At 41.6% G+C, this 144,179-nt stretch overlaps 3 protein-coding genes, 1 long non-coding RNA gene and 2 pseudogenes across 7 annotated transcripts; 1 reads left to right on the top strand and 5 right to left on the bottom strand.

Moving 5' to 3' along the window:
• Window positions 1-52,221: 52,221 nt before the first annotated feature.
• LOC144524673 (centrosome and spindle pole associated protein 1-like) lies at window positions 52,222-85,755 on the bottom strand. 4 transcript variants are annotated; one of them, XM_078261095.1, is made up of 28 exons: window positions 85,647-85,755; window positions 84,429-84,555; window positions 81,635-81,707; window positions 81,290-81,393; window positions 77,611-77,676; window positions 74,709-75,019; window positions 74,514-74,599; window positions 72,879-72,975; window positions 71,989-72,046; window positions 71,059-71,336; window positions 68,797-68,915; window positions 68,516-68,657; window positions 67,692-67,803; window positions 64,965-65,112; window positions 64,316-64,498; window positions 63,781-63,893; window positions 63,369-63,518; window positions 63,001-63,147; window positions 58,585-58,698; window positions 58,379-58,445; window positions 57,991-58,117; window positions 57,078-57,217; window positions 56,859-56,987; window positions 55,846-55,886; window positions 55,640-55,697; window positions 53,994-54,103; window positions 53,740-53,896; window positions 52,222-52,634 (listed from the first exon to the last, which is right to left on the bottom strand). In XM_078261095.1, exons 2-28 carry the CDS (start codon window positions 84,525-84,527, stop codon window positions 52,516-52,518), a joined length of 3,348 nt encoding a protein of 1,115 aa, XP_078117221.1. In that variant the 5' UTR covers window positions 84,528-84,555; window positions 85,647-85,755; the 3' UTR covers window positions 52,222-52,515. The 4 variants fall into 4 exon arrangements, with proteins under 4 accessions (XP_078117221.1, XP_078117222.1, XP_078117223.1 ...); XM_078261096.1 differs by having other exon boundaries at window positions 64,364-64,498; XM_078261097.1 differs by lacking the exon at window positions 56,859-56,987.
• Window positions 85,575-90,468, bottom strand: LOC144524276 (uncharacterized; annotated as a pseudogene).
• Window positions 89,706-114,060, bottom strand: snx25 (sorting nexin 25). The gene is made up of 22 exons (XM_078261094.1): window positions 113,864-114,060; window positions 112,821-113,566; window positions 111,899-111,983; window positions 106,132-106,348; window positions 104,699-104,871; window positions 103,735-103,921; window positions 102,867-102,937; window positions 100,622-100,812; window positions 100,334-100,465; window positions 99,867-100,016; window positions 99,596-99,721; window positions 99,316-99,480; window positions 98,045-98,176; window positions 96,719-96,859; window positions 95,220-95,333; window positions 94,610-94,687; window positions 93,085-93,168; window positions 92,823-92,940; window positions 92,138-92,204; window positions 91,522-91,703; window positions 90,748-90,848; window positions 89,706-90,641 (listed from the first exon to the last, which is right to left on the bottom strand). Exons 2-22 carry the CDS (start codon window positions 113,175-113,177, stop codon window positions 90,576-90,578), a joined length of 2,937 nt encoding a protein of 978 aa, XP_078117220.1. The 5' UTR covers window positions 113,178-113,566; window positions 113,864-114,060; the 3' UTR covers window positions 89,706-90,575.
• Window positions 114,061-115,553: 1,493 nt separating this feature from the next.
• On the bottom strand, window positions 115,554-122,916 carry fgl1 (fibrinogen-like 1). Its single transcript, XM_078261521.1, has 7 exons — window positions 122,851-122,916; window positions 119,837-120,005; window positions 119,207-119,366; window positions 118,964-119,052; window positions 117,696-117,784; window positions 115,950-116,137; window positions 115,554-115,849 (listed from the first exon to the last, which is right to left on the bottom strand). The coding sequence occupies exons 1-7, from the start codon at window positions 122,914-122,916 to the stop codon at window positions 115,651-115,653; spliced, it is 960 nt and encodes a 319-aa protein (XP_078117647.1). The 3' UTR covers window positions 115,554-115,650.
• Window positions 122,917-129,937: 7,021 nt separating this feature from the next.
• Window positions 129,938-138,346, top strand: LOC144525023 (cytosolic sulfotransferase 3-like; annotated as a pseudogene).
• Window positions 138,347-139,762: 1,416 nt separating this feature from the next.
• LOC144525022 (uncharacterized) lies at window positions 139,763-142,903 on the bottom strand. Its single transcript, XR_013502652.1, has 4 exons — window positions 142,828-142,903; window positions 140,893-140,995; window positions 140,736-140,801; window positions 139,763-140,043 (listed from the first exon to the last, which is right to left on the bottom strand). It is a non-coding gene; the product is annotated as an uncharacterized LOC144525022 (long non-coding RNA).
• Between the last annotated feature and the right edge of the window lie 1,276 nt (window positions 142,904-144,179).

The following is a 144,179-nucleotide window of genomic DNA, read 5'->3' as shown; positions in this document are numbered from 1 at the left end:
GGACATATCTCTGATTATTTCTCTGATGCAGGCATGACAATAGTTGACAGAAGAGACAGACGTTGGGCTGGTCAAAAAGTTAGTCGAAGTAACTAACTAATTTAGGCAGAAGGCCTAAAAAGAAAAAAATAGTCTATAAACACTCTGAGCGAGTTCTTGACTATTTAGAGACAGACTGCAGAAGAAATAAAATAGTTTAAGAACGCGTTCTGGACTATTAAGAGATTTTTGTCTGCAGGGCTGTACCAGGTTTTGCAAGGTTTGCCGAAGAAAAGAACTAAGCTTTGCAGTGACGATGACATCGAAAATGATAAGAGTATACTAAAGGAAAAGCTTCTGTAACTATGGGGAATGAAACCTCAAAGCCGTGCGACGCATCTGGACCCATAGTGAGTGAGATGGTTAGAAAGTATGGACCGGACTGCTTGAGATATCTCTCATATCGGTCAAAAAGCTTTGGCTTTACAAAAACTGGATCACTGAGTCCAGGAAAGTTATTTTATCTGCTTTTATATATTTAACTGTTTTAACTGCTCTTCAATGTTTAATTTCTTATACTGCACTGTAACTTTTTTTTATATATTTTTTTTTCTCGTATTTTATCTGTTTTTTATTTTTTAATCTGTTTTCATGTAAATCTGTTTTTCATTTTTTAATCTGTTTTCATGTAAAGCACTTTGAATTGCCCTGTTGCTGAAATGTGCTATACAAATAAAGCTGCCTTGCCTTGCCTTAAACACTGATGTTAACGTTTGACTGCCTGCTAACGTTAAGCTAAAAAATAAGTAACGTTGCCGTCACCTACATTAACATATTTTAGAAATATAGCTATACTTTGATACGAATTAAGATGCAGTTTACTTTATAACTTTATAACATAACGTTACCAGCAAGACATAGGGAGCTAACGGTAACGTTAATGGTAGCTAGCTAGCTAGTTATTCAAACACTAGCTAGCTAGCTAACGTTAATCTTAACTAACGTTATTGACTGCCAACTAATGTTGACATAACAATACGTTAAGATGCTAAAAACATAACGTCGTTGTCACCTGCACTAACATATCTCCGAAATATAGCTACACTTTGATACAAATTGTAATCTGCAGATATGACCAGCTTTAGCTTTAGCCAACAGCGACTTACCTCATAAATCGTCCTCCTCTTGTCTTCGTCAAGGTCTCTTCTTCCCTGGCTTTCTATGGTCAAGACCAAGGTCCATCCCTTCCTGGGCTTCCGTGTGGGAAATGACCAATCACAAGAGGGTTAGCGTTTGTTCCCTCCCACAACCTGTCAAAATTGGAGGTCGACTAACGCGAGCGAGCAAAACACCATTCCGAGCGAGCAGAATAAAAGCGCAGGAGCAGAACTCACTTTCGAGAGCGCGTATGCCCCCCAGTGGTTGTTATGTGCACTCGCAGCTGTTTGTTCCTCACTCGCAGCTGTTTGTTTTTCACTCGCAGCTGTTTGTTCCTCTCTCGCAGCTGTTTTTTCCTCGCTTGCTGCTGTGTCTGCGCGTGAGAATTAATATTATTTGCTCATGAGGATGTTTCACTGAGCTCTCAACATTTGGCACTAATATAACACCATACTGTGTGAAGAAACTGGTTGCTTTGGCGAACAGTGTTTTGTAGCGCCTACCAGAGGGGAGAAGCTGAAACAGGTTGTGTGTGGGTAAAACATGAAGGCACTACATTCAACTCCTTCATTTTGATTTGCAAGGAAAGAAGAGGCTACAAAGAAGTGCAGATCAGATAAATACTAGTCTATATCGACGGCGTTTCATTTCCGGGATTGTTCAGGTGCTGCCAGAAATTCCGCCAGATGTCCCTCATTTCAGCCAAAATGTCCTTAGCCTTCCGCTTTCTTTGTGTTGGCATTTTAAACTCTGGTGGATTTATGAGGACTATGGTTAACTGTTCCTCAGATCTCTGCAGGGTAAATCCAGACAGCTAGCTAGACTATCTGTCCAATCTGAGTTTTCTGTTGCACGACTAAAATAACTTTTGAATGAGCACGATCCACCAGAACAAGTTCCTTGCCGAGGCTCTTTTGCAGCTGCATCATGGCTCTGTCCAGGGCTTAGCACCGCCCACGACAATTGTGAGTGGTTTAAAGAAATGACAATAAACCAGAGCACGTTTTTCTCCCATCCCGGAATGCTGTGTGGACTAGCCAGACCCTCCTCCGCAGCACTGAGGAGGAATGTCTGGCAACGCAAGACTAGATAAATACCAATCAGCCTTTCCTTAATCTCCAGTGAGGTGGGTTTAACATGACACAAAGTGAAATGTCTTCCTTTAGAATAAATGAAAAGAACTGCCTTTATTGGCTGGAGCAAGCAGCAAGATCAGGGCTGACCGCCATCAGTGGAAATGTAAGACATTCCAGATGCCAAAGGATGGATGAACGGTGTTCCGAGATGCCAGGAGCATCATATAACTTCAGGTTCAGGCTGTGGCCAATACAGTAAATTCACCACGACGTCTAGCTTGGCACTCTTCCTGGGGGCTCGGGTTAACCAGCTCCAGTGCTCTGATGCCAGCCTCACCTGCCTAGTCTACCAACATCGGCTAAACCTGCACCCGTAACAGCCAGGATGTCACCTTAAAAGTACAGGAGGCCAAAGAACTGGACTGTGAAATCTTTCCTTATGTCATTTTATTCTTGTCTCAATGTCCCAAGGTATGCAGATACATTTGAAGTTACGGTCACACACTTTGACTGCAAATTAGATGTGCAAATAAACTTAACCAGGCTGATTTTGGGAAGACAAATAAACCATAATCATTTATCAATATCAATTTGTAGTGTTATATTATAGTGCTCAAAATTGTGACACCTGTGTGTTTTTTCTTTTTCAAATTACACAGATGCTGTGTGTAAAAGCAAAAATATACAAAATTAATAAATGACTCAGTGTGGGAGGATGAGTGAGAAATTACAAATATTGATTCATGTTGTGATGGTTTCATTGCCTTAAGGAAAGAAGAATGTCTCAGTAGGAAATAAGAAAAGCCTGGGTAACGCATCCACTAACAGGATCCTAATTTATCAATTACAGATCATGAACCAGAAATTCATGGTGGGCGGGGGGGTTTACTAAAAAAAATCATCATCTCACCGTCTCAATTTCCTTCCCTCCTCTTCCACTTTCTGTGTACATGGATGTGTGCCCTGACCCGATTTCTTCCTTAGGATTAGTTGTGTTATGATCAGCAGACTTACATCACAGCATGACGTCCAGCTGCATCTGTGGGCGAGTGTTCAGGTTTGTGTGTCCTGACCTGTTTTGTTCATCTGAATTAGGCATGTGATGACTAGCAAGATGACAATTTCAGCTACAGCTATATGTGTGTGCGTGCGTGTTGGGAAGAGGTGTGGAGATGGAAAATCATCCCAGCAAGTGTCACCTTGACTTTTTCTTTGCATCCTCCTCTTTCTGCCTCTCCAATTACCCCTTTCTCCCATTTCACTCTTGTCTTTCTCTCTCCCCGCATAGGTGGTCAAACGTCATGGCATCACTGTAAAACGAGCACAACACCTTGTCCTTCTTCTTCTTCTTCTTGCCTTCACGCCTGGCTGAGAATTATTTAGAACTCATTGTGTCAGTGTGTGAAGACGAGGCAGGGCTCCCCTCCGTCTTCCTCCCTGCTCCTCATGTCGCCCTGTAGGTGTCAAGCACTTTGTTAATCCACTGTTCAACTAATCGGGATGATTGCTACCCCCATTCCTCCCTCCCGTATGCCCTGCACGCCATCACGAATGAAACGCACCCGGAGCGCCAATGATTCAGGTTGATGTCAGAATGAAGACAAAGAAGAGTGGCTTTGTCTCTGTAGCTGCTCGTGTGTGTGTGTGTGTATATAACGTGTGGGTGTATGCATGTGTGCTTTTGTCCGCACCTGGTTGAATGCCAGTGTGCAGTATTATCATATTTATTTGTGTCCGCATTTTTTAACACTTGAAAGAAAGAAAAGCAGTGTGTGTTCGGCCCTGAATGTAAGTGTGTGCCTGCATGTGCGTTTGTGTGTGTGTTGTTCTTGCTATTGCAAATGCAGCAACAATAGACAAGGTTGTTTCAGCTCCGTTCATCAACACACATACTAGAAGCAACAGGAAACATTTGGACTGAATTTGGACTTTGTTTTTAGCATCAACAAACCAAACCTGTGTGTGTGCACTAACCCTAATCCATAATGTACATGTGGAAATATGCTGGATCTATACACACTAAAAGTATTGTTTATTTAAAGGTGCAGTAGGTAAGACTTATAAAACTAACTTTCTGTCATATTTGCTGAAACTGACCCTATGTTCCAGTAGAACTACACGAAGCAGGTCATTAAAAAAATAAAAAAAATAAAAAAATCAGGCTCCTCTGGCTCCACCTACAGCCTGTAGTGCGATTTGCAAAAATCCACCGCTCCCTGTTCAGATTCACCAATCAGGGCCGGGGGGGGGGGATTTTACTCTAACAAAAAAGTCTATCTCTATAGGGATCATTTCCATAATGTCAGAATAACAATCTAAGCCTGTCAGCGTCAAAAACAGTACTTTTGGTGTACAAAATTGACAATGCACGCCGTATATTCACGTAGCCAGGCTAACTGTGCTAACTGGGTCATTAAAATAGCAGGGACCAGGTTCTAGTTAAGTGTTTGAAATCACTGCAGGAAATGCTGATAATGCTATGATTAATGATTAGGAGTATACGTATATTGAAAAAAAAAAAAAAAAATGAAGATATCCAGTATCTCCAGTATCTCTTCAACTTGAGCCTACAGAGGGTGAGCGGCTGTGGAAGACATCCTGCCTTGTCCCAGTCCCCAAGAAGTGGACTCCATCTGGCCAGTGGCTCTCACATCCCATGTGATGAAGGTGCTGGAGATGCTGGTCTTGGCCTACCTGAGGCCGCAGGTGAGATCTTCTGTGGACCCTCTACAGTTTGCCTACCAGCCTCGTCTGGGAGTGGACAATGCTGTCGTCTATCTTCTGCAGCGAGCTCATTTGCACCTGGATGGCGGTGGCGCCACTGTGAGAATCACATTTTGCGATTTCTCCAGTGCATTCAACACCATCCAGCCACTGCTACTAGGTGAGAAGCTGCAGAGGATGGGTGTCGGTGCGTCCGCAGTCTCCTGGATCACTGACAGCCAGCACTCTGTTCTCCTCCGCCATCTGCTGGGGCAGCAGCATCGGAGCCAGCGACACAAACAGACTGAACAAACTGATCAGGAAGGCTGGCTCCGTTATTGGCTGCAAACAGGACACTTTTGAAGCTGTGGTGGAGAAGAGGTCACTGAACAAACTGTTATCTATCATGGATAACCCCGACCACCCTATCCACCACCCCCCACACTGGTCCAACAGAGGAGCACCTTCTCTAAGAGGCTCCGACAGCTTCGATGTCGCACGGACCGCTACAAGAAATCATTCCTACCACAGGCAATACAACTTTTTAACACTTCATCACTGTTCACTGAGTGTTAGATAAGACTCACAACTGCACTAAGTGCACCTTGCACAATAGGTTTATCTAGAGCTTTATCAATACTAGTTAAACAGTTGTACATGTTTATTCCCAACTTGTATATATTTTAAATTATTTGTTCTTATATTCTATCCTATTATTATCTCATGTATATTGTATCCTATTATTTCATGTATATTCTGTATGTGTGCTGTGTGTCTGATATTTTGCTGCTGCAACACTGGAATTTCCCATTTTTTGGGGGTTCAATACTAATCTATCTATCTATCTATCTATCTATGATAGGTCTTTACTGACAATAAAAGAGGGTGAAATGTTGTGTCTGAGATTGTTTAAGCTTCGGTGGCTCCAAATGGCAACAATGTCGTCTATGACATTTGACATTTGTAAAATGATGCCATTAAACTAGGAGGTGTTATTAGTGTGGTGTAGAGGTAAGGTGGTGAGGGACGAACGTATCAGGGGGACGGTTGAAACATGGACATTTTCTCTTGTAACATGGAACTCAGGAACATACCAATCAGTCCACAGGAGGTACACCCCGTCATTGAGTGCGCAGCTGAAAATGAGCCCGATCGGACCAGTTTGCCAAAGTTAAAATAGGAAAAGTTACTGTCAAGTAAAAAATACAGACGTGTTTTTATTTTTTTTTATTTTTAAGGTTATGTATATTTGTATATCATCCGTTAGACCTATATACTGTATCAGACTAAGTATCAGTGAAGGCTTACTTTATCATGCCAGCCTCTCTTTGGTGCTAGCCAGGGTAAAGAGACAGGGGAGTGACAAAAGCAACATGGACTTATTTATGTCCTGTTATTATAAAAGACGTATTTCTTTGTTCTTTAAGTTTGCAGGAAATGCCCAGGGTTGTTCTGTGATGACCTGCAAATAAACAACAAATGAATGTTTGTGCACCATCAATTGTTCAAGGCTACTTTGAATTAGTTTTAACACAGGCGGATGTTCTAAACAAGTGACTGAATTCAAAAAAGTCCTTGAATTTGTTTTACTTAAATGGACAATTCGGCATTTTTCAACCTTATCTCTATCTGGGTTGGTGTAAAATAAGACTGCAGTTCTTTCTGCAGTTCTTTCCAATGTTCTCTGGGTCTCAGCCGGCCGCAGCTGCAGTGACGTCACTGGCGTACGGAAGAACTACAGAGTGCTACTTCAGCTTTGGTAGCTGGGGACGCAATGCTACAAACCTTTTTGTTCTTGTGCAACATACATTTTTGATACATTTAATTGGTATTGGGTTTTGTTAGGGTTAGGGGGTCACAATAAAATATGGGTACTCTAATGCATCTTTGTGTAAAGAGAAATACAAAAAATAAATAAATACTTTCATCTCGGCCCTCCCCTACTACTACAGTTGGCAGTCTTCTCCTTCCCTGCCTATTTTGGCGCATTGCAGGATAACTTAGCACGTTACTGTCGCAGAAACAGATCATTTTAATAATAATAATGTCATTGTATTATTAATTGTAATTAATAATTGTATTGTCAGACCAATTCCCACCACAGTTAGCTAATTATACAGGTGCTGGTCATATAATTAGAATAGGGGGCAGGGGGATCCTCCCACACCGTGCAGCGGAATAACGACGACAATGGCACCTGACCAAACGTCCGTATTTTACCAGATGGGAGTGAGATTGTGTTGGAATGCCACAAAGCTTCTTAATCTTTTTATGTTGGTGCCGTCACGCATCTTGGGGCTTGGGAGTGAGAAAAAACATGAATAATAGGCTATATTGTTTTACAGATATGCTTACAGTGTGTATTGAAGTCACTTACTTCTTTTTCTAGTTTTTGTCCAGTCATGTTTGTTCTGTATGAACATTAATTGTAGAAAGATATTTAGATTTATAGCTTATAGAGATTTGTGGATATGGTTGTAAAACATATTCTCTCATTATGAATAAGTGTTTGAAATTAAGCCTAGTCCTTAGGGTAAATTGCTCGAGGAACACTTTTAAGGCAAAGTAGGCTAAATAATAAAACATTTTATTTATATAGTGCTTTACAGGCTACTCAAAGACACTTTACAGTACAACCAGCACATTTAGCACATAAAAACAGATACAGCAATAAAACCAACACAAAACAAGCATATTAAAAGCAATTAAAACTTTGTACAAATGTGGAGTGACTAGTAGGCCCTAAGTAGATCTTTTTAAATCCTTACGCATTGTTTTGTCTGTTGGACTTTTTCCTCTCTGTCTGATAACAACAGCCATATTTCCCTTTTTGCATATTATATGTTTCACCTCCTCGTAATTTTCCATTAACAGCTGCTGCTCAGCGGGTTAAACATATGCCGCACGCGTCTTCTCCATTTCTGCATCAGTAAATCTGTGATGGATACCGTGGTCTATTTAAGAAAGCCGTGGACGTGCACTTATCCCAGCTATCTACACCTGGCTTGACATAGCTTCACCTTCTCATCCTGGCTCGGCAAACGTGCAACCGATTAAGCCGCGATGAGCGGACCACACTAAGTCAAGCTGCGCTTTTTCAGTTATCCTGGATTTCTTCATTCTACTTTTGTGCAACAGGCCCCTGGTGCCACACTCTAATCAGCTAATTAACTCCAAACACCTGCAAAGGCCTTTAAATGGTCTGGCTGTTCACAGAGCTCTGTGTTCAAGCACATTTATAGAGAGGCGAAGGGAAGGAAAAGATGTGGTAGAAAAAAGTGTACAAGAAATAGGGATAACCACACCCTGGAGAGGATTGTGAAACAAAACCCATTCAAAAATGTGGGGGAGATTCACAAAGAGTGGTCTGCTGGAGTCAGTGCTTCAAGAACCACCACGCACAGACGTAAGCAAGACATGGGTTTCAGCTGTCGCATTCCTTGTCAAGCCACTCTTGAACAAGACACAGCATCAGAAGTGTCTCGCCTGGGCTAAAGACAAAAAGGACTGGACTGCTGCTGAGTGGTCCAAAGTTATGTTCTCTGATGAAAGTAAATTTTGCATTTCCTTTGGAAATCAAGGTCCCAGAGTCTGGAGGAAGAGAGGAGAGGCACATAATCCACGTTGCTTGAAGTCCAGTATAAAGTTTCCACAGTCAGTGATGGTTTGGGGTGCCATGTCATCTGCTGGTGTTAGTCCACTGTGTTTTCTGAGGTCCAGGGTCAACGCAGCCGTCTACCAGGAAGTTTTAGAGCACTTCATGCTTCCTGCTGCTGACCAACTTTATGGAGATGCAGATTTCATTTTCCAACAGGACTTGGCACCTGCACACAGTGCCAACGCTACCAGTACCTGGTTTAAGGACCATGGTATGGTCTTAAGTAATAGTCTAATTTTCGGAGATACTGAATTTGGGATTTTCATTAGTTGTTAGTTATAATCATCACAATTAAAAGAAATGAACATTTGAAATATCACTCTGTGTGTGATGAATGAATATAATACAAATTTCACTTTTTGAATGGAATTACTGAAATGAATCAACTTTTTCATGATATTCTAATTATATGACCAGCACCTGTATATTTGACAGATTGGACTGAAAGGAAAATTAGGCAAATTTGTGCATTTAACATGATGTACATTTAATTCAAATATTTAGAATTACACGTGTGTAGCGTAGACCTTTGCCACACACACACCACAGCATTTATAGCCTAAGCTAATTAGCAATGCACGTCCCAGATGGACCCCTTTTTTAAATACAATAACTCAACACATTTAAGACAGTAGAGAACACAAAGTCATCAATAGATACAGAACCTCGGGAACATATTTTAAATTGGGGTTTTCAGCCAAAGTCAACCACCACACACTAAACTTCATCCATCACAATTTATTGAACTGTATAGAGATTCAATTCATCATAAATAGCCTATCCAAGACAATAATTAGCCTGCCATAGGCTACTGATCCCGAAACACCGGAAAATAGACCGTTATCGCTATTCAACCAAGTTAAATTTCTTTCATACCCATACTGTCAAGATGAAGACAATATCAATTTATTCAAACAAAAGGCACTTTGTGGTGTCAAAACAGTACTAAGGCTTTGCTAATAAAACTGGAACACAGGTACATGCTCCACAGGCGAAAAAACAAAGAGTAAAGTCCAAAATCCAAGACAATAACAAACTAGACACGGGTAACGCAGGATATAGGCCCAAAGCTACGACAATGGTACAGAATATGACTACAAACTCAAAAATGGAGCCACAAAACACAATGGTATAAAACACATCACTGAATTATATTAAATCAAAGTGAAGCAAGCCAGTCTGCAGCTGCCCTGGTGCTGCTAGCTTGGCTTACAAGATTAGCTCCCTCGGCGTCTGTTGCTAGCAGGGTTGCTCTGGGAGTGACAGGTGTAGAGGTGCTGCTGCTACTTCTTTCGGTTACAGTTGCTCAGTTTTCTGCCGCCGGTCTTTTAGGCTTTTTAGCCTGTGGTTGATTTATAATAGGGTGACCAGACGTCCTGGTTTGACCGGGACAGTCCCGATTTTGAATTGCGTGTCCCGAGTCCCGACAAATGCCTGTCGGGACGCTAAAATGTCCCGGTTTACACCAGGAGCGGCGTGAGACGATTTTGCCGGGGCTTCAGCCCCAAATGTTTTGAGTGTAGCCCCGAATGTAACTTTGTCCAGTTTATTTTTCAGAGGCGAATAGAACGGGCAGCTACGTGCGGGGTCCGACCATGCTGTATTTGTTGCTATAACCTAGCAACCGTCTCTAAGTGAGGAAAGCTGTGAAAGGTGAAGTTTTCGGAGGAATAATAGCCAAATGTTAGTATATTGATGCCATTAACACAAAGTTTAGGGCACAATACTAATGATTTAGTTTGAAGTTCCTGTGACGTGACGTTTCCAGTCTACGGTTCAGACACACGGAGCTCTGAAGCGGACCTGTGCGTCGCTTAGCGTCCACTCTCGCTGTAAAATGCAGGACAGCTTCAGGTTTATGGATGCGCTCTGCTGTCGACATGCTGCGGCAGATGTGTCCCGTTTGTACTCTGTATTTCTGCAGCAGTAGTTTCGGTTTTCCACCTCCGATGTATAGCAGCGTTCAGCCACTTCCATGGCTAAACTGTGTGTCTCATTCAGAGACCCAAACGGGGCTCTGTGCCCGTCAGAAGGTCTGAGATCTACCGTATCAGCAGAGCAATCACGTAATGCACAGCAGACTACGGTGCAGGTGTAGATTATTTTCTGAAATATAGTGACTTTATTCTTGTAATAGCCTATTATAACTTTATTTTTCTCAAAATATCATGACTCCTCCAAATCACAGAGAACACAGATATATTGTTTTGTATATGTGCACAAAGTTTTGAACATGAGCAGAAATCTTGCTCAAACATCTGAAATATTACAGTCCAGGGGTTTATTAATAAATTAAAATGAATTAATGTATATTGAGGTGAATAATTGTCATATGCACATTTAAGGAGGTTACTTCAAAAAGATGCAAAACAGCAGGGAAGAGTAATGATGCTAGGCTACATGTATGCTGACTCAGATATAATTAGAAAAGTTGAAAGCAATACAGAATGCCTGAAAGCCTTACAGCAATATATTCCATTATGTTTTGATTGTAATCTGTTTCTCTTTACATGAAGATATTTGCAGCATACATTGATTCAGAAAAAAGTAGAAATAGGTGCATACAAATTCACCATCACAATCATTTTAATTCTTTTGGTGTTATTGGAATAAATAACACAAAAAAAATCAACATAAATCTCGCACTAAACTGAAAAAGGCTGTTGCTGCAATTTTGTCAATTTTACAGGAAAAAGCACTGTTATTAGATGAGGAGCCTACGATCAAAATAATGAAGTTACTGTCTATGTCTGACCTGCGCTGGCACAGGTTCACGTTAAAACGCGTGTGCGTGCACGAGCACTACGGTCACGCGCAAAGTGTCCCGGTTTTAGTTCCGGGAAATCTGGTCACCCTAATTTATAAAGAAATCCAAAATGCGCTTTTGTGCCATGGCTAGCTAACTTCTGTACTGTTGACCAGCCAGGAAAGTCTTCACCCATGAATGAGAGTCAGAGGCGCACGGCGTGCCTCGCTCTTGGCAAAAATCAGAAGCTTCAGTCTAATCAAATTATGCGTTTTGTGACGCGGTGTGGGGAATTAGAGGACCCTAATGCAGAGATACGGCAGGCAGGCAGGAGAAGGTTTGAGCTCAGGGATTTATTATACACAAAAACAGGGAGCAAACCAAAGCCGATCCAAAACTGAAGCAGGCAGAAACAACACAGGGAGTCCAAAGGGAGCGGGCAAAAACTAATGTCCAAAATGATGAAAAACTCTGGGGAAAAAGGGTGATAACAAAAACAGAGACTGGATCAAACTTACAGCAGAAAACTCAGGAACGAGAGAAAAGACCACAGGGAAAATGCAGGCACATGGGTGAAACACACTGACAGGAACAAACTGACCAGGCAAGACACGAACAACGATCTGACACGAGACAAAGGGAACACAGAGACTAAATACACTAGGAAAATGAGAAAACAAGGAACAGGTGACACTAGGGCTGGGGAACAGGTGAAACACATTAGGAGTGGGCAGAGTAATTAAAAAAGGAGGGAAAACACAGGAAGTAAAACTAGACAAGACAGTGGAGAAAAAAAACAGACTATCAAAATAAAACAGGAAACAGAACATACGCTACTAGAATAATACACAATCAAAATATACACAACAGGGAACAGAAATATACAGAATCCACAGTATCAATATACAAAACAGGAAACATACAGAAACATACATACATACATCCCCAACAGAAATATCCATAACCACAACATGTTTATCTCTTACTTACCAAATTTATACAATGTATTACATAACTCTCAGTTATGCTATTATAACTCTAGACTACTGGGGAAGTTCCTTCCTTCCAAGGACACAATGAGCTGCTCTCTCTTCTCTCTTTCACTTGTTTCCTTGTGTGTCCATCATAGTCCCAGAAATACTTGGTACTAACTTAGCTCTGGGAAGTTTACTCTCCAAAACTCTCCAACGCCTTTGTGCTGTAGAAGATAATCCACATCGCTCATGGTGACCGCAGTCACTATATTCTTTACAAGAAATACTAACTTCTGCCAACTACACGCCAGACAACAACGGTATTTGGCAAATAGCCAATCAAATCCAGTGGCAACAGAAAAAAACAGTCTCTCTCTCTCTCCAATGCTTACTGCATAGGCCCTTTGACTTGATATTCACAATCAATAACAAAGATAATACCTGTAACATTAACAATGCCTGAATTCCAATTAGGAGGTTACAGTTACTGTATTACCTGCATCAGTGATTTTGCTTGTCCAAAAGGTTTTGTTAAACCAAGGAGCCCCTTCATAAGACTAATTTGTCTTCTGTAATTTCCTCCTGGATGGTGTCAGGCCATACTGATTGCCGATTGTCCTGCAGTTGCACTGATTGTTGATTGTCCTTCACCTGGTGCTTAGGCAATGTAATGTAGACGGTTGGTCTAGTATCTTCAACCTCTATGCATTTGGAGTCCTGCTTTTTTAGGCCTCCAGACATCTCTTATTTGAGCACCAGGTTGTTGAGTTTGCTGCCAAAAATCGCAGTTGGAATGGGGCTGAATATTTTAAAAGAATAAGAACATTAGAGAATCTTGCTACGTACTCCCTTTGGCACCTCTAAAGCAGTGGTCACCAAACTTTTTTATCTGGGGGCCACATTATCGTTCCTGACTGTGATGGGGGGGCCGGGGCCAGGTCAGCTATATAACAGAATTGTATGACCCAGACCAAAATGACCACCAGCAGGCCTCATTGTGTAGTAGAGATTATTAGCCTGGCACAGCCATCCCCACTACTATAGGTGCTGGTTATATAATTAGAATATCGTGAAAAAGTTGATTTATTTCAGTAATTCCATTCAAAAAGTGAAATTTGTATATTATATTCATTCATCACACAGAGTGATATATTTCAAATGTTCATTTCTTTTAATTGTGATGATTATAACTAACAACTAATGAAAATCCCAAATTCAGTATCTCCGAAAATTAGACTATTACTTAAGACCAATACAAAAAAGGATTTTTAGAAATGTTGGCCAACTGAAAAGTATGAACATGAAAAGTATGAGCATGTACAGCACTCAGTACTTAGTTGGGGGCTCCTTTTGCCTGAATTACTGCAGCAATACGGCGTGGCATGGAGTCGATCAGTCTGTGGCACAGCTCAGGTGTTATGAGAGCCCAGGTTGCTCTGATAGTGGCCTTCAGCTCTTCTGCATTGTTGGGTCTGGCGTATCGCATCGTCCTCTTCACAATACCCCATAGATTTTCTATAGGGTTAAGGTCAGGCGAGTTTGCTGGCCAATTAAGAACAGGGATACCATGGTCCTTAAACCAGGTACTGGTAGCTTTGGCACTGTGTGCAGGTGCCAAGTCCTGTTGGAAAATGAAATCTGCATCTCCATAAAGTTGGTCAGCAGCAGGAAGCATGAAGTGCTCTAAAACTTCCTGGTAGACGGCTGCGTTGACCTTGGACCTCAGAAAACACAGTGGACCAGCGGGTGTTGGTGTTGGTCTTCCTCCAGACTCTGGGACCTTGATTTCCAAAGGAAATGCAAAATGTACTTTCATCAGAGAACATAACTTTTGGACCACGCAGCAGCAGTCCAGTCCTTTTTGTCTTTAGCCCAGGCGAGACGCTTCTGACGCTGTGTCTTGTTCAAGAGTGGCTTGACACAAGGAATGCGACAGCTGAAACCCATGTCTTGCTTACGTCTGTGCGTGGTGGTTCTTGAAGCACTGACTCCAGCAGACCACTCTTTGTGAATGTCCCCCACATTTTTGAATGGGTTTTGTTTCACAATCCTCTCCAGGGTGTGGTTATCCCTATTGCTTGTACACTTTTTTCTACCACATCTTTTCCTTCCCTTCGCCTCTCTTTAAATGTGCTTGGACACAGAGCTCTGTGAACAGCCAGCCTCTTTAGCAATGACCTTTTGTGTCTTGCCCTCCTTGTGCAAGGTGTCAATGGTCGTCTTTTGGACAGCTGTCAAGTCAGTAGTCTTCCCCATGATTGTGTAGCCTACAGAACTAGACTGAGAGACCATTTAAAGGCCTTTGCAGGTGTTTTGAGTTAATTAGCTGATTAGAGTGTGGCAGCAGGTGTCTTCAATATTGAACCTATCACAATATTCTAATTTTCTGAGATACTGAATTTGGGGTTTTCATTAGTTGTCAGTTATAATCATCAAAATTAAAAGAAATAAACACTTGAAATATATGAGTCTGTGTGGAATGAATGTATACATTATACAAGTTTCACTTTTTGAATGGAATTAAAGAAATAAATCAACTTTTTCATGATATTCTAATTATATGACCAGCACCTGTATATCAATACTTGATTCCTGGCACATATTTGTTTATCTTTACTAGTGGTTTGCAAAAGTAGTAATCAAGTCTTCACACTTTGTTTAAATTTGAAATACCACAGATATTCCATTTATTTATTTTCTAATAAAAATAACATCAAAGATGTCAAGGTAAGAAACATCTGCCTAGTTGAGGTGATTGACACTGGCAAAGGTGAGTGAAAAATTATAAATTATAGGTAGGCCTGTTGATATTAATAATAATACTAATTGTGTGCAGCACTTAATAAAGGTCAAATAAATAGGCCTATAAAAGAAATTAATTTTTATATTATTATATTATTATTATTATATTAACAAGAGTAATAGAACAACTAGCCAGCTCTTATGCCTATCCAGGTGAGCATGTTCAGTAAACATTTTTTAGGTCAAGGTGAAAATGAAATGAGCTGTAGGCTCAAAACTAAAGCACAACAATAATACAGAATAATGGTAATCAAAATCAGTAGTATATGTAGGTGAGCTGGATTTGTACTTGTTGATTAATTGTGCTGTCTTTGGGATGGGTTCAGCAACAGCAATCTCCTCTCCTCACTTCAGGGTGCCTTCTGGAGCCCTGGCATGATGGAGGGATGACAGATTGAACAAAAGAAGCACCATATTCAGTAAATGGCAAGATGTGCTGCTGTCTGCTTTTCTTTGTGACATAATTTTACAAAATATGTAGCAAAAACACTTTACAATACGGTTCATTAGTTAACATTAGTTAACTACATTAGTTAACATTAACTAATAATGAACTGCACTTATACAGCATTTATTCATCTTTGTTAATGTTAATTTCAACATTTACTAATACTTTATTAAAATCTTGTTAACATGAGTTAATGCACTGTGAACTAACATGAACAAACAATGTACAGCTTTATTTCTATTAACTAACATTAACAAAGATTAATAAATACTGTAACAAATGTATTGCTCATTGTTAGTTCATGTTAGTTAATACATTAACTAATGTTTAATAAATGAACCTTATTGCATATTTCATATTCATAATTAAAATCAGTAATTGTTAAAATCAGTGTGCTTACCGTATCAGTGTGAACTGTGTGCTTGCTTCTGGCTGGTGAGAAGTTCAATGTCTGGTTGCAGTCTAGTGGTAGCCAGTCTCAAGGTCTGATGCAAGTGTTTATCTGTGAGTCTGTTCCTTGTTGGATTCTTGGTTTGCTTCATGCGGGAAAAGGTTTGCTCACAGATGTAGGTGCTGCCAAAAACTGTGGACATCTTCATTGCATGCTATTTGATGTTTGGGTAGGTTTCCTCTGGGAGCGCAGCATAGAACTCAATGAGACTGTCAGGCTTGAACGCGTCTTTAAGGATATCACAATTCTGCAACTCGGCTAGTTCAAACTGAAGAGAGGGAAAGGCATCATTTATGTCGGCAGCAAAGGAGTTCTGGAACAAGCGTATTCCTTTACCGTTGACATGAAGCTCACGGAACCGCGCACTGAACTCTCCCTGCAGCATTTCCAGTGCATCCTTGCACTTTTCGACTGGGAACGGGACAGCTGGTTTCTCAGCGCAGTAGTTTTGGGTGGCAGGGAGATGCGTGAAGTCCAGCTTTTGGACCTGTTGCACAAGCAGCACTAGTTTGACCTCGAACGCTTTGATGTGGGAATACATGTCACTGATTAGCTTCCCTTTGCCTTGGAGCTGCACATTAAGGTGGTTCAACATTTCAGTCACATCAGTTAAAAACGCGAGGTCCCATTTCCATTCTGGCTCGGTCAGCTCTCGTACCTTTTCACCTTTAGACTGCAGGAAGGTGTTGATTTCGGGTAGCAGGTCATAGAAACGGCGCAACACTCTGTCTCGGCTTAACCATCGTACTTCTGTGTAGTACAGCACATCCTCGTAGGCAGACTCAAGCTCGGAGAGAAAGGCCTGGAACTGTCTGTGTTTCAGCCCATGTTTTCGGATGTAGTTGACACAGTGCACAACCACCTTCATGACAGACGCCCACTTCAAAACTTTGCAGCATAGTGCTTGCTGGTGAATCAGACAGTGGACTTGTAGTGGGGGGGGTGAGACCTCGTTCCTCGAATTCGCTGTTCAAGCGCCCTACTAGCACCCTCGTTGTGCCAACCATACTAGGTGCGCCATCCGTAGTGATGCTGGCCAATTTAGACCAGTGTAGATCCAACTCTTCCATTGTTTTGCACACTTGGACAAAAATATCCTCTCCTGTCGTAGTACCTTTGAGACTTTTTAGAGCTGCCAGCTCCTCAGACACTTGCACTTGCACTTGCTGTTGAGCAGTTGTGCTGTGTCCTGCACGTCATTGCTCTCATCCATGGCCAAAGCAAAAAACTCGAATTCTGACGCTTTCTTATTCAGCTGGTCATACACGTTGTCCTCCAAATCTTCGATTCGCCTGGTCATAGTAGGGGCGGAGAGACTCACCGCGTTGAGCGCATCCTTCTTGTCGGGACACACCTCCTCGGCCACAGCAAGCATGCATTCTTTAACAAAGTCCCCTTCAGTAAACGGATTTCCATGGGTAGCTAGTAGGTGAGCTACCTTATAGCTAGCTCGGACAGCAGCCTGGTTGACCTGAGTTTGGCGAAGGAATACATTCTGTCGCGCAGCCAATCCGCCTTTCATCCTCCGAATCCTGTCTTCTCTTGCTTGCCCTCGCAGGCTAGTATACTCTTTGTGGCGGGTTTCGTGGTGACGACGCAGATTATATTCTTTGAAAACCGCCACACTTTCTTTACATATAATACAAACTGCACGGTCCTTACACTGAACAAAAAAATAATCGTTGGTCCACTGTTCTTTGAAAACTCTGCACTCTCTATCAACTTTTCGTTTAACGCTAGCCATTTTGCTGTCCTGAACATTGACAGTTGCGCGCGTGTGACAACGCGCATGCGTTGTCTGACACTGCTTGATCTCGAGCATGTCGGGTGATGAAAATTCGGCAAATATTATAGTTCATTTTATAACTAAATATCAATTTTTATATCAATTTAAATACCAGATGCAGACATGTCATTATTTTCCAAAAAGCAATTTAAAAAAAAAAGGCCATGACGACTTTTGGGGATTGCCTCATAGGGCCGGTTCAAGTAGTGGGGGGCAGAGGGGCTGGGGGGCTGGTCAAAGGGGCGTGGCGGGCCTGAGTCGGCCCGCGGGCCTTAGTTTGGTGACCCATGCTCTAAAGAATAACTCTCCTCCCTCCTAGACATCAAATAATAACTAAATAACTCAACGCTTGGGGTGATCTGCCACCAGTTTGTTCAAGGACCTCAAAATGCAAAATTGAGGAACAGGAATGAGGAGGCAGGAGAGCCTGTGAGTTCTTTGGTATCATAAAGCAAGTACCATTTCAGATGACCACTTCTGATAGGAACACAAAATCAGAATAGATTATTTTATAAGAGCTAAAATTCATTCAAGCCATTGAAAACAAAATATATCTCCTGTGTTGTGCTGTTGAATTACTCCACAAGGCCATTGTTCTGTGGATGGTAGGGGGAGCGCAGGCTTCTTTTGATGCCCAGACTCTCACACAAGCCATAGTTGATCTTAAAATGATCAGTTTGGACAAACATGAAATAAGTCAGCACAGCAACAGTTGCATACTGGGGACTAATAGTGTAGTTTTACTGTAACTTGTTGTGAAACTGTGAGCCCTGGCACCAAATTAGTAAAAGAAATCAAGAATAAAACTGGTCACCTCATCTGCCGTTGTTGCTCTTTAGTGGGCAGGCCCGTTTGCTGAAATACCAAACCATGACACACAGAACAATCGCATGGGTTGTGCTAACTGTGAGACCGCACAGGGCCTCGCGCCACTGGGGGCCTCGCGCATGCCTGCTTTGCAATCATGCAGTTAATTTTTTTTTCTTTCTCTTTCCTTTTTTTATGCCTGTTGACTCAGTGTGCTCTAAAATGAAATTCCGATTGGTCAAAAAATCCCCCCAAATTTTTTTCTTTATGATGTTACGTTAGTGCGCTTTGCAAAAGTGCGAGCAAGGACGAAGGAGACGGTTTAAATAATGTCAGCTACACGACAGCGCGACCGATTTCGCAAATGCTGGACTACAAAGACTTTATTGCTGAGTTTGCGAGCTAGAAGGCAAGGAAAGTGACTATACTTTATCCAGTATGGTAAGTCGGACGCTATACTGTATAAAGCTATAGAAAGAATATAAAGTGACATGCAGCTGAGCTTTCATGCCGTACCAAAATACAAATACAACTATCTCGGTGACAATGCCTTTCATCCTATCTATTTTGGCGCACACAAGAACACACACACACACACACACACACACACACACACACACACACACACACAGGGATATGACTCTATAGCTGTCTGAATAACTGTGGTCCTCGTGCAGGTTGACAGTTATTCTTGCACGTGTATCACTGTGTATGTGTATGCAGGGCTCTGCACGTTAAGTTCGCACAGGGCCTTGCACCCACCCTGCGACAGCTCTGATGACACACATGTACTGGTTCCATTATCTGTTAGAGTAAGTTTACCTACCGAGTCCATCCCAACAAGTTTGAGAGGCTCCGTTACCTGGAAGAAGAAAAAAAAGGCATAATCATTATATCACTGTGGATGCCATTGTTTCCTTTACATCTACTGGATAATATTCTCTCTTTTCTTTAATATTGGCTCTCTCAGACTGGCACCGTAGACACTGGGCAATTTCAAAATGATGACCAATATGTTGCAAATGAAGTGAAAACTATAAGCAGGCCTTTGAGCATACAGTATCAGCAGGCATAGTCATCATGAAATCACCCAGGATGGACTGTTAGTGTTCCATTCAGAGACAGACTGTCTACATTTGCAAAAATAGAAATTTCACTCCGTTGTGCTCCACTATTGAACCTGAATGTGTGTTCCACCCAGGTTTCACCTCATTATTTTGAAGATACCGACTCACCCACTTGTGAATGTCATCCACCATGCCAGGCCAATAGTAGCAGTTTATAATTGCACTGTGGGTTTTCTCCACTCCAGTGCCCACCGAAATGTCTGGAATGAAGCTCCCTTAAATATTTAGTTTAGCTTCGTCCGCACTGGACACGACTTTGGCAAGGTGATCAGACGTGTTTCTTTTGCGCCTGCAGATGTAGTAAAGGTCAGAATCTGGAGTTTTACCATGGCACAGGATCACTGTTTTCTTAAGTCCATATATCCTTTATCCTGAAGGTATCAGTTCTTCTCTTAATCTCTTAACACTGTCTTTTCCCAACACCACAGCGTGTCCTAAAAATCTTCAGTAAAAGTGTGAGGCCCTCTTCTTCTTTAGCAAATTGTAATTGCTTGTTGTGAATTATTTAACAAATGTAGCAAAGAGTGCCATCGGGTCGGAAACACTTAATGAATTAGGAATAGAAATGAGATTACCACAGTGAATCACATGGCATTCTACAGTTCACTCCAGTAGGCTACTATTTTGAAGCTACACATCATGAAAGGGGACGTATTATGCTCATTTTCAGGTTAATTCTTATATTTTGTTTTTCTACGAGAACATGTTATGTGTAAAAAAAACTATTTTTTTTATACCATGGTTGCTGCACCTGTGTTCACCCTTTGTGAACACAGGTGCTCTGTTGTAGCGCCTGTCTCTTTTTGCGCCCCTTCCCGAAAAAAAAGGCCAGTCTGCTCAGATTGGTCAGCAAATCCGAGTCTGTGCTCTGCTCTCGCTGTCTCTTTACAGTCCGTTGCAGCCGGAGACTGACTGTAAAAGAGTATGGCAGTACTTTCTAATGTGAAAAATCACCAATAAAGGCTTTCTAAACCAAAAACTACACCATCGAACATGTTACGGCAGGAATGTGAGCCGAAATTGTGGAGAATTTAACATCAGCAACCTAAGTTCTGGTGTTAGCATGCAGCTTCCATTTTTCTTTGGTGTTAGCATGCAGCTAACGTTACTATTACATCTAGCAGTGGATTGACTTCAATGGAGTCTAGCAGCACTTTTTACCTTTTATAGACAAAAAACTAAAGAATAAAACATGTTCCGCCAGGAATGTGATCTGAAATTGTGTAGAAATTAACAACATCTGCCACCAAGGTTACAGGTTTCCCTGAGGTTAGCATGTAGCTACATGTAGCAGATGACCTTATAAAGATATCTGGCCAGACTGAAGCCAGTTTGAGGCGAGCAGAAAAAGAGTGTTCAGAAGGTTTTTTTCACCAATGTTATAAAGAAAACCGTTTGCAAAAAAACGTAATGCGACACAAAGAATCTGCTGGAATGTAAGAGCATGACCACGATGGGTGATGTTAGTGATATGAGGACGGATAAGGTTATGTACTTACAGACCCGTCGCCAGACCTCAGTCTTAAGGGGGGCATATGAAATGCATGGGAGGGCACAATTATTATTAGCCTACAGTACGTATATTTATAATAATCGTATACTCTATTCGCGCAGCACGTAATCATCATGTTAAACATAACCAACAGCAATATGACCAGCTAGCCTATAGCCCACAACACATTACATAGAAGCAATGTTATGAATATCCATAAAACACTTGACTATACAACATATTAGATGTAACACCAGAAGCATCTCTCAAACATTGCATTTTAAAGCAGTCAACAGAGGGATATGCATTGCCATGACACACACACACACACACACACACACACACACACACACACACACACACACACGCACATACACGCACGCACGCACATACACACGCACAGAGACTTTGAACCTACCGGTACTTTGAGTGGAGGCAGCGCTGTCCTCTCTCCAGTCCCTCCTGTCAGTTGAAGCTGCATGCTTATTTAAGCCCTTGCCTCTTTCAATTGCATGTTTCCAATCATTAAAAATCCCTTAATCCTGCAGCTAGAGGAAAATGATCGTTTTTTTGAACCAAACATTTTGACTGGATATTTCCTCAACACAACCTGTTTGGGTTTGTCCGTGCCGAGGTCACTCTCACCCACTGATTCAACAGGCAGTTGTGGCCCAAATGCTGCCCCAGTCGCGGTTGCACTTGACCTGCAGGTCTTGCCAGGCCCAGGGTCGGGCTCCACGGAGCTACTAGCATCAGGCTCAGACTGTCGTCCAGGGTCTTCTTCTCCAACTACAACATCAGGAGGCGTCGGTGTCGTATCCAATTTGGCAGAGGAGACTGTTGGCGGGCTTTTCAACCACTTACGGATATCCATGACGAACTGAAGCGAGTAAGCCGGTAACTGTTGAGCGGCTACACTGACGTAGGCTACGTCATGTACGCAGCCTAACTTTCTTTTTAGTAAGGCCGTGATAGGCTGTTGCAGTGTAGATTCCCATCAATCAAACAAAATCACACCATTGTTTCTTTATATTTTTTATGTTTTTATGACTGGAAAGAATAACAATACCGCTCAAATAGGTAGTTATCTGGAAATAAATATACATCTAGTCGGGGCCTCAATATCCTCTCCCGACGTATGTTTAACTCCCTGCGAAGTAAAACAGCTTCTTCATCAACGGGATCGTCGACAAAAGGAAATGCCATGTTCGAGAAAAAAACCTTTAGTCTGTAACATTACCTGAGTTAATAAAACTATCCTATTTTATTCATGCAGATGACAATGCTGCGCTAAAATGCGCCAGATACAGACTAAATGAATGAATGAGGAAATGAAAGAGCGCTGTGTCAGAGGGAGGAGACTGAGAGAAACTCGAGGTTTCTTGAAGAAAACTTGCTTCCGACCAGGTTAGGTTCACAGACTCAGTTACCATAGTATATTTAGGTTAAGTTACCTCTCTTTCTGAAACGGGCTGGAGTTACCCCTCACTCTCAGGTTTGATTAACCTCCCTTTCTGAAACAGAAAACCCAGAGTTTCCCTCATCTCAGGGTTAAAGGTTCCATGGCATGAAAATGTCACTTTATGAGGTTTTTTAACATTAATATGAGTTCCCCCAGCCTGCCTATGGTCCCCCAGTGGCTAGAAATGACGATAGGTGTAAACCGAGCCCTGGGTATCCTGCTCTGCCTTCGAGAAAATGAAAGCTCAGATGAGCCGATCTGGAATCTCCTCCTTATGACGTCATAAGGAGCAAGGTTACCCCCCCCCCCTTCTCTGCTTTGCCCGCCCAGAGAATTTAGCCCACCCATGAGAGAGAGACATCATGGCTTTCAAACGAGCAAAGTGGCAGTTGGTCAAGGCCACACCCCCACCCTTCACCTTGCCCCTCCCCCCTCTCTCCTCCTCAATAGCTACAGACACAGAAATGGCACATCCTAAGTAAAGCTCATTGTGGGACTGGCTCTAGTGGCTGTAATTCTGCACCAAGGCTGAATTTCGGGAAGGAGACTTCAGATACAGTATTAGGGGACCACTACGGTCTATATATAAGCATCCAAAGAGCACCATGTCATGGGACCTTTAACAAACTCAGAGTTTTCACTAAACCTGCTTTCTGAAACGGACCCCAGGTCACCTGCAGAACTAGGTGATCATTCTCTGTGGGTTCATCAGTATTACATAACCTTTACATGCCTGTCGTCATTCGATCCATTGCTGATATAAAATGGTGATTATCGCAACTTCTAAGGAACTACCAACCTTTAATGCAACACTGTCTTAAAGTGACAGGCTCACTAACACTCGCTCCATTCAAGGATACATCTGCAGCCGTGAATACGTAAATATCTAGTCCCAAAAAATAACTCTGTCACACACTTTATCAAACAAATTTCTATACAACATATTTTTTGTAGCAGTATTTTTGCAGTGCACAGATGTATCAGTCTAATATACTGTAGCTATAAAGCCCCTTGAAGCAAATTGATGTTGGACTACAGGCCCTTAGACAGCGGGGGTTCTGGTGGTTTGAAAGAACCTCATCATTCAATACAAAATGAGGGAAAAACTGCAAATAGGTCCACTTTTTGAAAAAATAAAACCCTCCTTCCACTAGGCTGGCTACGGGCCTGGGCTATGTAAATAAAAATTGACTTGAATTGAGTTTCTCTGACACCAAAGTCTCATGGGACTCAAGAAACCAGTATCAACAATAATGAAATGTGTTGGGGACACACAGGGTGGCCCATCGTGACTGTCCACCAGCAGTAGATACAGGTGATGCCATAATGAAGTTAAAATGCCAAGCAAATGCCATGAAGCTGAAATGTCACAGAGTTCTATTTGGGGTAATTATGAAAACAAACAGCCATGCGATCAAAGATAGAGTTTGATCTATTAGAGCGAGAGCCGCTATTGGTCCCAGGAGTGGGACGGGAGACCTGCAGTTTATTAATATAGATGAGGCTCGTTCTCTTTCTGTAGTTCTCATTCAGTCTCATTTACACACTTAAACACACACACACACACACACACACACAAACAGGCTCTCTCATTCTCTTTGTCAGTTCAGTTTCTTTCAAAGATTATTTGCTTCCCTGTTTTCCCACGAGTAGCCTCAGAACAGCTGTACAATAGTTTATTATATAAACGATGAAGACATTAATTTGCTCAGAGAGACAGAATGAGAGTGAGAGGAAGAGGAGGGGCGACAGATAGTGGGATTTTGTTAATATTATCTCATTCATCATCTTTTCATCACGCCGTCCTTTCTTTTGTCAGCTTCTGTTCTTCTGTTGTTTCTTCCCTAATTGTTGTAGTTTACAGAAATTTGTGTATAAGTGTATAGTTTAAAGGTGCAGTAGGTAAGACTTATAAAACTAACTTTCTGTCATATTTGCTGAAACTGACCCTATGTTCCAGTAGAACTACATGAAGCAGGTAATAAAAAAAAATTCCACAGCTCCCTGTTCAGATGCACCAATCACGGCCGGGGGGTGTCTAACTGCGTGTCAATCACTGCTCATGCACACGCATTCATTCTCCCTTGTGGGGGGAGGGGCTTAGGAGACCTTTTTGGGCTTTAGCGGAAAGGGGGGGAGGGACTGAGAAGTTGTCGATGTTCACATTTTTTGGCTACGTCCTGGATCTTCGCAATCCTACCTACGGCACCTTTTAGGGGCTTTTTGAACATTTCTAAATAATAATTTAGAAAATAAAATGTTACGCCCTAAAATAAAAAATAAATCTCAACTCAAGGCCGACTTATAGCTTTTTCCGTACCTCATCTCAGTCTTCAGCAGATTTAGTTTACTTAGTTGTCATGAAGATAGCCAAACTAGATGGTGCTCTTGGTTTAAAGACAAAGGCTTAAGGAATGGCAATTCAGTGTGTTTTCAACCCTTTGTTGAACAGAGAGAGACATCTAGTGGGCTGAGAAAATAAAGAAAATGATTTATGAAGCTTCAGTTGGACATAACTAGTATTCAGGCACAGCGGCGCTTTGAGCTAAATGCTAATAATAAAGGTTTTTGTATTTTAGACCACAATTTGCTCTATTAAAGTGTGTTATATAGATGCACGTCTTTACACACACACACACACACACACACAAAAGTTGAAGGAGACAAATCACCTCTCTGGCCCTTCACAGCAGGAGACAGCTCTTTGACAGTAGAACCGAAATTGTCACACAACAGTGCTCTGACGCGCATGCACGCGCACGTGCACACACACACACACACACACACTCACAGATATACATACACAGACCCCTCGGGTCGGGAGACAATGGCAAGCTGTCAGTGTGTGGGTGTATGTGTGTGTGTGTGTCTTTCAGTGTAAGAGAAGCTCTTCTTAATTAGTAAGCTATCCTGATGACAACAGACTGGGGTCAAACTGTGCTGGGCTGCGCTGAGTGTGTGTGGGTGTTGAGGAGTGTCGTTTGAAGTCCCTCCTTCATGACATGTCTGAGAGCTGAAAACACTCCCTAATCACTTCTGAGACACACACCGCCGCCACCGTCACCAGGAAATACACGCACATGCACACACAGTTCATGATGCGTGTTGATGGATTGCACCCAGGCCAGGCAGATTATAGCTGCTCTTCCCCTTTGTTTCTTGTTTGTTGAACAGATGCTTCATAATGGCACACACAGACACAACCTGGAGCTGTTCCATTCAAAATCAACAGGAAACATCTTTCCCCCACGTTGTGGGTTGCACAGGAGGCCAGTTTTCAGCTGTGTAGCATGTTTTAAGTGGTTAAGAGCACATTATTTAATGATATCATTCGATGTCTTTAACCCTGTAAGTACTGGAATTAAAAAGGCTTGATGCAACAGCTAGTTGTGATGAGATTTCTTTAGAGTAACAACACCAGGCTGAAAAGTAGCGTCTCAATGCCCTCTCTAGTTGAAAGTTTCAAACTCTGGTTGGGTGTGGTCACACGTGTGCTTTGTTTCACCCGTAACCACACAAGAGTTATGTGACGGTATCCTGATGTACACCTGTACTTCACTGCAGCAAGATAAAAAGTTGAATCACTGGAGATCAGCAAAAACAAAATTTCCAGGGAGTGTTAAGTTACTCTTTAAAGCATTAGTGCGTTTAGTACTTTTTGATATTAATGAACGTCCGTTACATTCAAGCTGTTGCCAAAGGAGTTGCTACAAAGCTAATTAAGACTCATCATCAGCTCCATAAAACTCTCTCTGTATTTCTCAGTATGGCTGTGTTCAGGAGATTGTGGCGTCCGGCAACTTTCGCACGCAGAAACTTGAGTGAAGAGGGGGTGTTGGGGGTGGGGGCCGATCACGGAAGGCTTGTATCATGTGGACGCGCCGACAGTTTTGTGGTCATGTTGTCAGTACTTAGAATTCCTTAATGGGGGCGACAGAAACGAAGCACTATAGATTTAAGATTTCCAAATGAAATTACAAAACAATCCAGTGAAGCATTTTTGTTCTCTCAGGCTGCCTGCAACAATGCTCATATAATATGTATAAAAAAGAATATAGGAAAAAAGCATATCTATAAAATTATATGTGATATAATGTAATTCTATAATATGTGGAGCCCAGCTTGTCCCACTGCCAGCCATCGACAGTGCAGTATGTGGGCATAGGCAACAGCAGGTGGTTTAGCTGACAGTGGGGTGTTCCACTCCTACTTGGCGTAGTGGAAGATGGGTGGGCAGCTGACACGTAGCTTGTAATGAAGCTTCATGAAGCTTCGTGAACCATTTTCTTTTTTTCTGAGCCCTCACTGCTGTTTAAATAAATAGGCTCATGGAATGGCAATTTAGTGTGCTTTCAACCCTTTGTTGAACAGAGAGCGCCATCTAGTGGGCTCAGAAAATGAAGAAAATGGCCATCACTACTGGCACGTGACCTGGGGGAAGAGGGGCATCCACGCGCTCTGCGGCCAAGGTAAAGAGGCAAGGCAGGTTGACGACAAGGTAATACTGCGTCCTTGAAGAGGGAAGCTGGGTCTTGTTCCTCATGGTCATCCTCCTCGTCTTATTCATCTCACGGTTTGGAGCATAGGGGTGCAGCCGATGCATTACATTACATGTCTTTTAGCTGCCACTTTTATCCAAGGCGACTTCCATTAAGTGCATTCAACCATAAAGGTAGAACAGACAAGCATAGACTGCAAGAATCAAGTGCAAATACATTAGCTTCAAATAAGCCAAACTACAAACAGCCACATATAAGTGCAACGGGTACGTGTTTTTTTTTTTTTTTTGGGGGGGGGTTTAGCCAAGATGCAGTTGGAAAATATGTGTTTTTAGGCTGCGGCGGTAGATGTGTATACTTTCAGCTGTCCTGATGTCAATGGGGAACTCGTTCCACCATTTAGCAGCCACGATAGCAAACAGTGGACGGGCTGGGGTGTAAGATTTGTCCTGGATGTGAGCTGGGCCTGATCCATTCGCAGCACGGTACGCAAGTACTAGTGTCTTGAAGCGAATGCGGGCAGCAACTGGTAGCCAGTGAAGGAAGCGGAGGAGCGGTGTAGTGTGAGAGAAGACCAGTCGAGCTGCTGCATCCTGGATGAGCAGCAGAGATCGGATGGTACTAGCAGGCAGACCAGCCAGGAGGGAGCTGCAGTAGTCTAGGCGTGAGATGAGAAGAGAAGAGCCTGAACCAGAAGCTGAGCCACCTTCTGGGTTAGAAGAGGACGTCTCCTTCTGATGTTGTGTAGCATGTATCTACACGATCGGGTTGTTGTACCAATGTTGGCAGTGGGTGAGAGCTGGTCGTCGAGTGACACAAGTGTAAAGTAGTTGACAAAGTGGCTTGGTAGGAGGGAGGAAGCAGGGGGATGGGGGGGGGTTAGGTTAGGTTATAGAAGATGAAAAAGGCACGGCCAGGTATGACAGCAGGAGCATGGCTTGTGAGTGTCCGAGGGTGGCAGCCGCAAGGAGCACATGGAACAAAGCTTCCAAGAAGCTAGAAGACAGAATACACCTGAACGATAATGGAGAGTGACTGGAATTGCGAGGTAGATCTTGCTCTAGGTGGCTGAGTAAAAGAGGGAGATGAGAAGCAGGTGCGCTGGTGTCTTCAACAATATATTTTTTAACGTAGGACTGTTTCTCAGTCTGAACATCTGGTAATTCAGCGAGAGTCTTGGCAAAGAATGAGTCAAAATATATCAAAACTACAGAAGCTTCTTGTCAATCCTCCCACATTTCTCAGCCATTATTATGTACAGTTGTGTTCAGAATAATAGCAGTGTGTTTAAAAAAGTAAATAATGCCCAAAATTATTAGAATAGCTTTTAATTCCATAATATCAATGCACATTCAATTCCAAATCAAAACATGACCAAAATTGATCAAGTTTGTGTTATACCTTTACAGAAAGTGAAGAAAAAGGAATATTAGGCTGTTCAAAGCAGTATTTGCATTTTTCTTTACAATCTCAAACATTTACTGTATGAACTGAAAAATGTCTCAGAGGTTTGCTTTACTTTGAATCACTGCACTAATATTTAGTTGCATAACCATTATTTCTGAGAACTGCTTCACATCTGTGTTGCATGGAGTCGACCAACTTCTGGCACCTGTGAACAGGTATTCCAGCCCAGGACGATTGAACTACATTCCACAATTCCTCTGCATTACTGGGTTTTGCCTCAGAAACAGCATTTTTGATGTCACCCCACAAGTTTTCTATGGGATTGAGGTCTGGGGATTGGGCTGGCCACTCCATAACATCAATCTTGTTCATCTGGAACCAAGACTTTGTTCGCTTACTGGTGTGTTTTGGGTCATTGTCTTGTTGAAAGACCCATTTCAAAGGCATTTCCTCTTTAGCATAAGGCAACATGACCTCTTCAAGTATTTTGATATATTGAAACTGATCCATGATCAGTTTCATGATCAGTGTGCGATAAATAGGACCAACACCACAGTATGAGAAACATCCCCATAACATGACTTTTGCACCACCATGCTTTACTGTCTTCACAGTGTACTGTGGCTTGAATTCAGTGCATGGGGGTCGTCGGACAAACTGTCTGTGGTCCCCGAGACCCAAAAAGAACAATTTTGCTCTCATCAGTCCACAGAATGTTGCCCCATTTCTCCTTTGGCCAGTCAATGTGTCCTTTGGCAAATTTCAACCTATTCAGTACATGTCTTTTTTTCAGCAGTGGGACTTTGCGGGGGCTTCTAGCTTTGCTTCACATAGACTTCTTCTGATCGTAACAGTACTCACAGGTAACTTTAAGTCTTTGATTTTCCTTGAGCTGATCATTGGTTGAGCCTTTGCCATTTTGGCTATTCTTCGATCCATTCGAATGGTAGTTGACCGTTTTTTCCTACGTTGTTCAGGCTTTGGATGCCATTTCAAGGCATTTGAAATGATTTTGGCTGAGCAGCCTATCATTTTCTGCACTTCTTTATATGTTTTCCCCTCTCCAACCAACTTTTTAATCAAAGTCCGCTGTTCCTCAGAGCAATGTCTGCAACGACCCATTTTGCTGAGTATTTCAGTGTGAAATGCACTATAACCAGCATGCACAACATTTGCTTCCTTCCTTCCTTCCTTAAATATGGGCCATAATTGACACCTGTTTCTTCACAGAATCAATCACCTCACTAATTGAACACAACACTGCTATCAATTTAAACATGCCCATTTCAATTACAGATTCAATTACACAGAATGAGCAGCATGCATGTCACGACTGTTGGGTCTGTTGGTTTTCTATGACTCTACAACACTTACTAGTAAATTATTTGCCATGTAGAAATATCACTTCTACCAAAAAAATTGACTTATGAGGTTAGTGATGTTGGACTGCTATTATTTTGAACACAACTGTACATGCAGTATGTTCCAAACAACCATACGCTTATTGTGACACTTTTTCATTAGCATATATGCAGCTATGCAGCAACAGTTTGAAACAGACATATGAACATATGAACAGCAGAGAGATGGATTACAATGCATAAGTGGTTTAAGAGGTTTTATTCAGACGTGCTTTTCTGCACTAAAACGATTTTGGGTTGGGTATTGCTTTAAGTCAGTTATCAAGTTTGAACCTAATCGAAAGTCTATATAATACTGAATAGTTACAGCAGTGTTGGGAGTAGAATAGCTGCTGCCAAGTGCAACAGATTTTCTGTGGATTATTCCTTTGAATGATGTAAAGACTTTGTAGTAAAAGGAGGGTTGTAATTATTCATTTTTGTTTCTTTAACCGCTACTAAATGCTTTTGTTGTTGGAATATTGAAAGGTTAGTGTGAACCACCTCCAAAAAATGGTCTATGTGCTGGTTCTCCATGTATGGTTTCCATCATGGATGCATGACCAGTATAGGTGTGCATTGAAAAAGTGATTGTTTTTTCCCCATCTTTAGAAGGCCGAAAGAAATTGGCTATGCCTAGAAATAAGGGTGGTCTGTCTTTATTACTTAGCATACAATGTAAGATTCCCACTGTCCTGGGCATATATAGATAGAAATAAATGAGGTTGGTAGCTGGGAGTGGTTGGAGGAGAGGGCTATATTTAAATATTATAAATTAATCTCTATATCGTCATTATGGTACCATCATAAATACAATAACAAAATAGATAATCCACTATTTGATTTTTCTTGCAAAATCGCGAAGGCAGTACAGAAACGATTGTCTATAAATAGACTGCTTCTACCATCTTATGATATGACCAAATGCTGGATGTCAATAAGGAATGAAAATGACTTGACTAATAACCAATCAATTCTCAAAAGACTTTTCCATTTTCTGTCAGACATACTGTGGCTCAGGCAGCTTACTTATCTGTATCAAGCAAATGGGTGGAAACAAACCTAGTTCAGACATTTCAAAAGTTTCAGGCTGGACAGCTTGACAGTTGGGTGGAAAACGCAGCTTGAATGGTGTTAGCTGTCTCTCCTGCCAAAAACTGCCTGCCTGTGTTTTTGAGTGTGCAGCAGCCCTGCTAGTACCGATGCCCCTTCTGCTATCATTATTTAGCTACATAACACCATAAAGAGAAACAGAATAAAAAGAAGAGAATGGGGCCATGAGGCTGCAGTAATGGGCTGGTAATGGACTATAAAACAGCAGTAAAATCCACACACTTGCCCTCACAGGCCAAATAACACACACACACACACACACACACACACACACACACACACACACACACACACACACACAAGCCATATCTCTGTCTACCACAGGCCTCCTTAGACTGGCATCGATCAAACGATAATGATAAATAAACTGTTAAAAACGCAGCTGGACAATTGCACTTGAATATGTTATAGAGTTTGTTTTCTGCAGGAAAATGTCAATAACCATAACACAGAAAAATAGAATGGAAGAATACAAACAGGAACAGATAGTGAAGAAGACAACAGAAACAAACAGCTCTCCAGCTCTGCTAAAAAGAGTCTCTCCTCTGTAGCCTGGGGATTAGGTTTGAGGATTGCCCTGGGTGATTTCTCTTGTCCGCCTGACTACCCTGTTTTACCTTCTCCACCACATTTATACCATGAAGTACGCTGTGAGCACCCATTTAACCGGCATTTTAGATGCATATCCGTTTTTCCTAATCGAGCTTAAGACAAGTTTAAAATCTTGCCATCTTCCCTAGTGTCAAGGGCTTTCTAGATCCAAGTTTTAACATGGTGAAAGATGACATGGTTCAGGGAAATTACCGTAACAAGATCATTTGTATGGAAAAAAACAAGAGTGGTTTGTTTATTTAACTTAGTATTAACTTAATATTGGAGCAAATGACTGAGTGAACGGATATTTTCTGCAGTTTACAATATTCTTTTCTGATTAAAAATCAAGTAGCCACAGTAACATTTACGGTGGGCTAGAAAGGAAGAGGTTAAAAAGAGAGCCGTGGGACCAAGATGCTGATCATTTATTCAAGATTACCCACTTCTCACTCTATCTGGAAATCAGAGCTTGTAATGTAATTAATCTCAGTACACTGAAGAGGCTTCAGTGTACTGAGATTCATTTGGTTCCCTATTTAAATTGAGCCAGCAGCCCAAAACTATGGGGTGCTGAATGTAAAAGTTCGGTTACAATTTTTTAGCTGATAAATTTTCAACATTTAGCTCACTTTCCTCACATTTAGCACATTTTCCTCACATTTGAGTATATATATATGTATATCTAAATGTTAAATCTAAATGTTATATCTAAATCTAAATGTTATATCTAAATCTAAATGTTAAATCTAAATCTAAATGTTAAATCTAAATCTAAATGTTAAGTTTATATCTAAATGTTAAATGTTAAATCTAAATATTATATCTAAATCTAAATCTTAAATATATATCTAAATATTATTATTATTATATCTAAATGTGTCGCCAAGTGTAAAGCTAAATATTTAGAAAATATTCAAATTCCCAAGGAAACCACGCCCACTGCAGTGGCTTCAAATCGCGCTGCACCACAATTTTCAGTCAACACCTGTTGGTACAGTAAATACTGACTACAGTGGAGCTGTTCGACTAATGTTACTGGATTAAAACACATTTCGGTCGATATTTTGTATTATTGACATATCACAGAAATGTCTTAATATTTGTGTGTACTATAATGCCGTTGTTTTGTTTGACTCATATCTCCTTGTGTGTTTAACGTTAGTTTGACTCATCCTTCACAAGCAATCTAGCTCACACACTGCAATTCAATTCAGTTTCAATTCAGTTTTATTTATAGTATCAAATCATAACAAGAGTTATCTCGAGACACTTTACAGACAGAGTAAGACAAAGCCCCAACAATTACAATAATTCCCTCAAGAGCAAGCATTAGTGGTAGCTATTGCGACAGTGGCGAGGAAAAACTCCCTTTCGGGAAGAAACCTCGGACAGACCCAGACTCTTGGTAGGCGGTGTCTGACGGTGCCGGTTGGGGGTTTGATGAACAGTGGTAGTAATAGTCACAATAAAGATAATGGAACAGTGACTACAATGGTAGTCGTAGTAGTTCATGTCATAGTAGGGTGTAATGTGGGACAGCACAGCATGGGTTGACGCGGTAGGACGCAAGGACGCAGCCGGACACTGCAGGGAATCGCAGAGCATAGCAGGGTGTAGCAGCTCCCTAGCGACAGCTGCACCCAAGACCCAGGTCTTGGTGCCACCTTAATCCAAGGCGATATTCTGGGTGAAGACAGCCGACATGTCATCTGAACAGGCCTCGTAGCACTGTAACTAGCTAAGTTAGCTAGGTCTCGCAATGCGAGACTGAACAGCAGTAGGCCTGTCACACTATAGCCACATGTAAGTAGTTTTCAATACTTTGGTTACATTACCGTGTTTTATTAACCTGAATTATGTTGCTATATTAGCTTGTGAAGGAGCTATCCGTTGCTAACGCTAATTTATCTCAAAAAGCAGAAACGTTAGCTAACTACTGCCAAGATATGACTTCACTAGAGACCAGAGCGGTGTTGCAAGACTTGTCAAGTGTTGTCATGTGTTTACACTGTCTTACAATGAAACCATATCTTGGCAGTAACATTAATTAGCTACTGCTTTTTGACATAAATTAGCTAGCTAACGTTAGCGTTAGCAACGGATAGCTACTTTGCAAGCCAATAAAATATAGCCTTGGCAAACAGAATTAAGGTTAATAAAACATGATAACTAGCTATGTAACCAGTATTACAAACTTCTTATAAGTGGCTGGATTGTGACATTTTAGTTGTGTTCGGATGAATATGTTGGATGCATAGCTGGACTTTATCCATGCTGGGCTAATGTTAGATTGCTTGGGAAGGATGACGCTAGTCACACACGGAGATATGTAATTCAAACAACGGTATTGTGATTAACACACTATTAAGGCATGTCTGTAATATACTGGTCGGTCAATAATATAAAATACTGTAGATCAGTGCTTTCCAACCCTTCTGGTCTGAGGTTCCCTCACAGCCCTGTCATATAAACTCACATACCCCGCCCTATCAATTCCCAATGTGTTCACACTATTTAACATATTAAAGTGAATATTCTTACATTTTCATGCAATTGAACTGTAAACATTTAGGTTGGTTTGATCAGAAATTCTACTAACTAGACCTTTTACTTGAAGTGTGGTTAATGTTTCAAAAGTCATCCATTACTTTTAGCTAATCCTTTCAACTGTTAGCTAAGTAGTAGGCCACTTTTAGCTATTTTTTTCTACCATTGATTACTTCGCTATATGTTTTAACATATGTGTTGAGCTGTTTTAGCTGATATATTGTTTTAAATCAATCATAATTCAATTATTATTTTGATTACTTAAGCTGCTCCACAATCTTTCCAAGTACCCACTAGCTACAGCAGAGATACCCCTTGCTGGGGCATCACTGGGTGCAGCGCGATTTGAAGCCACTGCAGTGGGCGTGGTTTCCTTGGGGATTTGAATATTTTCTAACTATTTAGCTTTACACTTGGCGACACATTTAGATATAACATTTAGATTTAACATTTACCATTTAGATATATATTTAAGATTTAGATATAATATTTAGATATATATTTAAGATTTAGATATAATATTTAGATTTAATATTTAACATTTAGATATAAATTTAACATTTAGATTTAGATATAACATTTAGATTTAACATTTAGATTTAACATTTAGATATATATTTAACATTTAGATTTAGATATAACATTTAGATTTAACAATTAACACTTAGATAAACATATATATATATATATATATATATATATATATATATATATATATATATATATATATATAGTGTTTCCCATACATAGGTTCTACTTGGGCACACCGCCCAGGAAATTGAGACCCGCCCAGGTAGATACAAACGAATTTCATTTTCTATCCAACAACGGTGTATTTTTTACAGCGCACATAGACTAGCTGCCTCCAGCCCCTCCCCCTCGTGAAGTTGCGTGCCACGTGCATGACAGCGTCAACGTTGCCCTTGCTCAGAGAGGCTATCGTTACATTAGCAGTAGCATGCTGCTGGTGGTCTTGCAATGGGATTAACTGTACTAATAAAACCGTAAGAACAACGCAGCCACGCTGTTGTGAAAGCTCCCCGAACATCATTTATCAGAGTCTGGTTGTTACCCCTCTCCGTGGCAGTCTAGCTAGCTAGCTAGCTAACCGGAGCTAAACCGTCTCTGACTGGAGAAAAAACCGATACTCAGAGCTAATGGTTGCTAACCGAGCCTTCAGTTCTCTGTGTCTGTATCCATTAAAGGTGCTCTAAGCGATGTCACGCGTTTTTTAGGCTACAACATTTTTTGTCACATACAGCAAACATCTCCTTACTATCCGCGAGCTGCCTGTCCCCTGAACACACTGTAAAAAAAATGCAGTCTCTGTAGACAGCCCAGGCTCCACAAACGCTAACAAAAACAAACTGTGCCAACCTGCACCACGAAACATAACAAACAACGTTCCAGCCAATAACCAACAAGACAACCTGATCTCACAGAATTCCGTGAAATGAACACGGCCCCTTAACTCAAAATCTGTTGCAGTTTCACGGAATCGCAAAAAATTCCTTGATGGGCCCATAGAAGAAGAATTCTGTGATATGAACACGGATTGCCGAAAATTCCGTGATGGGCCCAAGGAAGAATTCTGTGAAATGAACACGGCCCCTTAAGTTAAGGAAAAGGTCGTGGGTGGGCTTACGTTTCCATGACACACGGGACAACAATGGGACGGTTCGGTTTAGGAAAAGAAGAACGGGATGGTTGGGTTTAGGAAAACAATAAATGGGTGGGTTTAGGAAAACAATAATGGGACGGTTACGGTTGGGTTTAGGAAAGGTGACATGCGGGACACAATCCCCGGTCTCCTGGGTGAAAGTCCTGTGTTTGACCCATCCACCACCCCAACCAACCTCCCTACGCGGATTTTCGGGCTTTCATACTACTCGCTGCCGTAGTCGCTCCTAATGCTACGTCATCTTCTCATTGACTTTACATTGGCATTGTTTTCCATGGTGGCCACACAGAATTTTCACACATTCCATCCCACCACCACGTAATGCGGTGTTAACAGTTCGTGATCATTTCACGGAATTCTGTGAGACCAGGCTGGACAAGAAGGATTTGGGGGTGGGGTTTGGGGGGTTAGTGCGCGGAAGCACGGAAGGGAGGGAGAGGGGACGGGATGAGGAGGAGGGAGGGGCGAGCTAGCCTCGTTTTGTTTGAAAATACTTCGAATGTCAACAAGAAGTGCCGTCACCCAAAATCGCTTAGAGCACCTTTAACTGTATTTGTGGACCCTAGCCCGAATAGAACCCTTAATTTTATTAAATTGTCTGTAAAAATTTAAACTACAACTCAGAGGTGTTTGAATGACAGAATACTGCTCAGATGAGATCTAAATGAGTGCAACAGGACATGTATAGTACAGAACAGCGTATTTAGGATCCCCAAATCACGGATTAATGCACTTCAAAAAATTAGCAATGATCTAACCAACAAAATTAACAAGAATTAACTTTAGAAAGCCCTAGTCTTATATGATTTAACAGGAGATAGGAGGGAACAGTGTTAAGATTAATGATAACATGTAACTTTCTGTATGGATCATAGTACAGTATTACAGGTATTTTATCTGCTGAACCATTAGCATTTTAGCAAAATACTGAAAGCAGCAGTAATGCAGAACTGAGTAGGTACATTGTAATATCTGTTTATTTATCACAAGTTATATCATTATCGCAATATTCAACAACGTTAGGGCATATCGCATATTTTCCTACCCTGAAATTGTGTCAGATGCCGCATAGTGTCGCAATATTTTCATAGTGTCGTAATATTTTCATAGTGTCGCAATATTTTCATCTGTATCCGTATCATCTTTTCGACCAATTTGTTTAATATGTAAATAGTTTTTTCTTTCTAAATTATCTGATAATGTTGTGTAGTCATTGTTTTCACCTTCATTTGACTAGTTTATAACTGAACCTATTATTACTAAACCCAGCCATTACGCACCGCGCTGTCACATCCTGCGCCACACACCACCGCAAGTACATTCTCAACCTGTGGGAAACACTGATATATATGAGAAACGCTGAGAAAAGCCTTGGACTGAAACACGGCCGTTTCCTTCTGCTGCTGTGCATCATTAAAAATGTTACATACATATATACATTATTATTTGCGAGTGCTGATTGCTTAATTTGCTTAAACAACCTGATCGCACAGAAATATGTGAAATGACCAGGACTTCTTAACACCGCATTATGTAGTGGTGGCACGTAGTGTGTTAAAATGACATGCCGGCACCACGTAAACAATTTAGGTTTAGGCAACCAAACTACGTACTTAGATTAGATTTAGGAAAAGATTGTCTCGCATTGCCAGACCTATCTCCACAGCGCTGCGGAGGGTCTGGCGAGTCCACACAGCATTCTGGGATGGGAGAAAAACGTGCTCTGGTTTATTGGTATTTCTTTAAACCAATCACAATCGTCTTGGGCGGCGCTAAGCGCCAAGCGGAGAAACAGCGCCTCTGCAAAATAGCCTCGGGAAAGAACTTGTTCTGGTGGAACGTGTAAGTTCAGAGGTTTTTTTAGTCGTGCAACATAAAGTCGCAATTTACCCTGCAGACATCTTGAGAAAAGGTTAACGATAGTCCTCGTAAATCGACCGGAGTTTAACAACACAAAGGAAGCCCAAGGTAACGGATATCCGGCCTAAATGAGTGAAATCTGGCATAATTTCCATCAGCAACGGAGCAATCCCGGAAGTGGAACATTGGGGATATAGGCTAGGGTCAGATCCACTCTTCGCTCCTTTATTAGGATACCTCATCTGGGAACCATGAATGTCAGAACCAAATGTTGTGCCAGTCCACCTCATAGGTGGAGATTTTTAATTGACTTAGTAAAATGACCTGCTGGTGGCGTTGGACGAAAAATCTAGGGATGAACTAAGTCATAGGATTCATCCTCTGGGCATCTTGAATGTCTGTACCAAATGTCAGTCCTTTCAATAGTTTTTCTCTAAACCAAAACACAAGACACAGCTAACACAACTAAATTACATTATCAGTTTTGTTTAAATAAATAATCTTTAGATTTCCCTCTTCACTTGAATGGCATAAAGTACACTTTGACTTAAAAGAACATTGGACATTGATGACACTTTGAGGACACTGATTGGTTTTGTTTTTCCCTACAGGAAAAAGAATCAAATCCTCATGATAGTTGAATGTAAGTGAGCATGCAACCACCAATCGGGAGAGATGATAGGATGTGATGTAAAAACAGTGTAATGACTCACAGCCCCCAGGAACCAGAAACATATGAAAAATTCTGAATTCCTGTCACCTCGTCTCTGCAGTCTAAAACCCTCTCGCATATCATCCTGCCTCATAACTGTCCCATCAATCTTTTCACCACCACCTAATTATCTTAAAGCAACCCTTGAACTGAACTAGAAAAAGTTTTTTTGCTTTAAATCTCTTTGGTGATTCAAGCCACAGGCAAGACATTGATCTCTGTACTTCTACCAGTACACTGGTCTCACAGGCGCAAAACTAAATCTCTCCCTTGTCTTTGAAGGGCAAAATTCAATTTGTATGCCTTCGAACAAGCATGTCCTTCACGTGTGTGCGTGTGTGTGTGTGTGTGTGTGTGTGTGTGTGTGTGTGTGTGTGTGTGTGTGTGTGTGTTGTATGGCGCTTATAAAGCTGATGGCACGTTGAGCTACTGGTTTGATTAAAGAGAGTTACTCTGTCTTCTTGTGCGTCTTTGCTCCCTCATTCTCATTCCGAGTCTCTCTTTCTCATTTCCTCTTTCCCTCCGTTACCAGCGCTCGGGACGAACGGATCAGAGAGCAGAGAAAGGAAAGGGAGGCGAGGCGGAGAGAAGAAGGTGGGTGGTTGTTAACCTTTGCAGAGATGCCCCTTTGTTGATTTTCTCTCTGCGTTTCATCTTACACATCAATTAATTAAAGCCATCAAACATCCACACAAAGCTACGGGCATTTCTCAGTCTGCTAATTAAAGCATCTGTTTCCTCCTGATCTCTGCTGCTTTGGCCTTGTTATCCTCTTTCACTCCATCGCCACAGCCTTCATTTAGACGGGAGCTGGTACATCACTTGTATGTCTCGGTTCATTTACGAGTCCACGGAGCTTTTGTTGCTTGTACGTCATTTTCTATGAAGATGCAGATTGATTCCGGTTCGTCGATGCATGTATTCTCTCCTTTACCTCTCCCTCTCAATTTGTAATCCTTCCTCCACTTCTTCTTTCCCCACTGTCACCTACCCTCTCATCCTCTCTCCTCTGTTATCCTGTTGGTGAAGAGGCTCAGCCATCATTAGTGACCCCAGCGGTACCTCACCATAGTTTAGCAAACACTTTTGGGAGTTTGGACGGGATTTTCATATTTTTTGCAGGTAAATCGAATCTCGGCTCAACAGAAAACTTCTGATGATAGCTGGCATTTCTTATGTTACGACGTTTTTTTTAATTTTTTAAATAATGAGACATTAACACATGGTAAGTGACAGGCATGTCAGGCAGAGCTGCTAAATACACTTAAGAGGGAAATCCTGTTAAATGATCAACAATAAAAGAAGTGGTGTCCCAGCATTAATCAGAGTGCCCTTGTGACTTGACAGCCAGCTGCTAAGAAGCATCCAACAGGGTTTAGTAAAAAAAAAAATTGTGGCTAATCAAAAGGACCAGTATGATAAAAGAGGTTGTCAAATTTGAATCCTGACATCCATAAAAAAAAAACACTAGAAATGTCTTTCTTCTGGGTTCCACATGGAGGAAACAAGAGTGTGATATTCCTCGTGTGGCATTCTCAGCCTTTTGGAAGAGATCACATACTGTTCTTTCTTTTAAGCTTAAAAGCTAGAGCTAGTGCAGACTGCAAGTCTTTACTACACAACTCCTCTCAACAGGTATGTTGTCAATCGGGCGACAGACCCTCAGGTTCCAAAACCTAGCTCTCAGGATGTGGAATGGGTTGTTGTCGAAAGTTGGATTGGTCAGCAGTTATTCAGAAGTTGTACCGCATTGTCATGGTTAACAGTGAATTGAGCCTGAAAGGAAAGCTTGCGATTTATCACTTGATTTACGTTCCAACCCTCACCTATTGAGCTTTAGAAAACGAATTTCCTTTGCAGGGTGGCTGGGTTCATCTTTAAAGATAGGGATCTTATACATTCAGAAGAAGGTTGGAGTAGAACAGCTGCTCCAATGCATTGAAAGGAGCCAGTCAAGGTGGTTCAGGCATCTGATCAGGATGCCTCCTGGACAGCCACGTCTAGATGGAAAGCCAAGATTTGCGAAAGTCTCACAAGAGGGTTAAGGTTAGGCATTGAACTCGAATGGTAAAGGTTAGGATAGGTTCTCTAGGTACCATTAGTTGTATTTGTTGGACCAAATAGATGCCACTTTTGGTTAAAAGAAAAAGGCTCAAGGAAAGGCCATTTAGTCTGCTTTCAACCCTTTGTTAAACAGAGAGTGCTCAGAAAATAAAGAAAATGTTTCACTGAGCTTCATTTGGACATCACTACTTGTAGGACTGATTTCTTCAACTAAAGGTCTTGCCTTTTGCAGCTATAATCTCTCTAACTCTTAGCTTTCCCTCCTCCTCTCCTCCTTTCATGCGTTGTTTTCCTCTGTTCCTGTAGGCTATCCCACCAGGAAAAATCCATTAATGGCCAAACACATTTTACCAGTGTTTGGTCTGTACTTGGATTAAAAGAAATTTACTGTTTTTCAGTCTGCTGAGCAACTTGGTCGAACCAAACTATCTTTGCTGTCAAAAATCCATAACTCTGCAGGATGTTCACTTCAACCAATCAGGAAGCAAGAATCTTGCCAATGCTCCCCTCGACGATCTCCCCGTGTCCCTCAACGATTTCTTTTCTCCAGCAACAAACACACACACACACACACACACACACACACACACACACACACACACCCTGCCGAGCAAGAGACTCAGGGTTGGCAGACGAGTAGGGCTGTCATTTGTCAGCTACATCCCAGAGGTAACATAAGGGATAGGCAGCACAAGTCTGTATCTGTGTGTGTGTGTGTGTGTGTGTGTGTGTGTGTGTGTGTGTGTGTGTCAGCTAAATTGGGCGTAGCAGTGATGTTGTATGGAACGATGAACCAAATGATCCAAAATTTAGTTTGATGGTTCCTGGCTTGAACTTGAGGAGGAGTGGAGGGAGGAGGGGAGTGAAAAGACAAAGAACGAGAAAGTGAAAGACGAGACAGGGACGGGATGAAAAAGGGTGAGAGGAAAGAGGAGGCAAACAGTGTTCGCAGTCTCAATCTGAATACATTTAAATACATTCTTTCTCTTAATTTTAATCATACTCAGTGTGGCTACTGAAACAAGCCCAGTCGCCTCATGAGTGTGAATATATTATCTCATAATCTGAAGTTCATTGTTTGGAGAGAGACTTTTCTATTCTGGTACTTCAGGTAGTCCTGTGTAATACACTACTGCCATCCAGTGGTGAGACAATGGAATTACTTATTTCCAGTGGCCTCCTTACATACAGTATCCTTAAATAAAAACACTTCTCAATGATAGACCATAATTAAAAGGGTAAAATATGTTTCTGTTTTTAGTTACTATGCACTTTGAACATTTGTTATGCTTCATTAGCACAGCTATTCCTTCAAACACAAACATATAGCTGCACAAAAATAAATAAAGCTTGGATACACAAACTAATTTACACACACACACACACACACACACACACACACACAAACACTCCATACAAACCGTAGTGGGCAGTGCAGCCCTAATATCATCCATTACGCTGTGATCTCCACTAATAGGCCACTCCGGTTGCAGGCTAATTCAAGAGACTGATTAGCATAAGTGAGCTATGGCATTCATTAGCCTTATCAAGGATTCATAAAGCTGACCAAAATGAATGGGAACCTCTATGCGGTGTCCAAGACAAGCACTGAAGTCATTTACCTAGTCTGTGTTTTTCTCTCGCACGCAAACACTCAGATTCAGTACAGTGGTTAGATGTACCCTGTGGCAATAAAATGTGTGAAATGTTAATAAAATGCTCCTCTATGAAAAGTATAAAATACAGCCATCATGGCGGACTGTCTCTTTCTGCTAACATGTTGGTTTATTAGGAGGTAGTGATGGCCAAAAGTAGCTTCATGAACCGTTTAAAAAAAAATGGTGCTCTTAGTTTAAAGAAAAAGGTTAAAGGAATGGAATTTCAGTGTGCTTTCAACCCTTTGTTGAATAGAGAGAGCCATCTAGTGGGCTCAGAAAATAAAGAAAATGGTTCATGAAGCTTAAAGAAGCTAGAAGTCTGTATGATATCAACCTTGATTTAAGAAAAAAAATGTATTATTGGCGATGTCATGGAGAAGTACTACACTACCCACAATCCTAAGCGTAGCGGTGGCGCTCGCTGTTACCATGGAAATGTTTACAGCACCTGCGAACACCACGGACGGCTATAGCGAGCTGCTACCACTGAAGTCTATGATCGTTATGTACAGTCTTGTACCTTTTCGCCGAAACGTCAAAGGTGAAAATCACTTCCAGAACCAGAGCTGTTCAAAAATGGGACCGTCAGTGTTGAGCTCTATTAAAGTGTCACTAAAAGCTAGGCTAATGCTCTTGTGGCTCCAAAATAAGCCTCTTTCCGACCAAGTAGTTACAGGAACGTAGTTATAGGAACAGTCCACTTCTAAACAGTTCTACACCTACTCTCCCCCAAAACCGGTTTTTCCATTTGCATTCGCACTGGCCAAGTGGCCATTGGAACTGGTAGGAGGGGTAAGGGAGTGACGCAAGCACGGCAACGTCCTTTATAGCGTTGTCACTTGACTTTAGCGCTACAATAAAGAATAAACGGAGTTCGAACGGCGGAGTTTAAAGACTAGGCTGGAGTACGTAACAGAGAAACACAGAAGACGAAGGCTCCAGCGTAATATGATCCTAATTAATATGACGGAAGAAGATAGAAGAGCAAACGAAACGACGTCTAAGTTTAACTAGCATTAACAATTAGCTGGTTGATTGTGTTTGTCTTATGAGTTAGCATACGTAGGCAAATTGCAACAGACAGTGAAGAATATGTACTGTTTGTGTTTCAGACGTTGCTAGGACACTAAGGGTTCCTATTTGGAAAAGGGAAAAGGAAAAAAGACCCTGGGCCCTATGTTGCACCCAGCGCAGCGCAGCGCAAAGCCCGACGCAAGTGTCTTTGCTAGTTTAAGACTGACGCAGTTGTCAATTTCCCGTCCAGCACCCGCGTCATTTAAATAGAAATTGCACCTGCGCCCATGTGCGTGCTGGTCTTACAGGGAGGTGTGTTCAGGTGAATTCTTGGGGACGTCGTTTAGGGGGGCTGAAGCTACCCCAAAATGTTCCTAAGCCCCCCCAAATAATAATAAGAAAAATTATAATTAGATTTTTTCTTTTTTTTACAGTGCACTCTGTATCACTCACTACGTGGAATCAATCTTCCTTCACCATTCATCTGTTGGTGTCGTCGTGCACTGCAGTCTGTTTTATTTTTATTTCACGTCAACTGGTCGAAATGGCAGTGTTTTAGAGAGAGGCTCACGAGCGGCTGCTTGCACGGTAACGGTATGTGGACGAGCGAAGTAGAGAGTTACTGAAGAATGAGCGCGCCAGGCAGCATTAAAACAAAGCAGTAAATCAGAGAAATAAAATGTTTTCGCCGATTTCTCACTCAAAATGCAACTGTAGCAAGTATCTCACTATCATCAACGTTACCCAAATTCTATATTAGAAACAACAAATAATATATCCAGCTACAAAAAAGCCGGAAAGTCGAAAGTTAGACAGAAGTACAAAGAGTCAATGGCTATGAAGATGATACACCGTCTTGTCTCTTCTCATTGGTTTAAACTGGCAGCCAAAGAATTTCTAATAAGGGAAGGAGTTCCACTCCCTCGTTACTTCCGGCTTTTGAACTGGTTGCAGTTCCACCAGAGTTCCATATAGGGGGGCGCTCACAGGCCAGTGCAGAATGAATGGGACTCTATGGAGCTATACCCCTCAAAGTCCACTTTTCTCAGGATATCATTTTTTGTCTAGTAATTTGAATGTTGCATTCCAAAGGGGAGGCTAAGAAAATACACGCTGCTGGGTGTTAGATTGTTTTAAAGTGGCTTTTTTGTTCTAAAAAGCCTTTTAAAATGTCAATGATGTCATACACATATACGGCTCTCCCTGTTAATACATGTGCTAGAAAGAGGATTTGCTAATGTTTTAAAGACCACGCCGAAATATTCACTCTGACATTCTGGTTCTGCTTTGGATGCCGTCAAGTGGGATCTCCGATCGTAATCAGTCGTTCACTGACCAATCAGCATTCATTAGCAGAATGCTAGCGTGTTATGGGCAACAACGACTCAACCTGTAAGAAATCGAAAGGACTCAAAGTACTCGTTCGTTCAACTTTTGACCTATAATCCATGTTGAACTTGCAAAAACTACAATCAAATCTGAGATTTCTCAACGACAATCAGGCGAAAGAGACACATTTAGCCGAGTCCCATTCATTTAGCACTGGACCGTGATCACCCCCAGTGGAACTCTGGTGGAACTGCAACCAAATGCTTTGTGGCAGCTTTCAGAATGCTGCAGACCGGTGTGTTGCAAGTAGCTGCGGGATTTATCTCGTCTCGTCGCTAATCTTTGGTCTGGACTTGCTACCGCACACGCAGTGAGTGATACAGAGTGAAATTGTAAGTTGTTGTTAATGACTTTTACTTGCTTCACTTCAGCTACATTTACTTGAGGTAAAGATAAAGGAATATTTTAGTTGGCTATAGAAAACAATAGTCTAGCTAGTGTAAACGAGTGAAATACAAGAAATAGCTCGCCTAGTAAGGTATCCGAAGCTCTCTATTCTTTACCATTAACATAGCCTGCTTTCTCTATAGTATTAAAAACATTGTCAGTCCCTAAATATCATAGTGTCACTGTTAATGCTATTGTACCAGTATATCCTTCAATTCATTGAACAAATGGATACTGGAAGAGAGAGAGAGGCACCAAGGCATAGCCTAAACTAAATGATTTCATGATATTTATATGCTTGATTCTGACCAACTTAACTTTCTGCATTCCTTTGCTGTAATAAATTAAACAAGTATGTAGATGTTGCCTAAATGTAGACCAGGCTATATATGAGCATACATACATACATAAATTCAGACATACTTTAAATCCTTGTCAACCATATTGCAACGAGCTAGTTCAGCGTAGCACGCCTGACTTGAGTAGTGTGTTTTTCTTTAGGAGTGGGAAGGACAGACAGCATGTTGCCCGTTTCGTCATTTGGGCTGCCTTGTTGAGTGCAGCGGCACTGAGAACATTATATTTCACATAATTTAAGCTCTTTTTTTAAAAATGATATAGGATTAGTCCAACGAATCATTCGGTTTGTAATGCGCACCTAAACGAAAGCCTCGTACCGAACGGTTCAAAACGAATACGTGTATCGTTACACCCCTAGTAATTAAATATAATAGTCTTTTTTTGACCTGCAACTCATCTAATAGAGAGAGGAATTAGGTATGGTATTACTTTACCACATATTTACATGGGCAGATAGATAGTGGTTAAGTCTTAGCCTACAGAATAACTCAGCAGGAGCACAGTCTGGCCCCCCCATGCAGCTTTGATGTATCTAAAAGCTAACTTTAGAGTTTGTAAGTAAGATTTTGCAAGGGAAAGTTTTGCATAGCCTCTGGGCTAAGCCCCCCCACCCCGCTGTCTTTCAATCCTAGTGACTTCCCTGCTTGGCGTATTGCTATCTTGAGGCAGCGGGAAGTGATCGCGCCATTGACCAACAAAAACCTGTTCTAAAGTCAATAGCGCAGCATATCATTGTTATTTTAACAGCCAGTTAGTAAAATGCGCCTAGGCTTATGCACAGCGTGCGCACATTATGCTTGTTACACACACAGGGAAGCGCAGCAGCACACAAACATGCAAAAGATTACAAAAACAAATATTACGAAGCAAAGCCGCCATCATAATAGCAATGCGCCAAGGTACAAACGCGCCTGGCTTTTAAAGGGAATGGGAGATGACACTCCGATTGGTTTATTGCATGTTACGCCCAAAACACACCTATGAATTAATGAAGACACCACACCGTGTGCTTAGATCAATAAAATAGGGCCCCCTGGCCTGATGTAGGAGCTGAAAGAGTTACAGGAACTGCGGTCAGAGGAATTTAATAATCCCCCAAATTGGTCCAGTCAGAACACGAGAAAATAAGGGTTATAGGAACGTTATGTTCTAGGAACTGCCTAAATCCCTCCGGTCGGAAAGCGGCTATATATTTAGTTTACTGTCACTAGTTTGAATCAACAACAGTTCATTTACTGGATAATCGGCGGAACATCCGGCGGCAGATGTCCCTCGCCTTGCAAAACTCAGTTTGTTTCGGGAAACAGCAGCAAACTTCGAACTAGCACGCTACACGGTGAGAATGGCGTGTTTTGAAGATTGTAAAGATTTACAAAGAATATGTTTAAAGTTACGTCATTTACTATCTAACTTGGACATTTTTGGACGGATTGTGTCAGGATTGCTGTGGTTGAAGTTACACAGGGCAATACGGTGGTAAGAGCAATTTACGTTTAACCATGTATCCAGCTAATGTAAATAGGCCATGTTACCGTTTTGTGTGAACGGTTAACTTAATTTATATTTCAGACTGATCTCACGAAGTAGCGTATATGCCATGTAAGCCAATTCGTATGCCATTATTGGCGTGTTATCAAGACGCATACTCGTTTTTTAGCGTGTTTATAAACGCTGCTTGGCCTCCATTGACTTACATTACCTTGCGATTGCGTGTCAATCGACGCCGTAGCGAGTTGTATGAAAGGGCGGCAATCTGCATAGGGATGTTGGTTGGGGTGGACGATGGGTAAAACACAGGACTTTCACCCAGGAGACCGGGGATTGCATCCCGTGTGTGACTTTGTGTCCCGCGTGTGGTGTTTCCTTTCCACGTTTTTTGTTTTCCTAAACCGTAGCCTCGTGATAACATGCCACGTGGCTTCAGAAAGTGAAAAAAAAAGGGAGATGTATCCAACAAAGCCAATTAACAAATGATTTATGTTTAAATCATAAAATAAAAAGAAACAAACTAACAGTGGGATGTGTAACCAGTGAGTTCAGTAGCGTGAGCGGGTGCATTAGTGAACGTAGGTGCAGTGTTGCACGGCGCAGCAAAGCAAAGCAAACAAGGCCAGGATGATGTGTCAGAGAGGAGAGGGAACGACTGAACCCAAAAAGCTTTTAAAGGTTCACTAGCCCACAGAGCCCAGGTGTGGCCAGTGTAAACTAACTAGCCCAGGTGTTGCCACTCTACTAACAAGCCTCTGCCACGCCCACCTGCAAGGGAAGTTAAAGGGACAGATATTTCTCTCAGGAGTAGGTAGAGACCAAAAGGAGCTTGAAGGAGACTCTAAATGAATGCTAATTTGTTATGGCTAACGTTTTAGCAAGCAGTTACTTAATTACACATCCAGCAGCAACATTAAGGCCCGGTTTACACGACAACGCTCGCGGGTGAAAACCACAAAATATTTTATCAGATGTGCCTTTCGTTTAGACGGCGAAGGTCCTTATGACGTCATAAGGAGCAAGATTCCAGATCGGCCCATCTGAGCTTTCATTTTCTCAAAGGCAGAGCAGGATACCCAGGGCTCGGTTTACATCTATCGCCATTTCTAGCCACTGCGGGACCATAGGCAGGCTGGGGGAACTCATATTAATGTTAAAAAACCTCATAAAGTGACATTTTCATGCCATGGGACCTTTAAATCTTCATTGGACCAAGCCTCTCCCTTCTCAAATTCAAGAAAACGCAACAGCTGCCGGAAAGTTAAAGACCATAAAATGAGTTTGGAGCAATAAATTGTTCCAACCAGCTGAGGAGGTTTTTGCCTGGACAATCAATTTTTGGATGAAGTTGCTAGCCATGGTATGCTGCTGTGGCCTTCCTGAGTCAGTGGAATGCTGAGTGGAATGTAGTGTGTGTGTGTGTGTGTGTGTGTGTGTGTGTGTGTGTGTGTGTGTGTGTATACGTGTGTGCATGTAGGTATATTGACACTGGGGTGTCTGGTTGAGTAATGGGGGCATAGCAGAGTTTAGATGGCTTCTATCCTCCTTCCTATCCAATGCTTGAGAAGGTCATCACTTATACTGACAGGGGGGGGGGAGAGAGAGAGAGAGAGCAAGCGACAGTGCCCATCCAGGCAAGAAAGAGAGTGTGAAGTAGTGTGTGTGTGTGTGTGTGTGTGTACACAACCGAGAGCGTGAATGAGAGAGTACAAAAGGATGGTACTGAGAGGCACAGACGATGGAAGGAGAACGAAAAACAATAGGTAGACACAGACAGGTGGAAAATAGATGAGTATTCTCTCTTTCAGGATATCACAGCACTGACCTTCCAACCTTCGGTCATCCATTTATTTTCACATTTGACAAACGTTTTAAAACTAGCACTATGAAAAAATGTTTTAGACGCGAGGAACGAGAGCCGCTAGCTCAACCACTACAAAGCTCTAAACCCACTTTAAGCACAACAAACACTCCAGTCTGTGCCGTCACTGCATCAAATCCAGACTCACCATATTTGGGTCACACGGGTTAGTCACTGTCTAAATAGAGATTTTGGTTTGGATTTGGTGGACAGGTCATTACATTCTCCCTTTTGGGTGGTAATCCACGTCTTGTATTTGTGCCATTACTCTAGTTTTACTTGTTCTGCTGCATTTATGTTCTAGTGGGACCATTCAAATTTGATAACAGGTAAACAGCTCTGCTTTTACGTAGGTCAGGAAATCAAACCCGAAAGACAAATGATGAGAAAATGATGAGCTTTTTGCATGCTGTGGTCGTTTGCTCGTTTTAAGTTGTTCAGGTTAGGTGGATGATGCAGAGGACGGGCTTCCCACAGGCTTTTTCAGACAGCGGAAACATCCTGCCTAAATGGGAGTCTTTCTTTTTACTGAACAGCAGGTAGGAGACATTATTCAGGCTGTGATTTAGAGACAAATTCCAGAGCTGCTCCACAGACAGTGAATAATGTAATGACTGCTCACGATTTCACTGAGCAATGTTTAACAGCAGGAAGCCCCAAATCCTGTAAAACTCGAGAAAATGGAAAACAAGAAGACTGAGGGCCCTATCTTGCACCCAGCGCAATTGACTTTGTACACCGACGCATGCATCATTCCTATTTTGCACCCGACGCACAGCGGACTTTTCCCTCCACAGACTCAACGTCGGTAAATTAGGGAATGAACTTGCGCTCCCGGGGGCAGTTCAGCAAAAAGGGGAGGCGTGTTCCGACGCAAACGTTCCCTAGAGCTATTTTGCAGTTTCAGAAAACAGTTCCGCCACAGACCAGGAAAAACCTAGTCTAAAGTCAAGTGGCGCGTTATTCAGATGCTATTTTAAGGGTGCATGCTTGGCATTTTAACCCAAATGCTCCAGCAGCAGCACGGGAGAGGAGAGACAGAAGAGCTGCATCGTCTATAGTGAGGTCATCTCGGTGTAATGTTAGACTACACTGCAAAAATATCACCATGCATTCATAACCTCGCGATTCAGCGAGAGTGAGCCCAAAACATCGGAAAGTACGTTTTTTGTGACATTTCTTTATTTACATTTTGTCAAAAATCAAAATAGCTCCTGGCGTGCGCCCATGGATGTATTAAGAGCGTGCGCCTAGCAAATCCGCCATTATAATAGCAATCCGCCATGGAACAAGCGCGCCTGCTTTTAAAGGGAATGTGAGATAACGCTTGGATTGGTTTATTGCACGTTACGCCCAAACCACACCTATGAGTAATGTAGCTACTTCAGACCAACCCATTTTAGATTTGCGAGATCCGCCCACAAAGCTACTTGCGTTTGGCGTTCGATACTTATACTTACTATAGGGCCCCGAGTCTCTACAGCCACACTATTAGCTCTGTGGGACAATACTAACATAGTGACGTGTAGTTTAGTTTGATAAAATAAGTGAAACTCTGCAGGTTACGAGTTCAGCATCTTCTTTTGGAAAGTGTGTTGACTGAAACGAGGCAGAATAAAGTAGATCATTCCATAGTAATCTTTTTTTTTTTTTTTGCAAACAGGATGGTATCAGGTCAACTCAGTGGATGGAAATGTCTTGTTGCTTTAAGAAAAGTACAATTTTCAGACTGAATACTTCTTTCCACGACTTGGACATTAAAGCACCCATATTATGCTCATTTTCAGGTTCATAATTGTATTTTAAGGTTGTACCAGAATAGGTTTACATGGTTAATTTTCAAAAAACACCATATTTTTGTTGTACTGCACAGCTCTCTCTCACTGCTGCAGCTCCTCTGTTCACCTTGTGTTCAGGTCTCTGTTTTAGCTACAGAGTGAGACATCTTTTCTTCTGTACTATCTTTGTTTGCACTTGCACATGCGGAGTAGCTCAGATCATAGATCATATCAGCTAGCTCCATATACAGTTAAAAAGGTTGTTTCTCCAACTTCGGACAGTTACAAGGCAGGATTAGCCGGGAGACTTCTTCTAAACGAGGGTGCACATGTAAGTAGTTCTTTTGTTGATTATGGTGAACTTGTATGTGTTGTAGCAGTGCTTTGCTATTGAGAACGAGGTAGCATGCTAACGGTTGCGGGTAGCCAGCTCGTTTCGGCTAGTGACGTAAAAAGCCTTGCAGATTTTGACCAAGGGGGTAAGCGTCTGTCAACAACCCGTAGATCCTATGGCGCCATTTTGATGCCCGACGTTAGCATTCCATTGACTGCCATTCATTTTGGCGTCACCTTGACAGCGAATAACTTTACATCTGAAGCGTTTAAAGACTATTTGTCCATTGTTTATTTCTAAAGAAACACGACAATGTATAAAAGGCTCCATTACCTTGTACCTCACGTTATGGCTCCGTAGTAGACGTTTTTATAAAAATAGGCTAATGATTGTGTCATAACCACACGACTTACTGTCTCATAGTAGAGGAATTACCGTACAGTACAGGAGAAGCTCACAGGCAGTTTCGACTTACATTAGCTGTTTAAGTGTAATTACTAATGTTAACTAGCATTTTAGTGATCAATAATTAGCCTGTGCCTATGTTATCTCCTTACATATACCTACGCTCTCCGTCTCTGCAAAATTGGGAATGATTGAGATTTCTCCTGGCACAGCTACCAGAAGACTTACAACTTTCAGACAGGTCGCTCACGGCACATTTACGTCGTCTCTCTCAGTTGGAGGCTGCTCAGTAACGCTCAGCGCTCACCGGAAAAGTGCTTCTAATATCCTTCACTGGTCTCCGTCCAGAGCAACGGGATCTGTTGGTCCAGTTTATATACTGTCTATGGTTTTGACCAGCTCACCCGGAGACTGAAGGCAGAACACATTCAGAAACCCGTATCTCACTCAAAACAGCATGGATGGGTTTTTTTTTTCCAAGTGTGTATGCGTGTGGAAGCACCAGAGACACGAAAAAGTGATTTTTTCATAATATGGGCACTTTAATGCAGTGCTACTGGCAGATGATGCATGGCCTAGAGTGCAGATGTCTAATATGTAATAAATAGCTTGCTAAGCTAACTGGCTGTTGGCTATAGCTTCATATTGAACAGACAAGAGAGTGGTATCGATCTTCTCATCTAACTTGGCAATAATATGTTATCTAATAATATAGTTAAGTGTTCATGCAAGTAATAGTGAAGTCCAAATTGCTGCCATGTTGTAGGATCTGAATAAAAGGGTAAGCACATATCTTTATATAAACGTGGGCCTTTTAAATACCTAAATACATTTCGCACATTTTTTAGAAGATGTACATTGAGTTAATTGTGGGCATAGTAACCATGGAGATGGAGTTTTATGTAATATAAAAATAATGTGTTGGATCATCTTGTTTCAGTTTTGTAAATGTGAGTGTGAGATGCCTTGTCAAAGGATGCAAACAATCAAAATACAGTTCATATACTTAAAATATAATTTATTTGACATAATTTAGTCATTTTTAAAATAGTACATGTGTGTTCTCACTGTGATACTGAGGTTCTCTGACTTAAAACAATGATTTAACGAAATGTACATACCCATAATTATCATTTTCCAGACATTCATATTGACATATCCATCCGTCACAAAGCCATTAAGTTAATACAAACCATGATCTCTTGATTCAAAGAGTGTGTTAAGACGAGCTGTCAGAAGAAGAAGGCACCTCCCAGTCCCACTATGTCACCAAGCGCTCCCTTCTTGATGGTCGCTCAAAACCTTGGCCGCGTCCAGGGGTCCGTGGAGACACTTTCTACAGAGCTCCGATGGTTAAGATTGTGAAGAGGAAACCGGGGAGGGGAGGAGCTGTCATCAGACAGATCCACTGGTCCTGAAGAACAGGGAGTCAAACGCTAACAGAGTTAAACGCCCACCTCTTCGTTTCCATTAAAGTCTCACCCTGCATGGACTGCTACAGAACTTAACGGAGTTTAAGATCTAAACAAATAATTGCAATGGCAACGCTATTCTTTATCCAACTAGAATCAGCAGTCCCCTTGATTATTTGAATACTGGCTGAATTTAATGATGACAAAGAGGGGAGAGGGTCTCACTCTACTTCAAATTCTGGCGTTCCATTGCATTCTACCCACAGCAGCTTTAAAGTGCTCGTATTATTGCTCATTTTCAGGTTCATAACTGTATTTAGAGGTTATATCAGAACAGGTTTACATGGTTTAATTTTCAAAAAACACCGTATTTTTGTCGTACTGCCCATTGCTGCAGCTCCTCTTTTCACCCTGTGTGTTGAGCTCTCTGTTTTAGCTACAGAGTGAGACATCTCACTTCTGTTCCATCTTTGTTGGGAGTCGCACATGCGCAGTACCTAGGTAAGGACTACTAGCCAGTCAGAAGCAGAGTATGAGGGCGTGCCCTGACAGTACCTAGGTAAGGACTACTAGCCAGTCAGAAGCAGAGTATGAGGGCGTGCCCTGACAGTACCTAGGTAAGGACTACTAGCCAGTCAGAAGCAGAGTATGAGGGCGTGCCCTGATAGTACCTAGGTAAGGACTACTAGCCAGTCAGAAGCAGAGTATGAGGGCGTGCCCTGACAGTACCTAGGTAAGGACTACTAGCCAGTCAGAAGCAGAGTATGAGGGCGCGCCACGCTAGCAGCTAGGCGAGCATTATAACGTGTGTTACAAAGTGACGCACGTTTGTCTCTGAAGTAAAGGCTGGACTACAATAGAGCTGTTTGGAGCAGTTTGTGAACAGTGTGTTCTTTTGGAGATGGTGAGTCCCTTTGGGGGGGGGACTTTGGGCTTTTTCACTTTGTAAACCTATAACGTGCACAAAAAAGATATATAATACAATAAAGGAGAAAAAAAGCATAATATGAGCACTTAAAAGCCCTGATTCAGACATCGATGAAAAATACTTTAAACAAAACTGGAATAATTACATAAAATAAAAGAACTGAATCTTTCACGTTGTACCAGCTGTGTTGCCACGACGACTGAGAGCCCTCAGGTGATCTGTCCTGTACCGGCCCCGCCCCTCACCGCTGGGCTCCGCTTCCTGCTGCCGGCTGTTACCTGCGTGGAGGGAGTAGTCATCGTGTTGGCCAAAGGGCCGGCTGGAAGCAGCTCCATCCTGAAACAAGCACAGGACACGCCGATAAGACAAACACTTGAAGCTCCGCCACACGTCAGAAACCTGTGAGGAGTGTGTGCTGTGTGAAGCAGGGTACCTGGGGGCGCCGTGGCTGTTTGGCCAGCCGCCTCCTCTCTCTGGCTGACAGCAGAGGGGCTTTTTCAAGCTCCGGGGTGCGCGGCACTGGAAAGGCATCGCCTAGGGGGTCTCAACACACCGCACACACAGACAGCCAAAAGCTAAATTAGCCCACAGTCATGTCAACTACACAAACTTGGAGAGGATGCGCTTCTGCTACCGTTTGTTGTCCCCACATCTTTCCTCCCACTTAGTTCCACTCCTCTATACTGTATTTACATTAACCTGGCGATACTAGATACTTATATATAATACTAGGGGTGTGAATCTTCACTGGTCTCACGATTCCATTACGATTATCCTGTCAACGATTCAAATCGATATCCCGATGCATCAATATTATTATTTATTGCTAAACATGGTTTTCATCAACAAATTCAAACAGTCAGATATATCTATCTATCTATCTATCTATATATATATATATCTATATATATCTATATCTATATATATCTATATCTATCTATATCTATATCTATATCTATATCTCTATATATATATATATATATATATATATATATATATATATATATATATATATATATATACTATATATATATATATATATATATATATATATCTATCTATCTATCTATCTATCTATCTATCTATCTATCTATCTATATATATATATATATATTTAAAAAAGACACTTCCTGAATGTAGTGGAGTATGAACACAGCAGACAACAGACAAAAGGCAAAAACAAACAAAGTAGCAACCAGAAAACCAACAAGTACCATCACCATCACTGTAATTGATTATGGTCTGTCACTGCATCGATGCAGAATGGTCCAGGTCCGCATCGCGATGCGTCAATGCAATGATTCATTTCAACACCACTATACAATACATTATATATAATAATTATAGTTAAAAGGTCCTATGACATGCTGCTTTTTGGATGCTTTTATATAGGCCTTAGTGGTCCCCTAATACTGTATCTGAAGTCTCTTTTATATAGACCTTAGTGGTCCCCTAATACTGTATCTGAAGTCTCTTTTATATAGACCTTAGTGGTCCCCCTAATACTGTATCTGAAGTCTCTTTTATATAGACCTTAGTGGTCCCCTAATACTGTATCTGAAGTCTCTTTTATATAGGCCTTAGTGGTCCCCTAATACTGTATCTGAAGTCTCTTTTATATAGGCCTTAGTGGTCCCCCTAATACTGTATCTGAAGTCTCTTTTATATAGACCTTAGTGGTCCCCTAATACTGTATCTGAAGTCTCTTTTATATAGGCCTTAGTGGTCCCCTAATACTGTATCTGAAGTCTCTTATATAGGCCTTAGTGGTCTAGTTGTGAATGTCACAAGTTGTGAAGGGCCACATCCTTTAGTAACACGAGCTGGTCAAGCTCTCAAACCTGAATCAAGACCGGTGGCAGTAAAAGGATGTTTGTGCCCCAGGGAAGAAAACAATACATCAGTTCTGTAGTAGCTCTAAGAGCTTCGGGTGACTGTGTGTTGTGAAACCGAGAGATCCACAACTCCAAATTATTCTCATGTCTGCACCTCTATGATGAAAAACATTGCATGTCGTGATACAAATAATGACCGTAAAAAGGCCTTCGTCATAATATCATAGCATCAGGGCGGTCTTACCAATGAAAGCACTCTCTGAGTCCAGCAGAGAACCTCTTGCAGACCCCATCACACTCCTCTGTAACATAAACAACTATTTTCACAATTCCACTCCAACAGTTGGTCGTTACAGTAAATATAAACCGGATGGAATCAGGGAGACATGTCTTTGTATCTAAAGTACGGCAGCTTGATTAAAACCAAGTCATTATTTATATTCAACTCACCACATAATCATTTTGCTGCAGTGGGGACAGGTCAAAATAATCTGCAACACAAGAAGAACAAAATTGTCTTTTTGTTTTTACTACCACAGAAATAGTCTCGCTTTGCCAGACCTTCCTCCACAGCGCCGCGGAGGAGGGTCTGGCTAGTCCACAGCATTCCGGGATGGGACAAAAACGTGCTCTGGTTTATTGGCATTTCTTTAAACTAATCACAATCGTCTTGGGCGGTGCTAAGCGCCGGACGGAGCCGCTGCAAAATAGCCTCGGGAAGGAACGTTCAAAAAGTTGTTTTAGTCGTGCGACAGAAAACTCAGATTGGACAGATAGTCTAGAGGGCCGTCTGGATTTAGCCTGCAGAGATCTGAGGAGCAGTTAACCATAGTCCTCAGAAATCCACCGGAGTTTAAAATGCCAACACAAAGAATGCGAAAGGAAACTGACATCGGTGAAAAGACATGCATCTGGCGGAATTTCCTGCGGCACCGGAGCGATCCTGGAAGTGGAACGTCGTGGATATACAGTAGACTACCACAGAAATATCTAAAACTATAGACCATATACAACTGGCATTAACATGTGATCTGCATCTGGATATCCGATCTGAATAATGGAGGAAAAAAAAAAAAGGATTATGGAAAAAAACGTTTTATGTACCAGACCACCTAACTCCATCTCTTCCTGCTAGCTTAAACAAGCATTGCAAACGCTAAAATGTAGTAGCAGTAGCTAGCAAGTCTTTACTTGCATAAAGTGAACTAAAAATGAAGCGATTCCTTTACATATCGTTGCTTCTCTGAACATCTTTTTACTCCAGTGATGGCCAAAGGAAGCTACACGAAGCTTTGTGAAGCATTGAAATGCTTCTTTTTTTTTACTTTTGCTCTGTTTTTCTGTACCAAATATTTTATATACAGATTAATGATTGATGACTTGACTAGGTTACTCTCTGTACAATAATCTTTGGCTCAATAAAAAAACATTTTCGAACATAAAAAAAAATGCAGTGCTCTGACCGTCCTGGATTGTAGACCTCTGGCTGCTGAACTGGTGATATGGATCCCTGTAGTCCTGCCTCCTCCCATTGGCCACACCCACTTCCTCCCTCTTAGGAACCTCACTGAACCCCAGCCTGGACTCACTGTCTGACTCACAAACACACATACAAACCAGTCACAGCTAATACATTTGGTTTGCAGAAGAATACAAGTAAGAGAGTAGGACTTGTGTATTACCTGTGTATTTGAGCTGAAGGGAGTCGTGGACTTGCATCAGGTTTCTAGGCTCCATGTTTCTGGAGTTCGGCCTTCGGACCGGCGCCTGGAGCCGCAGCCTGGCCATATCAAACACGCTCACCGGGGGACGCTCCTGATGTCTGCACAAAGAAAGACAAGAACACACAAATGCTTACAAACCTAATTGGCACCAGTCACTCATATGGCACAGCAGAATCCTCACACTCGTTCTTAACCATAAAGTCTGAGAAATAAGGGCAAACCATGGGTCAGAATAGGGCAGAAATGTATAATGGCATGAAGCACAGAGACACAGACAGGTGAGCTGTCTGGCTGTAAGTTCCTGAGCAGTTTCAAAAATAAATAAGTGAAAGTTCATGAGATGAGATAAAGATAAGACGAGCTTAATGCTAGAGCATTGCTGTGCCACCTTTTCTTTTTGTTGCTGCAGGAAACTCTTGAGTTTCTCTATTTTAAACTATTTTTTTATTTTTTTTATTATTATTTGTCTTGACTTTGGTCAATAAAATCTCATTTAAAACATCTGCTTAAAATCAGAGAAAACTTAATATGCCCTGTTTTAGGCATATTGTATAAGCAAATACATGGTGAATGAAGTAAATGCTTTATTGCTCTCATTACAGAGGATGCAAAAGCCCCATTCGTGTGTGTGTGTGTGTCTCTACAAAAAGAGACTCATGCACACAAACGTGCATATTGGCTCTCTGTCCCTACCAAAGTTCAAACCAAAACCACGTGCTTGCTTTCAGCTATTTTAACCATTAATCCATTACTTTTAGCTATTTTAACTGTTTATCATGACTTTAGTTTAAGCTAACCATTTTTCAACCATTTATCCTTCACCGTTTCAACTTCTCTGCTCGCTTGCCCCCCCCCCCCCACACACACAGACCTGTCACTCAGAGCAGAGTCTAGTTCCTCCCAGTCGCCCTGCTGCAGACGGCCCTCCAGCCGTTTCTGTTCACTGCGAAGCTGCCGACGCAGCACTGACAGCTCGCTGAACACTTTGTGCTGGTCACCTGAAAACACACAAACACAGTCTCCATCTGAAACAGTGCTTTTAATACCAATAACAACAGTTTAAACTGCAAGATAACATCACAGGTGTGACACATGAAGTAAATGGCCCAGGAACTGTGAAACAAATGTTACTGCCTGTTGAAACTATTTAACCCTGTCCGTGGGACAGACTGCCAAATCTGCAATGTCTTAGATTTATATGGCTCAAAGAACGTGCGACGCTCAGATCCCATTTTTCAACCGCCTAGCTTATACAGTACCTGCAGCTCGGAGCTGATTCCTACAAGCAGGGACAGGAGGGGACTGGAGACCAGATAAAGAGCGCTCCTGAAAGACAGAAAAGTGAAAAGGTATTCAAATAGAGATACCCACAGGGGGAGAGAATGCATCCAGGAAAGAAGTTGCTGAGAACATATCCTCTTTTATACAGAGACAAAAAGTGTCTGGGCGTGGGTGTGTGACTCACAGACAGTGGGGCAGTTGAATGCTGGCTGTCAACAGTGGGGGGCCTGGGGGTGTACTGGTGTAGCCCATGTTTCCTCTGCAGAGTGGGGATTGGAGGCGAGGGCTCCCTGCAGATCTAAGAACAGAGCGGTCATTGACTGCATAAGAATTTCATGAAATAAATAAAAATGTAACTTGATGGTTGTCGCCCACTGTCTGTCTGTGTGTGTGACTCAAGACTGCCAAAGGGAATATTAAAGTCCTGGTAAAACAAAACAAAATGTGTCCTTAGTCTGTCACACCACAGTAAAATGTGGTATTAACCACCTAGCCAGATCTGAATAATAAAAAAAAAAAAGAAAGAAAGAAAAAAGAAGCCGTATTCTCTGCTCTGAGACGCTGAAGCCGAAGAATGAGCCGCTGCTCGCTGTAGAACTATGTGGTGTAGTTCTTAATGTAAATGAAACTTTTGTCTGAGATTACCTTCAAAATGATCCTAAGAAAAACAATCAACTCTTGTCAAGCAGAGCAACACCGCTAAAGGATGCAGGATTAGTATTACTTCCTGCTTCTTAAGGGCCGTGACACACCACGGTTGTGCTGTTGATCCACTGTGGTATTGCCTATAGTTATCCAACACTGTCGGTGAAGGCTGTTGGGTTAATACAGCGTGTTGAATCTATGACGGTGGCCCTACGCCTTTTTTTCCTTCCGCAAGCAAAAGACCACAAGCTGACAACGCAAGTGCAAAGGAGGGCAAAATAGTATGATTTAAAAATCCAATATTCCGATATATCGGCAGATATATAGTTTTTTAAATCCAGAAACGCGTAACAAAACGTTATTTCAACGTTATTTATGAGTCCTCACCAAAATAATAATGCATGATAATGCAGTTTAAAAATAAACTTGTCACAACAGAACAGAGGAACGTCAAAATATATCAAAGTTCTGATAAATAAAATGTATGAAAATTATGGCTGTCAATCGATTAAAACATTTAATCTAATTAATTACATACTCTGTGATTAATTAATCTTATACATAATTAACGGTGCCTGAACCGATACTTTTTAAGAAAGTAAAAAAAGAAAAGAAAAAAAAAGGGTACTAAACAACAGCTGGTGGCATTAAAGAACGGTTTGTTTATTGTTAAGGCCATATGGTCAAAATTAAATGATTTAATAATAATGTATAACAATAACTTATTTCACTAGTAAATTGCTGTTGAACGACAAAAACAACAACCAGATAGGAAAAGGACATTTACATTTACAATAACTTCAAATGCACCACGAGACTGTAGTTTACCAGTTTCATTGAACGCATTCAACGTCTGTGTTGTTTCTCCGACAGCAGCTGCAGATTGTTACATCCCGGTGTTGAATCCTCTACAGTAAAACACAGTCACACTTTACACCGTTTAGCGTTAGCTGTCAGCATTTTAACCGTGTTTAATCCAGCTACTAGCTAGCGGTAGGCTAACGTTAGCTGCTGTTGAGTATTGTGTTAACTAGCATCGCATGCAGCGGGGTTTGTGTTTTCTGTAACGTCTGTTTCAGAGCAGCAGAGAGAAGCGCAGACATATCAGTGGCACCAGATTTTCGTCTGTATGCAAACGTCAATATGGAATGGATTAATCTGCGTTAATTTTTCTCAGATTAATTAATCGAAATGAACGCGTTATTTTGACAGCCCTAATAAAAATACAAACTTAAGATATGAAACTTAAAGGGTTAAACACAAGTGTTGCCAACAGGAACGTTGTAGAGCGCCCTCTGGTGCACAAACTATGCAACGCCAACACTCAGAACATGGTTGAAGGGGGTTTGGTCCGTTTTTATTTTATTTTTTAAATATTCATTTATCGGCCATTATAAATACCGATAGTTTGGAAAATGCCTAATATTGGCCGGGCTCTAGTTCTAATGAGACCGATTACAGGGCTAATATTGGAAGTTTGCCGATTATTACTGGATAACTGTTGTAAAATAATTATTTAGTAAAGTATGTCATATTTAAATGATATTGAGACTTGCAGTTTCTAAATTTCACAGATTCCCATTTTACACTTGTTGTAACTTTTAATACATGCACCACATGTAGGCTGAGTCCTGGCAGCGGCCCGGGTTCGAATCCGCCCCGTGGCCCTTTGCTGCTTGTCGCTCAAGCTATCCTATCAATTAAAGGCCATTAAAGCCCCAACTAAAATCTTTTTAACACTAAAATGGCCAACAGTTAAAATGTTCCCACCTGGCATTTTTAAATGCATGTAACTCTGTTATTGTAAAAAACCCTTCCTCTCTCAGTCCATGACTTCTCCTAAAAATGGGGTTTATTAATCATTATGAGTTATGGTGGGTGTGGTACAAAAAGAAAATGAAAATATGAACATCTATACCTTAAAACAGCCAGCAGGTAAATTTTACCCCGGCATTGCCGCGCTGCCTGGAAGGGACTAGGATTAGGCAATGGTTATGGTTATGGTTAGGGTTAGGTGCCTTGAAGTCAACGGTCACAGCGCTGCCTGGAAGGAGACGTTGGGGGCTTAAAAACACCATTGAGCGTATATTGCAGCATTCACAACATGGCCGGTTGCCTAGCAACGCTGTATTGTTTGACAAGTGTTTTGACAAGGCGACTGCCATATCATAAGCTCCAGCAAGCTAGATTTGGACATTAGTGAGGGAGAATCGGACCGTTCTCCCAACCCTCTTAAATGCTTGTTCCCTACAATTAATCTCTGAGGTTCAACTAATATGTTCAACCCCAATATCTCTCCAATTACTCTCATTACCTCCTTCCAGTATATTTGTATTTTTGGGCAGTCCCAGAAGATGTGTGAGAAATCCCCAATTACTCCACACCCTCTCCAGCACAGGGGGCTAGACCTCCTGTCATAGCCATATATTACAAAGGGTGTTTTGAAATACCGCATTCTCAACTTCCAGGCAAATTCCCTCCGATTTGGGCTATTTAGGCATTTATGCCAAGACACCCAAGACGTTTCCCAATCATCCTCCGGAATAACGGTATCGGCCTCCAGTTCCCATTTATTTTTCACATCTAATGTTTTAAATTTATCGAAATTAAGCCACAATCTTGAATATCGAATTTAAAAAATGGAATCGTTGATACTGCCACGCCCCCGTGTCACATCCGGTCGGCTTGCCAAGCGGAGAAAAAGACACGTGTTGAAGTGCTGCGAGTCAGTCAACCTCCTCTAACTTATACAGCCAGTCAGAAGTTACTAGGGGTGGTACGGTTCACAAAACCCACGGTTTGGTTCGTATCACGGTTTTAGGGTCATGGTTTTCGGTTCTGTATGGTTCTTGTTATTTTTTCTTTTTAATCTTTAACACTCCAGAAATATACTTCAGCATATGATAGGCCTATATAGCTTAATTATCCACAATGTAGGATACAGTATTACATAATTATATAGTTCTATCATGTAACCATGCACAAACTGAATTTGACTTGACTTTAAGCACATTATTGGGACCATCTCTGAGGAAAGCTAGCTGAGATTTTGATACAGCAAGAGATTGATGATTTCAACAAGCTTTTCATTTATTTGGCAAAAAAAAGGAGAATGTGTATTGCCATCTACAGGAACGTATGTGCCTTTTTAGCACATATCAACTGAAATAACTTGCATTTATCAAACTGCCAACTACAGTGTAGCTCTTACAAAAGTGTATCCTTTAAAAGAAAAAGAGAGGAACTCTTAAAGCTCCGTCTTTTGAATAAGTCAGTATACATTAATCATAAAAACAGTTTACATCGTTAGTTAATTTCCTATCCTGGGCTGGGACACACAGTTTACTTATTGGACTCATCATTGCACTTACAATAACGAGCGTAGCTGTCAGGTCCTGTATATGTCTCATCTCCGTTTTTTCCTGCATCCACCGTGTGTGTTTGTGTGTGTGCGCGCGTCAGTCGCGGGGAGAACTGAGCAGACCCGCCCGCTGCAGAGACCCGACCGGATCTAAACTGCAGCCGCTTCAGCGACTTTAGAGTGAAAAAAACGTTACAGTACATTGATGTTAAAATGAATACAGGTTGGCAGGACGGTCTGAAATGTTTTGCATGGTCTTTAGCTGTACGTTTTGTTGGTAACTTGTCCACACCTCTTCTTTCGCGCGAAAGGGAAACACGCTGTCTGAGTCACATACGGGCACCTGACACTTTGGGGCACTTTGTCAAGTCGTAGTTGTTGTTTAAGAAAATAGATCAAAATGAATAACTTAACTGCTTCAAGAAATGCCATATTTGTGAGAGCTGACGCTGAAAATATTACCCCCTCGGTGGTTTTAGGAGTAAATGGAATACTGGCCTTTCTAGTGTTAATAATCTTAAAAAAAAAAGAATAATAATAATAATTTAAAATAAACTTTTACTGTCTCTCAATTGCAGTGCGGAGTAAACTAACCTCCTCCACCCGAGCCTGCCTCTCCCTCTCGTACTCTCTTCTCAGTGCTGCTCTGCTCTCCTTCTCTTCTGCTTCCTTCTTCTCTCTCTCCACTTCCTTCCTCCTCTGTTCGGCTAGCTTAATCAGCTCTTCATTCTTGGCCTTTTGCTAAGAGACAGGAAAGAGAGCACGGCAGCGATAGATAAGAGGGGTAAGGGAGGGGAAGATAGGAGAAAGGAGGGGGTGGGGGGAATTGGAGCGTCAACTTTAACTTCTTGCCATATTTAATGAAATGTTATCACACTGTCCTGCAGAGTAGGATTTAGTAATAATTAAGGGATCAAGAGCAATTATTAAACACAAGTGTGACTTGTGTCTAAGCTGCTCACCTCCATTTCCTTCCGTTTCTTCCTCTCTTGTTCTTCATCATACTCCCTTTGGATGCGAGCCCTCTGCTCCGCCAGCCTCTTCTCCTCTTTCTCCTCCTCCAATCTTGTCTGTTCCCTCTCCTCTGCCTTTTTACGCATTTTCTCCTCAATCTGTAAAAAACACAGATTAATCCATTAACACAACCCCAAAACGAATTGTACTTGCAAAACTTCAAGCAAGGCCTGAAACAAACCTTGTTCTTCTCGTTTGTGCTGGTGAACTCAAATTTACTCGCACTTTTCTACAGGCAGCTGGCCAAATTTTTATGATTTTATACAAACAGAATGTCCAAAGGATGGACGGCTGCCAGCTGAAGTGATACCCGCCTACCATAAGACAAGACAAGACAGTAAAAGTAGTTTGGAGCGGTACCTGCTGTTTGAGGTAAGCTTTGTACTTGTCCTGCTCCTGGAGCTGTTGTTGGCTGGGCTGGTTGGAAAACACATTGCCTCGGGCAAACTGGGGGGTTTGGGCATGGGTAAAACCTACAAAAGACGGAAACAAAGAGTCAATTCTACGCGAGTAGCAGCAAAGAACCTTCTTTTCTAAATAGAAATCTCCCCGAGCAGTAGCTGAGGACATCAGTATGTTAGAAGGTGGAGCACAAACCTCCGCTGCCATGCTCTGGTGCTAGTGTTCATTTCTCAGTCGAGAAGCAAATATGACGCTTTGTAGACGCTTTGTAGACCTGAAATGCTTCTCGGGCATTTGTAAAAGCAGCAGTGTCCCTCTGCTGTCTTTGTATTTTACAGTGCTTTGTGACGGTGTGGAAGGTATGATTAAAATATCTCCGTTACTTTCAAATGTTGCATGTTCCAGTGCAGGCTGTGATGCGAGAGGTGGTGTTCTAATGTGCACGGCTATAATACATTGCAAAAAAAAAAAAAAAAATAGATGGCTACTGTACCAGAGAGCCTGTCGCTAGTGTCATGGCTACTGTGCTCTGCTACAGTACCAGAGAGAGAGGGCCTGTCGTTGGGGTCAGGGAGCTCCGCCTGGCGGGCCGTCATGGCAGCCGTGGCTCTCCTCTGCCACTGCTCCGGGTTGATGTAGGCCTCCTCATTCAGTTTGTGCATCTGGTTGAGGTCAGCTGGCCACAACAACAACAGGTAATAACTTATTAGTGGACAATAGTGTGTGTGTGTAATTATCGTTCAGAAAAGAAAGTTGTAAAACAAGAAAATGCCTTTCACACACTGTACACGAACTAAGGTCTGCTCCATTAGTATCTTCTTTTAAAAGCAGACTAAAAACACTTTTTTCCCCTCAAGCTTTAAGTTAGGCGAAAAGTGTAAATGCTTTATCATAGAATTAGCATTTTTAATAATATTCCTTTTTTAATAAGATAATACATACTTATCTTATTCTATTTTTAATTGTAATACTATTTTATCTAGTTACCTTGTTTTTATTTAATCTTACATGTTTCCATATATGTAACACCTCCTTATCTTATATGTTATCTTGTATTTTTGTCTTGCTTGCTTTGATTTTGATGTATGAAATGTGCTGTATAAATAAACTTGACTTGTGTGAAACCATACTGCGGGGCGTACCGATGAGGTTTCCAGTGCTGTCTCTGAGTGGGGCTCCTCCGCCTCCTCGGCCCCAGGGCTGGTGCTTCTTCATGTCGGCCTCCAGCCGGGCCTCGTGGCGCTCCCTCTCGTCCCTCTCTAGACGCCTCTGTTCCTGTTGCTCCTGGATCTGCAGTACAGGATTTTCTAAGTTACATCCTCAAATGACAAATCGGTATTCTCGGAACCCACGGTACTTCACTACATCTTCTTCTCCTGCTTTGTGTAAAGTAGAATTGGTACCTAAAACTCTATAATAATAATGGGAAAAGTAAAGATGCAAAGGTAAGAGGCCTACTGTATGTGTTGGTATAAGCATAATACACTCTGGGATGTCCTAATATAGAAAAATTGGTATTTTGAACACAGTGACTTATCGAATAACAGAATTAAGTTCCAACATCAGCTCAACATACAACCCAAATACATCAGTGATGACGAGCCACCTGGTAAAGTTTTGTGTGAGCATGCAGTGGCACAAAAACGCAAGCTTAAGGGGGTAGTAGAGAGGATCTTTGTAGCTTCAGCATCATAGAGCGACTAGAGGAGAAAGACGAAGGACTGGATTGGGATTGAGGTGGCACTGGGACATGAAGGAACAGCTGATAAGTGGGAGATTTCACAAACGCTTCTACATCCAACTCTATGGACAAATGAATGAGGAGCTAAGGGCGTGGCGTAACTTAACTTGCACTATAGCTTTTAGTCTTAACTAGGTCCATTTTACCTGGTTGTTAAGCTCGCTGTTGCATCTCCTGGAAGCTTCCTGCCAACATGTCAGACTAGGATGCAGTGAAAGTTAAAAGTTACCTGCAAACACAGTATTCTGTAATCCCTAACAATGTTGTTTACAACCAAACAGGACCTGGGGGCCAAGGTAATGCTCTTCATACACAACCCATATTGTGAGTTTACCCCATTATGAAGGTTGCAATCTGTTAAAGGTATCCATAGTGATGGCCAAATGACACTTCATGAAGCTCCGTGAAGCCATTTCCTTTATTTTCTGAGCCCACTAAATGGCACTCTTGTTTTAAAAGAAGAATAGCAGATCAGTGTGCTTTCGACCCTTTGTTGAACAGAGAGCGCCATCTGGTGGGCTCAGAAAATAAAGAAAATGCTTGGCCATCACTAGGTATCCAACAACATGAATGCACAAATCCTTTACCATCTTTAACTATCAACTAGTGCAGTGCCCATCGAAAATGTGCCTGTTTGGAACGGGCCGATTGCTTGGCCTGTGGTATTGCTGCTTGTAGAATTCTTCAAAACCAAAAATTGTACCCCAGAATTACTTACAGAAGGACCCCAAACCACTTAATATGCAACTGCACTGTATAGCCAACTACTGACTTACAGTGTAGGCTACTTCTACATCAGAAGAAGACATTGCACTAGTATATTTACCTGACAGAGAACGCTGCAGATTCAGAATGTAATCACAAATATCACAATGAAAATGTGGAGTAATCGGACGTTAGCGTCATGGCTACCCAAATGGCCTGTTAGGAGAGCTAATCAGCACATATCTGCGTTCATCAACCACCAGAACCGGACCGTGTGTGCGCACAGACAGACAGACAGACAGACAGACAGACAGACAGACAGACAGACAGAGAGAGAGAGAGAGAGAGAGAGAGAGAGAGAGAGAGAGAGAGAGAGAGAGACAGAGAGACAGACAGAAAGAGAGAGCGAGACAGAAAGAGAGAGCGAGACAGACAGAGAGACACAGAGAGAGAGAGAGACACACAGAGACAGAGAGAATTTAACACTTCAGCAGGGGATTTGGTACGTGGGGGTATTTTTCCGACGGTAATGTTATTAGTGTTGTAAGTTAGCAGTAGACTTAATTAACCCGACCCAGGGTGAGTCTGATGAAAACTGATGCGTCTGCCCGGTTCAGTGCTTTGCACTTGTGGGATTCTGAAACGTCCTTAAATTCAGGAGTTGTCGTTTGTTTATTCAAAGTCAAAGACCGTCCAAAGTAGTACAACGTTGCACATTTTTGTGGGTCTGAGGTGTATGTCACATTTTAGCTGCCAAAGCACCGCTGCTCTCTGTCACTGCTCACTGTCCACAGTGTGAGAGGGGGAGTGGCCAGAGGCAAGAGCGGCAAAAGCCAACGTGTGCTTCTTTTACCTATATATTTAACGATATATTTTGCATTTCTAATCCAAACAACGTCAAACTTGGCACTGCACTTACTCGTGCCCGTAGCAAGACACCTGTCAAGTTTGAAATCCATCGCACTAACGGTTCGAGAGATATGTGCATAACACACAGACAGACAGACAGACGTTCATGCAATTTATAGATAGATGCTCAAAAGCTTAAACTTTAAATGCATATTGTCTCTGTTTAAAAGAGCATCATTAACAGTATCCTCTAAAAATGTTAAGACATAACAGAATGGTTTGTAGCTGGTATTTATAATTATTATTTATTAAAAAGAGGTGCTCCATCTGCTTTTTATTCAATCAATTTAGATTAAATCCACATCCATTAACGTGTTGCTGTGCTTCTAACTCAAGCCTCAGCCTGTCAATCATTGTTTGGATTTATTCTAAGAAAAGCACAAATTGGAAATTTCATCCATATACTTGTTGGTTATTATAATACAGTCATATCTTACACATCAGCACAAGAGTTCCTGGTGTTATGTAGAATAATTCTAATGGATGATGAAGGCAGTAGGGAGGTTTAACCTACCTGTTGTTTCAAAGACTCCCTGTAGCTCAAAATCCTGTCCCGGGTTGATCTGGATCTGTCAGAAGGGAAAACCCTGACTTGCGAGTCGACAGCAGCAGCCTCATTGCTAGGCCTGTCGGGAGAGTTGCAGAAGCACACCATGATTTTGTTCTTTCGTCCCGTCGCAGTGTCTTATTACGTCGCGCTAAAATGACAAGTCAGTTTTACTCAACACAAGCAATTCCATTATGGTCACTAGTCGACTCTCCAATATAACAGGAAATAAAACGTGCTGCCATGTCCATTCTGTTAGGTTAGAAATGATAAAGCAGATTAGAATAGGTTGCCATTTGCCTTTGTTGTTTTTGCTTATATGCATATTAGTTTCACTGAAATGAGTTGAGTTGACAGTAGGGCTGTGCAATTAAGTACATTTTGATCGCAATTTCGGATCCCAAAAAAGAATGCAATCGAGAAAAACGATTATTTAGCACATTACATTTTGCAAGTAAACTCCTATTGTGTCTTGTGTTCAGGGAAAAGTTCACAGTTCAAGGTGTTTTCACTGTTGATTTATTTGAACTGTTTTTAAATTCAGTGAATAATCGTGTTAAAATAATTGCGATTTCTTTCAACATTGACCAAAATAATTGTGATGATTGATTTTTTTTTCCCCCCATAATGGAGCAGCTCTAGTTGACAGGGCCACCAAATGACGATTAATAAGATGCCTGTGTGTTGGTCAAGCAGATACACATTTACTGCCACTTTGATGTTGGCTGCTAATCATTTTCTGACCCTTCTTCCCAGGCCAAGGTACTGAACAGTGAAGGGCAGATATTTACTGTATCGGAGGCTCAGGGATGCTGCTTCCACTGTGCTGGCTGTGAGGGCTGTGGTCACCAAACTGGCTGGGCAGAGCTCCCCCCTGTGGTACGTTCCAGTAGGACATGGGAAGGCCGGCACCCGGAACAGACAAGTGACCATCTGGACAGAAAAATTGAACACACATTAAATGTATGATAATATGATGTTGGATGTAGCATTTGTACAGCATACTACCAATATGTTTACTATGTGTGACGTAATACCATAGCCAAGAAACTTGTTTTAGACCAGTGCTTACAGTAGGCTATGTTCGGGTCGAGCAGGTTTCTGGTGCCGTAGTAGTGATGGGGTTCTCCATATGGGTTTCTGTAGGCTTCACTGAGAGTGGAGGGAGGATGAGGAGGGAACAACGGCATTCTGAAGATAAAAAGTAGGATATCAAATAATCAATGATGTTAACTTTCACAGTATCCCATTTGCAAATCTAAAACGTTCTGCAGGTCTTTTCTGGCTGTATTTGAAGAGTTAGGTGTTCTATATTATAGTATAAGGCATACACTGTATTCCATTTTATTTATAGTATCAAATCCTAACAAGTTATCTAAAGACACTTTACAGATCACAGTGTTTCCTCTATGTTGATTTTGTAGTGGCGTCCCGCCACGGCAAAATTTCTGCCGCCACGGTATCAGCAATAGGGCAGACGCACAATGTAGACGCAGTTGCCTTTTAAATGATCCTGCTGACATTATGCACCCCCTGTTGGCTGCCGCTCACATTGCAATTTAACAACAAGTAGAACTATTCAGAGGTTATTGGGCCCGTCCAGTTTTAACTCCACATACTGTTGGGTTGATGTAGTTTATTGTCGAAATGTTCGCTTTCTTCGAGTCGACTATTAAACGAACAGCTCCACCAAAAACGTCACCGCGGTGGGTCCGTTCAACTTGTCAGTTCTGTCAGCTCATCGTTCTTATATCAAACATCTGGAAACATGTAATATAATATACATTGGAAATAGTCTATAGATGTAGTCATAGATGTGATGATAGTAAATATATTGTCAGGTAAACACTAAACATTTACTCTTTTTTTTTTTATCCTAAAAGGTAACACTGGATAGAGTAGGTCTAGACCACACTCTATAATTTACAAAGACCCAACAATTCCAGTAATTTCCCCCAAGAGCAGGCATTTAGTGCAACAGTTTTAAGAAAGACTTCCTTTTAGGGTACTTTTAGTACAGGGTTAACTAACTAGGCCAAAGTAATCTTGAGTTAAAAGTTACTTTATACTGAAGTAGATTTTTTTACAATAATAATAAAAATAAAAAAACATGTCATATCTTGCAAGCAACTTGGTAAAAAAAATAAAAAATAACCAGCTGTCAAAACTGCTTGTGACCACAGAGTTTAAAGTTAAAATCCTTAAGATCTTAATGAAACATTGCTTTTTTGGGTTCACATTGCCTTCATAGGCACAGGAGATCCACTGGAGAAGATGTATGCATGGAATCCAGAGTTACCATGTCTAATTATCTCATTGATACTGTATAACCCTCACTGTTCACCATTCACTCTCCCACAGGCATATCAGAGCTGTAATAAGTTACTGCTAATGGCAACCAAACATTTCCTTCCATTTCACATTAAAAGTGTCGATGAGAAGGAAAAAACTAAATGGCAAAAGATGGGGTGGCTTTTATTGTCAAACAGTCACAGGAAATTAAATGTATTTGTCACTGAGGTCAGCACTGACTGCAATCGTTCATTAACAAACCAAGACAACAGTCATTATTTTTGACATTTTTGGACAGTTAATCAGAGCATTGTGGGGATAACTGAACAAGGAGGAGCAGCCACAGTCAGCTGTTGGGTAAAGAGCTGCAGGCGACAGACTGCACACCTCCAACTCCTCACCAACGTCACCAACTCTCTGCCGTTGTGTGGAAAACTACTCACGCTGTGCGCAGTAAAAAAAAAAAATAATCAGATTGCAGTCGCTTCATTATTGACTTCTTTACTGCAAAACAATGCGAGTTTGTTTAGCTCTTCTGTATTTCGGACTAAGTTGCTGCTAAATGAGGGTTTATGCCAGCGGTGGAAGAAGTATTTACATCCTTTACTTAAGTAAGTAAGTTAAGTACCAGTACCACACTGTAAAAATACTCTATAACAAGTAAAAGTCCTGCATGGAAAATGTTACTTAAGTAAAAGTATGTAAGTATCATCAGGAAAATATACATAAAGTATTCAAAGTAAAAGTACTCGATGCAGAAAAATCCTCACATTTTAGAAACTGGAAACGATCCAAACTACGCGTTTCATTGCAAAACAAAATCTTAATTTGTAAAGTAAGTAGTAACTAAAGCTGTCAGATTAAAGTACCTCAGATTTGTACTTAAGTACAGTACTTGAGTAAATGTACCTAGTTGCATTCCACCACTGGTTTATGCAGTGTGTTGACTGCACTTACTGTTACCACAGTAACAGCATGTGTCGCCAAAACCAACCAAGACAAAGAAGTGTAGCTTACGTGAAATTTATATATCGAGGAATACCTGGGAGTGTCCGTGGCTCTGGGGAAGGAGGGGGCAGCAGGCTGGCTGTTGGGAGACACACCTCCACCCCCCAGGCTCAGGGCAGAGCTGTAGTCCAGCAGAGGGGACTGGAAGGCAACGTGGGGCTGCTCGGGAGGAGACGTCTCTCCGTCTCGAACACCGGTCTTCACGTTGTTGTGGAAGCCTCTGGATGAGGTTTCACTCCCGCCTGTCGCCGAAGGCTCCAGCACCCGATGATTCGCCCTTCTGTGCGGTCCCAACTGCCTGATTCGGTCCGGCTGATTTGTGGATTGAGGGAGAAACAAATATAATGTGTACAGCATATCGTCGCTGTCGGGCAGAAAACCTTGTATCTCCGTGTTTCTTCCGTATTTTATTTTTTTTTTCCATAAATCAATGCTATTTGTCAACCTTGACGTCTGTCTGTGGGTTTTACAAATGTTATAACAGTGACGAGGCGATTTCGTCTGAGGTAAATAGCTCAATAAAATGTTTTAAAAGGTAGCCTTTCCCCCCCATTTCCTGTTTTGGACATACAAGGTTTTCATCCGACAGCGGTGATATGTTGAAAGTCCCTTTGATATCCTCCCCCTAACACCAACTTCATCATATTTTCTGCGTGAGTGTTTTACTGTTATATTAATATTGTCAGGGCTCTGGGATTCTGGCCTTTGTCTGCCTTTTGGTGATCATAGTTAAATGAATATGACAACATTTGATTGTACTGCACTTGCACTTTAAAAGGCCGTCTATGTTGGCTGAGACACAACCATCATTCACAGATGACGTTCTTGCAAATGTAGCTGGAAGGCAAAAATCCTCAAAAACGTTCAGTGAATTTGTATGCATCCACTGTGACTGGAAAAAAAAAAATCAATCCATCTTCTTTACCCAAACTAAATGAGAGCTGGTCGTCGGGCGCCGGCTCACCTGTTTCTCAGGATCATTTGCCCCGGTTGCAGCAACCTTCAGCCCCAAATCTTTCTCCCTGCAACAAGGACACACATACAGTATATGGTTGTTTATTTTTATTATTATATATTAGTTCGACACCAGGAAGCATTTAATGACACTCCAACACATTACTGCTAATTTCCACCAACTGCGGAACGTCTGCGGATCCGCTCCGGAACGGCGGCGGAGTCATTAGGTTTCCATGGCCGCAGTTGGTGGAAATGAGGAGTTAGGTGTTGCCAGGATGGTAGCTGTCCATATCTTATAAACGGACAGTCAGCCTTTCAGAGGCTTATATATCATGCATTGCAGCATTTGCACGGCTCTGTGAATTTGTCTCATCTACCTGCCATAAATGTTGAAATTATTCAGTAGGGGTGGGTTTGCGACAATTTTTAAAATTGATTCTTTTCCCTAGAATCGATATTTTTTATATAGCAATGATTCGCCTAAATATTTTCCGTTTATGCGGTACCGCTGACGCCGACTACGTCATATCGGTTTCCAAAACAGAGTGATAGCAGAAAATGCAGAAAACACGTTATGTACTTCTTTAGAAAGGAAATAAATGTCAGACTGACTGACTGACATGTGACGTGCATTCAGTTTATAGAAATATCTCATGATATATTGTCTCTAGGAGTGTATTATTAAACTTTTGTTTTTGTTAAAGAAGGGAAAGAAAATCGCAATACTCAATAGTATCCAATCGCAACACTTCTAGAATCGCAATGAATGAAAATCGCAATACAAATCAAATGTATCGTGAACACAAAACTATCCAAAAGCATATCGTCCCGGCCCTATTATTCAGTCGTTACATTCATACATTGTACATGAAAAGACAAGGATCACTGAAAACGCACCTCTTCTTGTTCATATGCTGTTCAGCTATCTGCTCTTGCAGGTCCTGTCTGTAGCGCTCCTTCCTCCTCCGTAAGGCATCTGCTGTATCCGCTGTTCCTGAAAACATGGAAACATTTCTTTGTAGCAGTTTAGTGCAAGTCTGTTTGGCAGTACATCATTACAGAAAACTGATCTTAAAAATTCTTTACCAAGCAATAACTCTGGCAGTAAACTGTCCTTTCAGAATTAACAACACACATTTATTTTGTCTCATTTCTTATAATAAGTAAATGTTCATTAAAAGGTCCCATGGCATGAAGATTTCACTTTGAGGTTTTTTAACATTAATATGAGTTCCCCCAGCCTGCCTATGGTCCCCCAGTGGCTAGAAATGGCGATAGGTGTAAACTGAGCCCTGGGTATCCTGCTCTGCCTTTGAGAAATGAAAGCTCAGATGGGCCGATCTGGAATCTTCCCTTTATGACGTTATAAGGGGAAAGGTTACCCCCCCCCTTCCTCTGCTTTGCCCGCCCAGAGAATTTGGCCCGCCCATGAGAAAGAGAGAGACATCATGGCTTGCAAACAAGCCAAGTGGCAGTTGGTCAAGGCCACACACCCACGCTTCACCTTGCCCCCCCCTCTCTCCTCCTCAATAGCATTTAAAGCTACAGACACAGAAATGTCATATCCTAAGTAAAGCTCATTGTGGGACTGGCTCTAGTGGCTGTAATTCTGCACCAAGGCTGAATTTCGGGAAAGAGACTTCAGATACAGTATTAGGGGACCACTAAGGCCTATATAAAAGAGACTTCAGATACAGTATTAGGGGACCACTAAGGCCTATATAAAAGAGACTTCAGATACAGTATTAGGGGACCACTAAGGCCTATATAAAAGAGACTTCAGATACAGTATTAGGGGACCACTAAGGCCTATATAAAAGAGACTTCAGATACAGTATTAGGGGACCACTAAGGCCTATATAAAAGAGACTTCAGATACAGTATTAGGGGACCACTAAGGCCTATATAAAAGAGACTTCAGATACAGTATTAGGGGACCACTAAGGCCTATATAAGAGAGACTTCAGATACAGTATTAGGGGACCACTAAGGTCTATATAAAAGAGACTTCAGATACAGTATTAGGGGACCACTAAGGCCTATATAAGAGAGACTTCAGATACAGTATTAGGGGACCACTAAGGTCTATATAAAAGAGACTTCAGATACAGTATTAGGGGACCACTAAGGCCTATATAAAAGAGACTTCAGATACAGTATTAGGGGACCACTAAGGTCTATATAAAAGAGACTTCAGATACAGTATTAGGGGACCACTGAGGTCTATATAAAAGAGACTTCAGATACAGTATTAGGGGACCACTAAGGCCTATATAAAAGCATCCAAAAAGCAGCATGTCATAGGACCTTTAAACCTTTGATTTTTAAAACTGCAACAGTTGCACAAAACAACTGACCAGAGCCCTTAACATATGGCTAAGGGACTACAGTTAAAAATTAGCCGGCTGGCTAACACTGGCACATTTACAGAAATTTGCTTTTTTAATGTGATTGATTGTGATGTGAATGATTAATGTGTGTTGTCATTATAAATAAAAAAAATTTTTTTTATTAAAATGAAAGTCCTTTTACCTATTAAAAGGCCAGTGGCAAACTCTGCATCCTCATTTCTGGTCAGTGCTCTCGATCCCCTGCCTACTAGATTCTCCCTCTTCTCCCTGTCAAAAGCCAAATTAAAAGATGGACAGAAAATGAGACAACAAACAACAAGTCAGCTATTTTATGAGATGCATATTGAACATACATACATACATTAATAAAACGTACCTGCCAGAAGTACTATTGGATGGTCTATTCTCATAATTGGCCTCAGCGCCTATATGTCTGGGTCTTCTTCCTTCCATCAGCTCCAGCTCCAGCTCCTCCTCCTCTGAGTCCACTAGTTTCCCCAGCCGGTCCCAGTGCCCGGGGAGGACTGACGACTGCTCCGCGTCCTCCTCGGGGCGGAGGGTCTTCACCTCGGCGTGGCGCGAAGCCCTGTGCAACCCCCTACTCTCCTCCGTTAGAGTGGCGGCATCCCTCCGTGAGGGGGGGCGCTGTTTCGGAAAACCACCTGCCTGGTTTTCAAGCAGGTGTTGCTGAAGGGAAAGGCGAGTGTAGGAGCAAAATGTTATCAGCTATCAATAGGTCCTCATTGATCACGGGGCTGTGCAATTAATCAAATTTTGGTCGCGATTATGGCTCCTAACGATAGGGCTGGGTATGGTTAAAAAATATTCAATACCGGTACCAATACCGTGACTCGGACACCGAGTCCTTAACGATACTTTCTCCCCCCCCCCCCGATACCAATTTTATAAAACAAAAAGAAATTACAACGTAACACATTACGGCACAAATCTTTTTATTTATTATTCAGCTCCTAATACTTATAATTGAATTTGGTACCCAGCCCTACCCAACGATCACAAAGACAATGTGATCGAGAAAAAGGATTATTTTGCACGTTGCATTTTGCGAGTAAACTCTTATTTTGTCTCGAAGGCTAAGCTCACTCAGCGACTCCTCAGTTTGTGGTATCTGGTGGCATTTCAAAATCAGCGCGAGTTAGAGCTGCGCAACATATCGTTTTTTTATTATTATCGTCATCGCGATATCAACTGGCGCACTATACGTATCGCAAAAGGCTGCGACATGTCGCGAAAGACATTTTTTTGTGTCAGCTGAAAGAACATATCAGTAGAAAACTGCACTTTAAAATGTTAGTCGTTCTTTTTTTAAGTTGGTGCCTTTTTAGGTTTAATTCATTGTTCAGTTTGTTCGATAAAAGAATGTAATAAAAAGGATTTCCTTCGGTTTGTTTCAAAATCAACATGCAATTTGTTGTATTTTAGAAGAATACTGAACGCGGCAGAATGCAGACCCGAGTACATTTTAATAGTAAGTAATATCGTTATCGTTCACGCTCGCGCATATTTTCCTAATATGGTGCAGCCCTAGCGCGAGTGAAGATGGCGGAGGGAGAGAAGCAGCGTTTGGTGAGCATTCATTTTAAGTTCAGTACATGCAACATCTTTCCAAAAGTCAATGAGTTTAATATCGACCAAAATAATTGAGATTATGATTTTCTTTTCCATAATCAAGCAGCCTAATTGATGCATAAATGCTTAGTTGAGTACAATCCAAACCACAACTTATTTTGTTTGATATAAATCTGTGGTTCCCAACCTTTTATGTCCGACATACCCCCAGAGCTACTGTATGTCAGGTGAACTCAAGTACCCTTTCATTAACGCCACCCGTGATGCTCCAAATGTTGGCTATTCATTTAAGTTGATTTGAAAACTTTATTTAATTATTGAAGATATAGAGGTGGATATACAGTAACGGCGTTTCTCCATTACATGGTACCTGCTCGACTCGCCTCTACTTTTTTGGTTTTCCATTACGAAAAAAAGTCCCTGGTACCTGCCAACAGGTACTTTTTTTAGTATCGCCTCCATCGAGGTTCCAAGCGAGCTGAGGCGATACCAAAAGGTGACGTGAAAACCTGCAGACTGCTGATTGGTCGGAGAGAAGCGTCACTAATCACTGCGTCATCATTGCTAGCGACAGACGGGGGGTGTCCTGAACAGACCCGCCATTTTTAAATAGTTTAGCCAGCGGCGTTTTTTTTTTGTTGCCTCCAGCTTCTTTTGAAACTAAATGTGTCTTCTGGCTGTGGCAACAGCCACATGCAGAGAGACGTTCTGTCTGTGTGTGTGTGTGTGTGTGTGTGTGTGTGTGTCGCGTTAGGTCACGGCAGTTTCCTGCGGCGTCGCTATGACGACCAGCCACGCTCACCTCGCGCATGAGGCGGTACAAAATCTGCAATGGAAAAAGGAGGACGGGGCACCGCGGTCGAGTTGAGTCGAGCCGAGTAGAGTCGAACAGGTACCATGTAACGGAAAAACGCCGTAACTGTGGATGTCACAATATTTGTTTTTTTTCCAAACAACTGGGACTATCAATGTTTGAATTTGTGCTACTTCCACTTGGACTGGCAGAAGCCGGATGATTCAATGGTTTATCCATTCATTTGAGCTATTATTTCAACCATTTCTATATTACTTTTAGCCAAATATTTCAACTTCTCTGCTCGCTTTGTAACTAGTTTTCACTCTGTGACACTTTGAGTCACATAGTGTTCAGGTGTTATAGCTGACTGCTGTATTTTTGTAATCAAATTGTAATTTCCTTCTTTCTCTCTTTTTTTTTTTTTTCTTCCCCAAATGAGTTGAGCTACTGCACTCTCTTTCCATGTATCCATTGAAAACTGCAGAAGTACCCCCTGGGGAGTACATGTACCCCTAGTTGGGAATCAATCTGTTTTACAATGTACCTTGACTGTATTATGGGAAATAAACACAGGCCCTTTGGATCTTTTGTTGAATCTTTATCTATGAAGAATGGAGGGGAAAGTTTGCACAAGGTTTCGGCTTCACCTACTCTGTTCAAATTGCTCTTCCGTAGATTTTGGCAGCCATCCAGTAATAAGGAGGACGCTCAGTTATCTTTGTTAATAAAAATAAAAAGAATTTGCTAGTAAAACAGTCATGGTTTATAGTTAAATGTGTGATATGTCAGCAACAGAGTCAGATTTGTGTAAAAACATAATTACCCTGTCCAGTCAAAGACATGATTTTCAAATCACCTGACATCATGAAGTCATTAAAAGAGACACATTTACCTTGATAGATTTCCTGTTATTGAGGTGAATTAATGGTCCCAGCTCTGCATGGTCAAAGTGCTTTTTCTGTAACATAAAATGCTACTATTATGATTTCAACATTGTGAATTTTACCCTTCCTACAACAGATTCAACAAAAAAAAAAAAAAAACGGTGCTGACCTGAGGATCAAGCTAACGCTGAAATCTAAAGCTAAAAACAATTGTAAATATATTGTGTTTCTATACTGTATTTTTATTCCGTGACACTTTGTGATTAACAGCATATCCAGAACAGGGAGAGGAGTTGATGCCAGGTTTCCATATTAAATGACATCATGCAGTAGATGCCCACTTGAAGTCAAACGCCTGGTAACACAACTTGGTCCTGTGATATTTTCAGTCTGTAAACATTGCTGAGGATACCTGAACACTGCAGGGATCATGGGATACTGAGAGCTTCTGAGGATACACCCATTGTGTCCTAAAGTACTGAAAGAAAAAAAGGTTTCTGCATTTCATGACCTCATTTGGAGGGGTCTGGATCACAGCACAGGTCTGTGTTTCAGCTCTTGTAACACTCTGGGGAAGTGATATCTACGTTAAGCATCGTTTCCACCAAGCAGTCCGGTTCGGTGCAGTTTGTTGCACAATAGAACGGTTATTTTTGCGTTTGCATTGTCAAAAAGGTTGCGGACGGTACCAATAGAACCGCTCCATTCCGTCCCGTTTCTTCGTTACCCCTCTGCTGAGGTACCTAGCACACTGGTCCGATACTAAAAAGGCGGAGCTAGAAACACAGCTGTCGGCAATTGGTGCAGACGTTCCTCTGTCCCGTCGGTGAAGAGGAAATACTCCTTCGTGATCCATCACATGCCATGTTTTCGATGTTTGAGTGGCTCCCCTCAAGGCGCAGACTCCGCTGTCAAGGCTGTAAGACCCAGAGGAGGAAGGGGACCTTTGTCCCCAGGGCTGTCCAGCTCCTAAACTCCCCACTATCTCCCCAAATCTTTGGACTGCACTACAACACTACAGTCGTAGACTGATGACTGATGCACTCATCCCATCCCCCTTCCTTCTTTTTATATACACTACTATTTATTTATTCTACTGATGATGTACTGTATGTGGTGGAATATGCTGCTCTTTGTGTCATTTAATTGGCCCCCTAAGGATGAATAAAGTGATTTGAATTGAAAATACAGCAAGAGATGGATGGAGCACTGAGGAATAAAAAGGTTTTTCAGCACATGGCTGTCCACAGCTCTTACCATCCGGTAACAACCCCGCCTACATTTAAGAGTACTGTCAGGGTTTCTTCAGGTTTCATAAAGTCAGTTTTAAGACTTTTTTTAAGACCATTATGAATGGAATTTAAGACCTATATCACAACATTAAAACGGAGCTGTTGTGTGGGTCTGGCCTAGGCAGTGTGGAGGTAGAGCTGGGGCCGTGGCTGGAGCCGCCAGATACTCGGCAGAGCTAACTGGCTGATGGGGGTAGATGTTTCTCACTCTTTGCATGAGAGACTACAGCTCCTGTACACCCAACGTTACCGGTTTCATTCCTTTCTTGCATAAGAAGCAGTAGGCTTCAAATACCTCGTTAGCAACTGGCTTTAACCAAGCCCTAAATTCAGATTTTTTTTTTTTTTTTTTGAGCCAAGTATTGCTAAACGTGCACTTCCCCATAGCTGAAGAATGAAATCCGTGGCACAATCCGAAAGAGACTTGCGCCAATAACACGAAATGTGATTGGCTGCGATATAAGTTGCGTGTTGGTCTCATTTGTAGTCGTAATATAGTGAGTAAATATTTGGACTAGCTAAAGAAAGAACACCACCACCCCAGAATATAAAAACATCCTAAAGCGCATTTCAATGAGCATTAGAGGTTATTAGAGTAGAGCGCTACATGGATGTAGGAAAATAAAGACCTAGAATACAATACTGCAGCGAATTTTAAACTTTTTAAGGCCTAAGATTTAGAAACGTAAGACTTTTTAAGAGGTGGAAAGACAAAACTGATCTAGTGTTAGGGACGTGTCTGTACGAGTTCCCTACGGTTCTTAAAGCTCCCATATTATGCTTTTCAGGTTCATAATTGTATTAATAAGGTTGTACCAGAACAGGTTTACATGGTTTAATTTTCAAAAAACACCATATTTTTGTTGTACTGCACCGCTCTCTCTCACTGCTGCAGATCCTCTTTTCAGCTGGTCTCTGTTTTAGCTACAGAGTGAGACCTCTTTTCTTCTTCGGTACTATCTTTGATTGCACTCGCACATGCGCAGTAGCTCAGATGTAGATCATGTCAGCTAGCTAGCTCCATAGACAGTAAAAGAAAGGCTGTTTCTCCAACTTCGGTCAGTTACAAGGCAGGATTAGCTGGGAGACTTCTAAATGAGGGCGCACATGTAAGTAGTTCTTTTGTAGATTATGGTGAATTTGTGTGTGTTGTAGCAGTGCTTTGCTATTGAGAACGAGGTAGCATGCTAACGCTACGAGCTAACGGTTGCGGTTAGCCAGCTCGTTTCGGCTTGTGACGTCACAAGCCGTGCCGATTTTGACCAGCTCACCCGGAGACTGAAGGCAGGACACATTCAGAAACCGTATCTCACTCAAAACAGCATGGATGTTTTTTTTTTTTTTACAAAGTTTGTATGCGTGTGAGACACAAAAGAACACCCCAAATCCCAGAAAGTGTTTTTTTCATAATATGGGCACTTTAAGGTACTATGCCCAAAGTGTATGATGGAAACGCAGCTTTATAGTAAAAGTGAGCTAAATTTAAAACTAGAACATATTAGAAAACATTGACAGATGTAGAACAAAGCCTGAACTGAGCTTCCAGCATGTCTGCAACAGCCAAACACACTAGGGATGCACCGACTCCAGGATTCGGCCGAATATTGGGCTTTTTGACGGGGATCGGTTTCTGCCGAACCTTGGAATTTGTTTCCACCGAATCGAACCCTACTTGCACTACACGGGAAGGTGTTTACAAGTGAAAATGTAACTCGTGAGCAAAAAAAAAAAAAAACGCCGCCCGGCAGCACCCCCCAGCCAAAAGAAGGACCCCAAACAACACGCGGCATCGCCGCTGCCAAAACACCTGCGCACGAAACACCCGAAAGAATACAAGCCGCGCATGAAGGAATCCACAGACAGCAGCCAAAATGCAGCAACTTCGGGTACGGCAAAGGAAGGACAGTCGCAGCTAAAAACTGGCGTTAACCAGACAGTGCCTCTACCGGGCTCTCAGCTGTTCTCTCGGCAACATGAGGCTCCCTACAGCGGGAGCGGAGTGACTGAACGGCCGGCTGCTGCTCGTTAGCTAACGTTAGCTACTTTCTAATTTCACCCCCCCCCCCAACATGCCTTCATCGTACACTGGTTAGCGAAAATTTGCCAAACAAAATTGACACTCATCTGGCGATAGCGACGTGCTTTCCTACGATGTGAAAAGAGCGCGTGAATTCAACATTAAGTTGTTACATTTAACTATTTTAGAGGCTGTGGACCTTTTTTTACTTCATTAATGCGTTTACTGTCTTTATGGACTGAGGATGGGAGTAGGATTCGGCATTTGGTTTTGGATTCGGCCGAATCTTAACCAGTGGATTCGGCTGAACCCTAAAAATCTGGATTCGGTGCATCCCTAAAACACGCACGAGTAAACAGGTAAGTGTGCGACAGTCACCTGAGCCATGTAGCGCCTGTAGTCCATCCGGAGCTCGTGCTGCAGCCTCTGTTTCTTCCTCTCGTATTCGACGCCGAGCGGTAGACCCACAGTGCAACTCTCCTCTGACAAAAACGCATCCATCAATTTTTAATAGAGACACGAGGGGAAGAGCTTCGTGCCAAAACAAGTCAAACAAGACAACTACCACTTTAAAAGAAACAACATATCTACTCTGACAAACATAGCTCACATGACGACAAGACACATTGTGGGCTACTGTTAACGATAGACTATTAGGATCAACTTTTTTTGAAAACAATCATCAAGAGTTTAAAGGAGGGGGAAAGTGGTTATGAACTGTACCTTTGCCCTGAGCTATAGACTTGGGAGGGATGTTCTCCTTAACGGTGGACCCATAGGCTCTGTGGGGTTTTGCCTGTCAGTCAAAAATAGGAGGATTAGATTAGATTCAACTTTCTCATTGTGCAGAGTACAAGTACAAAGACAACGAAATGCGGTTTGCGTCCAACCAGAAGTGCAAAAAGAGCAGAACAGTGCAATGTGATAAAGTATAGACAGGACAAGAAATATAGTACGGTGTAAGAAAGGCGAAGCACTGCTACTTCTGCTACTTGGGCGGAGTGATTTGCTCGCAGCACCTGAGAAGCGCCGTGGTGAGGAGCAGAGAGTAGCAGTGCTGCGCCTTTCTGAGAATATAGTTCCCAGTATGTACACGGTTAGAAGATGCCCGTGTCTCATGTGAGGTAGTTATTTGTACGCGCTGCGACTATACAAATCACAACATGTAAATAGGAACATGTTGGCGTTATTTTGTCACTTATTGGGAGCAGTAGGCTAGATGGAGCCGGTTACCTCCAGGATCTGTGCTAAGCGAGGCTACCGGTGGGGGCGTCAGACAGAGTTACAACACGCACGGAGATGAGAAGGGTACGTATGGACTTATCTAACTCTGGGGGTTACGGTGAATAAGCTAAAGTCCCAATAAGTCGGCGTGTTCCTTTAAGGCTTGTTGCAGTGGAGTGTTTTGGCACCGGCACGATGGAGGTGGTTTTAAAGCACGCGGGGACAGCTGCCTGGGCTAGTGACAGATTAAATATGTCAGTCCAAACCTCAGTCAACTGCACAGCACAGGCCCTGAGTACGCGTCCAGGGCTACCATCAGGACCAGCAGCCTTAAGGCCCTGACACACTCATGGCGGCTTGTTCAGAATACGATCTCATATCGTACAAAAATAGTTCACAGAAACGTGTTTCTGAAAACATTTTAAGCGAGAAATAGGCCTTGCAGTTTCTGAATCTGTCTTCATTTCAGATCAACAAAAGGTCAGTTTAACAGATTTTGAGCGGCTCATCCGCTCCCCATTTCCGGGCGAGTCCCGGCTGCCCTGTCTCCAGACTGAACATGTTGGGTCGGCCCAAATGAAGGGGACACACCGAACAGACTCGAGTCGCCGACCTCGCCGGACGGTCCGATTATCGGGCTGGTGTGTCTCCTCCATTAGTCCTGCTCAGTGCCACACACACACACACACACACACACACACACACACACAGGTGGTGGAGAGTGTGAGGGGCTGGTGATCTGCAGAGACCACAGCCTTGATGTCCCCATCAAAGTGGCCATAGAAGTGGTTCAGCTCATCAGGCAAGGAGGTGTGATCTGAATGCGATGTCTCGTGCCTTCAGCAGGAGTCTGACCTCACTGTTCGTCCATGGCTTCTGATTAGGGAAAGTAGTAATCCGTTCGAGGGTGGTGACACTGTTTATGCTCGAGTTGATACAGTCCAGAACGGAGGAGGCATATGAATCAATGTCCGTGTCAGCTCCTTCTGGCCTCACTTTGACTGTCCTTACTGTTGGTTTCACACGTTTGATATGAGTGCTGAATACTTGGGCAGTAGAAACAATGAGAGGTGATCTGAGTGTCCTAGATGGGGGAGGGGAGCAGCTTTGTATGCATCAACCATGTTTGTGTGGACTTGGTCTGAAGTCACGCATTAAAAGATATCCGCAATAAGATGGCGGTAAATAGGTCGTCCCCGTGCTCCGTTCATAACTTTACGTTTCCAAACAAATACTAAAATACTTTCCATCATTTACAATTAAAAACTTTTGCATCCCCATGAAATGAAGTGATTGAAGCCGTATGTACTTTTTAATCAAGGTAGCCCAAGGTTTAATTTAAGACTTTTTTTAAGACCTTAGAACGAAATTTAAAACCAACTTCATGAACATACTAAAACAAATTTGTAGGATATATATATATATATATATATATCAGAAAGGATTTTAGGCTATAAAAATAATTGTTTACCAAGTACTTGAACTTAATACAACATTTTATCGTAGTACTCCATACATCCATGCTTTGCGACGAAAACAATGAAGGAGTTATTAATCTTATGAAAGGACGTTACATGTGTTAGACCTTTGTGAGCGAAATGTAAGACTATTTCTACAGAAATTAAGGACTTTTAAGACCTTCTTTTTCGAATATCATATTTAAGACTCTGCTGGTACCCTGTTTTATTTACTTTTACCATGTTGTGTTCATCACAGGATGCACCTTAGGGGGGATTAAACCAAATTCAATATGCATCCGAAATTTAACAAATGAATATAATCCACTCCATTCCAGACAGAATACCAGCTGAGATCAGTTGCATTGTTTTTTTAATCAGCGCAGCAGTTTTCAGATTACATTATGTGTTTACATCATTGCAAAAGGGTTCTCGACTGTTTTAGAAAGACGTGGCTGATCTTTAATGCAATATCTACATTGCCCATTATCAGCAACCATTCATCCAATGTTCCAAAGGCACATTCTGTTTACTAATCTGATATTATTTTAAAAGGCTAACTGAGAAAACACTGGAGAACCCTTTTGGAATTATGTAAACACATAATGTAATCTGAAAACTGCTGCCCTGGTTAAAAAAAATCAATGCAACTGATCTCAGCTGGTATTCTGTTCTAAGTGACCCCAAACTTTTGATCGGTAGTGTGTGTGTGTGTGTGTGTATATATATATATATATATATATATATATATATATATATATATATATATATATATATATAAAAAGTGGTTATTTATTGCAGATCAATTTATAACCTAAGCCATCATTCCAACACACCTTTATTTCCATGTAAGGAGGGTCTTGTTCTAAACTGGCTATATCCTCAGCCATTCTCGCCTTCCGCTCCCTGATGAAGTTCTCCAGCTCGTCATCCATCTCCTTTTGGCAAAGTCATACAACCCAACTGAGAACAAAAAAATGCAGCGTTCGGCATAAAAATAACGCATAAAACCCTGAAAAATTACAAAAACTCAAAATTGACACTTTTAATTAGTGAAGATAACAACTAATACTGAATAGTAGGGCTGGGCAATATATTAATATTATATCGATATTCTGATATCAGACTAGATATCGTCTTAGATTTTGGATATCGTAATATGACATAAGTGTTGTCTTTTACTGGTTTTAAAGGCTGCATTACAGTAGAGTGATGTACTTTTCTGAACTTACCAGACTGTTCTAGCTGTTCTGTTATTTGCCCACTTAGACATTATGTCCACATTACTGATGATTAGTTATCTAAAATCTAAGTGTGAAGATATTTTGTTAAAGCACCGATTGTTAACCCTAGAATATCGCTGCAATATCGAGGTATTTGGTCAAGAATATCCTGATATCTGATTTTCTCCCTATCGCCCATCCCCATTTAATAGGCCTAACAACCATTTGAAAAGAGGGGTTTTAACTATGTGCTATGGCGGACCAAATGTATACAGGGTTCAAATCCAAAGACTACAGCTATTGATTTAACTACGTTATATTAGTTTTCTAGCTAGCCTAACCCTTTCAACACTGTCTTATGTGCCATTAAAGTTTGTTTTTAGTGGGCGAAATAGTGGTCACATGCACCTGAAGGGCAAGTCGGTAACATTACTGTCTCTTTAATTTTTCGTTGTCAGGCAACCACAATGAACACGATAGCGTCAGATTCCCAAATAACATTTACCCTCTTAACGGTATTAGCTTAGCGGCTATCGTCATAAACACAACTATACAATTATTAGTAGTATAAAAAGACTAACGTTAATACGTTTACCACGTTGTATGGAATAAAGGTTATTTTGTTAGTTTAAAGTAACCTATAACGTTACCTTACGTTAGTTAGCTTGTTAGCTTTAACCAATGGAAAGGCAAACCCAAAGTAAAGCCAATAAGAACGACGCAAAAATTTGGAAAGCTAACCTCAGCTAATGACTAACGTCAGCTCCTCGTCCAGCTAGCGTTCGCTTTCTAAGGTAAATGTTATTCTCGTTAGTACTAAACAAAACCTACCATTGAACGATGTTTGAATATGACGTTACCGCCGGATAAGGCAATGTTTGCTAGCTGGCAAATGTTGGCGGCAGCTTGGTCGTCTGCTTTGAGCCCAACATCACAAGCAAGTCTCTCATAATAGAGCACTAGCTAACGTTACTTCCGGTTTTTAAATGTCAAAGTAAAACCCCATGTGAGAAATCCAGCTGCACTGTCCCCTTGGGCCCACCATTGATATTGTTATATCTCAGCTGGTTATGCAATTCTGAAACTCTGAAAGCGTTTGGCGTGCCTCATAGTCCTCTACTTAATGTGCTTTTCATGTTTGTTTTGCTTTGTGCTTTGGCAATGTTGTTATTTCTGACATGCATGCCAATAAAGCAATTGGAATTGAATTGATATGAGAGAGCGAGGGATCAACAGTCTTCTAATCTCCCGATCTGATATTTAGATTTTTTAAATGAAAAAATATATTTGTTTGACAGGGAAGCTATGTGCAAACAGGAATATATATATATATATATATATATATATATATTATAGATCATAAATATGTCGCTTATTGCATTTACACCTTCATTGTGACATGTACATGGGCAATACTGTGTCATGATACGATCATATGACAACCTACCTTATGATTCCATTCCCATCCCTACATCAGTACTACTTTGCTAAAACTTTGTTGCCCCATTGCTGTGTTAATTAAATTACCACAAAGTTATAAAGTACGCATCTATATAGGCAAGGATGTCATTTTTCACTTGGGTATAGTTATTCTTTTTGACTCTAATATGGTTCTAAAGCATTTAACACACTGATACACGTCTCATGCAATTGAAATTTCCTACCTGGCGGAATAGACAACCAAAGCAGGTCACAAGAGCAGCTCACTTGCATTTGCAAAATTACACCACTATTTGAAAGTTAGAAATTATCTGCCGCAGATCTTTAGTTGCTTAATGTGTTGCTGTGGTTAATGGAATTTACCCAGGAATGTTGTTCTGTAAAGCCCAATCTTTTAACGACACATTGTATGCTCTTACTTTGAAGGCAAAGTGATATACTTCCTGTCTTTACTTTCTCTAACTTGACATGTCGTGGCTCAGCTGTGTGGCACCTCAGCTCAGTTTACTGAGAGCTGCACCAATGCTCACGCCCATTTCCCCCCCCAGACCCCATCCACTTTTGGGGAACACATGTTGCATTCATGTCCTTTGAACAACCTGTCAAAGCCTTTTGCAAACACACTATTCTGTTGTGTGTGTGTGTGTGTGTGTGTGTGTGTGTGTGTGTGTGTGTGTGTGTTTCAAAAACTTAGTTCTTAACATACACCTCTGGTGCAACTCAGACACATCATCAGTGATGTATCCTGGGTTCATTGGGTGTTTCGGGTCTCACAACATCGTACACCCTCGCCCAGGCGATGAGCTTGTATGATCCACGGATTGCCCCGCATGATCCACAGCCATCTTGACACCTTTTCGGCGGCTTCCATGATGTTCTTGACGGCTTTTCTGATGTGCAGTCCCTTCACGCCAAGCATCTTGAGGGCCCTGATGAGTGACTGGCCAACGAATCCTCTGTACCCGACCTCGATGGGATTGCACTGGGTCCTCCACCACCTGCTTCGGCATTCGTCTGCCAGCTCCTCGTACTTGTCCCTCTTCCTCTCAAAAGCCTCCTCCATCCATGAACAGTCAACTCCAGCAGGACCACTTGCCTTGTTGTTTCGGACACCAGGACATTGTCTGGACTGAGCGTGGTCACTGCGACGTTTTCTGGGAATTTGAGCTGTCTCCCTAGGTCGACCTTCAGCTGCCAGTCCCGTGCTGTTGCGAGCAGCCCCCCTGATTGATTCAGGCGCTGGTGTGGCTTCTCCCCGGCTTTAACAAAGGCGATGTTCTGTCTTGCCGGTTGCTGGTGTCTACTGCAAGCGACCCCGGTGCTGATGACCTCTGCAATGACCCTCAGCACTTGGTCGTGGCGCCAACGGTAGTGCCCATCTCCCAGTGCTCTTGGGCAACAGCTCAATATGTGCTCCAATGAACCTCCTCTCTGGCAGAGTGGGCACAGTGGTGTGTCTGCCAAGCCCCAGCTTAAGAGGTTGGATGGACTGGACTGGGGAGGACGTCATAGACAGACTGAACCAGGAATCTGTCTGGTGTGGCTCAGACTTAAACAATTCTGTCCATGGTATCTTCCAGTCTGCCGCCTGCTCCCATCGGGTCCATGCCCCCTGCTGCCGCATCCCTACTGTCCTACTGCAGCAGGCTTCTTCCACTCCAGCTCATACCTCATCTTGGATCCGCCTTTCCTTTCCCTGGGCCTTGTTGAAGCGAGGTCTTGGATTGCTCCCGAGTCCTGCCCGTCCAGATGCCACTGCCCCCACCAGCTCACTGTGTCTTCGGCCTTCCACTTTCTGCCGGTTCTGACCTCTATGCCTGCCAAGGAGACCTTAATGTCACTGGAGTCTCTGTACAGTAGCACCTCTCTTGCTCGGGTTACCGTAAACTCTTCCATCAGACTGCTGAAGGACAGTTTCAGCTTGTTCTTCCTCCCGTACAAGGCAATGTCACTGAGGCTTCGACTATCCACTTCCGCAGGGAACAGCTGACTTTCCTCTCGAAGCATTCAACGATGGTAATTGGCCAGAGCAGTCGGGGCAGGATGCCGTGCTGGTAGATCCAGGCTTTATATTTACCTGGCAGTCCTGGCTTGTCCACAGCCGTCAGCCAGGTATCCAACTGGTTGGTGGTTGTCTGGAGTGCTGCGGTGTCCTTCAGGGTGCAGTCGTAGATCTTGCCCAGACTCTTGACTGGCTTTTGACTTGACTGGCTTTAAGTCCATCCGGGCCCAGTTGATGAGCTGCTCGAGCCCTTGGAGGATCCATCTGCACCCCGGAACCGATGTGGTCACCGTCAGATAAATGCTCTGATGGGGGCCTGCCGTATGCCTGACTTGGTGAGTGGGCCTCTGCACTCCACCTCTGCTGACTTCACCAGCATATTCATCGCCAAGGCAAACAACATCACGGAAATAGTGCATCCAGTCATAATGCCCTTCTCAAGCTGATAAAATGCATGTTTCCTCTCCAGAGGTGACTCTCAAAGTGAAAGAATTGTAATAGTCCAGTATGAGGTTCTTGATCTTGTCTGGAAAGTGGTATCGGTCAAGTGAGGTTTCCACCAGCCTATGCAGGATTTACCAGTAGGGGTTGGCGAGATTCCCTTTGCCTTCACGTGCCTCACGTAACAGCTGGGTGACAACTCCTGTATGCTCGACGCATCCTGGCATCTTTGGGACTCCCCACTTCTGCACAGAGGTGTCGATGTACGCGTTCCTCAGACGGAACTCCCGTCAGGCGTCGGGCAAGAATACTAAAGAATATTTTGCCCTCGACACTGAGGAGCAAGATGACTCTTAACTGCTCGATGGAGCTTGAGCTCTCCTCCTTCAGAATCCAGACGCCCTCTGCGTGTCGCAACTGCTGTGCCACTTTCCCCCCCCCTCTCCAATGTCCTTGATGAGTTTCCATAACCTCTTCAAGAGTCTGTGGCACCTCTTACAGACGACGTACAGCAGCCTTGACGAATAATTTAAATAAATAATTTATTTTACGTTAGATTTTTTTTCAGAAAAGTGGGGGTAGTCTAAACTTCTTGGGAGAGCAAAGTAAGGTCTTTTTCATCAATCACTTGTGAGACTTGTAAAACCTAAAAAATAATCAAAGATATTCCCCATTGTAGATTTATATTTTATTTAATGTATCACTTGTGAGAGAGGAAAAAAAATCTAATAGTTACAAAAAATAAATATATAAATATTTAAAACAAATCGAAGTCAAGGGAGGGTTCAATTAAAATATGAAGAATGCTGGGGATGGCCTTTTAAAAAAATAAATAAAAAGGATTCAGCCCTAGAACTAGGCTGCAGTCTTCTGCTTCAGGAAGCTGATTCAGTGGAAAATCTGTGTCAATATTGATATTTTATATTCACAAGATATTTAATGGATATGTAATTCTAGCAAATCTTGTAGTTTCAAAGACCATTTTAAGAAAACAAAAATGCCACATCCACTTTTTGTTTGCAGTTTATTGCTTATACAAACGCTCTCTAAACAATTTGTGGTAAAAATAAAATCTATCAATAATAATCATAAATAAAATCATCACAATAACTTTTACATGACATTATATTGCACAATTATAAGCCTTAACGAGAATCACAGAACACAAGTGTTGTTGCTCAGGTTGTGTGTAGGAGGAATGTTCACAGCTCTGTGGGCAATGACACACTGGTTGCCTTCAGAGGGTGACAGGAAATCTGAACTTCAACTGTCTTTGCTGCATTTAAATCAAGGTCTTTAGATAAACTGATGACCAAACAGTCAAGTTGTTTCCTTTCACAAATTGTTACTCTGCCTTGTAATGTATATACCGCCATAATTTACACAGGAACTAAAGGTTTGTTGTGGTACAGATCTGAGGTTTCAGTGCTATTGAAATAACAAAAAAAAAAAAACTGTACACGTGAGTCACATAATGTCAAAAATACAATTTGTTCTTCTGTGAATGTGGACTTTCAGGTATAAATGTGATCCGTCTAGTTAGACGGCTGCCTAAATAGGAAAAAGTCAGGCTCCAGGTGGATTTCTCCTTGTTCAGAACAGACAGGTTTAGATCAGTACCACAACAAAGTCAAACAGCAGCCCCTTTAAGTCTGGTCATAGCTCAGCTTTTCATCATTTCACAGCAAAGTTCTACCGACAGAATCAGCGTGTGTCTCAGTTCTGACCAAACACAGCTGCTTTCTGTCTGAGGTTGAACCAAAAGGCCATCTCCCTAGCCTAGTCTGGCTTGGCAGTTTATGATTGGACAGCTACAGATAGGCCTGAAAGATCCAAAGACGCTGCGTGTGTGTGTGTGTGTGTGTGTGTGTGTGTGTTCAGATGTTGTCCACCTCCGCGCTGAGTTCAGGGCACACTTCCTTGAGTAACATTTCCATCAAGACCTGAGACGGTGAGACAAATGATTATGTTTGCGGCTGTAGTTACATTTGATATAATCAACTGTATGAAATCTTGACATTTGTCTGACATAATATGTATTATTCTTACATAGAGAAGATGTTTGTTGGCATTAGCCTCCTGCAGGGCATTGAAGATCTTGATGATTCCGTAGCGGACATTCTGCTGGCCAACTAAATTTGCTAGTGCATCTGTTATAAAAGATCATATTGAAACAAAGTAAAGAGGTCAGACATGTTCATAGGTTGAAGATCTACAGGGCATGTTTATGGCGTCAGGATTATGTCATATCTCGCAAGCGCGATAAAACATGCTCCACAGGGCGCTTTTGGTAGATCACCTGGTAGAGCGTGCGCCCCACATACAGAGGCTCAGTCCCTGCTGCAGCGGCCGCAGTCTCGGTTCCGACCTGCGGCCCTTTGATGCATGTCATTCCCCCTTCTCTCTCCTTTTTTCACGTCTAAGCTGTCATATCAAATAAAGGCCTAAAATGCCACACACAAACAAATAATAATCTTAAAAAAAGCATGCTCCAAAGCAAATACAATTATTTCACAAAATTCATTCACGCAAGGACAAACTCCATTTCAAGAGGAAGAGCGTGTATTTCCCTCCGGCGCTAAAGAAGCCGCTCTGACGCGTGTCCTGGCTGCTCTGTGCGCTTGCTGAACAGTTTTACGCACGCAGGTGCCATTCTTTGCCTCTCCCTAGGTTTTGTTTCAAACTCGAAGCTGCCTCTACCTCATCGGGTTGTTGAGAACTGATGTGCGAAGAGTAGTCTGCGCGTGTGAAATGATATCATTTGCTCATGGATAGGACATAATCCTGACACCGTGCGTGTAATGCACAGGTTTCGGTTGCTACCTGGGATATTGTCAAGTAGTTTCTGTTGAGCCCGTTCCTTAGTTTCACTGCGTTCAATGTCAGTTCGGACCTTGACGTGTGGCGCCAACTTCCCGCAGGGCCAGAAGGTGTCCCTGAACACACTGATGTAACACACCGACATCTGTTCAGAGAAGATCCAGTTTACCGTGTCCCGGATCTGTCTGAAATAATGCAGAGAAGATGTTATCCTCATAGCTGACCTCAGATAACAGAAAGCATGAAGTTAAGTACGAGTGATAACAGGTAGAATCTTGAGCACTATACAGTATAACACCAACATGCTCACTGGAGAGGCCTTCCCAAATATGTCAATAAAACCGGGAGGGTTCGTATGTATGTATGTATGTATGTGTGTATGTGTGTGTGTGTGTGTGTGTGTGTGTGTTGCCTTTTAAAGACAGTTACCTGCAATAACATTACTACAGCGACAAATAGGAAGTCGCCCGTTAGCTTGTTACGCAAATAAGGTAGCAGAGACACCGTGAATAAATGGAACAAAGTCAGTTCTACAACGTAGTTTAGCTGTTATCCCTTACGTTTACAAAATGTGACAGCCTAGGCATAGGTAATCAAAATGCAAACTTGCAGAACTTACTTGTTGATCGTTCGTCCAAATGTCACCTGGACTAGTGCAATTAGAGTCTTCCTCACCCACTTAAACACTGAGCAGGCAGGCAGACAGACAGACAGTAAGAGAAGGAATCACATCAGATATATTCACTCAGATGCAGTCGGAATTTATGATTTGGTCCCAAAAAGACAATTTTAGTGTCTTTATATAGGACTCAATCTCTTTCATGTCAGACTTTTTTGTGTTGTGTATTGATTAGAGATGTTCCAATGCCGTTTTTTCCTTCCCGATACCGATACCTGAACTTTCGTATCGGCCGATACCGATTATGTTTTAACAGCTGTACACTGCTATCCCTGTATCGATGTGATGTGATTTCTATCTTTGTTGTACGGCCTTGCTCAGGTAAAAATCCTTTGTGAAACATGACCAAAACACAATCAATGAACGCCACAGAACTTTCTTCTATTACCCAGTTTGACAGTCTGTCAGTCATAACGGAAAAAAGAACCTAAACAAACTACTTTAAAAGTAGATTTTCTTCTGGGCTGAATTACGTGGTATCGGATCGAAGCGCGAGCATTTGCCGTTACCGATACCGGCATTTAAGGCGGTATCGGAGGCTTTTCCAATACTGGTATCGGTAACGGAACGTCGCTAATATTGCAAACGCAACAGTGATTAAAAGAGACAACCGTGTCCTACTCACTTCCTCTGAGTTCAAAGATCTCTCCTATGAGCATGAAGCAGGGTTCAGCCAGGGCGTCTCTCCGCCCGTCTGCTTCATCGCCGTAGTCCGACAAGTCACTGTCATCGTCAGCCTCCTCCTAGAAACAGCAGTTACACACACACACACACACACACACACACACACACACACACACACACAATGTGAATGAGGATAGACGACAGCTGGGGTGCTGAGACAGTCCACGGGTTGCTGTGGCTTTAACAGTGAAGGATTGCCGTACCTCAGTATGGGAGAAGAAGTCTCCAGGTAGCTTTTCCAGGAAGGAAGCCAGAGAGAAAGACGATTTCTTCTGGATTGACATCACCTTCGAGCGTTGAACAAGATATCATCACTACACAAACATACTGTATGGAATCGTACGAATACTGATGCTCCTAACGGGTCAGCGCAAGATGAGGACAAATGAAACAAACGGGGAATTCGCAAGAGTTTTTCAAGGGAACAACAAATCATCCCCTTTTTTTTTTTTTGTAATTAGTATTATTTTTCATTCGTATTAGTTTTTGTACAACACTGTTAGATTCAACGGACAATGACATTAAAAAGCCATTGAATTTCTAGCACTAAATATTCATGCACTGAAATGATGCGTCTGAATTTTTTGCCTCTTTGTGTTGAATTTGGGATTCTGAATTTATGAACTTAGAAAAACAAAAAGGTGAGCATTAGTTGTTGAATATTTGTAAAAAATTTAGAGGCAAAAAATTCAGATACATAATTTCAATGCATGAATATTCACTGCTTTAAATTCAATGGCTTTTTTAATTTCAATATCCGATGAAACAGATTTACTTCCATATGTATCCCTGAAATAAAAATAAATAAATAAAAGAAAAACACTCATGGATCAAATGTATAGTCTTACAACAATAAGCAACATGTTCTCATCTTGAGCTGTCCAAAGCAGCAATGTACAGTATTGTAAGTAATCGCCCCATTTTGCCACATATTTCTCAGTCCTGTCTTTAGAGTTGAAAGAGGTTTTTTTTTCTCCAAAGAAGCCACTTCTGCCAGCTCTATGAACCATTCCTGGAAAGAGTGCTCTCCTGGCTCCCTCCAGTTTCTCAGAATGATTTGATTCCCAACCACTATACTGGTCTGAATGAAGACCGCTCCTCCACATTGCGATGTCATTTGTGGATCATTTAATACATACAGCCTCGGGCAGACCGCCAAGCTAGTCTGGGTAGTGTTCTCAATGCGATCATGAACCTTTAGCCCGTAGTTCTGAATCATGGGGCATTCCCAGAGCAGATGAAGAAGAGTCACATCATCAATTTTTAATGTGTCATCATGTATTGAGTAAAAAGCAGCTCAACAGAGAGGACTGTGTACGTATTTCACCATGTCCCTTAGCTGCTGCTTTACATACAGATATCTTTAATCTAAAAGCCTCAACTGCTAAAACTGACCTCAATGAACAAACAAAGCTCGTTAATGCAGTTGGTAATTGTAATGAATGTAATATATCGTACGTCTTTGTGTGACATGACATCGAGCGGAAATACGGAGAGCGGCCATGCTGTATTATTCTGTTATAAAAATGTTATATAAAATCCTGTCAACCATGATGTCAACAGGATTCACCCATTCTGCAGCAACCTACCGTCTACAGTTGTCAAGTGCAGCTCGCATTTAATCCCCCGCGGCAGCAAGGGAGTCAAATGGAGCCAGTAACATCTGTATGGCGCTGTTGCATTAGTAGCCCTGTTCTATTTAAAATGCAAGTATGAGAAATTGGTTACCTTGAGGTGCTCTGGGGACGGGCTGAGGAACGCGTAGAGAGCCTCTGACTGGCACAAACGCTCATCTGTCAGCAGACGCTACACACACACACACACACACACACACACAAAGACAATCAACCATTAGCTGGTATCATAAACTAGACAGAGGCAGTGCGAGGATGGAGCTGGGTGTTGATGTTGTTTCCCTTAATCATTTGTTGAACTTTTTGGATTCCCCTTCGGAACACAAGACAAAATAAGAGTTTACTTGCAAAATGGAACGTGCAAAAATAATCTTTTCTCTCGATTACTTTGTCTTTGTGATCGTTAGGAGCCGGGATAGCAATGGAAATTTGATTTGATCATTTCTTGAACTACTTCAGTCTTTCTATATATCCCCTGCAGAAGTACCCCTTGGGCAAGTACCCTTGAATATCTGCTCTAGTGTATTTAAATGCATGTGGTTTTATGTTGAAAGTAACAAGAGCTTATTTGGAAGTATAAAGAGAAGCACTTTTAAGTGTAAAAATTACAGCAGAGAGTGTGAAAACACCAACGTTATCCAGTTGTCAAGTTAGTAATAATATTAGTCAAGTGTAATACAGTGTGTAGTGTTTGTAATGTTTACCTGGAGGAAGGCATTGAGCTGAGTTCTGCTCTTGTCTAAGAATTTCTGGTCGATGGATTTGAAGGGAAGTTTACTGAGTGATGGTAACTGGAGTTTCTTCAATGATGGAAAACACTGAGGATACAGATGCACAGAGACTGAAATGTGATATCACAGTAATGAGAGACGGCCAAAACTAAAGTATTTTGTATTGCATTTCCATATGGTTTCCTTCATTCTATCAAGATAATATAGTATAGTGCATTAAAAGGGTAATTTCCGGGGGGGGTTTTTCAACCTGGTTTTTGTGTGTGTGTGTGTGTGTGTGTGTGTGTGTGTGTGTGTGTGTGTGTGTGTGTGTGTGTGTGTGTTAAGTGGCTAATTGGAACAACAATCTTTGACGTTGGTCCAGCATTAAGCGCGAACGCTGTAATCGGCAGCCACAGACCGGACTGAAATGTTACCCCTATGGGGCAAATGTGCATCGTCAATTTGGTCCACTAAAAGCGCTTTATTTTGTCACTGACAAGCTCAGATTATTATTCTAAGTGTCTGACAACATTATGGAAAGGATCCCTAAAGAGATGGACCTTTTTGAAACCTCTTTGAGACCTTTCTGTTTAACCAGAAACAGCTCTGATATCGCTAGAGCTAAACCCACCAGACTCCACTTAACAAAGCAATACTTTTAGCGTGTGTAGAGCCAACATATTTTCACATGTAAAATCGGTAAACTGTGTGTTCATTTCAAACAAAACTAGAGTAGTAATGGATGGAAAAGTGGAAAGACGACCCAAACCCGGCTTTTCATAGTTTTTTCTGTCGACTTTGAATGAAGTGTATTTTACGCCGTTTATTTACATGGAGTCTGGTGGCTTTAGCTAACGCAATTTCGCAGATGTTTTCATGTTTAAAAAAAGGATCTTAGTCTTTAACAGAAAGGTCAAGCTCCTTAGAAATCCTTTCCATAATGTTGTCCGACATAGAATATTAATCTGAGCCTGTCAGCGGCAAAACAAGCACTTTTGTGAACGTAAATACAAGCCATAATTTCCCTATTAACTTACATTATAGCTTGTTTCGCTGCTGCTGACTGCAGCGATCTTGCCTAATACTGGACCAATGTCAAAGATTGTTGTTCCCATCAGTCACTTAGACATAAAAACATAGGCAAATAGGGTCCAGGTTGGAAAAAGCACCTCTCCAGATCTCACTGCCATCAGATCTAAACCACTTTATGTTGATACAGTGAACTCATTGTGGGGGACTGGACACGGTGCAAAGGGACTCCAGTCTCTACTTTCTATGTATGTGTGTGTGTGTGTGTAATCTGCAATAAATCCATCGTCAACTCAACAGAGACTGTGAGATTTGGGGTTGAAGAATTAGAACAGCAAGACAACAGTCACACATCTTTCAACTTGCGGTAACGTAGTATGCACAGTGATAACTGCTTACTGATGTGAAGAAAGAAAACCATCCATCCTATCCAGATGCTTGCAGATTTGGTATTGTGTTACCTCAGTGAGTTTGCGATGCAACATCTGGAATTCAGTGAGTTTCCTCTGGACGCTCCAGCGACTGTTGGCCGTCTCCTCTCCTTCTACCAGGCTAACACACACACTGTAACAAGCTACGGTCTCACCACCCTCTTCTGTAGCCTGCAATACATACACACAGATATAGTTTCACACACAAATGTCTCAATGACTACACAACTAACACCTCCCTAACTAGCACCTGTTGGGTTTTGGCTTTCATACGCCACTGGCACGCTTACTGGTAATTGGGGTAACGTTTGTATGTTGGTCTTAAATTTAGGTGTTCATGCAATAGATGTTAAGACATTGAATATGGGCTCTGTACTAGATGATTTGTATCCATTCCTTCAGTGGAGTTATGAGATCAGCAGATGAAGGAACATTTGTTAAAAATGTGCTGAACTTGGATATTAAGGTGACTGATAAATGTTTTTGCAGAGTGCACAGGTAAACTTTTGTGTCACATGGGCTATTTGGGCCTAGTAATTGGGAGAAAAAGGATTCCAGTAGGACTTGTAACTACTGCCAGCGTCGAGGCACTCTGTCCTCACAGCCAGCCGGGTTTGTTTTTGGCTTGGGGTGGTCTTTTGGGTTCTGTTTTACTATCCACACACTCACCTACACCAATGCACGCACGCACTTCACTACTGATTCTACTGAAATACATGTTTTATCCTATTTTGAAGTATTATTTAGTTTTGGACTGCATCATGACACAAACCTTTAACAATAAACTTGGTGACTGACCTGTTGTCAACATTGAACTAATGGAGAACTAACTTAAGTGCAAAGGAATGTAACTGAATTGCCTTGTTGCTGAAAGGTGCTGTAGAAATAAAGTTGCCTTGCCTAACCCTAACCCTGTCAGTCAGTCACCAGGGCATAGAAACCACGGTTGTGCCTACTTGTCTCAGAGGAAGTGTAACGTCAACAGCACCGCGACCGCTTTCGCTGTCTGTCTGCGTGAAGTTTTGAAAAACTATAACCACACTTGAAATCACGTCAACAAAACTGCAGAGCCGACGTAGTTTGCTCTGCAGTGCACGTGAGTGAGTGTGTGTCGGAACTCCGCTCTCTGTCAATATGCAGAGAGGACAGATAAGCTTGCGCTTACGCACTCTCAGCTACCGAAATTTGGTACCGTTTGATTTAAAGTGAATCGTAAGACGTAATTCGGTCGGTACCCAAAAAAAGTACAGAGTTCGGTACCCAACCCTAGTCATGGCTAGCTTGTTTCTTCAGCAGTAGTAAAAATCAGCCATTTATTTTTTTTCTTATAAAAAGGAAAAACAGAGAGAACTGTACCTCAGCAGTAGTGATAGTAGCCCTCCAGTGCCCCAGGTTTTCACACCACCAGTCAGTCCTGGTGATATGCTGCTGGAGTTCACTGTGTTCTTTCTCCATGGCTCCGATCTCTTCCTTTAGTTTACTTACAATCTGAAGGCACACACAAGACACAGATGTTAACGAGCAAGCCAATCATTTTGTTTTTGCAATGTTTTTAAACCTGAATGTTTTTCGTATCAAATCACAACAAGAGTTATCTCAAGACACTTTACTGATAGAGTAGGTCTAGACCACACTATAATTTACAAAGGCCCAACAATTCCAGTAATTCCCCCCAAGAGCAGGCATTTAGTGCGATAGTGGCGTGGAAAAACTCCCTTTTAGGGAGAAACCTCAGACAGACCCAGGCTCTTGGTAGGCGATGTCGGACGGTGCCGGTTGGGGGTGTGATGAACAGTGGCAGTAATAGTCACAATAAAGAAACGGAACTATGACTAGAAGTAGTAGTTGTAGTTTATGGCGTAGCAGGGCACTGTAGGGCGTAGCAGGATGTCATTTTGTAATGAGTTTTGTGGATATTCCCCACTTTGCAGTTGTATGCCTCCACCAACCAGTCAAGTTGCGGTTTATATCCATGTCTGTCCAGACTCATATAATACATGTATAGTGCAGACTTTGAAGCAATTTAATAAAAAGGTATTAAGTGTATTTTTATTTGGCAAAACGTGGATGCTTCACACACATCTTTAAACACGGCAGCACAGAAGATCTGTACAATCATCACAGTTTCAAGGTGGGCACCCAAGATTAGTGTCACTAATTCAGCATCCTACCAAATCCCCCCCCTTCTGTCATCACTTTATCATTTCATCCTATTAGACATGTGGGTGAAATGTTGTCATAATTAGCGTAGGCAGTCAGTTATGGCCAACATCTAAGCGGATGCCTGTGCCAAATTTGAATAAATTCCCTACAGGGGTCCTAAGACAGATGGACAACCCGAAAACATAATGCCTCCGCCCAAGGCTGTCGCCAACGCAGGGGCATAAAAAAAAAAGAAGAGCAGAAACATGGGCTTTTTTAGCAAAAAAGATGTGCTATATTTGGCTCTTAATTAGACTTTTTCAGCTCAGCCAGTTAACATCTTGACACTACAGACAACGCTGGAGGGGTCTGGACTAACTTTCATTTTGTGTTGGTGTGTTTTATGCTATCCTGCTCTGATCTTTTAGAGTGTATTTTGATTTGAACCCTGTTTTTTTTGGTCACATTTGCTTGTATTTTGTTACCTTTTTGTCTGGTTTGGGTGCATTCTGGATAGAGCCCAGGGCCTGTCGTTTGTACTCCAGTTTGTCGTAGAGTTGAAGGAGTTTCGTAGCAGCGTAGCTGGCCTGCTCATTGATTCCTTTACTGCCTTCATCACCCACCTCCTCTCCTGCATCTAGACCCTGGCACTACAGAAAACATATATACCGTATATTTGTTTATCAAAAGGCATACACACTTACAAAATATAAATTTGAGTATCTTAACAGATTAACATTTTTGATAACATTGTGGATGTCTAACCCCTTCCTCTTTTTCCTCAGTGCTACACTGGGATTGGCTATGCTGCTCGTCTCGTCTGATCAGCCTATCGTAGTGGTCAGAAACCAGGAAGGAGGGGTAGTAACGCTCTCTCATCTGCTCAGCCACCTGGAGGATGTAGGAGAGCAACAGAAATGCTTTATTGTCATTGTAGGACGAAATCATACCAATGTTACTCGTACATGCGAGTACCTTTAATAAGGACAGCTAAGGCAATTGGCTACAGTAAGTTAGTGGCAAAAGCAGCAGATACCTGTTCTTGTAGTCTAACAAATACTTGAGTTCCTCTGTTTCCCACCAGACTCTGTTGGATTTCCTTGAGGAGAAACTTCTCCACGGGAATATCCCTGCTCTCCACAAAGAACTTCTGGTAGATTTCCCCTACGATTTGGGGCACTTCATTCTGTCACACACACAGAAACAAACAAATAGGCAATTACTCATGTACATTTTCCACCGCCTTAACGTGCTTTACCATACTACCGATGTCACAGTACAGAAATATCCAGCATTTAACTGGCAGTACTGCATGTTGAAATGACAACTGCTGACACAATGTGTATTCTGATGGAGAGTGGCAATATTTTTGGAATATCGTGTGGTGGCAACACCCAGGCCCAGCACTGGTACGGAACACAATAGAAACACATCATGACTATATCGCTATCCCCTTAACACCGTATACAATTAGCAGTGTTGGGCTAAACCCTCTGGAATCACCTTGTTGGCAGTTTTCAGTGTTTCCACCAATTCCCAGAAGCTAATCAGAGCTCTCTTATCAACTCTCTCCATGTAAACTCTGAAGTGCTCCCTGTAACCTGGATTACACATGATGTCATCAAACTGGAGAATCTGGATGTGGAGAGAGAAAAATCACAAAACAGCCAAGATTTAATGAAAAAGCACAAACTCTCCAGCAAAGTCACGTAAATGTCATGCTCCTCACAAAAATATTATCATTCAAAATTTTCAGCAGCTGTTTCACAGTCCACCTTATACGAGTCTTACCTTCTGACTTTGAGGGTCATCGCTGTCATCAGCCCCTCCTTCCTCCGTGCTCTCATAGTTTGGTCCACCGAGTAGGCGGATCCGTTTCTCACATTGTTTCTTAGCAACCGTCAGCTGATTGATGTATCGTTTCATATCTCTGGCCCTCAGCAGGTCGGCCTTCATGGCTGCTGACTCTTTACCTTTTCGCTCTAAGAGAGAGTGACAGCAGTGGTTGAAAGATAAGTGTGAGCCAGCTTTGGTCACACGATAACGCACAATAGGGCAATACCCTGGTGTCGAGCCACTGAACCATCAAGATAAAGTTGCTAGACATTGTGTTACTAATAGGTTCTTTTGAGCAAGCATAGTGGTTAGTGAAAGCAAAGTTGCATACATGTTGTTTGATTTTTATGTATGTATGTATTTATGTAGCCCATTCACGCAGCTCAAAGGTCACGTCTGAGCTAGTCTGGATCAACGACTGTACATTTCCAGGATAATTGCATCAACACCCTGCGTGTGTCCCTCACCTTCCGCTCTGTGTGTGTTGCCGTTCTCAAACTCTGTTCGCGTCGGGAAACGACAAACTTCGAGCTAGCAAGCTACACGCTGAAAATGGCAGGTTTTGAAGGAAATTTGGATCGTGCAACAAGGCAGGCCTGCTTGGTTCTTTCGGGGAACGATTATAAAGATTTACAAATGGTAAATGCAGATGCAGAGGGTGCAGACGTTCCTTCCTGAGACCATTTTGCAGAGCCACCATGGCTGCGTCCGGAGCTTAGCGCCGCCCAAGACGATTACGATTGGTTTCAAGAAATGCAAACAACCCAGAGCGTATTTTTTTTTTCTCCTATACTAGAATGTATCTGTGGAGGAGCCAGACGTTAATCCGCAATGCAGTGGAGATGGGTCGAGACTGCATGACTCTCTACATGAGACCTTCAGAGTTGTTGCAGCAACAAGAAAAGTGGAGAACTGTACCCGTCACTGTTGTAGACACTATTATGAATACTACCCTACTAGGGCTGCACGATATTTTGTTTCATCGTCTACATCGCGTATGCGCATGCGCGATAGTCACATCGCAGGGACGTTGCAATGTTGGCGCTACAACTTCTTTGCTGCTTGATAAAAAAAAGTAAACTTTCACCGTTCTCCTTTTCCATGATTGTTACCGGCCGACCCTTCCCTTTTAAGACAGGTGGTCATGTAGCGTAACGTTAGTCCGACGGGGCGGGGGTGGGGGTGTTATGGGAAGTGAGGCTCTCCCGTGTGTAGAAAATAAGCGGCAGCAGCTGCCGCTGACACAGTGATGCACATGCTTTTCCATGTAGTGAAGCTACAGTAGTCAGTGTTTTATGTTCGCTGCAAAGACAAACTAAATCACCTGATTAATGCAACGTAATCACGACGTCTCCCGGCCATTTTTCACCGCAGAAAGCTGCTACCAGCCAGGCTAAAGCTAACACCGTTAGCCTAAAGAAACAAGGCGTCTGTCCCAACTAACGTTATGGTACGGAGCTGCGACGCTGGAAACGTAACACTAATCTACAACAGCAGTCCGTTTCTGATAGAACGTCATTTACACAGATTTTAGTGCTCTTGGATACACAGTTTGTTGCAAGAGTGTGACATGCAGGCTCTGCATGCACAGCAAACCAACAATCATGATACATTTTAATCAGTTTATCAAACAACCAAGGCAGGCCCCGCTAGTCGACCGCAACCTGAAATTTAGAGGAAGCAACATGCATTATTAATATCATTCACTTTAGCCTGGATTGATATTATATGAACACAATGGTGTCATGTCAGTCAACCAGTGTATTTCTTCCTAATTTCCCTCTCCAAAAATCACTTCAGAAGAGTAGTCACGGCGCTTACTTGCTTTGGTTTTTGTAAAGCATTAAAGTTCAACAAAGACTGGTTCACATAAGAACATTTCCTTTTTCATTTTTATTTTCTTTGTAGACGCACTCCCCTACAAAATCACCCCAGTAGTTGAGAATGATTTAGTATTTCTAAACAGGGCTATTTATGTCCTCTTGTAAAAAATTAGTCTTTTTTTTCATATCGCAATATATATCGCAGGGGGAAAAAATATCGCAATATCGTGCAGGCCTATACCCTACATGGTGAATTAACAGCAGATCAGCGAGCTGTTGAGACGCAGTGGATTTGAAGTCGTTTTGTCACAATTATTGTTGCGTGCAATCATTTTTTTGGCGTCACTGTCATATGATGAAGTATCGTGCTTCTGTACCTTTCTGCTTCTTGAGCTGAGGGAGGCTGCTGATGGTGGTGGCATGAATAATCTCTACCACTATCTGATACCTACAAAGATAGATAGAGATGTACAATTTCATCAATCAATAACATCAAAATGGGCTGTCTTAGGATAAATAAACTGAATACTACTGAGGTAAACAAGATATAAATACAGCATGGCGTGGCACAACAGTAAAATCTTACATGCATGGTGACTGGTAACGGAGTCCATTTCAAATATCTCAGCAACAAATCAGTATTGAGCCATTACTTCTCAAACTAACAAGAGAGCATAGCAGTATCATGTCTCCCCCGCATTTAGATCTAGTATATTGCCACAGAGACACTGTCTGTTCCCATGGTAACCCTACACCAGCAGATGGACTGTGTTACATCATATATATATATATATATATATATACATATATATATATATATATATATATACATATATATATATATATATATATATATACATATATATACATATATATATATATACACATATATACATATATATATACATACATATATACATATATATATACATACATATATACATATATATACATATATATACATACATATATACATATATATATACATATATATATACATACATATATACATACATATATATATACATATATACATATATATATACATACATATATATACATATATATATATATACATATATACATATATACATATATATATATATATATATATATATATATATATATATATATATATATATATATATATATATATACATACACACACACAGTGTGGGACAGTCTCAGGTTAAAAAAAAAGCAGTGCAGGTGTATGCGTTTGTGTGTGTGCTGTTAGGGTCATGCCTGAGTTGTTTGAGGAAATTGACATCAGCTGAAGTCGATATCAGTTTGACGAAGTCTTCATAGGAGGCAGCGTAGGTGTAGGCTTTCTTCTGCTGCTCAGCCTGCTGCTCCCTCTGCTCCAGCTGAGACAACAGCATTCTGTTTATGGAGTCTGGATCGCTGAGCACTTCTACCAAAGGCTTCAACACTGGAGAAGAAGACAATGTAGTGAAATTCAATCTCTGCATTTAACCCATCCTAAGTATTAGGAGCAGTGGACAGCCACATAGAGCGTCCGGGGAGCAACTTGGGCTTCTGTGTCTTGCTCAAAGGCACTTTAGAATGTCGTTGGAGGAGGCCTGGAGTAGAGCTGGGCAATATAGCGATATTATATCGATATCGTGATATGTGACTAGATATCGTCTTAGATTCTGGATATCGTAATATGGCATAAGTGTTGTCTTTTCCTGGTTTTAAAGGCTGCATTACAGTAAAGTCATGTCATTTTCTGAACTTACCAGACTGTTGTAACTGTTCTTTTATTTGCCTTTACCCACTTAGTCATTATATCCACATTACTGATGATTATTTATCAAAAATCGCGTTGTGTAAATATTTTGTGAAAGCACCGATAGTCAACACTACAATATCGTTGCGGTATCGATATCGAGGCATTTGGTCAAAACTACCGTGATATTTGATTTTCTCCACATCGCCCAGCCCTAGCCTGGAGCACACAGACGCATACCAACACATATACTTTATATAAATAGGGAAATCTGCTGAATGCTTAACGGAGTCTGAATCAATAAACACTTCTATAAGATGCTGTTAAGTTACAAGGTAGTCTATATCCACAATGTTCCACTTCTGGGATAGTGCACACACACACACACACACACACACACACACACACACACACACACACACACACACACACACACACACACACACACACACACACACACACACACACACACACAACCTTTAGTAGTGATGACTTCTGTGAGGCAGCAGCGTAGTGTATGGGACTTGGCATCCTTTTGTGGCAGCAGACATAGCAGCAGTATTCTGGCTACACAGCGGAGGAAGGCCAGCTCAGAGTCAGGACTGACCAAACAGGGATGGAGAGGAAACGGTCGAGCACACTCTTCTGGTCTGGATACACGCGTGAAAGAGACACGGATTCAATTAAGATATAAACAGAAAGAGACAGTGTGCTATTCTGGCAGAGCTAGATGTCAGATGATATTAAATGAGATCCAACTTTACTGACATAGCTAACACTGCCATTGTTATTACATCTTTGCTTCTAAAATCTGACTGAACAAGACGCGGCCAGACATCTCTGCAGTGTGATCAAATCATAAGTCTCGCCTGACTTGCCAGGATAATGAAACCAGAGAGTGTGTGAATCATCACTCTGTCTGTAAGTGTACCTGGCAGATGCTGCCTGGAGGAGAAGGAAGTGAGTGTAGAGAATTTGAACGTCATTTACATGGTACTGAAGTGCCATCATTTCACCCCATCTGCATATATATTCAATTCTGGTGCAGGGTATGAGCAATGGTGGGAAGGAAAATCTTTTTATTAACGAATCAAAGCCGACATATTTTCTGTTAAACAACAGTGAGTCAGCACACTATGCAATGATAGTTTAGAAGTGAAGAACATTATTTCCCTGTGATAAGCATTAAAAGGTGCAGTAAGCGGAGAGATTGTTATTTTAACTCAACTGTCAAACAAATACAACCCCGCCTAGAGAACCTCCGCCCCCAGAATCATGGATGCGCATTGCCATAGCAACCACTTCTGCTATTTTCTGACTCAATGAAATAATGGCAAAAGCGATGTTAGCTCACGTTAGGTTGTAGATAAGCAAGTTGTCGCTACTGCTGTAAAGCCAACCAGTTGGGAGCGGCCATCACAAACAATAGCAAACGGACAAGGTTAAACTGACCTACTGAAACGGCAAACCGTGAAATAGCAAAGCTAACGTTATAACTCACTTCTCCATAAACGACGAGAGCCCTTATACGTACAACTTCTTTTTTAATTTGTATACTTCAGTGCTTCTCCTCTTTTGCGGTTTCTCAGCGATCTCTTGATAACTCCTGGCCCCGGCACATTCACATGCTGCTTCCCCCCTCCCCCATCACTCGCTGTGGCGCCACCTGTTGCTGATTGGCTGGAATAGTGTTTTGTGGCTCTTGCGCAGCTTTCGGTTTGTTTTCCATTTACAGAGCCAGGGCTGTGTAGGAATTTGTTTTCAGCGCACACGTGAGGAGATAGTCGCTGAATTTGACAAAAAGAGTATTGGATTAACATCGCTTACTACACCTTTAACTAAGCTAATGCAACGTAAACTATTTACAAGTGTGTGTGTGTGTGTGTGTGTGTGTGTGTGTGTGTGTGTACCTTGCAGATGCAGCCTTGAGGTCCGTGAAGTGTGTGTGTAGGATTCGGATGGTGTCATAACACACCACGTTGACAAGGTCAATGTCAGCGAGCCTGGATCGCAATTGGCCAATCATCTGCCACCAGTCCTCCGACAGCATGGAGTACAACTGGCCCTCATCATGACTCAGAGGGATGTACCAGGACAGGATGTAGTCTCTGTAGGCATAGTCAAACACTGGGAGGGAGGGAGAGAGGGAGGGAGGGAGAGAGAGAAAGAAAATTTGAATATTATGTTTGCCAGTTGATGAATACTAAAGAGTGTTTACAGCTGTTTACATTAGAATTTGAATCTGTTAAAAGGAAGAGATTGTTTAGACTTTTTAACTCTTTTAAGATGCAATCAGCAATAGTTTTTCTTTGCAAAGAATGATCGTCATTGTGTGCAGTAACAAGTGTTGCTGATCAATGCCAGTCCTCTATTACCAAATGGCTGCTGAGATTTCACCAGGACCCCTTGACTACCCACTGTGTGCATTGCACTTGGTTTCATTTCCCCAAATCCCAGGTGAACACTGGTGACACACACACACACACACACACACACACACACACACACACACACACACACACACACACACACACACACACACACACACACACACACACACACACACACACACACACACACACACACACACACGTTGTGTAGCCAAACTAAACATTACCATCATATACAACTTCAGGTTTTATCTCCTACTAATCTCAACATGTTGTAGTTTTCCACGGCTGCATATACAGTAGATATTACTTATAAGCCATAACGAATAGCAGCTTTAACATATATATATATATATACGCTACACAAGAAGCAAATTCAACAGTGAAATTTCAATCCACATGCTGCAATAACTGATTCAGATTTGCTTTGAAGGAAAGTGTGGTTCTTCCCCCTCTTTGAATCATAACTCCATAAAATATGTGAATCAAATCAATCTTTTCTCGTTTGATCTGTTAAGTAAAGGAAACATCTTTTAGCCTTTCAACTGTATCCACAGTAAGGGATCTTAACATTACAAGGATAACCGAAGGTATCGTACGTGATACTAGGGTTACAGCAAGTCTTGGGAGTTTTAATGATCTGGGGCCTCATTTATAAAACTGTGCGGCGAATTTGCGTCAGAAGTGGCGTACGGACCAAACATAGGATGCGAGTACGCACAGAAATATTCGGATTTATAAAACCGTGCCCACGCACGTCCTACGCCGGATTCCCTTTATAAATCACAATCGACTCTAAATGTGGCGCAGCTATGGCGGCTTCGTGTCATGCCCACAATTGCCCTTAAATAGTCAGTGAAACGCCCCGAATTAATATTCATCCATACCGACATCATGCGCACGGAGGAAAACAAAGCAAAGGACTTTTACTCAATAGCCTCTTTCAGACCAAGTAGTTACAGGAACGGAGTTATAGGAACAGTCCACTTCTAAAACAGTTCTAACTACTCTGCCCCAAAACCAGTTTTGCCATAGGAACTGACCTTTTGTTATTATAACACAGCCATCTAACCACCACTGTGCGGAAAAGGGAAAAGACACTGCCCTGAAGTAGGAGCTGAAAGAGTTACAGGAACTGCGGCCAGAGGAACTTAATAATCCCCCAAATTGGTCCAGTCCAGTGGGAACACGAGAAAATAAGGGTTATAGGAACGTTATGTTCTAGGAACTGCCTAAATCCCTCCAGTCAGAAAGCGGCTAATGTGAAGTTGTAGTTCTTGTTAGAGAGGTGGAAAAGAGGATTTCTTTTTTGGAGGGCACAGTGTGGGCATTACTAATGCCAAAAGAGCTGTAGAGTGACAACACGTTGCAGACGCAGTTAATGCCACAGCCTCAGAGATCGGACCGTGGCCCATATTAAACAGAAATGGTCCGATATTAAAGTTGATGCAAAGAAACGGATAGCGCTACGTACAGAGAAGTCAAGTTTGCTTTTTATAAATCCCAATTCTTGCGTAGAGAGCGGCGTACGTCTTCTTTTGTGTGTACGCCACGTTTATAAATGAGGCCGCAAACGGAGACCTTTGACGACACCGACACCACACGCTGACTTTCGCCGCCTGATTGGGTCGTGACCTCTCGTTCTCTGAGACTAAGCTACTAACGTTACCATGGCAACTACCAGCAACAGGCACAGCATACATGCTGCCTCCCGTTTACCCCGGCACGCGCATGGCCAGTATACTGAATGAGAATGTTGATGAGATATGCGGTTTGGGCGTGTTAGTTAAAACGAAGAGTAGTTCTTCTACTGGAGCTAAAAACACTTGTGTGCACGGAGATCGCTTTTGGCTCAAAACACCGCTTAAAAACCAAAACGTAGTGATGTAAATGTAGCCTAAGACTGTCACCTGTTTACTGTGTATGACGCCAATATACTATGTGGCAAACGTACCTTCTTTTTCGCAGATAAAATGTATCACAGGTATATTGGTGCCCTTTTAACATTTACCATGCCAAATGTTCTCCATTTGTCTGCATAGGTTTCCCCCATCCCATTAGTCCTAAGACATGCAGGTTAGGTGAACTGGCAACTCTCTTGCCGGGGGAGAAAGCATGTATCTGTCTGTATGAGTTAGTCCTGCGATAGACTGGAGATCAGTCATGTGTGTATCCTCCAGCCACCGTGACCATGAAAAGGATCAGTGGTTTAGAAATAAGATAGAAAGATGAGTGAGTGGATGGTTGAAAAGGCTAGCGCCTTGCTAGTTGTTAAAGTGCATTTTACAGTAGATCATTTCCATTTCAGTCCAAGTCATCTTAAATGTCACTGAAATATCACCTACCAAATTAGATTCAATTCTATAAATATTACCTTGAACTTTCTTATGTGCTATTACGAACCATCATAAAAATACATGAATAAGGATAAGTCCCCTGGGAAGCTAAAGCCCTGAACATGAGTGCTGGATTTAAATCCAAGAATTGAGATCTTCCACAAAACTTATACAGGAACACTGTTTATCAAAATAAATGACACAGCAGGTCTTCGCTGTGAACCTTACAAACTTGTGGCCACACTACGCCCAAAAAAAAAAAAAACTTTTCAAAACACACTCGGGAGCATATGCAAATACACACCCTTGGTGTAAATCCTGGAGCCATCTGTCACTTGGCAGCCAGACCTAGTGTGTGTGTGTGTGTGTGTGTGTGTGTGTGTGTGTGTGTGTGTGTGTGTGTGTGTGTGTGTGTGTGTGTGAGAAATGGAGACAGATTTTTGGCAACCCAGAAGTGTGATCACTTTTAAGTTGACATGTTGAACAATGTGTTTAGTCTTTTTCTACTTGTGTACTGTATATTTCAATCTGTATATTGTCACTTGTAATGTTTCTGTTTTTGTAACCTGCACAGGGATTGCGGATGTAAATTAGCATTCTTGCTTCCAGCATGTTACATCTTATACGGTATTTTTATATTGATGATTTTATATTTGATCCCTATAAAAAAAAAAGTGATCCAATTTAAAGTGCCCATATTATATGATTTGGGGTGTTATTCTGTGTCTCGGGTGCTTCCACACGCATACAAACATCCATGCTGTTTTGAGCGAGATACGGTTTCGTTACGGGCTTTTTACGTCGCTAGCCGAAACGTTTGTTTCTCGCGCTTGCTCTGTGAAGAACAATAAACCCTGCTACAAAAATGTCAAAAGCTGCTTGGCAGCAAAGGTAAAGCTGCTGGCTGAAGTGGCCCCAGTGGAAGAGATGTAATGTACATGTTTTTTCCCTAAGGTGGCTAGCCACTTGTCAGGCTGCCATTGTAAATAAGAACCTGTTCTTGCCTGTAAAAGTAAAGGTGAAAAAGAAAGATCTGTAGCCTGCAGTGCTGACCAAAATGTCTTGCACAAACAGTTTCCAAATGCATTTGCATTAGGTGGATATAAGATGTTCTCGGCAGTAAGTCGGACTCGTTTCAGGTGAGAGTTGGCCTCCGCCAGGGCTGCGCTTTGTCACCAATCCTGTTTGTAGTATTTATGGACAGGATATCGAGGCGTAGTCGGGGTGGAGAGGGGTTGCAGTTTGGTGGGCTGGGGATCTCATCGCTGCTTTTTGCAGATGATGTGGTCCTGATAGCATCATCGGCCTGTGACCTTCAGCACTCACTGGATCGGTTCGCAGCCGAGTGTGAAGCGGCTGGGATGAGGATCAGCACCTCTAAATCGGAGGCCATGGTTCTCAGCAGGAAACCGATGGAGTGCCTTCTCCAGGTAGGGAATGAGTCCTTACCCCAAGTGAAGGAGTTCAGGTACCTTGGGGTCTTGTTCGCGAGTGAGGGGACAATGGAGCGGGAGATTGGTCGGAGAATCGGCACAGCAGGTGCGGTATTACATTCAATTTATCGCACTGTTGTGACGAAAAGAGAGCTGAGCCAGAAGGCAAAGCTCTCAATCTACCGGTCAGTTTTTGTTCCTACCCTCACCTATGGTCATGAAGGCTGGGTCATGACCGAAAGAACAAGATCCAGGGTACAAGCGGCCGAAATGGGTTTCCTCAGGAGGGTAGCTGGCGTCTCCCTTAGAGATAGGGTGAGAAGCTCAGTTATCCGTGAGGAGCTCGGAGTAGAGCCGCTGCTCCTTTGCGTCGAAAGGAGCCAGTTGAGGTGGTTCGGGCATCTGGTAAGGATGCCCCCTGGGCGCCTCCCTAGGGAGGTGTTCCAGGCACGTCCAGCTGGGAGGAGGCCTCGGGGGAGACCCAGGACTAGGTGGAGGGATTATATCTCTAACCTGGCCTGGGAACGCCTCGGGATCCCCCAGTCGGAGCTGGTTAATGTGGCCCGGGAAAGGGAAGTTTGGGGTCCCCTGCTGGAGCTGCTACCCCCGCGACCCGACCCCGGATAAGCAGATGAAGATGGATGGATGGATGGAGTGTTTTAAGTGGAAACTGATAGAGAAACTGGTAAAGGGGTAGTTGTGTGTAATATCATTTGAAGAAATATTGCAGATAGCATATTTGAAGGGTGTGATTTGCGTTATATATTTTTTTGTATTATTCAATCGAACGGCTAAATATTATTTGTACATTTAAGTTAAGTTATCGTTCAGTACACAGTACCTTTTTTGTTAAAGAGTTGTCTGGGGTCAGTTATTCCAATACAGCACAATAGATTTGCTGGTTAAAGGTAGGGCGGTATATGACTAATCCAAAATAGGTCAACCTTCGTGGTAGCTACCTTAAAGAAACGAACCCAAACACTTCATCATTCCAGTCTAAAGCTACTTATTGCAGCTTGGGCATTGCACTTGACAATGCAAGTTTGTCAAGTCAAATATCCTATATGGCTTTAATAGAAAAATGTTTTTGACGCATCGTGATATCGAATTGCTGACCTGATAATCGTAATCGAATCGAAATGGGAGATCAGCGAAGATTCACTCCTCTAGTCAGAGCTGGCTAATGTGGCTCGGGAAAGGGAAGTTTGGGGTGCCCTGCTGGAGCTGCCTAACCTAAAGGTTTCTTTTTTTTTTTTTGGGCACACTGAACTGCAGGCTGCAAAAGTGTGTTTACCCCTGCTACCACCAGAAGCTCTCCTCCCATGTCATGTTCATACGTCAGCTTATTAGTAATAAACTAATTTGCCTCATTGCGGGTCTTTACACCGTTATGGAAACGCAGACAACAACGGGCTGTAGGAAAAAGGTAGACTCCTGGGACAAAATTTATCAGGAACTTTTTGATGGAAACACTGCTTTAAAAAAAAAAAAATCTCTTAGGCAAAGGTGATCCATTACCTTCCTTCAAAGCTTTGTCCACATTGTGTGACACCACCACCCTCCTGCTCTGGCTTGACTCCTGAACTGGCACCACAAAACGGGCCTGAAAAACAAAAAGGAATATCAGATCACATCTCTTCCCTTGACAGATGGGGACAACAGCATAAAAACTAGGAAATATTTGGCAAGAGAAGGAGGAGAAGATTGAGAGCTGTGCGTCTAATAAGGCTGAAAATCTAACAGACAGACGATGACAAATGCTTGTGACAATACTCCTCCACTGTCAACATCAATAAGTCATCAGTACACAGCAGCACACAAACACTGCTGAAAGGCAGCCACTGGGCTGTGGCTGTCTATTAAGGCAAGCCACCAGCTGCTTGCAAGGACACAACCACTTTCCTTTAAAAATAAATCAACCCTATATATGTGTGTGTGTGTGTGTGTGTGTGTGTGTGTGTGTGTGTGTGTGTGTGTGTGTGTGCGTGCATGCGTGTCTGTGTGTGTTGAGGTGTGTCTAAATCCAGCAGCAATGCATGACTCCACCTCATCAATTATAGAACAACACAGTGAGGATCCGGAGGCAGGGAGAGAAGATGAGAAAGGGAAGAAAGCTAGGGAGGGCAGATGAAACAGTTGAGAGGAGCAAAAGAGAAGGGTTAGGAAAAATTAATGAAACATATCAAGCTCAGATGAGTCTGTTCAACATTTTTACATGTGCTCCAGTCTGTTGGAGCAAAGGTTAGATGTGACAGAAGTGCCCTTAGATAACAGTGGAATTTGGCAGCTTTTCTCTCTATCAATGGATTCCAGCAGTTGGTTATATATCATAGTGTAATGCTAATGTATTATCATAGAGAGCTGGTAGAGTGTGTGTGCGTTGGCGGTGGTGTACTATACGTGATTAATTTGTTTAAACTAGGAGATACCAGTATCTTACCATAAGCTTGTTGAAGAATTCCAGCCGTGCAGCTGACTGCCTTCTGTTTCTGTCAAAGCAGCTGACTTTGAGAGGACTCTTCCTGACCAGCAGAACAAAACTCCCAGCCAGGAAACAAAGTAGGGCGAATGACACATAAATGAACAACTTCAACAAGAAAGAGGTGAGAGTCAGGCCTCCCCAGGCCAGCTGAAATACTACTGCTGCCACCACGCCCAGGCAGAAAGCCGGGACGAACCGGAAAGAGGAGCCGATAGAAGAGGTGGAGGTGGCAGACATGGGCCCCTCTTCTTCTCCTCCTCCGGCACTGCTACTCCCTCCGGCCAGTGGTGTAGTGGTAGTTGAGGGGGTGGGCATACTGCGACCCCACCATCCATATATGAGTCACTACTAGTTAGGCTGAAAAGTTGGTCCGCTAGTCTATACGCCAAGTCAGAGAGGTACGTATACTGTGTACACTCGTGTATACCCTCGACTACAACACTGTCTCCAAGACAAGGCATCCCCGCTCTGACATCTCCTCTCCGACCCACACCGCTATGTTTCCCCCGCTCCTAGCATCGGCCCGCCCGGCGGCTACAGGCACAGAGCCCCGTCAGCTTAGTCATCCACAACGAGATACTCCAGACAACAGGACAGGGCACCAGGCTTGCCTTGGAATAGGACACAGAAGCTGCCAGTCGCCCAGGAACCAGACCGAGAGAAACCCGCGGTGATGGGATAGAATTAGCAACACCCACCGTCACCTTGGAGACAAATAGGTAGAAGGGTAGGTTAGTGACTGTTGCTAACCAACTGGGCTAGCAGGAAGCTCAACAAAGAAGCCAATGCTGCTACCTGCTTTAACGTTAAAACAAAAATAAATGACATAAAAAACGAAGTAAAGGTCAGCAAATAATTCTAAACTGCTGTATGGTTTGACTAGCTAGTAACGTTGACGTTAAGTAAACTGCAATACCGACAGCTAAGTTAGCTAGCGAACTAGCTTGCTTGCTAGCTAACTAACGTTTACACAAACATCAGCTAAATGTTAGCTTACTTACCTATCGTTAAAAAAAAGGTGTGCGATAACAACACTGCCTTCTCGCTTTCCTCTCAGTAAAATAATGTATCGGAGGTTTCGCAATGGCGAATTAAAAGTTTTATAAACGCAACAACAAAATACGTCAGGTCCAGAATCCCCAACAGATAAAAACCACAGGCAACTGTTATTTTCCTCGAGCTCCAGCTGACTGACAATCTCGCTGAACGTGGAAGGGTGTCAGCCAATCAGCGCCTGTGTTAACCACGGACGGTGCGCCTGTTTTAAAAACCAAGACAGCCCGGAGTAGACGGGGGGGGAGTTGATTGAACGTTGTTGTGGATGCACTGGGAAAAATACCGACCAACTGGGCAGCTACGAATAATAATCAAGCGTGCAACGAAATAATACCTCAGAGATGATGGCTTAAATAGCTAGTCTAACATAACATTATACAATAATCTGTTTTCCGTTTTGTGGTACAATACAAAGGTATCATACAGTGTACATACAAAATATTGTTTTTACAGTAATGACAAATTATATTTCAGCCATATTCACCACACATGCTTTATTACTCTGGACATCTACTGAATATTATGTCTTGTTCTCCTTATCTCTGTTTTGTAAAACAAATAAATCATTAAAGTGGATAACTTTTGCAACCTATCTTGTCACAGACTTAATTGTAATATTTACTAATACAAATTGACACAAAATGATCGGCCATCATTAATCCATGAAGGCTTGATATTAGGCAACATTAAAAACAAGCAGACATGCACTTACAGACACTGTTCCATCAAAAAGAAATTGTGTATGATATACTGAGGCTACATTTAACAGATGTGTACTCTTCAAATCCTTAATGATTCAAGCACTATATCCAGTTTCTATCTGAGCTTTTCAGAAATGGCAACACATTATCAGTAGGCTAATACATACAGTGTGCAAATGGTTATGGTTAAGGTACCTTAACTGTAATATTTACAGTTGGTCAGGTCTTAAAGGTGCTCATGTAATGCAGGAATATGACAATATTTCAATAGACAAGAGGAAGTGTTTCCTTGTTTTATTCCGTTAATTATGGCTATAATGCAAATGGCAGAAAAAAAATATAGCTGGTACACAAGTGGAGTTGTAAATAACCTGTAAGTGATAGTGAGAGATTAAGTACAGAGTATGGCCTACTAAAATCCTAAAACTAATCCTTTATATTTGTGATTTTCTTTTAACCGTATGTCACTTGTATCTTCTTCTTTGTTTTCATTTATGTATATCATTCCTTTATTTGAGCTGTTTGTGATATACAGGTCATTTCTGCTTGTCTTCAATAACATTTGGGCAAACTTTCACTACTGAGCTGAGCTGCTCTTTGTGTCATATATCATTGCATAAAAAGAACCCTTTCAGTTCATGTTTGCCATTTTCAATGACATGATAAGGGCTCCTTTCACCGCCTTCGGTCTAATCTTTCAGCCTTTGTCTGATTTCCCTTTTCTCCACCAAAATAGACAGTTGTGTGTGCACACTACTTCCCCTTGTGACATTCATGTCTCTAAAAAACAGGCAAAGGTTTCACAAGTCCTCTTACAAGTATGTTGTTATATAAGCTACTGAAGTCTTTAAAGATTTTGCTGTATTGTTAAAGTCTACATCCGATTTGAGAGGATTATAAAATTGGATTAGTGTTTTAGTTTTTTTGGGGAAATTTGAAACATGATTTCACACCAATTAATATACATTAATGAAGCCGTTTCTGCCCAAAACAGTGGAGCCAAGAAGACTTGCTATCTCCTCATGTCCGATCTAGAAAGGTAGTCTGTTCTGAACAGCGTTGGGGTCGTTGATGGGATCCATTTTGAAGTCGATGGGTCGCAGCTTCATGATGCTTGTCTTCAGGGAGTACCACCATCCTTTCCAAGTGTACCAAACTACACCATCATCTGTCAACGCACTGTAGTGCCCATTGGGGTAGTACATGCCATTGAGATGTGCTGAGTGACACCTGGAGAATGAAAGTCATTGATAATAGTTGTTTTTAACTGTAATCAATGACTATGAGCGTCTTGCTGCATATGTATGCAAATATCGCAAAGAACTCCTACTTGTTGAACCACCAGCCTCCTTTGTCTTCCTGTGCGCAGTTCCCTTTGTAGTTATCGTTGTCCTGGTCGTAGGTGCTGAATTTCATGTCCTGGTGACTGGCCCACTCTGACACACCAACCTGATCCGTCCCAGACAGAGCATCTCCAGCTGTACCTACATAGGTTCCAAAGGTTAGTCGGTAGTGATCCTGCAGAGAGAGATAGAGAGATATGAGGAGAGCTGGTCAACTTGCTTGACCCATGTGTTGTCCTTCCGTCCACCATGCATGTTTTTCTGGGTCAAAATAAAAAATTAAAACGTTTTTTTTCTGTCACTTTTTTCCAAGTCTTTTGTCACTTATTCTGATGTTTGTCGGTTTTTTTATGCGCTTGTTTTTTGACATTTTTGTTGTTGTTTTTTTCCACTTTTTGAACCTTTTTTCTGACATTTTTCTCATTTTTTTCAATGTTCTTTTATAAAATAAAAATCTTCAAATACTGGGGGGGAAGGGTGTCTAATACCACACTGTAAAAAAAAAAATCACCAGGAAAATGTACTTTAAAGCTATAGTGCGTAGTTTCTGTCTCACCCATGAGGAATTCTAAATAATGACAACAAAAGAGCATCCACATGATACAAGCCTTCAGTCATCGCGCACCCCTCCTCCACGCAGTTGCTTGTAACCAAGGAGAACACGGAGGATTCAAAAAAACATGGACTCTTCAGAAGAGGTAATTATCTTAGCTCGATTTTCTGCGCGCCAATTTCTAAATATAGCCATACTGAGAAATACAGAGAGAGTTTTGTGGAACTGATAGGCTTAATTAGCTTTATACCAACTCATTTGGCAACGGCTTGAATGTAACGGACATTCATTAATATAAAAAAGTTACGCACTAAAGCTTGAAGTATTAAAAGTAAAAGTACTCAATACAGAAAAATCCTCACAGTTTAGAAACTGGAAACAATCAAAACAGTCAATCAACTAAGTATTTAATTGTCTAATCAGTTCAGCTGGACTTCTAGGTCTATATGTTGTTGGGCAGTTTCATGTGTAAAGTAACTAGTAACTAAAGCTGTTAGATGAATGTAGTGGAGTAAAAAGTACAATATTTCTCTCTAAAATGTAGCGTAGAGTAGAAGTAGAAAGTGGCACGAAAAGAAAAGACTCAAGTAAGGTACAAATACCTCAACATTTGTGCTTAAGTTCAGTACTGGAGTAAATGTACTTAGTTATATTCCACCACTTGAGGGGCCAATACCATGCTCATGTGTGTACGCTAAATCTGAAGCTCCATGAAGTCACTGGTCCAGCCAGGAAGGAGTATTAGCTCACAACTTCCAGGAAAACTCAATGTGTTTTTATGGTTTTTGCAGGCATTAGGGGGGAAAAGGTATAATGGGTAAATTACTGAACCTATAAAAAGGGCTAGGTGCCATTTTTAACTTTGGACAGAGCCAGGCTAGCTGCTTCCCCGTTTCCAGTCTTTATGCTAAGCTAAGCTAACTAGCTGCTGGCTGTAGCTTCATGTTTAGAGTACATACATTAAAGTAGCGTCAATCTTCTCATCTAACTCTTGGAAAGAAAGCTAATAATTTCCCAAAATGGTAATACTTCCTTTAAGCCTGTATACATAATAGAGAAAGAAAAAGCACGATGGTTACTTTTCTCAACATTTGCAAATATTTGTATAATTTTATCCAAAAAATATTCAGGCTAATATCAACATGTTCTCAACATTTTAGTGGTCAGTCAGCATCAACACCTTTTCATTGGCCACTTTGAAGTTCTTGTACTCGGCATAGCGCTGATAACCATCAAAGTCTCCCAGGTTAATCCTCAGAGAATAATTCCCTGTAACAGACAAACAATAGAAGTTTTCCGAAAATAAAAAGAAATAAAACTCATATCCCATCAACACAAAGAAGTATGATTGTTTTGCAACAACAACACTATGTGGCTGGTGAAGTGAAGGTGTGGATGGATGAAAAGTTATATTTACATGATGTATTTATATTTACTTTTGCTAACATTAGATATTCACACAGCTAAAAATCCATATTTAGCATTAGGAAAATTAGTAATCTGTGGCTTTCGCAAATGTTTCTTGAAGTTAGCTTATCTGTGTTGCCAGATCTCGTGTGAGTTTGTTGCTGAGACAGAAACAGGTCTTGAACAAAGTTAATTTCCCCCTGATTTGTCCGTCTGAAAAATGTGTTTTTGTGTCAGAATGTTGAGGAGATATGTGGCTTGTGAAAAATGGGTCCAATATTTACTTCGGTGACTATGGGGCAAAAAAATCGGTCATGTTCTGTGTTCACGTTCACTTCTCCAATTGGAATCAATACTCTCAGGACCTGCCGGCGAAATTACAAATCCCACTATGGCCACGCCAAGACCCATATGGTCGATTGGTTGGGGTTATGCATTTGACCTCGAGTGGTTAAGGTTAGGATAGCCGATTGCTCAGGGGATAGGACCTGAACAAATGGGGTTACGTTACCTTGCGTAAGCATGGACGCCTGGCCAATAAATGCTATTAAAGGCCGGGTCTTGGCGTGGCCATAGTGGGATTCGTAATATCGCGACCTGCCGCTAGTCTCCTAAAGAGGCATGGCCGTGGCGGAGCCCACGTGACAGATACAGGAAATACTCCGAGTTGCGCTGCCTCGCTTCTAAACCATCTCTGGAGTGACACAAAAACAGTGAAGTTGTGGGTTTGAAAACCAAAACAATGAGCTAAAAGATGCTAAAAGTCTCCGTAGCGCTCTACGTGAATATGGATTAGTGCAGCTTTAAATTACAACATTTTGTAACTGTTTTTGTAACGTAAGAAAGCTTTTTTGCACACCTCTTTTGTCGGGCAGGTGCGTAGGATATGATCAAAAGTAGCAGATCAAAAGCTTAAACAAGAGTCCCGCACACTGACCATTACGCAAGCAATAATTTATTTCGAAAAATACAACGTTTCGGTCCCAGACCTTCATCGGGTACCTGATGAAGAGTAAATGTTTTTGTAAAAGTGGTGTTGACCTTGTGTAGTGATGTAATGCAGGTTGTCATTGCCGAGCCAAAACTCTGCATCCATGTCTCCAAATCCATCCTTATATTCTGCCCATGACCTGATAGATAGATAGATAGATAGATAGATAGATAGATAGATAGATAGATAGATAGATAGATAGATAGATAGATAGATAGATAGATAGATACATTTTTTTCATATGATTACATTATTGTACACTAATAGGTATCAGACATCACAGACAGACACACCTGTTAAACCTCTGTGTTCCATTGATCCGTCTCTGAATGACGATCCAGCCGCCTCCATCACTCATATCACAGTAGACTCTGACTGGGTGAGGGCTGCCGTGGGGTTTGATGGTGTAGAAACCACTGGATTTGGAGCCGGAACTGAAGAGCTGGGAGCAGTCTGACACACACACACACACACACACACACACACACACACTGCATTTCTACATACATTTATTGGGACTATGGTAATACAAAATCCAGAAAATAAGTTGACCATAATGAAATTATGCCAGAAAGAATAGTAGGCTACTCAACTATGTATAAGAAAAAGAAGTCTTACTTTCTTTATTGCTTAAAATAGGGCCAATCACTGAGACTTATAAATAATATAATACTAATTTGAAAGTGGGGGGACGACACGACACACAAACAGGATTTTGAAAGGGGGGGGGGGGGCATGTCCCCTCTGTCCCCAGTGGAAATTACGCCCTAGCACACACAGAGACAGACAGAGACACACACAGGCACAGACACACATACACACACAATCTGTGTTTGGTATCTGGTCCCTGTTTCTAAAATATGAGAGCTGGAACTCTGGATATTTTAAGCTTTGTTTCCCAGTCCTGAGGCCGTGGTCCTGACCTGTGTACTGGGTGTCCTGGCTCTGCTCGGGTCTGGCTGTGTCCCTGTTGCCCGGTTGGTTTAGCAAGTGTAGTCTGTGTAGGAGGAGTTCTTGTTTCTGAAGCTGGCCCTGCAGAAGCCTCTGCTTTTCCTGCAGACGAGCCACAGCCTCATCGCAACTGTCGGACGCCTACACACACACACACACACACACACACACACACACACATTTAGATTCACATTGTGAGGATCTTCACGTGTAAATATTCTAACTCTGATACAAATAGTGCCTGAATTGGACCAAAGAAAAGGTGCCACTACCCTAATTCAGCAGTTACATGACAAGATCATGGCATATGTTATATATATATATATATATATATATATATATATATATATATATATATATATATATATATATATGATTTAACTTGAATATTACCTAATGGGTCTCCACTGTCCGCATTGAGATCCAATTATCTGATCACCCAAAAACACATGGTGTAAATGGGGTCTATGTCTCATAGATTACTTCTTTATACTTTTTATTGATCCCCAAAGCAGAAATTACAATTTACACACAGGCCTGAAATATATATATATATATACACACACACAAATGGAGAGATGTCAGAGTGAGTGGGCTGCGACTGCTGAACAGGCACCCTGGGTGGTTTGGGGGGGGGGCAGTGGTGGAGTGTCCAGCGGGTCCGTACAGGGATTTGAACCAGCAACCCTCCGGTTCCCAACCCAACTCCCTACGGACTGAGCAAACCCTAGCACTGATCTAAACGTACTTCCAAAGAGTATTTTGACATTTTGGGAAATATGTTTATTTGCTTAAAAGATTAAACCAGCGGTCAAAATTTGGGGGTTACTTTTGATTGCAACATGAAATTTGACAAGCAGATCAGCAATGTTGTTAAAATGAACTTTTTCCAGCTTCGTCTCCTGGCTAAAGTTAAGCCCTTCCTTAACAGGCAGGATCTAGAAAAGGCGATTCATGCTTTTATTAGTTCAAGGTTGGATTACTGTAATGCTCTTTATGTTGGTCTGAATCAAACCTCCATCTCACGACTTCAACTTGCGCAAAATGCTGCTGCTCGCTTTTTTAACAAATACATCTAGACGTGCACACATCACTCCCGTTCTCTACACCCCTACGTCGGCTCCCTGTGCGTTTTAGAATCGATTTTAAGATATTATTGTTTGTTCTCAAGGCCTTAAATGGCCTGGCTTCTGAGTATTTGTCCGAGATTTTAACCCCGCATGAGCACAACCGGTCATTGCAGTCTTCAAATCAGCTGGTTTTAGAAGTCCCGAGGTCAAGGTATAAACGGTGGGGTGATCAGGCTTTTGCAGTTGCTGCCCCGAGACTCTGGAACAAGTTACCCCCTGATATACGCACTATTACAGATGTAGCTCTTTATAGATCCAAACTCAAAACCTATTTGTTTAGAATGGCTTTTAATACGTAGTAGTGGTGTGACAATTTCACTCTCCTCCTCCTGTTTCTATGGAACCTTTTCTGGTTTTTACTGTTTTCTATGTTTCATTCTTTTTATTGTATGATATGTTGTTTTATTCTTGGTTTCTGATGTGAAGCATTTTGGATACCTGCTGGTTTCTGTAAAATGCTATATAGATAAATGTTGATTGATTGATTGATTGATTGATTGATTGATTGATTGATTATGCACTCTCTCATCTGTCCAGTAAATATGAAGTTACAGCCAACATAAAGACTGGAACAGTTGTTTCATTGTTTAGTCTGTACAAAAGTAAAAGTGTTAAAATTTCAAGAGGCAGTTTTTTTGGGGTTCTGCGCAGTGATTTTTTATTTTTTTTTACCAACACTCCTGTTTTTCCACGGTTTCTCCCATATTTATAGGCCATCTTTATATAGATATCTAGATTGTCTATGATACATCTTTTACACAGACAATGACAAGGATAATTGCCTGACATCCGCTTGCAACAACAAACTCCGAACTAGCAAGCTACAGAAAAATAATTGGGTCATGCAACGAGGACAGGCCTGCTTACTTCTTTATGGGGAATGATTGTAGAGATTTACAAAGAACAATGTTTACGGCATTTACTCTCGACCTTTACTGGGACAGCCATACATTAACCCTTGTGTTGTCTTCCGGTCGACGGTGCACTTGTTGTCCTTCTGGGTCAAAATTAACACTTCTTTTGGACCGTTTAAAAAAATATTTTGGACACATTTTCTGACGTTTTTGTCACTTTCTTTCGCACTTTTTTCAATGTTTTTGTCACTTTTTTTTTTTACGTTTTCGATGCTAATTTTCACCAGCACCACTTTATTACCAATAGTTTTACACGTAATTTTTGGAATTTGTGGTCAATAAATCTCATTTACAGGAGATTATACCTAATTTTGAAATGATGAATGATTTTGACTACTATTAGAGAAACGTATGTTGGTGGAGAATCATAGACGTGTGTATGTCAAAGTTTAGTCAGGTTTGTTTTTTAAAGATTTTCTTTTGGTGGCCATTTTCAGCCTTTATTTTGATAGGACAGCAGAAGACATGAAAGAGGGGGAATGACATGCAGCAAAGGGCCGCAGGTCTGGAGTCGAATCCCCGGCCCGCTGCGTCGAGGAGTGAACCTCTATATATGGGCGCCCGATCTACCAACTGAGCTATCCGGGCACCCAGGTTTTGAAACCATTTCAATTTTTTCAAATGCTATAAAATTGAATACCCACAATTCAATGAAAGTAGTAACCGAGTACTTGCAATTGTACTTCATTTTTTGAGAAATTTGGTTAAAAAGAAACCCGTATTTCTGATATAGAAGTTTTGAGAACATGAGGGTTAAGTGACAGCCATACATAAAGATAATGAATGATAGCACTTTTCCAGATATAACAATATATGATAAGAACACATAAGCACGCAAAAAAAATAAAGCCAAGGAAAGATCTGTGGTTTAGAGCAACCACAGATCTTAGTGTAAAGCAACAAAGCAGGCTGACTGATTCTTTGCAGAGTAGGCCTACTTACACAGAGAAAGTGAGAGCAAGTTGCGATGACCATCAGTCCTGTAAGCAGCAGCAGTGAGCCGCCCATCCTCCTCTAATTTCAATAGCACAAAAGATAAACAAGTCGAGAAAGAAGAAGACTTCTAATCCTCAGAGTTTAGTTGTATCGAGAGTATTCTAGATTTTCTAAAATGTTCTCCACACACCTGGACCCGAACAAAGCTGTGTACAAGGAGAAGGAGAAACTGACGAAATGCCTGATTCTCTACAGTCATAAACTACACAAAATATGCAGGGAGTGTCTAGAACAGATGCACACATGCCAAAAGTAGACACGCTTTCGGGAACAAAAAACTTTTTTTTTCTCTTATGTAATAGAATAGAATGTGAAGGAATAGAGATCTGGTATTATGTGAACAGAAGGTGTTGTGGGGAAAAAAACTATAACCATATTCCTCTACAAACATATGCATTTGATCAGAGGAAACAAGGCCAAAAATCAGCTCAACGTCCACAAATCTCTCTACTTGTTGTGTAATCTACCATCTGTCCTGTCTTTTCCTCACTCCCTTCTGTTCCCCTCCTGCCAGCTCTTTGATTTCCCCGCTCCCTCATGGCCACTTATCCAGCTCTCTGAGTGTCATTAAGAGACTTGAGTAGTCATTTTGTTGATGAGCAGTGTTGTGCCATTTTCAAATAAATGTGCGAGAGCTGCTTAATGCCACTGAAGGTCAGCTCTGAACAACGCAGGAATGGGCAGAGCAGAAGGAGACATTTCATCTCAAAGGATCCCAAAGGAACTTGAGTGAATAATGTGGCTGTGGCTGGTTTCAAATGACGTGTGAAGAAAAGATATGTGTTCTGTCAAAGAAAAGGAAAACAAGGTTTAAATAGCCCGAGATGGTTGAGCTGTTTTACCATTTACAGTCTTTGTGCTATGTTAAGCTAACCAGGCGCTAGCAGTAGTTATACTAGTACAGTGCCTGTTTGGAACGGGAAATGCAAAGACACACACACACACACTCTCTCACACACACACACACACACACACACACACACACACACAAATACAGAAATTCCCCGATTAATTAGAGAGATTATACATAAGAGGGACGTTGTTCTTATTAGGCTCAGCAATAATCCAAATAAGCCTAATTCAAACAATGTTTAACACAATTCTCTGCAACACACTATAGTTTAATGCATTCACATGTTCAGCCCTTTTTTTTTACAGTCTATGGCTATGTTCACACTTGGTGTCTTTTTGACAAGAAAAAGTTGACTAGAGCCCAGCGCTATTGTAGTAACAAAAAAAATAAAAAAAATTAGATTAGCATTTTGGTTCCAAAAAGCAGGAGAGAGCATCTTTTGTTGCTATAACAACAGCTACTGCCACAGTATCCTAGAGCGCTATGTGGACGTTCGATAATACATGTTAGATAATACAAAGCGGTGGAGCGAGCTAGAGAAAGACTAGAGAGAGAGAGAGAGAGAGAGAGAGAGAGAGAGAGAGAGAGGTGCTGATAACGTTACATAAAACAAAGCGAGTTCCCTGTACAGGGAACACCCGGTCATACTGTATATAACTCGCTGTGCTCTCCATTTTTTCTTGTTATGAAAACAACAGGTCTGGCTACTCCGCTTGTCATTGGTCGGCTGTCAAAAAAGCGGTTGATGTAGGTTTTTCAACTTCAAAAAAACTCTCCAAGCTGCAGGAAAAATGTCGGCGGTGGCATTTAAAAAAGCGCTCACAACTTTTTTGAAAACACGGTTTACTCCACAGGATTATAATTAGGGTTGGGCTTTCGTTTGGTTGTTAACAATTCTGATTCCAGTTGCGATTTTTCGGATCTTATCGATTCTCTATTCTTTGAGGGGTGGAGTTGAAACGGGTCACATGCTTATTTCACAAATAAGAGGAAAGTTTTATTTTGATTCAATGGTGGGTTGCAGTTTTACCGGGCTTTTTCAACCCCAAATAAAGCCACACTAGAGCACCGCTTACTGTCCTCCAAGGCTGAAACACAACAAGCTTGGTGATTCCAATAAAGAAACCATTCCACTGGAATCGTCATTTTTGAAACGATTCCAAGTAGGAATCGGTTCTCGATTCCCAACCCTAATTATAATGTAAAACAGACGCTAGCAGGTTAAAAAAAGACGCCCAAGTGTGAACGTAGCCTATGTTTGCAAGGCAAGTTAATTACATCGGTTTTCACAAACACTTCATTGGTGACCAACCATTGCGGTTTCAGAGTTCATCCCTGACATGTCGAGTATTGGGAACAAAATATCGATAACGTGGTTCGTTGTGCACAAAATCATCAGTGTGTATTTCCACCTTTCCCTATCAACGTTCCTACCGGAAATTTGTTATAATGGTCTGTGTATCTACCGTCTCTTGCTGTGTATCTACAGGTTAAGTTAAAGTTAGGCAATTTATCATCATATTCTGTGTATAGCTAACCTATAATAGAGAGATCATGGCTTGCAAACAAGCATGGCAGTTGGTCAAGGCTACACCCCCACCCTCCACCACCTCATATTAATGTTAAAAAACCTCAAAGTGAAATTTTTCATGCCATGGGACCTTTAACGCTACTCATCAGTGTTTCATCAGTGTTTGTTAGTGGTGTTATATAAACTAAATAAGGCTGTTCTGACACACATGAACGTTGACATTTCAAAATTCAAGAGTCTTTATCGTCATTGTATGAACACATGGAATTTTGGTCGGGGGCAATCAGTGCATGAGCAGCAAATAAATAATAAAAACAAGATAAAAAAACAAACATGTAAAAAGATAAAAAATAAAAAGACATAAAAAGGTATTGCACATAGTACTCTACTCTATTTTGTAGAGTTTTTTGGTTTTGTTAAAGTGATATCGTGATTCGTCGTGATCTTATTTTGGAGATACGTGGTTCTCACAGGACAGCGACACTACAAACATATGATGATCCTTTAGAGCAGGGGTCATCAACTACATTTTTCCAAGTGCCAGAATGTTTCTAAGCAGACACTCCGGGGGCCAGACTTACAAATAAAGAAAATAAAATGAATTGATACCTAATACGCCTATTTTTGTTTGAAATTTTCACTTTCTTACTGAATTAATGCTATATTTAATTTTCTTTACATGTATTAGTCTGAACAAACTCCTAAAAAACATGGACACTCCATAATGACAACTAGCTCTTTAACTAGAAAAAGATCTCAGACTAGGAGGCAGTTCACTGAGGAGTGATGGTTAAAGTCTGTGATTAGGACACATGGTTGTGGTATGCAGCGTCCTGATTGGTGTAAACAGGGGTGATGGAATGAGTTTAACATTGGGGGGGGGACATATCGGAAACCTGACAGATCCGTTAATGGTTTGAACAGTGTCATAAATTAACTACACTGCAAAACATTCACCAACATACTTTATTCTACTAAAAATATACATTTGTAAAGATAAAGGAAAACACAACACAACATTTTGAATGGCAGTAATTAACTGATAAATATCAAATAAATTCTTTAATTGCAGGCCTAATCATCCAGTTTTGTAGATTAATAAACATATTGATCAACAATTGAATTCAAATTTTCTGAATATATTTTCTTTTCTTTGTTGTATCTTAAGCCTCAATGAACAGACGCAGATACATGCAAAGGTTAAGGTGAAAGGCAAAAACAGCATCAAGAATTTTAACATATAAACCAACTTGTTTTTACTCTCGAGTGTGATATCCTTCCACATTTCCACTAACTAACTGGTGTGTGAAGGTAAAGGTAAACAAAAAAGACATTAGGATGTACTGAACTGATAAATATCAATTCCTATGTAGTTTTCTGTCACAAATAAAAGTTGGCTAGCACTGTACAGTCCTGATTTTTGACACAGATTTTTTTTCAGTGTCAAACATGTGCTGTGGCACACAAAAGAGCCATAGAGTTTCTTGAAATAGACTTTCCCCGATAATACAAAGAAATGCATCTTAACTCACTTTTGCCACTAAAGCTGAAAGGCTTACAGGGAATTGGCCTTGTTGTTTGGTGCATACAATAAACATATTGAGGAAATGAAAATACAGGCAAAGCACTGCAACAGTCAAGAACATGCAGGATGTAGGCTACTACATTGTTGGAATACTCTTTAGCAAAGCAAGATATGACCTAATATTTCTATTACACATCAACCTGTGTCCGTAGTACACACGTAACTGCAATACAGACAGAAGTAGTCATAGTACCGTAGCCAGGATGTGACGATTCGAGACACTACTGGTATGTGTGGTCTTACCTCGAAAACAGTAGCCAGGGGTGTTTTAAAGCATGTGATATACGTTATAGAAGTCTTAAGAGTGAGGTTGGTAGGATGGCCCAAAGGACTTTGACACTGAAGGCAGGGATTTGCTTCCCGTTTCCTCCCCACAATTACCTCTGACAACCTCTGACAAAAGTTTTCAATTTTTTTGGCATTAGGACTTCCTGCAATTTCATAATCCCAAGTAATTTTTAGGGGGGGAAACAATCAAATAACTATTCAAAATGGCAATACATAGAATAATGAATGATCAAAGAAAACATTAGCATATGGATTTGCTGCATATGCTAATTTGTGATATCCCACTAATTTGCTAAAACACCATCGATCCCACCGTGCACACAGCGTCTGTCTCCATAAAGGAGAGAAGACGGCTGGCGAAATTCACAAGTTCACGAAAGGGTAGTATCTATCTCTTGAACACCTTTAAACAATCACACATTCACAATCACCGACCCGACCCTTAGCAAACAAGCGATTGCGCCCGCTTTAGAAAGTTAAATAGTCCCAAGTTTGCGGTAAAATGCAGTTGGGTTGTCGAGGTCAAAACACCATATGTAGCAGCTGTGAATCAAATAAACATATTATAAATAATGTTATGTCATTTTTTTTCTCCCACCAGTGTAATGAGTTATGTTAATTTGTTCACAATATTTTCGGGCTATTGACACGGGGTTACACGGGGTTACACGGGGTTACACAGGGTTACACGGGGTGACACCCACCCACCGCCACAAGTTGCTTCCTAATCTGTGGGAAACACTGCACTGGCCTAGGCAAAAGAGCCAAAATGTTTTTTCCTCCTGTCATTTGCAGCCACAAATTGCTTACGAATTGACTTCTTGTCCAGTAAGTCAAGTTCATCCTGATGGACATGACAAAGTCTGTTTTGAGTCATTGTGGAACGGAGCCAAGTTTTGAGCCTGCGGAGGACACTAAAACTTCTCTCTGCCCCAGAGGATGAAACAGGGACTACCAAAAGCAACCTGACCAGGTTTTCCACTTGCCCAAATGGTCTACGTACCTCTACAGGCAATCCACGAATGATCCCTGCAGCCTCTGCACTGTTGCTAAATGAGTAGTTAAGGCGAAACATAGAAAGCTGCACTGAAAGTGACTCTCTGTTCAACTCTGGGTATTTCTCAATGACTGCAGCATCAATCTCTCCACTCAGAAGTGTCTCTTCCAACTTTTGCAAAGTCAGCAAGTCATCCTGGTTAAATAGCTCACTGAGCTGTGCATCTACAATATCCAGGACTTTAAAGAATTCCCCTCTGTAGTGGTCCTTGGCACTTTTAGGCTGATGTGCCTCAGCTCCTTCAATGAAGCGTTTTGGGGGTGGTCTGGTCTGTGGAATGGTAATGGCCTTAACACCTAAAGACTGAACCACAGCCGTCGCCTCTTCAAACAGAGTTTTGAAACTTGCCTCATCTCTTTTGGCCTCGAGTGAGGTCCTAACAACTTTGACAGCAGCCCTCATGCCAGCAATGGTTTCAGTTCTCTTCTGAAAAGAGATGTTCAGGCATTCAAGCTCACAAATCACTGGTGAGGCAAGGATGAGACCCAAAACTGTTTTGCAGGCCATTAGCAGTAGATGCAGTATTTGAGGCACCACAAGCCATCTCCTGCAAGCTAGCCAGCACTGACCCATACTGTGACAAAACAGCTGTGATGGCTTTGCCCCGTATTGTCCATCTCGTGGGACACAGGGGTTTTATTGCAGTGCATGATGGATTCTCTGCATGTGCTTTTGCTGTATGGATCGCCTTAAACTTCCCTGAATGAGACAAAAGGACTCCAAGCTGGTTGACCCAATCCAATGAGTCTCTGATCAGAACTGAGTCTAAGCAAGCTTTCTGTGTGATTAAATTAGTACAGTGGGCCCCACAATGAACGTAAAGTGCTAGTGGCTGCTCTCGTTTTATCAGTGCCTGTGCACCAGCATGCTTCCCAGCCATATTAGCTGCCCCAAATAAGTTTGACCTCGTAAACCATGCCTTGGTAAGTTTAATCTCAGCAGCACATCTTTAACTACTCCAGCAAGCCTGTTGTATCAGAAACAGAATACAAACCAATGAACTCTTCATGGGTCTTCAGGTCATTGTCAACATAACGCAGGCAAATACTTTCTTGTTCTTGCCCGGAAATGTCTTGTATTCCATCCATAATAACTGCATACTGAAGAACTGGTAGATCTGATTGTATCAGCTATTCCACTAACAATATTGTTGCTCATTTTAGACAGAATTTCATTCTGGATACGTGGACTGATGTAGTCTTTCTGGGACCTCTGCAACCATTTGGCTAAAAGGACATCATCCTCTGCCTTGTCTTTCAAGAGTTGATAAACTAAGGAAAGGGAACTAAACAGGCTTTCCAACGGTATACGATTTATTGCCAAAAAGCATTGTTACCACAGAGAAATAATCTACCAAACACAAATGTCCTTACTTTTGGTGCTAATTTTATATATATAGTAAAACACTGACAGGGAAAACTTTACTGCATCATGAGTATAATACATAACTTTTACTTCAAGTAGATTTTGCTGATAATTACTTAATATACTTTTACTTACTTTTAGGTTTGCACTTGTAGGCTAATTGCTGTTTACATTGGGCCCGCTCACAGAAATCAAATACCCGCCCACAAATGAATGTCTGCCGCCGGGTCTGGTCTTATGGACTTGTTGGCCATGAGCCAGGTCCAAGACAGGTTTGCTGGGTAAGGTTAAATATTTGCTATTAACACACTGGTAGAAACACACTGGAAGAAAAGGTAAACACAACCAGGAAAGAGCAGTCGGAGGACATCATCAGTAATACGGACAAGGTATGTCTCCAGTTAATTGTATTTCTGTTTTTCAAAATATGCTTATACTCTCCAGTGGGGCGCAATACTTCACTGTAAGAAAGAAAAATGTAAAAACAACCAACGGATAATGTCCTGGCAGAAAATAACCAGTATCTTTTCCATTTAGTTTACAGACACTACTGTTAACCCTCCTGTTGTCCTTTAAGTTGTTGTTATTTCAGAAATATGGGTTTCTTCCAACCAAATTTCCCAAAAATAACATGGATGGTTCCACACAACGTTCTGTTCAATCCCTGCACTGTTCACTTTTGAACTATCACCATTGCACACAGTCTACCATAGCACCTTATCATGGTCATTGCATTTCTGTGATTGATTTTTATTTTTATTCTTATGTATGTGTGATATATGTGTGTATATGTGTTGGTTGTGTTATGGTTGTGTAAGCTACTGGATGCCTAAAATTTCCTTCGTGATGAATAAAGTATCTATCTATCTATCTATCTATCTATCTATCTATCTATCTATCTGTCTATCTATCTATCTATCTATCTACTGGTTGTACTGAAAAGAAAGCGTCAAAAAAGTCCGGTCAAAAGTTTGGGGTCACTTAGAAATTTCCATTCCACTCCATTCCAGACAGAATACCAGCTGAGATCAGTTGCATTGTTATTGTAATCAGCGCAGCAGTTTTCAGATTACATGATGTGCTTACATAATTCCAAAAGGGTTCTCGACTGTTGTAGAAAGAAGTGGCTGATCTTTAATGCAATATCTCCATTGCCCATTATCAGCAACCATTCATCCAATGTTCCAAAGCCACATTCTGTTTACTAATCTGATAGCATTTTAAAAGTCTAACTGAGAAAACATTGGAGTGGAATGGAGCATTTTAAATGACCCCAAACTTTTGACCGGTAGTGTATTCCTACAGACGTGTTAATTGCTCAACATGCAACATGGAGTTAACATTTGTAAGACTCATAGTCAATGGTGGAAGAAGTATTTAGATCCTTTACTGAAGTAAAATTAGGATTACCACACTGTGACTGCCATTTCTCTCCTTTATTTTACGATGACTTGTAAAAGTCATTTTCTAAGACAATCTGACTTCAGTTTGATTACACAATGATCATGTTTTGTATATTTTCTGTCTTTTTTTCTTCTTGTTCTTCTCTTTTGAAAGATGGATGTCATTCCTCGACCAGAACTGTTTGATTTCCATGGAGTCTGCATGACTCACTATAACACAGACAACTGGGGGAAGGTTCAAAACTTCCAGGCCAGATGATATACTTATTGATTCCTACCCTAAAGCAGGTCAGTACGCACACAGGAACAGGACGTGCTGTGCTTTAAACTGTAGCTCTGGATGAGATGTGTGTGTATGGAAGTTAGGGATTTGGATGATGTTATTTTATCTATATAGACTTATCTTATTTTTACTCAGTTTATATTATTGCATTATCTTTTTCTGATCTTTTAGGAAGCACCTGGGTCTCCTACATCCTTGCTCTGCTGTGTCATGATCAGACATCCATCCCTTTGTATAAAAGGGTGCCAAACTTGGAGATCGCCATCCCTTCTCTGCAGCTAGGTTGAATTAACAATTACATACAGCATTTAGCATACCATGTTTCATATATCATAAACATGCAAACACTTCTATGCCGTGGTGGTATTTCTCAGTCGTTTGCTTAAATCGGTAAACTAAACTAAACATTGAACGTTGAATTACATGTCATTGTGGTGTTTTGTACAGGTTGTGTGCCAGGGAGTGTGTGATGCGTGGGATTTCCCCCTTTCTGGTCTACATATCCCTATATCCCATATTTTTTTGACCAAACAAGATGGCACTCTGTTTAAAGAAAAAGCCTTTAAGGAATGGCAATTCAGTGTGCTTTCAACCCTTTGTTGAACAGAGAGCGCCATCTAGTGGGCTCAAAAAATAAAGGAAATGGTTCATGAAGCTTCATTTGGACATCACAAGCTTTTACCGTACTGTAGGACATGTAAACTGTTTTAATAATGTACAGGATTGGATCCTCCTCAAGTCATGCTCAAAGGAACAGAAATGGCGGATAACCTCTCCACCTTTCCTCGACTCATTAGGACTCATCTTCCAGTCTAGTTTCTGCCAAAGTCCTTTTGGGAGCAATAGTAGGACAACTGCAATAGTAGGACAATTTCCAGGGAGATTCAAACCTCCCACACAACAGTTTTTCACACATCCTACACTTCCAACACGATCTCATGGCAGTTCGTGAAATGGTCACATTATTTTTAATGTATTGATTCGTATACACGGACACGTTTATGTCGTTTATTTCGTGGTGGTCAGCACGTAATGGGAAGCATCTTTACGGAGGTTGGGTTTAGGAAAATAAGAATGGGGAAAGGACACGTCACACGCGGGCCACAATCCGCGATCTCTGGGGGAAGCGCAACAACAACAGAACGGTTGGGTTTAGGAAAAGAACAACAGGGAAATTAAACGCCACATGCGGGACACAATCCCCGGTCTCTGGGGTGAAAGTCCTGTGTTGTTTGACCCATCCACCACCCCAACCAACCTCCCTAAGCGTATTTTCGGCATTTCATACTACTCGCTACCGTAGTCATGCTGTGATCACGAAAGATGCTTCCCGTTGAAATACATTAGTTTAAATAACGTGCTGACCACCACAAAAAAAAACGTAATAAACGTGTCCGTGTACACGAATCAATAGATTAAATAACGTGACCATTTCACAAACTGCCGTGAGACTGGGTTGACACTTCACAAGTTAACAAGTTTGATTAACAAACCACGCTTAATGATCAGGATTTTACGTACAGGAATTATAGGACTGACTACAGATCTTTACCAGGTTTATGTTAAAGTGTTTTCTTGTTGTGTAGATAATCTACGTGGTCCGCAATGCAAAGGAAGCGTGGTGTCTTATTTCCATTACAACCACATGACCAAAATCCATCCAGAGCCTGGAGACTGGAGCAGCTACCTCCAGAGATTCATGGAGGGAAAGAGTATGTATTAAAGGTGCCCTGCCAGACCAAATCGTTTTTACTTGTATTTTTTTTTTTTTTTAAATATGTTAGGTCCATATGTGTTTGTGTTATGTCGTGAATGTGACAATGAACTGCTACCTCCTCTGGCAGCTCTAGCCACTGAAAAGAAAGAAGCGGAGAAATCAGCTCATTACTATTCATGAGCTCTCATGAGCTCACCCAGTTGCGCTGGGTAAAGGATGCTGATAGCCAGGCTCTCATTGGCTAGCTGTTAGCCAATCAGAGTCAAGCAGCTTAGCTCGTTGAATATTAATGAGAACTGGCACAAATCAAGCTGAGTCTTCCTGCAGGCTTTCTATACCACGCTAGAATAGCTTGAAACAAGGTAACCAAAACATTATTTCCACAAAAAATATTACAGAGTCCATGGTAGAACTTCAGACATGACCACAAAGTAATGAAATATGTGTGGCAGGGCACAAAATGAAATACTGTAATAAAGGTGCTCCTCAAATGCAGTCATTCATCGTTTTGTTGCTTCAGTGGCGTTTGAATCCTGGTACGACCATGTGAACAGCTGGTGGGAGAAGAAACAGAGTTATCCAAAACTCCATTACATGTTCTACAAAGATCTGATTGAGGTAATTTACTTGTTTTTTGCGAGTTGTTTTTGTTTGTGTTACTTTTCAAAAATGGAGTAGTGTAAATTCTGAAAGTAAAATTGCATGAAACGTTGTTTTATCATTTATTTAAGTTTGATTACTCTTTTCACTCGGCTTATTTGTACAGCATACAACAGAATACTACTGTTGTATGAAATTGTGCATGGTAAAGATTTGAAAATAGGTCCATCAGATCGCATGTGCTCTTCTTACATGATTTATATTCTATATTGAGTTGTCAGATGATGTACACATATTATATCAAATCCTACTTTCTTAAGACAATCATGGTCTTTTTCTGAGGAAACTATTTCATTTTCTGTCACATTCTTTTGTCTTCTCCTTGACTTTTGGGTTTTGTGACAGGGTCTGTCTTCCACGTATTGTTGCGCAATATAAATACTTTAACCATGAATCCATCAGTGTTGTGCATATTTTGTGCCTGTTTGAGTGCTTACAGATCAATGTCACGACACAATCACGTGACTAATCATGTCTTAAGTAAATTAAGTGTGCTAAAATAAAAGGCTGCATGTGACTGTGAATTAGATGAGAAAGGCTAGCCAGCAGCCAGTTAGTTTAGCACAAAGAGTGGAAGCAGCTAGCTTGGTTCTGTCCAACGGTCCATCATTGCCGCCTACCAGCACCTCTGAAGCTCACTAATTAAAACATTATAATAGGGTGACCATATTTTGATTTCCAAAGAAGAGGACACTCGGCCCGGCCTCGAGACACAAATTCAGACAGGCTTCTCAGAGGTTAATGAACATGCTTTATTATACCTCAATGGTGCAAAAATAACTTCTGTAATGAAATAAAATAAAATCTGTAACAACCTGTAACAAAATAATAGCTCTCTTTTAAAATAAATAAATACATAAATAACATGAAATAATGTTCTAAATATGACCTCTTCTGTGTTAGAAAATCCAGCTTCAACAAAATATCTCTTAATACCTTTTCAATGTAATAAGATGAATAATAAAGACACTGAAACAAATGTGCCAGCTTTGCACACGGTGCACTCCGCCTCCAACTTGTCCGGTCTCGAACGGAAAGGTACGTGGGACGTTTTTTTTACAGTTCAACTGTGAAGCTGCACTAAGTCTTGTTTTATAGTTCTGTGCAGGCTCCACGCAGCGCTTTCTCCGTAGCCTACATAAGTGGCCTGATGTTTATACTTGTGCACTGGTGTGTGCGTCGAGCCGGCATGTGTGTGTGTGTGAGTGTGTGTGGGGAGTGTGTGGTAGAGCGAGGGAGAAGTGAGAGAGTGAGAGAGTGAGAGAGTGACGGCGAGCGAGTACAACTCTAGAGTCATAGTGACAGAAACAAAGTGTCTCCCCTGTGTTTGCTGACCACGGTGGGAAATATTTAGCAGGAAACGCTTCGGCATTCTGTGTGCAATGCTGCTCCGCTGTCTGCTCTGGTCCCTGTGTATGTGCGCGTCGCAGAGTCGCCAACAAGGCAGCCTCTGGGGAATTACGTCACACCACAAAGTACCATAGTATTGTGTGCAAAGCGCCAGTCAATTTAAGTACACGCTTAATGGTCCCATGAAAAACAGTGAAAACCGGACATTTTCATGAATTTATAAAATCCCCCCGGACAGTACATAAAAAGTGGACATGTCCGGGCAAAAGAGGACATTTGGTCACCCTGCATTATAATGTATCTTGTCTGTGTAATCTGTACAACAAAACCTAACCTAAATTAGTGAATTGCTGTTTTTATGCTTAGGTTTTTCTAAGGATTATACAACAGGATCCAGTTATATCTACCCAAAGCAAAGAGTCGTCCAAACCATACGACGATATGGTACGATTTGTTATGAGAAACCATCTAGGCCAAAAATACTTTACTTGCAAATACACATATGGCATCGGTGTATATATACAACATGGTCTCACAGCAGTTCGGGAAATTGTCACGTTATTTTTAATCTATTGATTCGTGTACAACAACACGTTTATCTCGTTTTTTTTCGTGGTGGCCAGCGCGAAATGGGAACCATCTATACAGAGGTTGGGTTTAGGAAAAGATTAACGGGGAAAGCAAACGTCACACCCCGGGACACGATCCGCGGTCTCTGGGGGACACACAACAACAACAACGGGACGGCGGAGGTTGGGTTTAAGGAAAAAACAAAGGGGAAAGGACGCCTCGCACGCCGGGAGACGGCCACGGGGGACGCGCGACAATAACGGGACGGTTGTTATTAGGAAAACAACAACGGGGCCATGATCCCCAGTCTCCGGGGTGAAAGTGTATTGTTTGACCCATACACCACCCCAACCAACCTCCTTATGTGGATTTTTGGCATTTCATATTACTCGCTACCATAGTCGTGCTGTGATCACGACATATGTTTCCCATTGAAATACATTAGTTTACATTTTCGTGCTGGCCACTACGAAAAAAACAAGAAAAACGTCCCTGTGTACACAAATCAATAGATTAAATAACAAGACCATTTCACAAACTGCTGTGAGACTGGGTTGATATATAACACAATTTGGGGTTCAGCATCTTGCCCAAGGACAGGGATCAAACCACCAACCTTCCAATTGACAGACAATCGCTCTAACACCTGCGCCACAGCCGCCCCTGTATACAGACTCCACTTTCACATACATCTATACTTCTCTTGAACATACAGATACACTACCGGTCAAAAGTTTGGGGTCACTTAGAAATTTCCATTCCACTCCATTACAGACAGAATACCAGCTGAGATCAGTTGCATTGTTGCAATCAGGGCAGCAGTTTTCAGATTACATTATGTGTTTACATCATTGCAAAAGGGTTCTCATCTGTTTTAGAAAGACGTGGCTGATCTTTAATGCAATATCTACATTGCCCATTATCAGCAACCATTCATCCAATGTTCCAAAGGCTCATTCTGTTTACTAATCTGATAGCATTTTAAAAGGCTTGTAACACTTTTGCAATGATGTAAGCACATAATGTAATCTGAAAACTGCTGCCCTGATTAAAAAAACAATGCAACTGATCTCAGTTGGTATTTTGTCTGAGTGGAATGATATTTCTAAGTGACCCCAAACTTTTGACCGGTAGTATATATATTTCACTTGCACAGATATTTCAAGGTACTTCACTTTCACATACTGGTACTGAACACTTGCACATACATGCATACTTAACTTGCGCATACATATAGCATACATATAAAGTATACTTCACTTGCCCATGCACACTTCACTTGCAAATATATGCATACTTCACTTGCGAATACATATATACTTCACTTGCACATGCATGCATAACGTGTGAGTAGGTATGTATGTGTGTGGGGGTGAGTGGTTGGGGTGGATGGCGGTTCACGCACACACAGAACTTTTTACTCAGGAGATCAGGGTTCGAGTCTGGTCTGAAACCAAAAGTCAATTAATTGACCTATTGAGTTATTTACATTGACTACTTAAATTACATAAACTTATTTTAACCCAAACCATGAACTTTTCCTAAACCTCATCAAGTATTTTGCTTGAATTCACAATGTTAACCACGTGTGACCTTAACTTGAAGTTGCTACCACACCATGGGACACCAAAGGCCAATAACATAAATGAAGAGGTTGAAACAGGTGGGGGCAAAAATGCATTATGGCAGTCGATAATGTGGCTCAGGTCAAAGCTGTCTCTCTGCTTCAGAATCTGCTTACAACTCCATCCATTGGATGGATTGGATCCATTCTGATCTATTGCAAAAGCTGTGGAAAACAATAGTGTTCCTACCCTATAATACGACCCACAGGAGCATTTCATAAAATAGCGCCCCTAGTCTTTAACGTTGTGAAATGATCGCAGTTTGGTTATGTTTTGGCAAAAAAACTAGGCGACTTAGTTAAGTTAAGGAAAGATCGTGGTTTCGGTTTAAATCGGATGTTACTAAAAAAAATTGCCATTTACTTTAGTCTTAAACGCGACTCAAACCCTGCTCCTCGGGAAAAAGTCCTGTGTTTGTTTGTTGTTTTATATTTCGTCACCTTACTTCCTGCTTTGCTCCCGTCCTAATTACTACCGCCACAAGAGGCGTCGCCCCTAGAAACGTGAATGTAGGTCGCAATCGCTGCTTGAACAAATGACCTCTGGGAGCGTTTTTTTAGGTAAGGACAGTCTCACCCAAAGGTTCTAATTTCTTCTTCATTGTTATTATATCTGCCATTATTGTATTTTGATCTTTACTCAACAGTGAGTATTACACACAACACAAAATGTGTGGGTTGTCCGTGCATGTGTTTGTATGATTTTGAATCTCCCTGTTCAGATTACTTTTCCCAAAGCTCTGTGCTAGCTGATGATATTGTGGTGATAATATGTGACCATCGTGCTTCCAGGATACTGAGTGGGAAATAGACAAACTCTGCTGCTTTCTTGGTTTGTCTCCTTCAGCTGAAGCGAAGGAAGGAATTACAGGCAGTGTGCAGTTTGATGTTAGGAAAAAGAACAACATGGTCAACCTTTCAACGGTTCCATTGATGGATTTCAAAAAGTCTTCCTTCATAAGGAAAGGTACAGTGAATAGTGATACACAATACATGTGACATGACTCCACCTTTAGCTGAAACACCCGTCTGATTTTCTGTGGTTCTGCAGGGAAAGTTGGTGACTGGAGGAACCATTTCACAGGATGAAAAGTTTGATGCGGACTACAAGCAGAAAATGAAGAATCCTACACTGCAGTTTTGTACTGAAGTTTAGAGGCTGTGCATGTCCTGAACTGCGATTCCTTTGATAATGTTGATGTCAGAAGTTTAATTTGATTGACAAAGAGATTGCCTAATTGGTGTGAGAGAATTCTTATTGTGATGTCGACTGATGTCATATGTTTAACCCTTGTTAAATCTCCTTCTATTGTGTTTGGAAATCAGCAATATGTCACTCATATGTGGAAATGATTTGGATAGAACTGTATTGAATTTACATTTGTGTTGTACACAGGAGCGCAGGAGGTGGCTTCTGGGGCACCAGGCCCGAATGTTTTTCAAAAGTTATAATTAAACTAAATACTAAAGATGGAGACTAAATACACAAGGGAGTACACAAAGGCAATTGGTGTCCAGCCCTGAAATCCAGGGTGGATTTTTGACGCTGGTGGGAATTTGGATAAATCAGTAGAGTGCTTCGCAGAAGTAGATGACTATACTGAGTATGAAGACCAGCTGGCATTTTTACATCTGCTAAAACGGTTGCTTGATCCAGATGCTCAGACAGATTCATGCCTGAGCAAGCCCAAAGACATTGTTTTGTTACAATGGTTCACCTGCACCATGAGGACATCAACTCTTATGCAGAAGACGCCTTAGAGTTGATTACCGTCTCCCCCCTGGATGATTCAGAGGAATCGGTAACAGTTACTAATGTTTAACTAATTAATGGGGTGGTTAGTTAGTAGTAGTAGTTCAGTGCCGCACAGGGGCTGGTTCAGAGTTCAAAAATGACTAATGCCTATCACACACTAGATCACTCTCAAAAGACTTCTCACACCTAAGGGCAACCATGTCACCTCTAAAGGTTTTAGTCATATAGTCACTATAAGATTTTACTACCAAGACTTAAAACTAAAAAGTCTGGCTTAAGACAGCTTGAACTGAGTTTTATGACCACCTTACACCAAATAATTGGGAGTGCGCCCCAACTCTAGCAAGACTCCCACGATTTCATTCCGATATCGGAAATGTGTCTGCGACAGTGGAAACGCTTGTAAAGTCATTCGATGTAAAGTCGGCATTATGAAGAAAGTGTTCAGTATGAACCATACAAAAGTATTTATGAACTAATCATTAACCAAGAGTGCCATTGAGTTGGGTCAACAAATACAACTAAATAGTTCATGAAGCTTCTTTTGGACATCACTACTATATAGCACTTGAATCACAGATATTAAGGAATTACACATTAACGATGCATTAATTGTTAGGTCATTCCTGATTCATTCCTAACTCGTTCCTTAGAAACTACTCATATTTTTGTGTACCATATTGTAAAGTGTTACCAAATAACAAAACCAATTTGTTTCAAAGTGAGGTTTTTATTAGCCATAAATGACTGAGGTTAATATTTCTGCCTACTAGGTGTTGACACTAGTTTCATACACAACCACATGACAGACCTGAGATGACCAAACAACGCTGTGTGTTATTCAACCTCTGATGTTCTACAATAAGACAAGCAGAGGAGTCCAAATCCTTCATTCCAGCGCCAAATAGTCTTAGAGGCAGAGGTAGAACATATTTTGTATTTTTTTTACTATGGGTCAGTCCTCAGACATTATTGTGTTCACACTGTGTAGTTGTATCCATTCATCAATACGACTGGCCAATGAACTGATTGCCCAGCATCCTCTTGTGTGTTGGTGGTGCTTTCCTCACCTGAGGTCGTTGCACTGATCAATGAACCTATGCAAATGCACAGACAAACACAAACGTACATGATTAGTTTTCGTTACCCACAGTTCACGGACAAGAGTGGACTTTGTAAATATGATGATATGATATGTTTATAGGACCAGTGTGTAAGATTTAGTGGCATCTAGTGGTGAGGTTGCAGATGGCAACCAACTAAATAATACCCCTGTTACTACCCAAACTGTACCAGAAACCCAATTTGTTCAGTTCTTGTACCCTGATCAATGGGCTATCCTGACCCTAACTATAACAAAGTCAGTGCCTAACCTCAACCATCTGCACACATGCGTAGAAAAGTCAGATTGGACAGATAGTCTGGCTAGCTGTCTGCAGTTAACCATAGCCCTCCTAAATCCACCGGAGTTTAAAATTACAACACAAAGAAAGCGGAAGGTAAGGGACATCCGGCCGAAAAGAGTGACCTCCGGGGGAATTTCCGGCGGCAACGGAGCAATCCCGGAAGTTGAACGTCGTGGATATAGACTATGCACATGGTAATTTGAAACCAGCTAATATATTAATATCCACCTGCTCATACAAATTTAATCTCATTTAATGTGTGGATGTCAGATACTTTTCGTCCTCGATACTGGTGCTTTAACACCCTCCATGTACTTTTACACCTTTAGAATCAACATTATAACATTATTACGACATGACACATTATCTGTTGAATCTCCCACCTTCTGGTCTAGGTCACGCTTCCTCTGGTTACCATCTTTTCCTTGTCCCAGCTCTGTCAGCCTTTCCTACACAGAGAAGAGAAGACATTACTACCATTACTACCACAACCTGGGGTTCTACAACTAATCATGGAGCACCTAAAACCTAAAACATTACCTTTGATATCCACAGCCTCTGTCCGCTCTGAGAGCTCAGGATCATCTGGTTGATCATCATCAGACTTCTTATAGTAATACTCTTGATCGGCGGGCCCAAACCTCTACACACACACACACACACACACACACACACACACACACACACACACACGCTTTGATTTCTTGTACTGTAGCGGCCCTGTTTGTTTAGAGGACCAAACCACACTCACACATCACATTTCTTATAGTTCTAATGACAAAGACAAGACAATAACCAACACAAATCCACACACACACACACACACACACACACACACACACACACACAGGTGCATAAACAGGCATACTCATACCGTGTCAGGCCACATGAAGCTAATGAAGAGAATGACAGGAAGTCCAACAATGAAGACATAGACCCCCCAGAGCCAGGGACGCTCATTGGTGGCCAATAGCAGGCTCTCTATGATACCTGGCTAAAATACACATATACAGATACTGTATGTCAACTGTTATATGATCATATCTACAGTATATCAAACCAAACTAAATAAACATAACTGCTAACAAGCATAAACTTAATTGTTAACAAGCAACAGATGGTGTGGACAAAACCACAGTGCATCTGTAATTTATTTATAGATTTATCTTTATATATCCGAGCACCAGGTGGTGTAGGAGCCCTTTTTAAAACCAGAAACAGGTGTCGCTGCTTGGGGAAGCATAGTTTTTGACACTAGGCGCTTGCAGTGTAATATCTGACCACATACAACATTCAATTACTATTTAATTAGTCAGGTCTCAACTACGTGCTCTAATGTTTTGGTTTATTTTGAAATTTTAGATACCTTATCTATGGTTTTATGGAGCAATAGAATCAATTATACTTGAGTTTTTGACTTGAAGGAAGGACTTTGACATTATTTATTTTTAAGTGTGTCTGAAAGATAAGCAATAGTACCAAATAAATGGTGCATCAGGATTTTATCCACAACATCACCTTTGTTGCATGAGCGAACAGTAAGTAATAGGAATTAGCAAGCAAACCGTATTTGTCTCAAGGTAATTTAAAAATAGGTTTTAGTTCTAATGATTAATTACAGATCCATAAAGCTATAAAGGGATTCTTTTTATCCACGTTTTTGTATTGTCTGTTTATGTTTCAAATGTGTTTGTATGTCTATGTGTACCTGAGGTCTATGTGTACCTGAATATGTTAAAGTGCCCATATTATGAAAAAATCACTTTTTCTGGGATTTGGGGTGTTATTTTGTGTCTCTGGTGCTTCCACGCGCATACAAACTTGGAAAAAACCCATCCATGCTGTTTTGAGTGAGATACGGGTTTCTGAATGTATCCTGCCTTCAGTCTCCGGGTGAGCTGGTCAAAATCGGCAGGGCCATCTACGTCATTGGCTGAAACATTTGGTGCGTGCTAACCACTTCAGCTAATACCACATCAGGGCGCACTTCCAACTTTGCGTGGAATACCTACAGATGAGGGACATGTAAGTAGTTCTATACAATTTCTTTTGTAGATTAGGGTGAACTTGTGTGTGTTGTAGCAGTGTTTTGCCATTGAGAACGAGGTGGCTAACCGCTAACCACTAGCAGCGCTAGTATAGTATAGTATAGTAGTATAGTATAGTCCTTACCTAGCTACTGCGCATGTGCAACTCTCAACAAAGATGGGATAGAAGTGAGATGTCTCACTCTGTAGCTAAAACAGAGAGCTAAACACACAGGGTGAAAAGAGGAGCTGCAGCAATGTGCAGTACAACAAAAATATGGTGTTTTTTGAAAATTAAACCATGTAAACCTACTGTGATACAACCTCAAAATACAATTATCAACTTGAAAATGAGCATAATATGGGCACTTTAAAAAGGAAATAAAATATTGTGTTTTCCTAACAATAATTAATAGACGTTCAAAATGAAAATTGCAATTAAACTTACCTGTGCTGCAGCAGACACAGGTGTCACACTGGCTACCAGCATCACGCACAGCAACACAAAGCTCATCTCCATGTCTGAAACACACACCAAACATGCACACACATTCATACACACAGAGACGTATATAGTACAAACATTAAGAGTTAATATACTGCACATGCACACACAATATGAAAGACACGCAGATAAGATCACACTCAAAGTCTCTTCATGAGGGACAGAAAAACAAAAAACTTTCTATCTTTCCAGATACATCATGTTACAAAGATCAGACTGGGACAGAAAGATTAAGGACAACAAACTGAGAGAATCAATCATGATTAACACACACAGACGTCTGAGAAAGTAAAATAAAACTAGATACAAGGAAAGAGTACAGGGGGAAGCAGAGTGCTACAAAAAAAAAAAAACAAAGAAGATTAAAAAAGTAAAGAGAAAGAAGTGAGAGTAAAAATAAGAGAAGCACAGAGGACCAAACGGTATGTTTCTACCTTTTCAACACAGGGATATTCACTTGCCACAAGTTCAAAAGACACTTCCTGAAGTCTTGCCGTCATGTGATGTTGGACTTTGGATCCAAGTCACTTGCTGCCATGGCTGCAGAGCATGCAGTGGCCACATTAGATGGGGACCACACACACACACACACACACACCACACACACACACACACACACACACACACACACACACACACACACACACACACAAATGATCAGTGTTGGGTAGGGCATAAGGATGGTAGCAAAGTAGGATAAAGGGTTAAAAAAATTAAATTGCTTACGTTGTTTCGTCTTTTTTATCTGCATTCATTTAATTCAATTAAATTTCATTCAATTACAGTGGATGAGTTGTGAAAAGAAAGGGAACCGCTTGAGAAAATTGACAAATCAAATGTATAGACAACACTAGACCACTAAATACAAGTGTATGATAACGTTTTTGTCCGGTTTGGGTGTTTTCGTCCTAGAACTTGGACCCTTTCACAGTGTGTTTTCAGTTAATGAAAGTTAAATGTAACATCTTGGCCGCCTAAAAACGGCTTGCTCAGCGTTTGGTTGTACTAAAAGACACTCTAAGGCGTCAGCTGTTCATTTTATTTGCACCTTGTTAACCAAGCTGGCTAGCTAACACTAGCTGATAAATTAGCTTTGCGGTCTCGTCCAAATATAGTCTCTTCTGGCTCCAGAAAAAACCAAGATGGCGATGGTGAAAAACCACAATGGCGATGGCCAAAAATTCCAAACTTGAGGCTTCAATATAGAAAAATCTATGTGTCATGTAATAGTGGCTACATCCACTTCTTATATAACGTCTATTGTGGTATGTCTCAGTATATACCACAGACTGGAC

Source organism: Sander vitreus, chromosome 10 (genome assembly GCF_031162955.1).
Source record: "Sander vitreus isolate 19-12246 chromosome 10, sanVit1, whole genome shotgun sequence".
Classification (NCBI taxonomy): domain Eukaryota; kingdom Metazoa; phylum Chordata; class Actinopteri; order Perciformes; family Percidae; genus Sander; species Sander vitreus.
This window is presented reverse-complemented; position numbering and strand designations above follow the sequence as displayed.

What these genes read in the sequence shown, in the direction of transcription:
- LOC144524673 (XM_078261095.1), bottom strand. Translation starts at nt 84,527, where the DNA reads ATGGATGACGAGCTGGAGAACTTCATCAGGGAGCGGAAGGCGAGAATG. An exon ending in CAAATGATCCTGAGAAACAG is followed by an intron (nt 71,337 to 71,988) that starts GTGAGCCGGCGC and finishes TCCACAAATCAG; the next exon opens with CCGGACCGAATCAGGCAGTT. An exon ending in GGGAGTCTTTGAAACAACAG is followed by an intron (nt 65,113 to 67,691) that starts GTAGGTTAAACC and finishes CCTGTACTGCAG; the next exon opens with ATCCAGGAGCAACAGGAACA.
- snx25 (XM_078261094.1), bottom strand. Translation starts at nt 113,177, where the DNA reads ATGCCCACCCCCTCAACTACCACTACACCACTGGCCGGAGGGAGTAGC. An exon ending in CACTGAAAACTGCCAACAAG is followed by an intron (nt 100,017 to 100,333) that starts GTGATTCCAGAG and finishes TGTGTGTGACAG; the next exon opens with AATGAAGTGCCCCAAATCGT. An exon ending in CCAACAAACATCTTCTCTAT is followed by an intron (nt 90,642 to 90,747) that starts GTAAGAATAATA and finishes TCACCGTCTCAG; the next exon opens with GTCTTGATGGAAATGTTACT.
- fgl1 (XM_078261521.1), bottom strand. Translation starts at nt 122,916, where the DNA reads ATGGGCGGCTCACTGCTGCTGCTTACAGGACTGATGGTCATCGCAACT. An exon ending in CCAGGACACCCAGTACACAG is followed by an intron (nt 119,367 to 119,836) that starts GTCAGGACCACG and finishes TGTGTGTGTCAG; the next exon opens with ACTGCTCCCAGCTCTTCAGT. An exon ending in GGAGGCTGGTGGTTCAACAA is followed by an intron (nt 115,850 to 115,949) that starts GTAGGAGTTCTT and finishes TTCATTCTCCAG; the next exon opens with GTGTCACTCAGCACATCTCA.